The 111,757-nt window shown below is 33.3% G+C and overlaps 5 protein-coding genes and 1 long non-coding RNA gene across 10 annotated transcripts; 3 read left to right on the forward strand and 3 right to left on the reverse strand.

Annotated features, from left to right (window-relative positions):
• Positions 1–7,749: 7,749 nt before the first annotated feature.
• On the reverse strand, positions 7,750–9,951 carry LOC111413519 (leucine-rich repeat-containing protein 57-like). Its single transcript, XM_023044520.2, has 2 exons — positions 9,715–9,951; positions 7,750–9,204 (listed from the first exon to the last, which is right to left on the reverse strand). Exon 2 carries the CDS (start codon positions 9,189–9,191, stop codon positions 8,478–8,480), a length of 714 nt encoding a protein of 237 aa, XP_022900288.2. The 5' UTR covers positions 9,192–9,204; positions 9,715–9,951; the 3' UTR covers positions 7,750–8,477.
• Positions 9,952–10,018: 67 nt separating this feature from the next.
• On the forward strand, positions 10,019–82,921 carry LOC111413518 (C3G guanyl-nucleotide exchange factor). Of its 4 annotated transcripts, XM_071194939.1 has the most exons (12): positions 43,114–43,228; positions 43,312–43,467; positions 57,314–57,558; positions 57,612–57,905; positions 57,957–58,935; positions 64,295–64,411; positions 64,530–64,553; positions 64,928–65,533; positions 72,434–72,605; positions 72,661–73,290; positions 73,344–73,475; positions 73,528–82,921. In XM_071194939.1, the coding sequence occupies exons 3-12, from the start codon at positions 57,445–57,447 to the stop codon at positions 73,655–73,657; spliced, it is 3,198 nt and encodes a 1,065-aa protein (XP_071051040.1). In that variant the 5' UTR covers positions 43,114–43,228; positions 43,312–43,467; positions 57,314–57,444; the 3' UTR covers positions 73,658–82,921. The 4 variants fall into 4 exon arrangements, with proteins under 4 accessions (XP_071051039.1, XP_071051037.1, XP_071051038.1 ...); XM_071194938.1 differs by lacking the exons at positions 43,114–43,228; positions 43,312–43,467 and adding an exon at positions 10,019–10,269; XM_071194936.1 differs by lacking the exons at positions 43,114–43,228; positions 43,312–43,467 and adding an exon at positions 25,510–25,650.
• Positions 25,670–26,764, reverse strand: LOC111413520 (microtubule-associated protein Jupiter). The gene is made up of 2 exons (XM_023044523.2): positions 26,652–26,764; positions 25,670–26,356 (listed from the first exon to the last, which is right to left on the reverse strand). Exon 2 carries the CDS (start codon positions 26,350–26,352, stop codon positions 25,744–25,746), a length of 609 nt encoding a protein of 202 aa, XP_022900291.1. The 5' UTR covers positions 26,353–26,356; positions 26,652–26,764; the 3' UTR covers positions 25,670–25,743.
• An 11,170-nt stretch (positions 82,922–94,091) lies between the features above and the next one.
• LOC111415660 (ribosomal protein S23) lies at positions 94,092–95,512 on the forward strand. Its single transcript, XM_023047416.2, has 4 exons — positions 94,092–94,171; positions 94,523–94,682; positions 95,029–95,227; positions 95,411–95,512. The coding sequence occupies exons 1-4, from the start codon at positions 94,168–94,170 to the stop codon at positions 95,477–95,479; spliced, it is 432 nt and encodes a 143-aa protein (XP_022903184.1). The 5' UTR covers positions 94,092–94,167; the 3' UTR covers positions 95,480–95,512.
• Positions 95,513–95,795: 283 nt separating this feature from the next.
• On the reverse strand, positions 95,796–96,485 carry LOC111416978 (uncharacterized). Its single transcript, XR_002706632.2, has 2 exons — positions 95,973–96,485; positions 95,796–95,871 (listed from the first exon to the last, which is right to left on the reverse strand). It is a non-coding gene; the product is annotated as an uncharacterized lncRNA (long non-coding RNA).
• On the forward strand, positions 96,427–100,035 carry LOC111423238 (HEAT repeat-containing protein 1 homolog). Of its 2 annotated transcripts, XR_011639938.1 has the most exons (3): positions 96,427–96,659; positions 96,761–99,858; positions 99,960–100,035. XR_011639938.1 is itself a non-coding variant. In XM_071194852.1 (2 exons), exon 2 carries the CDS (start codon positions 96,877–96,879, stop codon positions 99,313–99,315), a length of 2,439 nt encoding a protein of 812 aa, XP_071050953.1. In that variant the 5' UTR covers positions 96,427–96,659; positions 96,761–96,876; the 3' UTR covers positions 99,316–100,035. The 2 variants fall into 2 exon arrangements, 1 of the variants encoding a protein (XP_071050953.1); XM_071194852.1 differs by having other exon boundaries at positions 96,761–100,035.
• Positions 100,036–111,757: the final 11,722 nt, after the last annotated feature.

The following is a 111,757-nucleotide window of genomic DNA, read 5'->3' on the forward strand; positions in this document are numbered from 1 at the left end:
AGGTGCAATAAAAAAGGCTGGGTCACTCAGATTTTCACAGACTGGTATAAAAATTATTCTTGCCGTACTGCGCTTAAATTTTGTGGCCGAAATAACCTTCCAAAGAAAGCAATCTTCCTGTTAGACAATACCCCATGACATCCGAAAAATCTTGACACGGAATTGGACGTCAAGGTAATTTACATGCCCCCTAACACAACCTCCGTTTTATAACCCATGGATGAGGGGGTAATTTCTACCTTTAGTGTATTATTTGCACTTGACATTAAAAGGAATGATTAAGGCGATAGATACTAATTCCAATCAGACCGTTAAAGATTATTGGCGATCATATTCGACATTTTGAAAAGAAATAAAAAATCTAAAGTCTGCTTGGGACGAAGTGACAAACAATTGTTTAAACGACGTTTGGCGTAAACTTCTGCGTGGATTTATACAAGGTGCAAGTGTAGAAATGGTAAATAACATTAACATACACGAAGAAAATCAAAAATATTGCAGAGTCAACAAGAAACGGAAAATCAAATCATGCACGACGACTTGCAGGAAAATGCGCAATTTGACGGAAATGATGATGATAAAGAAGATGAAACATCGGTGTGGGATATATTAGAAAAAAAATCAACCTTGAACCATAAAAGCCGCCCTTCTAATTCCAGGGCTATAATCGAAATAGAAAGATAGCTTGAAGAAGATCTATTGCCAAGACATAAAGATCGACTCAAATGGGGACGTGAACACACATATAATTTCCCATTCCTTAAACAAATAGTGCAAGACAAATTTTGCATACAAGGCACTTCAGTTCCCTGCGAGAGGCTATGCTCTAAAGCTGGAATAATTATTTCAAAAATAAGAAATAGAATTAGCCCAGAAAAACTTAAGGAGCTGCTTTTCTTTAATATTAATGATTAGTAATCGATTACATGTAGTGATGTAGAAAAGTGACAAATTATCCGATATACAGGATCGCTGATGTGTATGGAAACGGTCGGCTATCTCCTAAAGTACGATAGCTAGCAAAAAATCTTAAGATACAAAAGTATTAATGTTTTTTTTTTTAATTTATTACAATAAAGACAAATTAAGTATACAGGGTCAGTCAAAAAGAATTTCAAAATACTGACGGATTTTGTATAATTTATCCGTATTGTTCTTAGGAATAATGCTGTTATCGTTGATATGCAAATATGATAAAATCTTCTGAAACCTGTTATGGGTCATTGTTCATATGAGAAGTCGTACACCCACTTCAGCATTACTCCAAAAGGGTTTATAGCTTAGCAAACTGTGATAACTCATTAAGAAATTTATGCCAAGGAAACACACCAACTCTTCTTCTTTCAAGTTTAGCGTTTTGTTCCTTTGGGTGGCGTACAAATTATTTTGAAAGGTAATATCTTTCAAATAGTTACTCAGCAGTGTTAGAAAATAATCTGTAGGATTATTGCAAGTTGCAAGTCTAGATAATCATATCCTGGAATTTCATTCTGTTTTTCCCGCTTTCGTCATTTTCTATCAATTTCTGCCTTCCTCTTCTTGGGCCTTTTGTGACGTATTTTTACTACTTCAGTGTCACTTTCCTCATTTTGATTAGTTAGTTGTTCTACTTCTTCATCTTCCAGCATAGGTACCTCACTAGCACTAGTAATAACAATGTCATCTTCTATGTGTCTGTTCAGACTTATCCACGGAAGATTTTCTAAGTCAATACATTTGAACAACAAATTCAGCAACACCACTTTTCACTAAACTTCTAACTCACATCTGGATGAATAAGTTAAATATACCTAAAAACCCTACAGTGCGGATTCCGTCATTTGCTCTAAATGCGCCGAATAGATGACTACAGTTTAAAATGATTGTTTAAAACTACCGGTACTTTAAAGTACCGTTGGAACACAAAGGGTTAATCAAAATAAAGAATAAAACATCTCTATTTGAAGTACATTATAATTTATTATTACAAGATTTCATTCTTTTAAAGTGTTTAAAATAAAAGTGCGGAAAGAGGATGTACACAAATTACACATATATATTTTAATATACAGTCCGTACATTTTGACGAGATAGCTACCACTGATAACTGTCAAATTAAATTGTATCCACTGTATATTTTGTATAGAAGTACACTTACGGCGATTACAGAACTAAGAAAACGTTAATTTAATTGTATTTTTTTGTAAAATCTGTACGAAAGTTGTAGCACGTTTAGAAATATAGAATAGGCACTCCATTTTAGTATAAATGGACAGTTTTTGTTACTGCGACTAATCTGCTAAAATACACCGACTTATCAATATAATTTATTTGTAATGTGAGTTTCTTTTTTTTGATTGTCCAGCGTTCCCAAAAATTATTTGGATTACAACTCTTTTTTTCCCAATTTGCAATAACAAACTTTTATCCCATTTTTTCCACCTATTTTACTTATACATATCTTCGTTAGATCATTCAAAATGTTAAAACAGGAAAGGAAAACCAATACTTAATAAGCATAATAATAGTCAGTATGAGATCATTCTTTCTTTGGACTCAAGTGGTAAACTAAGATGATGTAAACTAAGTAAGGTATAATATCATCATTTGAAAAGTTATATAGAAGAGTTCTGAAAACTAGGATAGAAAGGGAAATAAAAAATTTAGGAAAAAAATAGGAACAAAGTGGTTTCAGACCTGGAAGATTTTGCGTAGATAATTTATCCACGCTTAGACACCTAGTTGAAAAGAAGCTGTCAAAAGGAAGAGAAATACATATTGCATATATAGATCTGAGAAAAGCATTCGATATGGCCCCGCTTCAGAAAACTCACAACTGGTCTCTGAAAACTTTCTCTCCTACAAAAGGTGTCAGGGATCTGTCAAGATCTATATCCACTCAACTCTAAAACATTAGAAAAGGAAATGCAACCCGATGGGAATATGGATAGGAGACAGCCACATACACACCATGCTGTTGGACGACCAAATAGTTTTTGCAGTGGGCGAAGAGGATATGAGGTATATATTAAATAAACCAGAAGAAGAATAATATGGTAATTGGAGGAACGGGAAAGGACATACAATTGGAGACCGGCATAATAAAACATGTACACCACTACGAATACCTTGGGGTAGTTATAAACGAAGACGAAAAGGACAATAAAGGTGTAATAAGGAAAGTTGGCACAAAACACAATAATAGACACTATAAATGAAAAGCAACTAAAATGGTATGGACATCTACGTCGAAAGAGTAAAGAGAGAATCCCACTTAAAGTTTGGAACTGGGTGCCAGTAGAAAGAAACAAAAAAGGTAGGCCTAGAAAAAAATGGATCCAGCATATCAATATGGAGATGAAGAGGAGAAGACTGGGTGAAGATAATTGGAATGATAAAGATCGCGGGCGGTTGGGATGCGAGAAGCGGCAATAAAAAAGCTTCAAATACTCGCTAAATAGAAATAGAAATTAAGAAAAGTCTTGTGTTCTGTTATAAATTATTAAGTCTTTTGAGATGATACTATGCCATCTCTTAGGTGGTCTGCTAGGAAATCTCTTCGCAAATCTAATAACATCCTGGATATCTTCTTTTCCTCACGTTATAACACTCCTAATTTGGTCAAGTAACGTTACACCTCTAATTAATAGCAATGTTCTCATTTCTACATTTCTAATCATACTCTTTCTTTCGGAAGTCTCTGTCCCAGTTTTCGCCGCGTATATTAGAACCGGTCTTGTAGAATCGAACATTTCCTTCTTTTGGCATGTCTTTTTTTTTCCAAATAAGAATCCTCTTAACTAACCTGATATTCTTGCAGTTTTATTTGGTACTTAATACTTCCACTCCTAAATAAGTGCAATTCACATTTTGTGTGATTGATGGATAGGTAAGAACTCTTGTAAGTTCATTATTTGTTCCAATTCGTGTTCAGTTCTTCTGCTGCAATTAGGAACTGAGTGCCAGCAGAAAGAAACAAAAAAGGTAGGCCTAGAAAAAAATGAATCCAGCATATCAATGTGGAGATGAAGAGGAGAGGACAGGATGAAGATGATTGGAATGATAAGGATCGCTGGCGGTTTGGATGCGAAAAGTGGCAATAAAAAAAGCTGCAAATACTCGCCAAATAGAAATAGTTAGTTCTGACAGTTCTTTTCCTGGGTCGATTCCGAAGATTGAGTTTTTTCTGGAGGACATTAAGCCATTCTGGCACGTGTGTAAAAGGAGAAGAAGTAGTAAATGAAAGGGAGACGGAAGTTATGATAAGTCCCAACGGTGGAAGAAAGTGTGGCAAGCTATAGCAAGGATGAAAAACAACAAGGAGGAAGAAATACCAAATAGACCAAATAGAAAAAAAGCAAACTTTAGAGAAATGCTTTGAGTGTAGTCTATTCATTTATTTTAAGAAGGTTTTTGCAGCATTAATAGGAATAAAGTTGAGGGGGGAATGGAACTGATGGGAATACCCAGCAAACTTACATACAGGATGCCAAATCCGAATTGTTAAAAATAAAATTGGCAGTGAAGTAAGAAAAAGCGCTAATATTCACACTATATAATATGCACTAACGAGGGAGAGAGTTTCCTAACCTCTCCTTCTTCTTCGGTTTCTGGCTAATTCCTTTATATCTGCTAGAGTCTTCCCTCTCTTCTTCCCAACTTCTACTATTCATTCCTCATACTTCTTCTTATCCTTATTCTTTGCTTCAAATACCTTTTTTACTATTGTGTTATGTTCCATTATAATTATGTGAGCGTACCAGTTTAGTTGCTTCCTTTCTATTTTGCTGATCCTACTTCGTCTTCACCACTGTTTTTCGTAACAATTTAATTTCCGTTGTTGAGATCTTTCTTTCTCGTTTATATTGGAGTGTCCATGATCCACTGGCATATGTTAATATTGGGACTGTCACCGAGTTTTAATTTTATCTTTTTACCTATCTCCTTCTTCCCAAAAATTGTTCTGTATAGAGTGTATTATACGTTGTTTGTTTTCCTTATTCTTGCATATATGTCTAAATCTATCCTTCCATCCTGTGATATACTGCCCAAGTACTCATATGATGATACTTTTTCTATCTTTTGTTCCTTAATAAATATTTCTTTCGGGTTATTTCTTATTTTTACCTCTATTTTACCTTTTTATTTATTATCACGATTTTACATTTATTTACGTTCAATTCTAGACCCATCTTTTCAATTTCTTCTGTCCATATTTCAACCAACTTCCTTGCCTTTTTATGGTTCTCTGCTATCAGCACTATGTTGTCAGCGTATAGTAAACTATCTATTTTTACTGGTTCCAAACTTTTATAACCTATTACTGTTTGTTATTTATTTGTTCTTGTATTTGTTATCACTCTGTCCCTTAGTATTACAAATAACAAGGGGTTATTAACCCCTTCTTTTATTCCCTTGCTCATTTCAAAAGTGTTTGATGTTTCTCCCTTCATTTGTACTATGCCTTTGACTTTCTTGTACAGGTTTTCATTTATTGTTGTTAGTTTTTGTGGTACCATTAGTTGTTCTAGACACTTCCATATAATACTACGATTCACCATGTCAAAAGCTGCTTACTTAGGTTCAAGAATATTAGGTATAGTTCATTCCCCGTCTCTATTTTCCTTTCAGTGATATTTCGGATTACATGTATGTTATCGTTCGTTTGTTTACTTGCTCTGTATGCTGCTTGTTCATCTTCTAATTTATTTTCCATTACCCTTCTTAACCTTGTTTCTATTATCTTTGTGTATAATTTGTAACTTGTAGATTATAGCCATATGGCTCTGCAATTTTCACAGTTTGAGTAGCTTGCTACCAATCATAAGATTATCATTTCCGGGGTTATTAATCGAATTTCTTCTCGAATTTTCTCCTTTAGATCCTCAAGGTTATCAGGTCTATTAAAATAAACTTTAGCTTTTTAATAGCCCCAAAGGAAATAATTTAAGAGAGTTAAGTCCGGAGATTTTGCCGGCCATTCAACATATCCGCCTCTGCCAATCCACCGATTACTAAATGTTTAGTTGGGGAGCTCTCGTACTAATCGCGCATAATAGGGAGGCGCACCATCTTGCTGGAACCAAATTCTTAGATGGGGTAAATAGGGATTTTCTGCATTAGAAAATATTGCCGCTAAAGCCGGAATTACTTCTAAATGAAAAAAGTCGAAATACCGTTCACCATTTAGCGTTCCAATAATTTGATTATCAACACCCCACACGTTGACCTTTTGAGGATATTGGGTTTTCGCAATAATGGCAGTTTTGCTTATTGACTGTAGTATTTAAGCAAAACGTTGCTTCATCAGACAAGAGAATATTTTTAACAAACGCAGGATTTCCATTGGTTAGTTCCGCCATTCTCTCAAGTGCACCAAGTGCATTTTATAGGGGTGATATTTTTCTCTTTCAAATAATCTTGATACTGGGTTTTTGGATGACTTCAAAGTAGTAGCAACATTCATGATCGTTGAATGTGGATTTTCCTGTACTTTTAGCACAGCACCCAATTGCTGATTTTCATTTAAGGACGATGGACGTCCGGCCTTTAGTCTCAATTCGGCTTATAGTTGATTGTGATATTGGTGTGCGATTTGGATGAGTTTGTCTATCTCCGAAACCTATCATCATTAGAATTTCGATTGTTTCAATTGCAGTAAGTCTGATTGTTACTTTCTTATTTGTCGACACGTTGAAGAAATCGAATTTTACCACTTGGAAAATTGGAAGCCAACAATTGGTTGCTATGGTTACGCATGGCTACTGCTATTTTTCTATCTCAAGTGAATGGGAGATAATGAAACTTTAAAGCAATTTTACTCGAAAATTTTCTTATGTAACTAATATTAATTTTGACAGTACTAAATTCAGAAAACAGTCCTCTTTCGAATTCCGTAATAAAAAATTGCATATTGTATTTGAAAAAAAAACATCTATGACGTCATAATTCGATTAAAAATGAAGAAAAAAATTTAAATCTTTAGACACGTCTCAGCGATTTTTCCATAAATTGCCACTCCTTTCCTTTTATTCCCAAATATTTTATCATCTCCTGATCAATTTTGTCTTTGTCACAAGCCTTGTCTGTTTTCATCTTCAACATTGCCTCTCCTGATTCTTGCATTGTTATCTCTTCAGCTGTTGTGTCTTCCATTATATCATCTTCTCTTTTCACCTCCATTGTTTGTGTCCGTTTTCTATCCTTGGACTTATCTGCATAAAAATCCGCCTATATGTCCAGAATTTCCCTTGTAATTGTCTTTTTCTCGTTTTTCGTTTGATCTCTCTTCAGTTTTCTTATTTGATTCCAGAATTATCTGGCATTCGATCCGTATGTTTCACTTAAGTTTGTACCAAACTCTCCCCAACTTTTCTTTTTGCCCTTCTTTATCATATTCTTAGCTACATCTCTGTTCTTTCTATAGTTTGCTCTATCCTCTCGTTCGAATTCGTTCTTATGTATTTCTTCCATGACTCTTTCTTCTTTTTGATTACCTGTCGAAGCTCTTTATTTCACCAATGTGTTCTCTTTGTATGCTTATTATATTTTCTCATTCCACACACCTCCATAGCTTTATTTCGCATTATCCCTTTAAAAATTCTCCACCTTTCCTCCAGTGTTAAATTTCTCTGTTTGTTCTAGTTTTTTAAATTCGTTGTTTGTTTTTTCTTGATATTTAATAATCTTTCTTTCTCCTTTATGGATGTTTATTTTCGTGTAGGTTTCCTAACCAAATCACATATTGTCTGAGGAAATGGTTGAAATGTTCAAAAAGATGGAAAAAGATTCATTGCAAGGGATGTGAGGGGTAAAAAAAAGATCTGATTTTCTAGTGGTGTATGTAATATTCCGATATCTCTAAAAATAACGAAGATATGTGTAAGTAAAGTAGATGAAAAAAAAATTGTAATCTTTCCTCAACAGACTTCATCTTAAAATTAAAAAATATGTTGAGATATAGATTTTTGTATACGAATTGACCAAGAAAATGGTTTAAACCACTCGATTTTAATTAATTACAACACGATAATAGACATTTATAGATTAAAAATGATCAATTTCTTATATACATATTTATATTTTAATAAGCTGTATATAAAGATAGTCTTTGGTTAAAGATTTTTTTAAATTACAAGGTTTTATAATAATTGATCAATGTTTTTCATTTAATTTTTCGATATGGAAAGATAGGAATGTATTTGGCTTATTATATAGTAAAAATGATTATTATTTAAGTGTGCTTTAGCATTATAAATAATTGAATCGTATCTTATAAATTGAATTTAATAAAAAAATAAACAGTTAACGTCAATTTCTCGTCGTGTTTCAGCCTTGAAAGTTGAAATCGAATAAATTTTGAACAATTAAAAACAATTTATTGTCCTCATTTCATAATATATTAAAAGGAAACTCTAAATAGGATCTAACAAAAATAAATAATCTTAATAACAACAAAAAAAAACTTAATAACAAGGCTTTTTTAAAAAAATCTTTCTTTAAAATAATTTTTTTTTAACAGCGGTATACCTTTCCATGTAAGCTTCATAACCATCGATATTCATCAATTGCTTCATTTCAAATAAATTCCCTTCCAAACTCAAATTAGAAATTTTCGATTCTTTCAACAACCTGGGGCTAATCGCGTTAATTTGCAAACAATTCTCTTCCAACCTCAATGTTTTTAATCTCGGACAATAAACAATTTGATAACTCAAATCCGAGATTTGATTTTGATTTAAATTTAATTCGGAAACGTTCAAACCGTTAATATCCGACGGAACACATCGTATCTCATTACGAGACAAATCCAACACATCCAAATGTTTTAACCCGCAGAAAACCGTGGGGAAATCTTTGATATGATTATCACTTAAAAAAACTTGTTTTAAATTAATTAAATTCGTAATTGTTCGTGGTAAACTGGTTAAATTATTGTGACAGATGTTGAAAGTTTCCAACTTAGTTAGTGCTCCAATACAATCAGGGATTTTCGTGAGCTTATTTTTATTCAAATTGAGATGTTTTAGTTGCATGAAGCGGCTAATATCGTTCGGGAGAGTAACAAATTTGTTATCCGAAAGATCCAATGTTCTCAAAGACCCTTCAAGTTGGAGAAATCCGGGTGGAAAATCATTTAGGCTGCCGGAAACTCGTAAAACTCCCGTTTTCTTCGCCGTTTCAATATGTTGAGATAATCCTGAGTTGCCCATCGTTTAATTTTATCTGTAAAACAAAGAATATTCATTTTTAAAAAAATTTTAAACGAAATGAATGGAAATTTCAAGTTTGAACTGGCCTAGATTTCGATTTGAATGGTTTAAATGGAAACAATGGTTCTATTGTTGGTTGAGGTGATTATAATCTTTATTTTAAAACTTTAAAACGAAAAGTTAGGTTAATTTTAAAGAATTTTAAACAGCGCCATCTCTTAATAATAAAAGTAACAATGTAAAACTAATTTTTAATACTTAAATTAATAAAAATAAGGATATTTAAGCTAATAAAGACTTACCTTTAAATAATAATGTATAAATTTCCCTCAAAAACTAAATTTGTTAACCTCAATAAAAAAAATTCACTAATAAAACCATTTTTAACAGCGCCATCTCTTAATAATAAAAAGAATTAATATTATTATTTATATTAATAACATAATAAATAATAACAAAGCAAAACTAATTTTTAATTCTTAAATTAATAAAAATAAGGATACTTAAGCTAATAAGGACTTACCTTTAAAAATAATGTATAAAGTTTCCCTCAAAATCTTGATTTCTTAACCTCAATAAAAAAGATTCACTAATAAAACCATTTTTACGATACAATAAAATTCGGGGTAATTACCATGGGCTTCTTAAGTAAATACGTGTATATCAAAAGATAAGAATAATAAAAGTAGCACCGAAACGTTAATGATAATAACCAGGTGACAGCTACGATTTTGACAGCTAAAATGCGATTTTACCGACGGAGAATAACTCGCGAATCCGCTGTATCGATCGAAGGAGGGGAGACGTCAAATGTCAAACGTAGATGGCGTTTTTGCTGTTTTTTCGGAGGTTGTTTGGGGGGACACCGCCGATAACGTTTATTGACATTTCCTAGTAAAAGGGACTGCGCCCTTTCGACCCCCCTCCCAACCGCGATTTTTTTGAGAACAGTATGTATTTTTTTTGAGGTAAATTAAATTATGGGGAAAAAAATTGGGTGGTGTGAGTGTGTGTGAAGATGTGGGTCGAGCGTCTTTAAATATGACATCTACACCGAAATCGGGAAAATATGTTTGTGGTAAGTTTAAAAGAAACGAAATTTGAAAAGGGGCCCAAAACAAATCGATTTATTTGGCCGATTTATCGTGTAAAATTTTTTTTGCGAACTTGGATTAACTTGTAGGTTATTTTTGTGTATCATGTGATTGTTTCAATAAAACGTTTTGTGATTACGATGAGTTTGGCGAAAATTATCGTTTTTGTCTAAATCCGTTTATGATTTGGTTAAATTCTTTTATAGTAACCTCAATTTGACCCAACGTAATCGTTAATATCTCGAACAACGACCGTCGTAGTACATAGTAGTAGTATCAGTAACCCAGTATCGATTTAGCTGTTTAAATAAACACAATTTTACAACAAACTTATTTTTAATCGAATCTATGACGCATATGTTTAAACATTGTTTTACGGTTCACATCTAATTCGGTTATTAGCACTTTCTTATCAAAATCGATTTTTAATGTACTTAATCATTATTATAAACCATAATTTTAATGATTATAAACGTATTTGTTTGGATAAAGTTTTATTTGTGAAGTAAAATTTTTTTCTGGGAATTGTAACAATGACCTTTGCTCTTTAATCTTAGCGTAGGTGTGGTGAAACGTGAATTGATTCAGAAAAACCTTTATAAAGAAGGTTCTTTTCTTTCATAAGCTTTGATTCAAAAGATTTTTTTGTAGTAGTCTTCTGTTTAAACAAAAAAGAATGTTGCTCTAGAATTCAAAAGGTTTCGCCTCGAGAATACACAGCTTGGATTACATAGAAATCTCCTTCATTCATTTTCTCATCCGAGAGATAAGCGGATTTATTCCGGAAGAGCTCAACAAAACAGATGTTTTAATAAGAAAAAGAAAACCGGAACTATACTCTATTTCTTAATTCGGAGGAGTAAAATGAAAAATCACGTTTACACAATGTGATGTTTCAAAGTTATATTTGGCGGGAGTTTTAAAACCAGAGGATTTTAAGTAAACTGTAGTTACTAATTTAATTACTTATTTGTTTAAACATAATAAAAACCAGAGCGTACCTACTTACTTTATCCCACATAAAATGCAACATGTCAATATAATTTGACATTACACTAAAATCTCAAAGACGGCAGTATCCTTTATAGCTCAATAAAAATATACAGGTGTCCCACGTAAGCGACAAAGTAGATTGCATTAAGCCTAAAATTAAAACAGAGATAAAAAGATGTTATAATAACAAAAACATACTACAGTTCATAGATAAACAGCTCAAGAAGCATTCTCTATATTTCATTCTAAATTTATGACTGAGTTTGATATCTGATGTTGTTTGATATTCCTAAAAAAGCTACAAAAAATTTTAAAAGAGTATATGTCAACAATCCTCCGGAACTCAAAAAACTACAAGAAACGCTTGATGCCTTATTTGTGATAGTTCAAAGAACTAAAGATGCTGAAGGTTTGCACTTATATAGGAAATATAAAAAGAATATATGAACATGACTATCCAAAATAAGAAACGAACCGTTGATGAATATATTTTAAATGCTAATAATAAAATCAAAGCCATATGTAATGTCATCAACAAAGAGCGTCAAACAAACCGTACAGCGAAGACTGCTTCTAATCTAAAAGCTTCCGATTTAAGTGATTACTTTATCTCTGTCACTGCTAATATTGTGAAAGATATTGCTCCCATGAAATATATCTGAAAAAAATGAAAATTGATAGAGTAACGTGGGGCAAAAGGACGCACCTAAGGTTTAAATAATTATGAAAATAACAAATGTGAACGAAAAAACACTTTACTCTCAGGTATGTTAATACAATCATTTATGTATGAAAATATAAATATTTGGTTCGAACAAAACAAAAGAAAATTTTAAAAATATAAAAGAACGCAGAATGGGAATTTTGCCCCACCATATTGGGGCAAAAGTCATGAACATGTGGGGCAATAATCTTGTGTTCTTATTTTTACTCGCAAAGCTCACAAATAAATGTTCCGATATTTTCGTATGCAGTGCAGTTTTCGTGCCACCAGTTTTGACACTGGTTGCACTGAATCCAGTCTTCAGTGGGTGGGTCACTATATTTTTCGGAGTACGCAGGACACGAATGTTATAGAAGAAGATAGTTTTGGCTTTTTGCAATCGTTCTTTTTCTTGTTGCTGCTGATTTTTTTCATTGTACCTTTCTTGGCTTGCAAATTTTCTTTTCGAAACTTTTCTGCTCGTTCCGCCTCAAGTTTTTCTTTAAACGGGGTGTCGGACAGTATTTCAGATTTTTGCCCCGCTTTCTTCTTTTCTGATCTTCAGATCTTTTAGGGAGCGGAATAATTTCTGTCGGAGAAACTAGCTTGTTTTTTGGGCCGACTGTAGACGTAGAAGGTGTGTGATAAAGGTCATCAATTGAAATTTCTACTGCTGAGGTACTTGCAACCGGACTATTTGTTGACTGCTTTTGAGGGTTTAAATGTTTTTTGACTGTATTTTTGCGCAACACGGATAATGGTAGAGATGATTCAGGATCTGAGTCTGATTCGCTATCATCTATTTGCTGGATCTGGACATTTCGGGCGGTAACAGTTGAAGGAAGAAAATCTTCTTCGGTAAACACATTCTTATTCAACGGATAAATTCCACAGGACTCGAAAGCTTTGATACTCTTATCCATGTAGATCAACAACGTTCATAGGCGCGCCCCAATACCTTCGCAATCTGGAAGTGGGTTATATTTCTTCCTGGATTGTTGGTTAACCAATGATCACATTCATCCGCGTAAAACGTTTTTAGTGGTTTGAAATAACATCGGTCCAATGGTTGAATTCGATGACTGCTATGCGGTGGGATTGTCAGTAAGTGTATGAAATTTTCCCTACAAAATAAAATAGCCTGCAGTGATCTGTGGGATGAATGGTTGTCTAATATCTATAGCACAGGATGCTCAGCATCAGCTCTCACATGGGCTTGAAAATGTTTCAACCGGTCCAAAAACAAAGTGCTGTTAATATATCCTGAGTCTGAGATCATACCGATAGATTGGGGCGGAGCTCCATCCATAAGTTCATTCTTCATTCGCTTACGAGGGAATATCAAAGCTGGGGGGACAAAATTTCCTGCAGCATTCATGGCACATACAATGGTCATTGTTTCACCGCGCTCAGCAGATGATATCTTTGTCACCAATTTTTTTCCTTTACTACTGACAACCTTGGGCACCTTATTTGGCACGGTAGACATTCCACTTTCATCCATGTTGTATATAGAACCCGGAGGAAATTCATATTTTTTGTAAAGATTGGTTAAAGATTAGATTTGAGAAAAAAACATCGATTTGAGTTTTATTAAAGCCCATTACCCTGGCCAAACCAGTTGGATTTGGTGTTCTTAAAGAGAGATTATATTTTTTTATAAATTTGTATGCCCAGTCCCTACCAGCTAACTTTGTAATCAGATTAAATGGATGTTTAAGATTATTTAAGATGGCATACTCATAAGCAATGCTCCTCAAACTTTTAAATGTTAGGCCGTAAAACCAATTGTCCAATTCTTTACAATGCTGAACCAGCATGTGCGGATCCGTTAGCTGAAATTTTCAATCAATGCGTCACGGAAGGAATTTTTCCGGAAAAGATTAAAATCGCAAAGGTGCTGCCATTGCATAAAAAAGGAGATGTAAACGAATGCGAAAACTATAGACCAATATCTATTCTCCCCATAGTCTTGAAGGTTTTTGAAAAATTACTAGTTAAAAGGTTACTAAAATTTTTAGATCGTAGTGTATCGTAGTGGTAGGTCAACTATTACGGCAATAATAGATGTTATAGATTTTGTACAAAACGCCCTGAATGAACAACAGTCGGTGCAAATCAGTTTTCTTGATTTAAGTAAAGCGTTTGATACGGTGAGTCACGATTATATCGTCACCTGACTCGTCACCTGCGGGTAGGCAGCAATATGTTTTTTGGGTAAATAATACGTCTGGAACATCTAAACTAATAAGTGGAGTACCACAGGGATCAATACTGGGTCCTTTATTATTCGTAACATACATTAATGATCTATCGTTTAATGTCCGTGAGGATATGTGTATTTACGCAGATAATACTTCCGTATTAATAAAAGATTCTGATCAGCAATTACTACCTTTAAAGTCCTCCGGTTCACAAACAACTGCCTGAAACTAAATGAAAATAAAACAGAATCAATTGTCATCGATATAAAATTACCCTCAAACTTACCCGCGAAGTTCTTGAGTTTATCTCTTGATCCCAAGTTAACGTGGAATCCACATACTGATATCATAAGTAAAAAATTAACGTTGGCAATTTTTACAATTAGACGTCTCATCAAAATTGCATCTCATAAAGTGGCCAAAATAGCCTATTTTGCAAATTTTCATGCTGTTGCAACATATGGTATAGTTGTTTGGGGTCATTCACCTGGTTTGCAGAAGAAGGCGGTGAGAGCTTTATGCAATCTTAAAACTACTGACAGCTGCAAAGATGTATTTAAAACAGAATGTATACTTACGGTACTAAGTGCATACAGTTTGGCTACCTTGATGTATGTTTATGACAATAGAAGTAAATTTAATGCGAATGCAAACTTTCACACACACGACACAAGAAACAAAGATGAACTGAGATTACCATTACATAGGATAGAAGCAACTAAAAGATATGCTGATTTCTGGGGAGTTACATTTTTCAACAAGTTGTCAGAAGAAATGAAAACTATGGAACGAGGACACTTCAAAAAATGTGTGAAGTCTAATCTGGTCAAGAAAGCCTACTATGTATGGTCTGATTATATGCAGGATCAGTTTGTGCAGTAACAAAGTTAATTTGTTTTATTACTATACTTATAATACCTATATACATATTTATTTTTGTATTTGCTATTAACTTTTCACTGTAATACGGTATTACTTACGTTAATGAACATTATTATTATTAAGGAGTCAAGATACGCAGTTCTTCTTTAGACAAAAGTTGTAGGAAATTTGGCACACTATAAACGGAAAATATTTTTATCCATACAGGCTGTTCCATAACGACGTACTGAAATAAACATATGCTATTTTAAACGAAATTTAAAATGATTCGTATTTTGATAGCGTATTTCAAAATGAAAAGTGCTGGTTTTTCTTGTAACAGCTGTAAACTAAATTCAAGTCTTATTGTTAGTGCGGTTATCGAAACAAACAATAATCCGTTATGCGAAAGTTAAAAGTGATTATTTCCCAGTGTACTGAAAATGTAAATCGGCTTTAGTACCAAATAAATATATATTCCGTTTAATTATAGCAATTCTGATTCTACACTCAAAACTAAGTTGACTTTGATAAGACATGTTGATACCTAGTGCTTTTAGTTTTTGAGTTATTTTAATTAGAACCTTTTTTTAGCAATTAATACTGTTGCAAAGTAATAAAACTATCTGTTTTTAGTAGATGGATAGATTTTATTTAGGCTCAACCGGTTTCAAATGCTAATTGCATTCATCTTCAGGAGCTTGCCACCTATTATTATAAAAAGAAGGAAATACATTTTACAAATTACAGCAAATAAAATTCTAATAGTAAAGTAAGTCTGATTCTATAAAATAACTTACTTACTTTATTTACTTATGCTGAAACTTAATAAAAACCCCAGACAGATCTTACCCGTGAATGCCTATCATGCCGATAATTTCGTCGATTGACTCTAGCACGTACAAAATTTCTAAGTTTCTAATTAACATATTTGAACATATAACTGAACTCAACCTAACAAAACTCAAGAAAATAAACCTAACTAAGGAATACACTATGCTGTCGTTCGATATCACGCACCTTTATACGAACGTACCAACCACAGACACGTTGAAGATTATTGAATATATACTGAAAGAAAGAGTAAACAACGAAACCGATGGTGATACATATACAAACTTTTTGAAATTTGCATAAAGTAAAACTTCTGCAGTTTCAACAACCAATACTACACGTACAAACAAGGTCTCCCAATGGGTTCACTTCTTAGTGGAATGCTTGCTAACATTTTCCTAGACAAGTTAGAAAATGAAATGATAATTAACCATAGGAATCCTCATAGAAACAATATTCTGCTATGGCAAAGATATGTGGATGATATCTTCGTTATCCTTAATATGACAGATGAAAGCATTATTGAAGAGAACATAACATTCACAATAGAAACGGAACAACACAACAAAATCAACTTCACTTGGACATATACAGAAAGAAGACACAAACAGATATAATTATTCCCAATGACTCACAACACAACTACTCACATAAATTAGCAACATTTAGAACATACCTAGACACAATCTTTGAAGTAAAATTGGAAGAAAGCGAAATAAGAAAAGAGACAGAAATGATAAAACAAATAGGTGAAAACAACGGATATCACCCAGAAATTATAGATAAAATATTGGAAAGGAATAAGGCTAAGATGACACGAAATAACTTGACTAGTTCTCGGTCTAGTGTTAGTTCTAGTTTTACACTAGCACTATCATTAGAACTAGCACAAGATCTAGGACTCAGCCGGAATTATTCGGGTTTAGCCGTCCTTCACGACGGCTTCTTACTTATCTTCTGGCAGTAGATGTGCCTTACCTAAATGGTATGGATATAAGCATGACTTGTGGAGTGTGTTTAGTACTCTCTTTTATGGAATGTCTAATTAAACAGCAATTCTTCGTGGGCTTTTTCTGGGGTTCTACTCATTGAAACATTTGACGAGTAGCTCGTTCAGATGTTATTTTAACGCTGCAAAGTGTACCGGTCTTGCGTAGTTTATTGAAAACCCTAATAAAAACATTATTAGGATGTCTGCGATTTGGAAACCGTTGACGATATTCATCTGCAGCAGCTGTAGCACTCCCATTACAAGATGGAAGTTTTAATCGTAGTTTTTACTTTTACTGTTTTTAGGCATATTTCCAAGAAATTTTCTGAACTACCTCAGTTTTCCCATAAAGGTTTACCATTTAGGTGAAATACCTAATTCCATCACAATTTTTACGGCAATAACAGAAAAGTAGAACAAGATAAGTTTTTGATTAAATACATAGAGGTGTTCCATAAAAAAAATTGACACCAACAACCTCTCAGTATAATAAGCTACCTTTTAGATTAAAATATTTTATGCCAAATTTAAAAATGTCCTTAATACCCGTATGTTTGAATACCTTTCTAAAGATTTTTAATACATCCAGATTTCGGCTGAACATTCTGTCCAAACAATATTACGCTACTGGTCAATTGCCTGTTGAAAAAGGAGGTGGTGGCAGAAAAAGTATGTAATAAGACAAAAAAGAGTTATAAATTTTTTAAACAAGTTGAAGTGTAGACAGTCACTATTATCGATCCGCCGCAGTTTCTTTCAGAGTGTACTTGCTATCGGAATTGAATATAAAGAAACTCCATAGGATGTATGACGGTATTAGAGTTACGATTAATTTATTTCGAAAAGTTTACCGAGTACAATGTTGAATCCCGTGTACGGACATGTGCTCAACGTGTTTATAGGCAGGTGAATGCATTAAAACGTGTACAGATCTAAACGATAAAACAGCCCGAAGAATTGCCGAATACGTGTTCATAAATTAAGAGCTAAGGCCTTTTACCAGCTACTCCAGGAAGACAAAGAAAATTTATTGATCTTATCATTTGATTGCCACAAGAACCAACCTTTTCCAAAGATTTCCGACCAGGCGGCATACTATAGTCGGCAAGTCTTCTTGTGTCTACCCTCTACTCTACAAATTACGACCTCACAAATTTTAATAAAATAAGGTTAATATCGGATGGTTGTTCAGGTCAAAATAAAAATCCAAAGTTCGTCTGAAAACATCACATAGCTAAAAATTGTTTTCCCACTAACTGGCCATAGCTTGATTCTACCAGATCGGTTCTTCGGTCTAAGCGAGAAAGAAATTAAACAGATGGAGATAATTCTGCGTTCTGAAGAGTATCAAGAAATATTTTCCCATCATGTATCTGTAGAGAGAGATCTAAAGAGACTGTCTAAACCTTGACTAGAAAACGGCCAAAGACAAAGTACTCAAGCACAAACCATCGAAACGAATTATAATACAAAGAAAAAATCCGACTCAAGCAGGGTCACCTTAACCAGAGGGCTAAAAGGGCTATAGCCCTAGAGTTCTGTAGGGACGTCTTAATTTTTTAATTTTTATTTGTAGTTTTTATTTTGTAAGCTTGAACTTTGTCGTGGCGCCACGACACGACGCGCCGTTGCACTGATGTTACGTTATTACATGCCACATTTGGCATCTTATCTGGACAAACACTCAATTATTTACTTATAGGGTGATAATGTTTATTATAGTTTTAAATATTAAATTATCGCTTTGTTTTAACTTTTATCGATTTTAAATAGTCAGCGCTAACATAATAAAAATAATTTTTTATATCGTGTAACAAGACTAATCATGGAACCCAAGCGAAAAAAAATATCTGTATGCGCCAATCGGAAATAGAAAGAGCAGAAGGAAGCAAGGCAAATAGCTGTCTTTAGACAAAGTATCTACAATAACACATTTCTTTAAAAAAATTATGTCCAATGATGATAATGACCAACAGTCAAATGAGAATGAAATAGAAGCAACTGAAATACAACAAAAAGAAGATCAGGACAGAAGATCAGGAAAGGAAATATTTAGATCAAGATGGAGTTAACATCTTAAGTGGAAGAAAAGAAGTATTCTATTATTGTAGATTCGACGCTCGACGTTTCTCATGTTGATCAATTAACCATTGTTGTCAGATATGTCAATAAAAGTGGAAGCCCCGATAATTTTAGAAAATACTGGTCACAAAACCTCAAATATGGAGAATTCTATCTTAAATCTATTATCTGATTTAGATATTAATTTGAAAGATTGTAGAGGACAATCTTCTGAATCTGGTATATACAACGACCTCCAAGCACGCATTAAATCCAAGAACAATCTTGCCATTTACGTACCTTGTGCAGAACATTCTTTAAATTTAGTTGAAAAATCGGCAGCGGGATGCTGCCTATAAACAACTAAATTATTTTTATTTCTTCAAAATTTATACAATTTCTTTGCCACGTCAACAATGTCAACATCCAGATGAGAAATTTTGAAAGATACGCCCTATTCCACTAAATTAGATCCTAAAAAATTGATCAGCACTCGTTCGGTCAGCAAGAACTGATTCCGTGAAGGCAGTTGTTTCCGGTTATACAAATTTTAAAAATGCTTTGAACAAAATTTCCGAAGACAATTTTCAAAAGTTGAATTCAACTTACTGAATAATTATTTAATTGTAATATGGTAGTATTTTGAAGCGAGATGTTAGATATAGATAAAATTAATACATCACTTTTTGTTCCTTTTTTTTGTAAATAGATGTAATTAAATGTAATACATGGTTTGTTTTTGTTCATTATGTTGACTTTTGCAATGAAAATACATTGACTTCTTGAAAATTCATGTTCTTGAGGTTGAACCTGAATTTTGTGCCGAATATCTTAGGACGGCTCTGCACTCAACGTCTTATTAGGGTAGAAGTGTTTTATAAGTCATTCACCTGTGGGTGGCAAAACATCTGCAAAAAGGAAAAAATCTTACACTCTGGAAATGACTGGAGAGAAAACAACCTAAATCTTGATTTCTACAAACACGTCCTAGATAAAGCTGAAGATTTCAATGAGGTCGAACTTGATGATAATGATAATTTTTGTGAGCCTCAAGAGGATATTCCTGAACCGCACGTTTAAGTTGCGGTGCTGTTGATATTTTTGTTAAAATAAAAAAATGTTTTCTTCTATTGTTGTCATTCTTCCGCGATAAAAGTCACATTCTCCAAATTTGTTTGGTGCAAAACTCACATTCTCTCAACTCTCAATTACAATATCATGAATTTGGTTGTCTTCAACTAAGTTTTCAGTTAATTTTATAATAGATGTGTTTAAAAAATATACAGTGGGTGTTTCTGTAAGTCGTGGCATAATTTTAATCACAAATACTAGAGTCACAATGATGACGATTCACGTAAACATTTTTGGTCTAAACCCATAAATGGCTAAGATATGGGCCATCTAAGTTAAGAAATTTTTAAACATTTTCTTAAATATTTTCAATATGGTTTGTCTTAGAAAGATAAAATTTGGCAAACAGTACAATGTTATCATGAGAAATCTTTAAGATCAGAAAATATGTGATCAATGCTATACAGGGTGTTCACAAAAGTTATTTCCTTAAAACTGTTAAAATTGATGCTAAAAGTCTATTTAATTTTGAAATTATTTTTACTCTTACAATTTTTTGATAAGACGCATCTTTTTCGAGTTAATCATAAAAAGATTTAAGTTCGTTTAAAAGAAATCTGTCAAATTATTACTCAATGTAGTATGAAATCTGGATATTCTTCAGTACAATATTATTCTTCAGCGTTTCTCAAATTAATGGTTATCTGTTAAAAGTACTTTTTTCTAAAAACGCAGCTTTCCATCATGGTATAGCAACACTGTATTTGCAACGGATGATCAGCAATTTTAAATTCTTGTACTCTCGACAAATGTATGAATACAATTTAGATATTCTGAAATATCTAAACTGCTGCTATCAACAGTACTAGCAGTACCAGGATTTGCCACAAAATCCAAAATGTTTTATTCTACTTGGGGTGTACGTGGGTAGTCCATCCTCATAGAACTGCATAACATTTTCTACAAAATCAACAATTGCACCAACAGTGCTTTTTCCTTTTCTGAAACCAAACTGCGTCGGAGTAAACAATTTATTACTTGAGAGCCTTGAGAGAAATTGGCTTAAGAGAAATTGGTCTAAAATTTTCAATCTTATCATGGTCACCCTTTTTATACACAGTTACCACAAGAGCTATTTTTAACGAATCAGGAAAAACCCCTTCCATTAGTAGTTTATTTAGTAATTTGCATAGTGGAAATATAATTAAGTTTTTGATTTGCTTTATTAAGTTAACATTAAAACCGTATACAGGTGTCCCGCAACGATTGTACAATACTGCATCAGCGTATTCTCTGATCGAAAACAGACAAGAAAAGTCTAATAAACATAGGTCCGAAAATGGACCAATTTCGAGATATTCAAAGTTTTAGTTTCATAAGCTGACCTATTGTAAACATCATTAATTCTAACGATTTAGATGCAGTAATTATATGATTACCATGGTTACGATGGTTAAGATAAAGTTTAATAAATAATAAGATAATATTAAGTTAATTAATACAGTTCATTAATAATTTAACAAAACAAGTAACAAAGATTGTCGAAGAAAATCGTTCAACCAGCATAAAAACAACGAATATTTAATAAATTGGAAAAGATTCATGTCATAATAAATGTTCAATATGCGCACCATTTACTTCTAAACACAAACGGATACGTTTTCTAAATGAACTTCTAATGCGTTCAAAGATACCAGGAATTTGTTTTACTGTGTCAAATGCGTTGCTAATTTTATTCTTCAAATCCTGCATATTTTGAACGTCTTCAGAATAAACAATTTGTTTTAAATGTCCCCAAAACCAAAAATCTAACGGATTTGAATCTGGTGAACGAGGTGGCCACAGGATAGGACCTCCTCGGCCAATCCACTTATTGCCAAATGTGTTATTTAAGTATGCTCGAGTAGCGCGTGCATAAAGTAGCAATCTTCTAGAATTTGTTGAGGTAATTCATCAAATGCCTCTGTAAGGTCATTTTGTAAAAAATGTATGTAGGCATCGGCTGTCAATCTCTTTGGAAGAAAAAATGGACCTAATAACTGATCACCTATAACTCCAGCCCATACATTAACACTGAATCGCCACTGATGATGAGTTTCTAGTATTGCATGGTGATTTTCTTCGCTCCAAACGTGCGCATTATGAATATTAAAAATTCCGCTTTGAGTAAATGTTGCTTCATCCGTAAATACAATGTTTATGGGAAAGTCGACGTTTACTACCTCTTCCTGTATGGCCCACCTACAAAAAATCTCTCTTTTTTCGCCATCATTTTCTGTTAGAGCTTGAACGGTGTTGTAATGATAAGGATAAAGCAACTGCTCCCTTAAAATGCGGTGAACGGTTGTTTTGTTAATGTTTTCTTGTGCAGAAATTCTTCTAATGCTGGTTGAGGCATTTTCATCGACTCTTCTCAAAACTGCTTCTTCTAATTCTACCGGCCTTGTGTAATGTCTCTCCGTGGAATGGCTGTGGGTTACGCTTCCCGTTTCTTTTAATCTGAGAAATAGTCTGTTCGGGAACCTTTGCGCGTAATGACGAGCTGCTAACGACGCATTTCCGTCAGCTAGTCCGTAACAATACACCATATCCGCCATCTCTTCCTTGGAGTAATTAATAGGAGCAATACTTAATAGTTTTATTAAATTAAATAGTAAAATAATAATTTCGTGAAGTATTATTATTTTTTTTTGATTAGACAACTTATCGTAATCATAGTAACGACTTAATTATTATAAAAACAAATTTAAATTCATGATGTTAACAATATCAACTTATGAAACTAAATCTTTGAATATCTCGAAAATGGTCCATTTTCGGACCTATGTTTATTAGGCTTTTTTTGTTTATTTTTGATCATAGAATACGCTGATGCAGTTTTGTACAATCGTTGCGGGACACCTGTATATCCGTAGTTGATTTTGATTTAAGGGAATTAATGATATCACGCAACTCAACGAAGGATATTTCCATGAAAGAGAAATTGTTTATTTTATTTAAATAATTATCGAATGTTTCAGTAGTTACTTCATTATTTTCAATTAATTCTAAGATTTTATACGGAATATCAACAAAAAAGTTATTTATCTACGACTGCTTGGATAAGTCATCATTACCGCACTCATTTGAGGTGATTTGAGTTACGTAATGAAGTTCATTACCGCACTGGTTTCATTACGTAACGCATTTTTAACCTAATCAAAACAGACTTAATTTATTGGAACGAGCAACAATACAAAAGAAAAAGTGGTATCTACTTACAGAGAAACAATTCTATTTATTATAAACATTAATTGTTATGTTTTTACTTTTCAAAACACTTATTCCAGATGAGTAAACATGTTGTTGAAACTGACAATTCAAAATTGTCAACAATCATTTCAAAATATTTTTGTAAATGTCAAATAGACTTTTTTAAAGAAATTGATTTTTAGTAATTTTTAGCAGTCGTAGATAAAATGCTGTATATCACACGTGGGCTAGAGCATAATTACAGTACTCGTGTGATTACACGACTCGGTCTACGACCTCGTCGTGCAATTCTCCACACTCGTACTGTAATCATGTTTCTAGCCCACTTGTAATATAAATAACTATTATCTCATCTGGTGGAAAATTTACATCTACTCTAGTACTTTTTTCGACTCTACTCTTATTAATCAACCTCCACATTGCTCTACCAGAGTAACCAGAATCAGCAAGTACCTGATCATCAGGGCACGGAACTTTTGTAACAAAACGATACGATTTCCCCCCTCCACTCGTTCTCAGAAAATCTTGATTAAATGAACAGCATACTGTTCAGTGGGAAATTAAAATTTTAAGTTAGCAAAAAATTGTATTAACAAACACTGCTCCTGAAGTAATTCTAAACAAATTTTGTTAACAACATTTTTTGATTAAATCAACAATAAGGATATAACCTCAAAAATATAAATTTTTGTAGCATACTATTCAGTGGGAAATTAAAATTTCAAGTTAGAAAAAAATTGTGTTAACAAAAATTGTTCCTGAAACAATTCTAAACAAACTTTGTCAACAATTTTTTTTTGATTTAATCAATAATTAAGGAGATAACCTCGAAATAATAATTTTTCCGTTTTTATACATAATTATACTTAGATGCTTAATTAATAGAGATGTAAAAAAATTTTATTAAGATAATTGATTCAAAATCGAAATTGAAACAAATTTTATTTAAAACATTTTTTAATAAAAACAATAATTGTTGAGATAATTAATTTTGATAACATACTATTCAGAGGGAAATTAAAATTTCAAGTTAGCAAAAAATTGTGTTAACAAACACTGTTCCTGAAGTAATTCTAAACAAATATTGTTAATAAAAATTTTTGATTTGATCAATAATTAAGAACATAATCTCAAAAAAAAATTTTTTTATATGTTTTTTTTATTGAGAAAATCGTTTTAGAATTTAATTTAGAACAACTTTTGTATGAAATTTTCTGCTGAGAACGAGTGGAGGGGGGAAATCGTATCGTTTTGTTACAAAAGTTCCGTGCCCTACTGATCATTACAGTAGTTAATACTCAAATTTGCACGAATTTCTTTTAATTCTGTATTTAACCATCCCTGCGATAGATGTGCACGCCTCTCAGGAAAAAGTCTATTATAAGCATCCATCACTCTCTCCAAAAACATATAGAATTTTTCAGTGGCTTGCAATTGTGCATCCGAAACAAAACTCCAATCAACATTAGAAACACTCTCAAAAAACTTAAACCATTTTGGGTAATTGGCCTGATTGTCACAAAAGTATCGTCAAGCAAAGGTTCATCAAAAGCATACGTCAACGTTAAGCTCTTGTGGTCTCAAAATTGATTGCTTACCATTACATTACCATTTGTATTCCCAAAATTCACGAAAATGTTGTCCAAGCAATTTTTACCACGAGTAGCAGCATACACCATCTGCTCGAAACCGAAAGTTCTTAGGCAATCGAGCAGCACATCTGTTATCAGTGGAATAAGAAGTGCAAGCTACACATTTTTTGTGATTTCTCAAAAACTGCTTATGAAGGATAATGTAAGTTTTCACACCTCACATAGGGGCATGAAATTTGGCATAAATTTTATTTAAACTTCTAATAAGTTCTTTCTGACAATTTCTAATGATATTAGAAATTATACAATTTTTTGATGTAGCGATATTTAATGGTATTATTAATTTTGTAAACAAAATATTTTTAAATTAATTAATAACTATTACTGTACAACTTTTTTTTAATTAGGAATATTGCGTTGTTTACATAAAAAAATCACAGTAATGATCTAAAAATAATCGTGTAACGTAACGAGGCGGACAGCATAAACACAATTTGCAAACGGGTAAAGCTCAGTCTACGTAACCAGAACCTAATTATAGCGTTTTTGGCGATCGCAAGACATTTTTTTTCATCGTTTTATGATCATTTTATATCTTTGGCATCGGTTTGAGTTGCGTTTTTCGTCAGTTGCCGCGAATCTAACATTGTATACGGTTCGGTTAATTGAATGAAAAAATAAAATGCCCGATTACAACGATTACGTCGAAGAGCCGATCGGTAAAAAACGAAAATGCAAAGTTTACGCAAGGACTTTTACAAATACCGAGTTCGTTCGTGGATTAACCTTAAATTTGTTAATCGGTGAGTAAGAAATTTGATGTTTAATATTTCAATAAATATTTTATTTTTTATACGGACATTTATAAATACAAAAAAAAGGAAATTATTTCCTATTTACCAAAGACCTTTAGAATAACCACCTGGAGGAATTCTACCATTACTCGTATTTGGAGTCGGTTTAATTTCACAATCGTACCCTTCACCTAATAAAGGATTACCTTCGCGTCTTCGCGGCAATCTCTTCACCTCTTCAACATCCATCCCAACTCCAGTTAACGGATTTCTTATAAACGGTAACGGTTTAGCACTACTTGGTCGCTTTTTTGGCATGTTATCAATTAATCCGGTTTGTTCCTTCGATTCAACGGGGTCAAGTAACCTTCGGGGACTACAAATTTGATCGCTGGGTGGATTTTCGGGGCATCCCATGCATCCAGCCGGAAAAACGGTACTTGAGTGATCACGCAGTTTATTTAATCTACGCTGAGTTGGTAAATGCTGACTGATTTGCGGTGGTCCAGACGATGATGATTGACGATTTTCTATGTTTTCTTCTTTTTTTGAAATATTCGTATCGCTGGAAAGTTTCCTTGATTGATCGTTAGTTAAACTTTGTTCGGAATCAAAGGTTTCTTTGCGTTCCATAACCGTTTCGGTCAAAGATTCTTCGGAGGCTTTTTTAGAACCATCATTTTGATCATTTTTATCTTTAGTTTCTTCCATGATTCTAATTCAAACAAATTAATGAAATTAGATTAACATTTTTGTTTTAATAAACAAATTAAAAGAAATTGATGATTTGTGGAACGATGTTAACAATAATTTCTATTGTTTCTTATGAAAACAGTTTCATTGATAAACAAAGTGACTCGTGTATTTCTTAGAAAATAATAATCGTTGTCTCGTTTTATGTGTGGTCCCTATTAAAACATTTTTAAAAATTAATTTTAGATTTTGTTGATGACTTTTACGAAGGTGTTCAATTTTGTTAATAAAATTAATTAATAACCACGGATGCTTACATTTCCTTAAAATCTCTTCAATATTAAAACGACCACTCACGATTGCTCACTAAATCAATTTCAGGCAAAAATAGATCTGACACTGCGTCTGCCAAACAATTGACACAACTTTACTTGATAATTAAAAAAATTTTTTTTGTTTATATTTTGTCAAAGCATTCTCAATGTATCTCTATTAATCTATCTAAAAATTAATTATTACAAAAAGATGTGGCTAAATTTAGATTCATATTCGAATCTGTACCAGATTCAGATTCATAAAATTACAATTGACCAAACAAGTATTGAACATATCAATTGAAAAACCGTTTTCTAGCAATCTGCGACTACCCTGGATAATTTGAATAGACCCTCTTGTATGTTCCCTGTCTACCCTCACCCCCAGATTTACGTAGAGACAGAGTGGTGAATATTTGAATACTCATCGATTTTAATAGCAAAGTTAAAAATTATCTTCTCAACAACTAACGACTGCAGCACCCTGGAACTAATCTAGATTATTGCATTCAGTGTTGTTAAATACCCGGGTATTTATTTTCAAGGGAAAATTCCCTGGGGTATTTCCCCAAGATGGGTATTTAGAGGTATTTATAAAATTTGATTTAAATTGAGTTGATGGCAGTTTTGCAAGTACTTCAAAAATACAGAGTCCATTATCCATACACCAAACTTATTTATAACATTTACAAGAATGCTGCAATGAGCGTGGGGTAAGACGAGGCGATATAATGTTGAACCCAAATTGTTTATCACAGTCCTGGAGAGTGGATTTAAATAACTGGATTGGACTCAAAAAGGTATAAAAATTGATGGCAATACCTAAGTAATTTGCGCTACGCGGACGATATGGTCCTTATTTCGGATATCCTTGGAGAGATGAGACTGATGCTGAACGTATACAGGAGGCGTGTGCAAGAGTTGGGCTAAATATCAACAAAATTTAGGACAAATCTTGTTCCAAGCTGTAACATCAATATTGGTGATGATGAATAGTCCATCTAGAATACTTTCGATGGTATGTTATTAATCTCTGATGCCTTTCCATATTTTGCCGCAGAGATTGCGTTTTGAACCTCACTGATTGATATATCGTCATAGGTTCCATGACACTATCCTTTCTTTTGTCTGTTTCCAAATCAGTTTCTCTATGCTTAATAGGTTTTGGAAATAATTTTTTCAAATATCATTCATTTCACTATCACATATTATTTTTCCTGTTCCATCTCAGCATAGAGCTGTGTGCGATTTGTGCCTTTATCTTAACTGTCTAACAAATTTATACACATTCCTGGTGTTATTAGCTTTAAAGTGTACATATATTTCGGCAAAGTTTATATATTCACTACCGACCATTCTCGTTTACGTAATACTCTTCGAAAATATTTAACGATTTCTTTAATGCTTGAAAAACAACTTTGAATGTCCTAAATTGAGTATAAGTCTAATATTAATGACTAAATTCAGTTTCCATTCTTCATTAATTCTTGTTGTTTCATTCTTTTCTAGTCATATTGCACTTCCATCAAATCCAAGATTCCAAGATCCATGAGATTATTGATTTCCAATTGAAAATTCAGTAGTTCGTTTAAGATCTTATTATTCTTCTTCTTTTATTCAGGTTGTAATCTGTTTACGCATCATTCATTGTGTTTCATTAGAGCTGGAAATCCAACTTCCTATTCTCCCGGGATCTCTTTCTAGCTAATCTTTGGTCTCTTTTGTCTTAATCAGCCAGGTTTCTTCCATTCTTTGGAAGTATTCATAAAATTTTTTTATTTTTCCCCTAGCAAATCTCATAACATATCCGAATCCACAAAATTCTCTTACAATTTTGTTCCTAACTCCATCTTTTCTTGTCTCTTCCACTATTGTTCTTAAAGTACTCATCTCAGTTGGTTCGCATCGCAGCCATATATCTTGGCCATGAGGTTCGTGTATCGAGAGATAATAATCAAAGGCAGCCTACAGGAAACTTAGAGACATCTTCATGGGCGATATTCCTGTATATTTGAAAAGAAAGGCTTTCAATCAATGCGTGGTTCCTCCTTTGGTTATGACATACGGTTCCGAAACTTTAACATTAACGGTGGCCATTACCAGGAGGCTCAAAGTAACGCAAAGAAAGATGGAGAGGTCGATACTGGGTTTAAACCTGAGGGACCACATACGAAATGAAGACCTACGAAGAAGAACTGGCGTAAATGATGCGGTCAACATTGTGGCAAAGCTCAAGTGGAACTGGGCGGATCATCGTCGCAAGAATGAAGAATGAGCCTATTTCAACGCCTATTTCATCATGTTCCTCTACATTTTTGTCCGAATCTGTTATATTTTTACTTGTATCACTTTTGTATGTACTGTTTGGGTATTTACCCTAGGCCGGGGTAAATACCCAGATAAATACCCATTTTATAAATACCTACCCGCCGGGTATTTACTCAGCGCGCATCACTGATTGCATTAGGTCTTCTGGTATCCTTCTAGCCCACCAGCACCCCTAGATTTGCCGTAGGGACCGAAAAGTGAATTTTTTAATATTCCTCATTTTCAATAGCAAATTTAAACATTATTTTCTCAATAACTAGAGACTTCAGCACCCTGGGACTACTTAGTCTAGATTATTGCATTAGGTCCACGCATTCTTATTTTTTGTCCTTAAATGAGGTTGAACTGGTGAATAGTGTTTAAATTACAACCAGTAAACCTTAATTGGTAACACCGACGTAATTAAAACAAGACAGGCTTCAAAACTTGAAGATCTACCTCAAGAAGAATTAAAATCGCTCTTCGATAATCCCGACGTTAACAATATTAACAATTAAATTCAATTTGAAAAAACTAACAACCTTAAATTTAATTTTTGGATAGACCGGATTTTTGCCCTTTGGTCTTATAAGAATTTAGAAGATTTTTAATTTTAGTTTTCTTATTTTGAAGATAATTTAATTAATATTTTGCCCATTTTGAAGACTTGTTTTGAAGATTCCTCTATTTCGACATTGTAACAGGTGGAGTATCTGCGTCAGATACGTTATAGATATTTCCATGTTTAAGGTATTTAGCCGTGAGAAGGAATAAATAATAAATAATTGTTATTAACTGTTAATAGTGTTTGACAGACATTTAATTTTCAAAATTATAAGTATTCACAAACGTTATTAAAATGAACGATCAAAGTGGTGATTCCAACAATTTCATTCAATAAAACGTGTCCTCTATTAAATTACCACCTTTTTGGGTAAGTAAACCAGAACTCTGGTTCATTCAAATCGAGGCACAATTTACTATTTCAAGAATTCATTCTGACAAGACTAAATACAACCTTGTCATAACAAATGTATTGAAATCATCTCAACTATTTATGACAATTATTTCTAATCCACCTGAACGCGAAATGTACAATTTCCTTAAAAATATTTTAATAACTAGACTTTCACAAAGCGAAGAAAAGAGGTTAGACGAATTATTGTTTGGAACAGAAATGGGTGACCAGAAACCATCCGATTTTTATAGGGAAATGTTAAACACTGCAGGCGGTTCTCAAATGGTTAGCCAAGACCTTTCCTTAAAACTTTGGAAACGTAGGTTACCTCAAACCATTTCTGTTGCCTTATTAGCGTCCAGTAAAGACAATATCGGTGAATTACTTTCTATCGCCGATAAAATTTGGGAATCATTTAATTCTTCTCTTTCAAGACCTTATAAAATTTCGGAATTTTCTTCTTCAAACTCTAAAAATGATTCCGTTCAAAATACTAATTTTGATTTAATAAAAGCTTTTTCTGAAGACTGAAGATTGTAGAAGCCCATTCAAAGACAGATCAAGATCAAACTCTTCTAAAATTCTTCAAAAATTTGCTTTTATCATAGTAACTACAGTGATAAAGCTTGAAGTGTTCAGCCTGGTGTATTTTTCACAATTCATTTAGAAAACAAAATTCAAAAAAACGAATAAAAGTTTCGACAGTGGGTAATTAATCACATATCATTGCACCAATTCACAAGAAGAGTTCTCGACTTTTTATCTTCGATCATCAAAACAAATTTCATTTTTTGATAGATACTGGTGCAGGCGTATCTGTTATTCCCCGCAATACGTTTTTGCATTACAAAAAAGATAAAGACTCTTTCCTTAAAGCAGCAAATGGTTCAATTATTGCTACTTACGGTAAAAAAATGTTAACAATAAATTTGAATCGTCGAAGAAATTTTATTTTTACTGTTGCTGATATTTCAAGACCTATTATTGTTGCAGATTTTCTTAATAAATTCGGTATTTTGGTAGATATTAGAAACCACTGTTTAGTTGATTCAACAACTAAATTGACATCATCAGGTCCGCTTATTAACTCAATTGTTCCAAATCAAAAATTATTCATTGTCGAAACAAAATATACTCAATTTTTTAATATCACAATTTAATTTCAATTCCAGATTTTTCCAAACCTGTGAAACATTCTGTTTAAAATATATAAAAAAATTAATAAAATTATTACGAATTCACATCTTCCTTTTTGCCATCCAAGACGTTTAGATTCTAGTAAATATACAATAGCAAAAACAGAATTCGAGCAAATGGTTGCTTTTGGCATTTGTAGGCCATCTTCGTCTTCTGTTGCTTCTGCGCTTCACATGGTTCCAAAAAAAGATTGTGTTGATTGGAGACCATGCGGAGATTACCGTCAATTTTAAGTTACGGTGCCGGACAGATATCCGTTTCCACATATTCAAGATTTTAATTTACATTTGCACAACTGTAAAATCTTTTCTAAGGTACATCTTGTACCACGAAATACCAATTGCTAAGAAAGATGTTTACAAAACTGCGATTACTACTCCTTTTGGTTTATTTGAGTCTACTAGGATGCCTTTCGGTTTGAGAAATGCTGCTCAAACATTCCAACGTTTTATCAACGAAGTTACTTCAGGCTTAAACTTTATCTTTGTTTACTTAGATGATATGCTAATTGCAAGTAAAAATGAAGACGATTATATCTCCCATTTAGACATACTTTTTAATAGGTTAAATGATTTTGGAATTTCAATTAAACTTTCTAAATGCATTCGTCCTTCAGATGACAGAATTAAAATTATTAAAGAATTTCCTACACCAAAAACACTTAAACAGTTACAAAGATTTTTGGGTATGATAAACTTTTATCATAGATTCGTTCCAAATTTTTCAAATACTTGCACCTTTATATCATATTTCGAATTTACTTTATAAAAGTGAAAGCAAAGTTATTGAAAATTGAAACTCTCTAAAACTCAATTAGCAAATTCAACAATTCTGGCTTATCCTTGTAAAACTGGTCAATTATCTTTATCTACTGACGCTTCCAATACGGTGATTGGAGCAGTATTATCCCAAAAAAAATAATTTTTCACAACCCTAAGCGATGGGTTGTGAAAAATTAATTTTTCAAAAAAACTATCGCCTTGTCAAGCAAAATACAGTCATTGACCGTTTTACAAGGTGGCCAGAAGTTTATCCTCTCAAAAATACGTCAAGTTCTACTGTTGCTACTGCTCTATTGACGCATTATTTTTCAAGGTTTGGTATACCACACACGATTACGCACGATCAGGGCAGACAATTTGAATCACAACTTTTTTTGCAGAATTTAATCGATTGTTTCCGATTCGATCACTTCCTGTTACCATCCTCAAAGTAATGGCACCTTGGAGATTTTTCACAGAACTCTGAAAACTGCCATTATTGCTAGAGGTAAAACTAATAGGTGGAAACAAGATCTTCCTATAATATTATTAGGTCTAAGGTCTTCCTTGAAAGAAGATTTAGGTTGTTCTTCAGCAGAACTGGTTTACGGTCAACCGTTACGTTTACCAGGTGAATTTTTCGTAAATTCTCACAACTCAACAAATGTTAACCCTTTATTGATCAGCTTACAACAAACATTTTCCAATTTGAAGCTAACGTCAACCTCTTTACATTCCACTGAAAAACCTTTTGTACATAAAGAACTGCGTGATTCAGACTTTGTTTTCCTTTGAGTTGAGGGCATAAAACCTTCATTATCACCAAGATATGAAGGACCTTTTAAAGTTGTTAAGAAACAATCAAGAATACATTGTTAACATCGATCGTTTAAAACCAGCGTTCATTTGAAATACATAATAGCATTAAATAATTTATCGAAACATTCTGCATCGAAGAAATTATTAAAAGTTTCCTTTGCAGAATAATACTCGATTAATTCCATGTTGCATTTTTATTTATTCCTTTCCACCGGTTAAATATTTTGCTCAGGGGAGTATCTGTAGCGTTACCGTCACAGAACCCACCTAATTTTAAATTGATATACACGTTATTTAAAATTAAAATTAAAAAATTTAAATTCATACTTTTGTATGTTATTTGTATTTACTTTTTATTCCCTCTTAACTTTGTTAGAAGATGTGCCAATCAATATTTACTAACTACAAAATGTGGTTTCAACAAGATGGTTGCCCGTATGTCTTGCAAAAAGACTCTTTCAAATAAGGTTAACCTAAAGACAAAATTAAACAAACAAATTTATTTATTATTAATTTTATAGCATTATTTTCTTAAAACTAAGACAAATGCTCAAATTATTTGTCGTCTACACTAATACAAGCTCTGCATCGTCACAGAAAAGATCTTTTTACTAGTTGTGCAAATCTCTTTGCATTTATTTCTTCTGCTGCTGTATAAATATTGAAAATACAATCCTAATCTCAAATAAGAAAATCAAGGGAATTTAGACCCAGAGAATGAGGAGGCCACGTAATGGAATCACGACGCCTAATCTATCATTCTGGGTATTCTGAATGCAATCTCGTACAGGACAAGCATAATGAGCTGGGCAACCATCTTGTTGAAACCACATTTCTCTGTAGATATAGAGTGGCACATCTTCTAACAAAGTTGTTAAATCATTTTGGAGGAAATACAAATAACATACGAAAGAATGAATTTTTTAAATAACGCGTTTTTGACAGAAAAACAGACAATAATATTTTTTAGGAAAAGAAAAATGCCAAGTATTATAACATTTTGAAATCTTGACTAAACAAGCCATCTTTTAAAATAACTTGCCAAGGGTGTTGTACTAGTCCTTTGTTTAGAAATCGTGTGTCAAACTTAATAGACATAAATTCTTTCAACCTTAACTTAATCAAACTAATACTTTTTTTTTTGCAAAACTAACGACTTTTGTTGTTCGATTTGTGACTGCTATAGTAGCATGGTGCATTAGGAATACATTATTAAAAAAATCACTATTAAATTGCAAACATTTCTGACCATACCTAAAGATATGATGTATGGGAACGATTTTTAACATTTTCAAAAATGTGTCTATTACCACTTAACTAGGAGACATAGAATTTTTTTCTGATTTTTACCAGAACAGGTATGGGTTGGCCTCTCACCCGGTGCCCGCTTGACTTTTAATTTCGGGACATCCTGTATATGTTAAATCATTATACCATGGCGTTGTCATGAAAATTTATTATTATTTACATTTAGACTAAAACTTCAGTTCATTTTCATCATTTCATAATGAAATACGCATTTTTGTATGTCCTTTAAATGAGGTGAGTAGTGTTTAAATTACAACCAGTAAACCTCAATTACTTTCTCAATAACTAGAGACTGCAGCACCCTGGGACTAGTCTAGATTATTGCATTAGGTCCTCTGGTATCCTTCTAGCCCACGAGCACCCCCAGATTTGCTGTAGGGGCCGAAGGGTGAATTTTTTAATATTCCTCGTTTTCAATAGCAAATTTAAACATTATTTTCTCAATAACTAGAGACTGCAGCACCCTGCGACTAGTCTAGATTATTGCATTAGGTCCTCTGGTATCATTCTAGCCCATCAGCACCCCCAGATTTGCTGTAGGGGCCGAAGGGTGAATTTTTTAATATTCCTCGTTTTCACTAGCAAATTTAAACATTATTTTCTCAATAACTAGAGACTGCAGCACCCTGGGACTAGTCTAGATTATTGCATTAGGTCCTCTGGTATCCTTCTAGCCCACCCGCACCCCCAGATTTGCCGTAGGGTGATTTTTTTAATATTCCTTATTTTCAATAGCAAATTTAAACATTACTTTCTCAATAATTAGAGACTGTAGCACCCTGGGACTACTGTAGATTATTGCATTGGGTCCTCTGGTATCCTTCTAGCCCACCAACATCTATAGATTCGTCGTAGGGGCCGAGGGGTAAATTTTCAAATATTCCCCGTTTTCAATGCCAAATTTAAACATTATTTTGGGATACATTAAAGCATTTAAATTGAACAAAGATTGCAGGTAAATATGAAGGTAATGTAGGACGCTTGTTCAAAAGACATGTTTGTTGACATTGACATTGAAATGTATTGTGATTCGTTATAGAGACCACACCTAGGGCGGTACCTGCTTTTTAATATTTTCAGAATTTTCCAACAAGTAGGTTTGTAGCCTAAACCGATATTAATAACTGATCATTATTAATGATTCTACTATAACCATAGACTTACTACACTAGACCGCGCCCCCCTAGTAGCTTCTATAAGAGCTTGTGTTGCCAAGATAGGTAACACGAGGGGCAGAAAAGCGAATGTAGCATTCAAGGTAGTGCATATCTCCTTTACTACAAATTGCGGTATTATTTTAGAGCAAACCCCAGGCTTATGTAGAAACAAACGGAAAACAATAAATGGAAATTTCGCAATTTTTAAGTCGTATTCGACTATTCAGTGTTGACCAAAGACTTTGTCTTTACAAATTTTACTCGTCTCGTATGTGATTTCGCTTATATCGGAATTTACGTGGAAGAGTGGTAATAGTAAAAACACAATTCATTTTGACAATTTATATTTATTGTTTTGTATACAAACTCCTTAAAATAAGAAAAATCAAAACTGTACAAAACAAAACGTATAAAAATGAAATTGAGAACCGCACTCAGGATTATTATAAAGTACTATGCTGTTGTACAATTTGGTAACCTACTGGTTTTTAAACAACGTTAGTTTGTTATATATTTGGCTTATCCTGACATTAATTTCATCCACATCTTTGTTTTGATTATGTATGCGAAGCGTGAATATCAGGATGATTATTTGATTGTACGTAAAACCTAAAAATATTCTCAGCGGTACCACAAATGCTTACGACATCATTTAAAGCAGTTAACAATCCTCCCCGATTTTTTCTGTTCAAAAGATATGAGTTACTTTCTACCGCAAATAAAGCATCTGCACAAATAGCACATTTGATTGACTTGGCTATTTTTCTAGGCACAAAACCAGATATGTACTCGGTAACATTGATTAAATATGGAGACAAATTTCCGAAATACAGAACCTGTTCACTTCCTTCGTCTGTTGCGGTTTCAGAAAAAGCGTTCAGAAGATCATCGACATGGTCTTTTTGGTTGCCACTACTTACTGTCAAAATAGAAGTATTGTCCACGCAATTTGCAGAAGTGGGTGCTTCAATTTCAGTTTTCAATAAAAGCCTCTTGTAGGCACCTTCAAATTGTTCTGCTGTGGGATTGTTATTGAATCCACCTCTTGATCTGATAGCACGAGTGGTTAGGATACATTCTCCGTTATCAGTCTTAAGTGTAGCTAAGTAGCGTATGGAATTTTTAAAAAAAATTGAGAAGGAAGCTGCATTATCGAAAGACAATGGCTTTCCCCAAGTAGCATTCGAAAAGATATTTCTGGAATTGAGCGCATCAAACACATAATTAATTTTTCTGCAAAAATTTTATGTGCCTTCTCAGTCAATAAAAGTCAGTAAATGAAGATCTGTATTGTAGAAATCCAAAGCATCTGCAACACTTGTGCTTAAAACTTGTACAGCCAATCTGACTTTCATAATTTCCCGTCGGAAATGTATGTACTTTTTTGTCAATTTGTTAGCAGCATGTAGGCCTTCAGTCTGTTGCAATGTAACAAGCTTATTAAAGAAATCCCATTTAATTGTCCACCCTTCTTCATCTAAAAGTATACATCAATTGGCAAGAGTTTTTCTGACAAGTTTCACCATGTTACAAGGGTCTAGTATTATATGGACACGTTTATTATTCACAGGGTGTCGAAACCAGGGTTGTGCATCAGGATATCTTAAATTTGCTCCCAATTTTGATGCAACAGCAAAATTTGTTGCAGTTCCGTCAAATGTCATAAACTTTCCTGCCCCTCCATGCTGTTTGGATTGCATATCATCTTGACAACAGCTTGCACTCACCACGCGTAGTCTAGAGGAGTAAGTCTATGACTATGACGTTCATAAAATGTATAACAAATAGTCCACAATTTATGCTATCCGTTTGTTTAGGATATTTGTGGTCTTTAGCCATTTTCAAATCTTTAATATTTATTCGTTCATTACGACTATTTGTTTTATTACACCTTTGGAAAAACTTTTTAATTTTGTTAAATATATTATTGTCCATATTTGTTTGACCGGGATCGAGTAAATAAATTAATTATTCTTTCATACTTAGGACTATTAATACCTAGTGACTAGAGTTTACGTTATATAGAATAAATATGTAAGTATCTACAAATACTTTTAAATTTAAGCAATCGTTTCCGGAAAACATAAATTGCATCTATGTAATAAATATAATGAGAAATGTTTTTTAAATACAAAAACGCAAATGCGTCGATGCAGTAATCTGATAACCACTTATCTGTTAACGCTTTTGAATTAACTTTAGTAGAGTGTGACCTATTATTTAAACAAGATGTTATAATATCTTTGGCTTGTTCCATTAAAAAGAGAAGTAAAAGCCATATGAATATAATATCAAACTAAATATTGAATAAATTTTCTGCAGTCTCTAGTTGTTGAGAAAATAATTTCTAAGTATGAAAACCCAGTATAGTAGAATACAAGAGTGCAATTTATTTTTGTTTTAAGGTGTACAACCATATTCCAGATGATTTAAAAACGAAACCGACTATTTATCTCAAAAAATACACTACTCTCCAAAATTATCGCACCACCTAAATTATGCATTAAGTTTAAAGGTATTTTTTTTTTGAATCAACGGATGGATTTTGATGATTCTTTCTTCACGGTATAGGTTGATGGTTTCTGACAATTGTCAACGTTTTACCCATATACGGGGTGTAAAAAGAAATTTATGTTTTTTCTTCTAATTTTGCAACACCATTTACATTACGTTAGAATGGCAACCCTTCTCTACATTTTCGTTCAAGAATCATCTCGATATCTCTTTTATCAATGAAGATATACATTTTTTAAATTTGACTTAATTTTGTTGAAATATAGTCCTTACTAATAAAATAAGCAGGCTATGAAATATCAAACAGTTTGACAGAAATGCTTGTCAATTTTATTTACGCATTTAGCATGCTGTGTTAATTCCGTATAAGCATGCGTCAATAATAAATTTAGTTGTGACCCGTGATACCTTTGGCGCTTATAGCATACTACACAAGAACAGCTTCTTTACCGATTGAATTAATGTTCACATTTTTGATTTTTAGTTGTCTAGGAAATAATCTAAAAACTATTTATAGCAAGCTTGTAGTTTATTTATAACGAATAGTGACAAGTGAGTGACAAGAAGATTGAAAAGGAAAGTATTGTTAATGTTAAGATTGATTAATGAAGTGAGTAACTAAAAGAACAATTAAGGTTGATGTTTTTTAGCTTATATTAGTGATAGTTTTATTTTGTATAATTTTTATTTCGTTTTAGTTTCAAAATGATACAAAAAAATAGCTACAAATTTAATTCTCCTATTTTAATTTTAATTTTTTTGTTAATTGAATAGGTTATTTAGAAAAGGGCACATCTACGATTTAATGCCCATTTTTTTTATTCAAAACTCGCCTTAATAATTCTTTGTATTTTTCTTTACATTTAAAAAAATCAGGGGTTGATACGTGTCTTTTTCCAAACAACCAAGTGAATTGTGCTTATTTATAAAATAATTTTGTAATTTAATTATAGTTTTTTATTACATACTTTTTTTACTTCATTTTATATGTTTTTTTACATTGTTGTTTTATTTGTATGTAATTTATTTTATCAAATTTTGTTTTATTATTAACATTATAATACCTGTTACACTATATAATTGTTTTTTGATAACTGTGTATGTTGAAATTTTGCAGAAACAAATTCGCTATAAGCGAAAATTGTTTCTGTTTAATTTTATCATGCAGTTTTCAAAAAACAAGGAAATCAAATTTGAAAGATTTTTAAAATTCCCGCGCATGTTCACTAGCGCCATTGGTATCGCGGGTCACAACTAAAAACAGCGTTAAATCTAAAGGTGAAGAACACGCCATCTATATAAGTATATATATTTATTTAATCTATGGCATTTAGCAAGTTGCTGCTTTGGGTTATTAAGTGTTTATTTGACATGGACCGTATTTCAAGACATTTAAACCGCGATGAGTGTGTTGAGGCAGTTACTTTAGCCAATGAAGGAATAAGTTATCGTGAAATAGGCTTGAGATTAGGAGTTTCTCATACAACAATATCACGTGTCGTTCAACGATTTCAAGAGACAAATGATCATACAAGACGACCTGGACAAGGAAGAAGGAGAGTCGCAACACTCATTTCTCATTGTTTTGTTACAATGAGAAACTTACAGATACAAGTAGCAGATGTTCATAATATTCGAATTAGTACTAACACTGTACAAAGGCGTCTCGCCGAAGGTGATTTGCATGCAAGGATTCCTGCTAGAGCACCAAATTTAAACGCAAATCATCGTAGGAGTAGATTGTAATTTGCCAGAGAACATCTTGACTGGAATGCTGATGACTGGGAACAAGTACTGTTCACAGATGAATCAAGGCTTTGTTTATACAGCTCAGATAGACGTTTAAGAGTAATTCGACGGCCCAATGAACGCTATGCACAGTGCAACATACGACCGACAACTTTATTTAATGGAGGATCTGTAATGGTTTGGGGTGGAATTTCGCTTACAGCACGAACAGACCTTGTTTCTTTGCGAAGAGGTTCATTAACAGGTGAAAGGTATATTACAGACATTTTATCGGAACACGTGGTACCCTTTACATAGGAAATAATTTTTTATTAATGCATTATTAATGCAAGAGCTCATGTTACCTATACGGTCCGTGACTATTTGGATGAAGTTGGTATACAAACCATGGACTGGCCACCCTGTAACCCTGATCTCAATCCAATAGAGAATTTATGGGATAATATTGGTCAGTTAAGGGGCCGACATCCACCACCTATCGTTTTGGACGACGTTGAGAGGATGGTAAGAGAGGTTTGGGATGCAATTGATCAAGATCAAATTCGACGCTTGATTTTAAGTATGCCTCGTCGCTGTGAAGAAGTGATACGTAAGAGAGGCGGAAATGCACGTTATTAGGTGATTTTGAGAGAATTGATTAAGGATTATGTAGTGTTTTTTAGTTTTCACCTACTTGTTTAAAATGTTAATAAAAATTCGTTACATTTAAACTTGTGTATCTTCCTTGATAAAAGAGATATCGAGATGATTCTTGAACAAAAATGTAGAGAAGGGTTGCCATTCTAACGTAATGTAAATGCAATGTAGCGGTTCTTTCTGATAAATTCCACAGGGTGTTGCAAAATTAGAAGAAAAAACATAAATTTCTTTTTACCTATATCGTGAAGAAAGAATCATCAAAATCCATCCGTTGATTCAAAAACAAATACCTTTAAACTTGATACATAATTTAGGTGGTGCGATAATTTTGGAGAGTAGTGTACAGGGTCAGCCAAACTCGACGCCCCACCTCTTTTATGGGAAACAGGTAAAATTTTCGAAAAAAAAAATGTATGCCATTTTAAATAGTATCTTCTCAGCTTTAAGAAACATCAGACGTTACAAATTTTAGACGGCGACGTTGGGCGTCGCGACGCGTACAAATTTATTTTTTCAACGAACACATTTTTTTCTGTTTAGAAATAGGATGCCCATATAATTCTTAGCAATAATAAATAAAAAAACTTTTTTATATCTCTAATAGTTTTTAATATATAGCGGGATACGTAAATTAATATTGACGAGCATCATTCTAGTAATTCTTCCATCATAGGTAGCCATGGATTGAAAATATAACATTTTAAAATAGAACATTTGTTAATTTGACTCAGTGTCAAATCACAGTATTATAGTCTTGCATTTGTTTCTTAAAAATGCCAAATCACCAGGAAATGGTTGACATACTTTTAATTTAGGGTGAAGCTCGCCGTAATTCAAGGGCAGCTGTCCGACTTTATCGCAAAAAGTATCCAGATCGAGCTGTTCCGGACCACAAGTTTTTTACCCGGTTGGAACAAAATTTAAGAAAAAATACAGAACCGTTTTCCTATAGGAAACATGTTCCTATTAAATAGACCTTATGTAATGATGGCGTCGTAGCTGAAGTTTGTCAGTTTTTTGAACATAATCCTAGAGCATCTGTTAATATGGCAAGTCAACAATTAAATATTTCCTATTCCTCCATACGTCGAATACTTAAGAAGAACGAATATTTTGCATACAAATTGAAGAACTTGCAGCTTTTAAATGAAGATAACCGATTTTTTAGCGGATATGGCCATATTGGAAGACTACAATAGAAGGATATATAAGAACATTTTATGGACTGATGAGAGCCGATTTGTAAGTAATGGGCTTCCAAATAGGCAGAATAAAAGATACTGGGCCACTGAAACTCCTAATGTGATTAATGAAGTCGAAAATCAAGGCCACTTTGGAATTAATGTATGGTGCGGCATAATCGATCGATATTTAGTGGGTCCATATTTTTTCAATTACAATTTTAATGGACCAATCTTTCTCCATTTCTTAGAAAATGAAGTGCCCGATTTATTGCAAGATATACCTCTCATACAGAAAAATGTATGGTTTCAAATGGATGGAGCGCCCTATCACAATATTATATTTCGTTGTTACGCAATATATGAACCGCGTATATCCTGAGAGATGAATAGGAAGATCTGGTCCAGTGCGTTGGCTAGCTAAGTCACCAGACTTAAGCTGCATGGACATCTTTTTATGGGGCACAATCAAGAATATTGTATACAGTACTCCCACAAACAACGTTGAACATCTTAAACAAAAAATTCGTGATGCTTGTAATACGATAAGTCATGATACTCTTAAAAAAGTTACTCATAATGAAGTGAGAAGCCGGTTTCAGCACTTGGTTTGGCGGCGAATCACGGTCAGCTTGAGCACATTTTGTAGGTGCAACATATTATGTTTCTGTTGTTTTAATTTATTAAAATCAAAATTTATTGTTTTAAGTTTTAAAAAGTTTAAGATTGTCTTAACAAATTGTTCTATACTTTTATTTCGTTGTTATTTTGTTACTATTCAGTTTATTAAAATGTTTTGTAAACCAACTTCCAGATCTATTATATTATTATTTCATATTAGTTTTATATTTATCTATGATAGAAGATATATCAGGATAACACTCGTCAATATTAATTTACATATCCCGTTATATATTAAAAACTATTAGAGATATAAAAAAACTTTCTTATTCAACATTGCTAAGGATTATATAGGCATCCTATTCCTATTTAGCGATCTGGGATTCCAGTTTCATCGTAGTGTGGATAATGAAATAAAAGGTGTATTTTACGATGATGATTGTTTATTTATTTGTTTCGGTGCGACAATTGTTTCGACCAATATGGTCTTCTTCTTAGGCACGACGTCAAAAGAGAGATTAGATGTTGAGACGGAGAATTAATGTTGATTCAGTAATTTAATAAATCACCAAATAAAAATGCGTGGACCTAATGCAATAATCTAGACTAACAATAAGTAGTCCCAGGCTGCTGCAGTCTCTAGTTATTGAGAAAATAATGTTTAAATTTGCTATTGAAAATGAGGAATATTAAAAAATTCACCTTTCGGTCCCTACGGCAATACTAGGGGTGCTGGTGGGCTAGAAGGATACCAGTGGACATAATGCAATAATCTAGACTAGTCCCAGGGTGCTGCAGTCTCTAGTTATTGAGAAAATAATGTTTAAATTTGCTATTGAAAACGAGGAATATTCAAAAATTCACCCTGCAGTCCCTACATCAAATCTGGGGGTGCTGGTGGGCTAGAACTATACCAGAGGACCTAATGCAATAATCTAGACTAGTCACAGAGTGCTGCAGTCTCTAGTTATTGAGAAAATAATGTTTAAATTTGAAACTTCTGTAGTTTCAGAAAACGATTTTTCAATTGATGTGTTCAATACTTATCTGGTCAACTATAATTTTATGAATCTGAATCTGGTACAGATTCGAATATGAATCTAACTTCAGCCACATTAAAAAAAAGAATTGAGAAAAAAAGATTATCTGACACGAAACCGTTTCAAAAATGATAAGAGGAGAGAAAGAGAGAGAGTATTGCGAGTCCCCCCTTGAGTTGACGATGTAATGTGTAATAACAATAAAAAAGTCGCCAGTGTGGCACCGACGTTCGCGGTATACGGGAGTTAACGGAGATGATCTCCTCTGTTAGTTGTCGATAGAAAATACGAAACGCTCCGTACACTTCTAATTTTATCCAGACGAGATGGTATGCGTCTCACTTGCGCTTTCTTCGGCTTAATCGGGACCGGGAGTTGCCTCTTTTTTTATTTCCTTCTTTATTTATTACAGAGTGCGTGGTCGTCGTGACAGAGTCGTCTTTGGTTGTGCTCATCGTCCTTAGTGAGTCAGAAACGAGACACAACATCTAAAACTTTAAGGCGTAACTTAACAAATAGTGTTAAAATTAATTTGTTTTAAGTGAAACCGTTTTTGAAGGAATTTTTAGTAAGTTTTTGTTTCTTTAGCAATTCTTAATTTTAATTCTTTGTTTTAATGGAAGAATCGGAAAGTGTTACATTCTGATTATGAATACGTGCGTCATTTTACCGAAATAGTCGATGTCACGCACGGTCTGCGGTCGTTGTTGAACACGTACGTTTTATAATTAACTCCCGCAATCAACAGATATCATCGATTTTACGTCCCACTCTGTATCATCCTAGTTTCTAAAACATTCCTTTCTACTCTTCAAAAGTAATGGCAAATTATACATTTTTTTTTTTGCTGTAGTTCAAATTTTTTAAGTTATACATTTGAGTAAAATTTGTGATTGAATTGCTAGACAACTCCATTTTTGCTTGACAGTACTTAATTAATATCATTTCTTGAAATTATGACGTCATATTGTGGATAAGTCCAGTTTTGTTCACTTGCTACTCATATATTTCGTCCTCACTTCTTATCTTCCCTTGCACCATATCCCCGACAGCATTTATTCCTAGACCCATGTCCATATTAATTCCTGCACTTCTTATACTCATATCCTCTCTCTGCACAGTAACCCCATACCACATCTGATTTGCAGGCTCTCAAAAGGTTCCTTTCTAAACATATGTTTTAACAGTATATGACTTTTGCGATTTTATTCCAGCAGTTTCTTTTGGCCTGATTATCTGCAACTCGCTGCAAAAGCAATCTCAATATAACGTTTGATTTCTTATCACTAAATCTTATCAAATTTTATTTCATATCAATTGCAGAACGATATAATATGTTTAATATAATATGTATTAAAATTGGAGTGCCTCAGGGTATCATGTTAGGGCGTCTGTTCTTTATTATCTATATTAACTCTCCTATTTGTGGATGATACAGTAACGATGGTTTTGGGCCGAGGGAACGAACATCTAGATAGTGGGGATCTTAGCACTTGCACATCTACATCTGGTTTACTACCAATAACCTTGTTACAAATCGTGAAAAGTCCAACAACATTTACTTGACAACTAGTCGAATTCATCACGAGTTCCAACGAGGAAAGGTGCAATATTTGGATGTTGTTCTGGACAGTCTTCTTACTTGGTACGACCACGTAGAATTACTTTATAACAGACTCAGCCGTCAAATATATGCGATTAGAAGGGTGCGACAATTAACTGGCAGCGAGGAAGCGAGGACAGTTTACTTTGCCTTATTTCATGCTCCTATGCTGTATGGAATTGCAATATGGGGTAACTCTTCCAATGCTCAAAGAGATTATCGTCTGCAAAAGAAAGCCGTTCGGGCAATTGATGGAGTTCCTCAAACACCAACATACACTTCTTGTACTCGTATCCTCTCTCTGCACAGTGACCCCATACCACATCTGATTTGCAGGCTCTCAAAAGGTTCCTTTCTAAACCTATGTTTTAACAGTATATGACTTTTGCGATTTTATTCCAACAGTTTCTTTTAGCCTGATTATCTGCAGCTCGCTGCAATAGCAACCTCAATATAACGTTTGATTTCTTATCACATAATCTTATCAAATTTTATTTCATGTCAATTGCAGAGCGATATAAAATGTATTAAAATTGGAGTGCCTCAGGGTAGCATGTTAGGGCCTCTGTTCTTTATTATCCATATTAATAACTTACCCATTAGTATTGATTGTCTTACTCTCTTTTTGTGGATGATACAGTAACGATTGTTTTGGGCCGAGGGGAAAGAACATCTAGATAGTGAGGATCTTAGCACTTGCACTTCTACGTTTAAATGGTTTACTACCAACAAGCTTGTTACAAATCGTGAACAGTCCAACAACATCTACTTGACAACTAGTCGAATTCATCACGAGTTCCAAGGAGGAAAGGTGCAATATTTGGATGTTGTTCTGGACAGTCTTCTTACTTGGTACGACCACGTAGAATTACTTTATAACAGACTCAGCCGTCAAATATATGCGATTAGAAGGGTGCGACAATTAACTGGCAGCGAGGAAGCGAGGACAGTTTACTTTGCCTTATTTCATGCTCCTATGATGTATGGAATTGCAATATGGGGTAACTCTTCCAATGCTCAAAGAGATTATCGTCTGCAAAAGAAAGCCGTTCGGGCAATTAATGGAGTTCCTCAAACACCAACATACACTTCTTGTACTCGTATCCTCTCTCTGCACAGTGACCCCATACCACATCTGATTTGCAGGCTCTCAAAAGGTTCCTTTCTAAACCTATGTTTTAACAGTATATGACTTTTGCGATTTTATTCCAACAGTTTCTTTTAGCCTGATTATCTGCAGCTCGCTGCAATAGCAACCTCAATATAACGTTTGATTTCTTATCACATAATCTTATCAAATTTTATTTCATGTCAATTGCAGAGCGATATAAAATGTATTAAAATTGGAGTGCCTCAGGGTAGCATGTTAGGGCCTCTGTTCTTTATTATCCATATTAATAACTTACCCATTAGTATTGATTGTCTTACTCTCTTTTTGTGGATGATACAGTAACGATTGTTTTGGGCCGAGGGGAAAGAACATCTAGATAGTGAGGATCTTAGCACTTGCACTTCTACGTTTAAATGGTTTACTACCAACAAGCTTGTTACAAATCGTGAAAAGTCCAACAACATCTACTTGACAACTAGTCGAATTCATCACCAGTTCCAAGGAGGAAAGGTGCAATATTTGGGTGTTGTTCCGGACAGTCTTCTTACTTGGTATGACCACGTAGAATTACTTTGTAACAGACTCAGTCGTCAAATATATGCGATTAGAAGGGTGCGACAATTAACTGGCAGCGAGGACAGTTTACTTTGCTTTATTTCATGCTCCTATGCTGTATGGAATTGCAGTATGGGGTAACTCTTCCAATGCTCAAAGAGATTTTCGTCTGCAAAAGAAAGCCGTTCGGGCAATTGATGGAGTTCCTCAAACACCAACATGCACTTCTTGTACTCGTATCCTCTCTCTGCACAGTGACCCCATACCACATCTGATTTGCAGGCTCTCAAAAGGTTCGTTTCTAAACATATGTTTTAACAGTATATGCCTTTTGCGATTTTATTCCAGCAGTTTCTTTTGGCGTGATTATCTGCAGCTCGCTGCAATAGCAACCTCAATATAACGTTTGATTTCTTATCACTAAATCTTATCAAATTTTATTTCATGTTAATTGTAGAGCGATATAAAATGTATTAAAATTGGAGTGCCTCAGGGTAACAAATTAGGGTCTCTGTTCGTTATTATCTATATTAATAATTTACCCATTAGTATTGATTGTCTTACTCTCCTATTTGCGGGTGATACAGTAACGATGGTTTTGAGCCGAGGGAAAGAACATCTAGATAGTGAGAATCTTAGCACTTGCACATCTACGTTTAAATGGTTTATTACCAACAAACTTGTTACAAATCGTGAAAAGTCCAACAACATCTACTTGACAACTAGTCGAATTCATCACGAGTTCCAAGGAGGAAAGGTGTAATATTTGAGTGTTGTTCTGGACAGTCTTCTTACTTGGTATGACCACGTAGAATTACTTTGTAACAGACTCAGTCGTCAAATATATGCGATTAGAAGGGTGCGACAATTAACTGGCAACGAAGACAGTTTACTTTGCTTTATTTCATGCTCCTATGCTGTATGGAATTGCAGTATGGGGTAACTCTTCCAATGCTCTAAGAGATTTTAGTCTGCAAAAGAAAGCCGTTCGGGCAATTAATGGAGTTCCTCAAACACCAACATGCACTTCTTCTACTCGTATCCTCTCTCTGCACAGTGACCCCATACCACATCTGATTTGCAGGCTCTCAAAAGGTTCCTTTCTAAACATATGTTTTAACAGTATATGACTTTTGCGATTTTATTCCAGCAGTTTCTTTTAGCCTGATTATCTGTAGCTCGCTGCAATAGCAATCTCAATATAACGTTTGATTTCTTATCACTAAATCTTATCAAATTTTATTTCATATCAATTGCAGAGCGATATAAAATGTATTAAAATTGGAGTGCTTCAGGGTAGCATGTTAGGGCCTCTGTTCTTTATTATCTATATTAATGACTTACCCATTAGTATTGATTGTCTTACTCTCCTTTTTGTGGATGATACAGTAACGATTGTTTTGGGCCGAGGGGAAAGAACATCTAGATAGTGAGGATTTTAGAACTTGCACATCTACACCTAAATGGTTTACTACCAACAAACTTTTTACAAATTGTGAAAAGTCCAACATCTACTTGACAACTGGTCGAATTCATCACGAGTTCCAAGGAGGAAAGGTGCAATATTTGGGTGTTGTTCTGGACAGTCTTCTTACTTGGTATGACCACGTAGAATTACTTTATAACAGACTCAGTCGTCAAATATATGCGATTAGAAGGGTGCGACAATTAACTGGCAACGGAGACAGTTTACTTTGGCTTATTTCATGCTCCTATGCTGTATGGAATTGCAGTATGGGGTAACTCTTCCAATGCTCAAAGAGATTTTCGTCTGCAAAAGAAAGCCATTCGGGCAATTAATGGAGTTCCTCAAACACAAACATGCACTTCTTGTACTCGTATCCTCTCTCTGCACAGTGACCCCATACCACATCTAATTTGCAGGCTGTCAAAAGGTTCCTTTTCAAATATATGTTTTAACAGTATATGACTTTTGCGATTTTATTCCAGCAGTTTCTTTTGGCCTGATTATCTGCAGCTCGCTGCAAGAGCAATCTCAATATAACGTTTGATTTCTTATCACTAAATCTTATCAAATTTTATTTCATATCAATTGCAGAGCGATATAAAATGTATTAAAATTGGAGTGCCTTAGGGTAGCCTGTTAGGGCCTCTGTTCTTTATTATCTATATTAATGACTTACCCATTAGTATTGATTGTCTTACTCTCCTTTTTGTGGATGATACAGTAACGATTGTTTTGGGCCGAGGGGAAAGAACATCTAGATAGTGAGGATCTTAGCACTTGCACATCTACGTTTAAATGGTTTACTACCAACAAACTTGTTACAAATCGTGAAAAGTCCAACAACATCTACTTGACAACTAGTCGAATTCATCACGAGTTCTAAGGAGGAAAGATGCAATATTTGAGTGTTGTTCTAAACTAATCTAGACAGTCTTTTTACTTGGTACGACCACGTAGAATTACTTTGTAACAGACTCAGTCGGCAAATATATGCGATTAGAAGGGTGTGATATTTAATTGGCAGCGAGGAAGCCAGGACAGTTTACTTTGCCTTATTTCATGCTCCTATGCTGTATGGAATTGAAATATGAGGTAACTCTTCCCATGCTCAAAGAGTTTTCCGTCTGCAAAAGAAAGCCGTTCAGGTTTTTTGTTGCAATTGATGGAGTTCCTCAAACATCAACATGCAAGCCCCCATTTATCAAATACGATATAATGACGTTACCATTTACCTATATACAGGAGAGGTTGTTGGTTGTTTTAAATTAAAAAGAAAGAGGCCTCAATAGATACATTTGAAGATGTACGTATAACACCAGACACTGCCAGTTACTGCGTATTCCAAAAAGTAGACTTAACTTTAACCCACTAATATTAGGATTGCACCTCTACAATAAGTCTCAGTATCAATACGAAGCTTGCCGTATTCATTATTTTACAGTATCCCAGAAGAGATTTGGAGTCGTCAATTCTGGATGAATAAGAATTTAAATGTATTTACCTATTATTACTATGTTACTTTTTCCTTTGACGTATTTAAAAAATTAATTCTGTAGTTAACTTTTTTAAATAAATAAATTTACTTTGCTTTCTTCCGTGTAGTCCAAGAGTTGTATTTCACTGACTAACCAAAAATCTATTTTATTGCGATTTAGCGTAATAAGAAACCAGCTTATCACTCGATCTGTATTAGTAAACAAACCAGCCCTGACGTAAATAGAAATCGGCGTAAAACGAACCTATATTTACAGTGAGGTACACACATATGGATAGGATTAGGTTACGTACCTCAAAATTAAACCAATAATATTGTTTTTTAACACTACAATGTATTAGAATGGATGCGATAATGCCCCTTTTTACATTAGCACTTCGTTCCCAATCGTTATCTAGCGCATAAAGTTCATCGGTCAAACTTTCCATACTTGAAAGGATACGCTTTAGATCGGCCGTTTTCATCACTTTTGGAATTTCTTCTTCGTTGTCTTCATACTCTGTTCACGATCCAATTCTTTGGGTAATTCTTCTAGGTCTTCATTTAAGAGTGGTTGATTTTGGTCTCACCTACAAGCCTGCTAATGTCTTCAATTAGATTCTCCTGTTGTAGTACTTCTTCAAAATCGTGCATTAATGCTGGCAGAACTTTGCGCCAAACTCCGTTTAAATATTTTGCCGAAACTTCATCCCAAGCCTACTTTACATTATTAATGCATTTTAAAATATCGAAAGACCGCCAATAATCTTTGACTGTTTTATCTGATGTGTCTATAACTCTCATAATTTCCTAGAAAGTATTGCAAAGATAGTATTCCTTAAAGGTTGCAATAACCCCCTGATCCATTGGGTTCAAAAGTGATATTGTATTTGGATGCTTGTAAACAACTTTGACAGCCAATGGTGTTTTGATTTCGTCCAGGTTTTGAGGATGTCCTGGTGCATTGTCCAAGAAAAGAAGTGCCTTGGTTGGTAATTTATTTTTTTGTTACAAAAGCGAAGCACAATCTTGTTGCATTTCCAGTAAACTGGTAACATGTCTTTATTGAGACTCTTCAAATCACGTAGTGTCTCTGAGTAATCACTAACATCGGTTTAAGTTTCAAAGTTCCTGAAACATTCGCTCCCAGCAAAAGAGTTATTCTAACTTTCGCAACTTTAAAACCTAGAGCAGATCGCTTTCCACTAGAAATAAAAGTTCGTGCTGGTAACTTGTATCAATAGAGACCTGTCTCATCAAAGTTGACGCTTAACTCTGAAGAATAATTGCCTTTTTCTATATAACCCTGAAATTTCTTGGGAAAAACAGCCGCAATATCTGCACTTGCTGCTTCACCACATAATTTCACACTACAACAGTTACTTCGGGATTTAAATCTCATAAACCAACCCTTGCTTCCCAAAAATATTTCCTCACTGTTTCCTTAAGATTATTAAAAATTGATTTTGATTTTTCTGTTGTAGCAGCTTGAGTCAATGGAATATTTTTTGATGTACCGGGTATCCCATTAAGAGTAAGGAGTATCTCGACAACTGTAAGGTCTAGAGGGTTGGGAAATAAATCCTACCGGCAAAGTGGACAAGAGAAATATCTGGAAATTATTTTGAAGTTCGTAATTCGACTGTTAGGTGGTGTAACTGCCATAAAGAAACATAAAAATCTAAAAATCTCGCTATCTTAGAAAATTAGATTGTACACTACACTAAAATTTGTCTTGTAGAGTTGTTTTGCGACATTTTTTATGTCTGTCATAACAAGGGATGTGGAGGCCAATGCGTTTTCAAATGTTTACATTTTAATATCAACCGATTTGAAAATTTTTAGTCTTGTTTGAAAGAGCATTTTATGCTTAGAATGACTCAAGTTTTAACCAAAACTACCTCACTAATGTTCGAAATGCCTTCCATCAATCTCGATGCATTTATTTAATTTACTTTCGACAGAAAAAACCGCTGCTTAAGTCTCAGCCCTGGGTAAGTTTCTAATGGCATTTCCTATTTTGTAATATTTTCCCTGGTTCTTGGTTTTTCTTGAAAAATCAGGTCTTTTAGCTACCGCATAGATAGGGGTTGCAGCAATGTGTGTTTTGCTCGTATCAATAATGCAAATTTAAACCACCTGCATTATTGAAAGATGCTTCATGCGTCTAGTAGAGTATTTGTGATAAGACGTTTGCTTGTACCCGAATCATATTTAACAGCCAATGTTAATAGTTCAGTCCGTCATCATAATTGGTATCTGTTAAGGCCTAATGTAAAACAACTTGATAGGGATGCATATTATTCTCTTGAGGAATCTTGTGGACAATTGATTTCGGGATTACCAGATTATATAGGATCAGAAATACGAAGAAAAAGGAGTGGCGACAAAATAGCACCAATACGGGAATGCTTTGAGTTATAGAATACTTATTTGCGAGATGCGTATGTACCAAACTGGTGTATGACGGTTGATGAACAGCTTGTCACTTTTAGATGCAGATGTCCCTTTAAGCAATATATTCCTTCAAAACCTGGGCGATATGAAATAAAATTTTGGGCCATTTGTGATAGTGTAACAACCTGTGCATGGAAATTGAAGTTAACCTTTAAAGCAGGGTAAGGAAACGTTTAGTAGAAGAAATTGAACCTTCTGGAAGGAATGTGATTTCGATACAATTTCTTACTTTGTACAATCTTGCAAAGTATTTGTTATCAAAAAACCTAACATTAGTTGGTACGATCCGTAAAAATAAACCCGAATTGCCATCTTCATTTGTTGATCCAAAAAATCGTCAGGTGTTTTCCACATAGTTTGATTTTACAGACGATGCGATGATTATTTCGTATTGGTCAAAGAAACGCAAGCTTGTAACGTTGCTAAGTACTCTGCACAGTGATAAAAATGATGATAATGGCCAAAAAAAGAAACATAACAAAGGGTAGTGTGGACAACATGGACAAAATGACACGATCATACACCGTAAAAAGGATGACGAGGAGATGGCTCTTGTAGTTTTTTATAATATGATAGACATCAGCGCCATGAACACATACAGCTCTTGAAACCTAATTCAGCTTTTGGTTTGAAAAAGAGAAGAAACTTTCTAATTGAGCTAGGAAAGAAGCTAGCAGAATACAAGGACCACGAAAAACCAAAAGAAGAAGCTGAAGCATCTACTAGTTTTTAGATTCCAAGAAAGAGGAAGAGATTTGACATTTGTTCATCTTCAAAAGAGAGAAAAACAACAACAACTTGTGCACGTTGACAAACCAATGTATGCGGTGAACACTCAGCAGTTATATGTAAGAAATGTGTTTAACCCACTTTTACTTTTATGTAAATATTTTATTTTACAATATAAATATTAGGTACATGTCTTTTCTGTTGTTGAACAAAATAAAAGTCAAATATAATAATGCTTACGCTATATTGAATTGAAAATAATCGCCGAATATTAGTTCAAACTCAGCATATATGGACCCGCGTTGTAAGTATCGATAGGCCGTTTTCTTGGTAGTTCTAGGGTTAAACTAACACTAGACCTAGAACTAGACACTTTCGGGTTAAGCCGTGGGTCTTTTGAAAAAATGTTTGACGTTTCGGATACCATGTTGCAACCTTCTTCAGAAAACACTTGGAACTTGTTTCTGAAACGGTAGGATTACGAACTTCAAAATAATTTCCAGTTATTTCTCCTGGTCACTTTGGTTATAAGGATCATTTTCCGAAACCTCTAGGTCTTACCGTTATGGAGATACAGCCGCTCCGTACTGCCTGCTATAACTTATATGTTTAACATTTAGTGCTGTAGACTATTGAGCAGAGTGTTTAATTTTATCTATATTTTGCATAATTGTAGTAACAGTTTATGGAGGCAAATGTAAAGAACCACAGACATTAGGATATGGTCTGTCCATTTTCCATTCGTCGAATTACTTCCAATTTTGTTTCTAGAGAAATATATTGCCGTGCCTTCTTAACACGGTTAGGCAACTTTGATACCCTTCTCTTAGTTGACAGTAACCCTTCTTTATTCTTATATACATGTTGAACAACGAATATCGGTCGAGACATCGGGGATTCACACAGCGAAACAGCAAACTGCGTTGCGGCGTAAATTAAGCCGGCTTCCTGTAGTATAGATTACAATGAATTGAACTAAAATTAGAACTAACACAAGAAACTTTCGGGTTTTGCCGTGCGTCTTTTAAGAAAAGGTATGACGTTTCGGATGCCATGTTACAACATTTTTTAGAAACTGGTTCAAAGTGACGAAATCGAAAATCGGGAACAATATACATATAAGTCGAAAAAAATGATTAATAATAATCAATTAACGCTAATTACAAGCTAATTGTTAACTAATTGCATCGCGTCCGGTGTGCAGCGGGAGGAGGTCTTCGTGTTCACCACCATCTTCCATGTTTTGCTAAGGTCCCAGCCATCTTCTCTGTTGACGTTATTTCTATGTCGATGGATCTCTATGGCTTCTCTTGTTAGTCTTTGGTAATATCTGTTCTCCCTAGCCAGCACCTTGTTTGTTCGAAGTCTATTCGGTGTCCCTCTGCATGGCAATGCTCCGCAACCGCCGACTGCTGGATCTTCTTCAACCTTACCAGTTTGCCAACGTAAACCTTCCCACAACTACACGATAGTCGGTAAACTCCCGCTCCTTTTAATGGAGTTAGTTTGTCCTTGGCTATCGGTAGTGTGTTCCGAATTTTGCTGACCGTCCTGTACCGTAACATGATGTCGTTTTTCTTGAGGTGCCTGGCAATTCGTTTCGTCACACCTGAAACATAGGGAAGACATATAAATCCAAGTGGTTTTGTAATTACTTTTTCCTTTTTACGAACCTTGTCGTTAGCGAACAATAACAATTAGTAATATATACGCTTTATTGTTTTGTAATTACCGCGTCCTCCTTCTGCTTTTGCTGCTTCATGGCCACGTTGATGTCACTCGAAGTGTATCCGTTCTTCTGCAACACGCTTCGTTCCATATCTCCATTTGTCGTCCTGGTGACCAACACATCTAGGAAAGGTAGTTTTTCGGCAGGTTCTGTTTCCATGGTAAATTTAATTATAGGATGTTGAGAGTTCAAATGATCCAAGAACTCTTGGAGCCGTTTTTGACCATGTTGCCATGTTACAAATATATGTGGCTCCGATATGTGTCATCCACATATCGGAGCCATAGTTTTGGTTTTCACTTTCTCTTCTTCAAAGCATCTTCTTAGAATAATTCCATGTAGAAATTAGCTATAACTGGCGATAATGGAGATCCCATGCCTGTTCGAACTGTTCGTAAAATTCTCCTTTCCAGCTGAAATACGTCGACGATAAACAGTACTCCACTAGATCTGGCACGTATTCTGTTAATCCCTCCGGAATGAGCTTCTGGCGGAGACCATCCACAGCATCCTTAACTAGTACCCCGGTAAAAAGAGACTCCACATCGAAACTTACCAAAATATCCTTAGCCATCTAGCTTTATACCTTTTACCGATTCCACAAGAAGTTTAGAATCCCTGACATATGATTCCGTGTTCCCTGTAAAGGAAGACAGAATCTTTGCAAGATTACAATGACGTAATGATCAACACCTTCGATCGCGTAGTATGTCTTCCAGCAACTAAAAAGAAAGAAAATAGACAGTGTGTACTATAACCATCATTTAGACTTTCCGAGGATGTGGCGCTCAGCAAAATGTATGTTTTTGTTATTATTACTTATTCTTTGTATTCGTTATATGTTATAAAACCATAAATAAATGGTAGTGCAATGATACTGTTTTTTTCTTGATTTTTTCATGAACGAGTTAACTCGTGATTAAGTGTCAATTAGGCAAACTTTGAATTTCTTTATTCACTAATTTTTTTGGAAATCTTATGGAATATTTGCCTATCAAGAGACAATCAAGATATGACAAAAAAAAACATGTAGGGTCAAAAATCTAAAAAAATCCATGCTTAACTGCTTAACTTGCAAGCGATAAAAATTAGAATACAAACAAGCAATTCAACAACAAAAAGCTATAACTCTTTTCAACTTTATACAAAATAGCAACAATCGTTCTAAGGCATTTGGAAGGTAATTAAAAACGAATTTTACCAAAAGAAATTAGACAACAGTAGTGACTATGATTGTTCAACTCCGGATAATGAATATTTTTGTGAGATTGACAACCAGATGCACTCTGAACCTGTGCTCTGTCCGGAAATCTTCCTGAAGAGAAGCAGGTCGATAGTGTCATACAGAACCTAAAATCAAAAAATACATTAGACTTGTATGGAATTTCATCAGTTTTATCAAAGAGTATACGAGACAAAATAGCAAAACCGTTAACAGATGTTATCAATCAATGCATGCTAGATGGAATTTACCCAGAAGAATTTAAAGTTTCAAAGGTAGTGCCACTTTTCAAGAGTGGTGACAAAGCGAATTGCGCTCATTACAGGCCCATCGCAATACAAGCAACACTATCCAAGGTCTTTGAACGAGTCATAAAGAAGCGACTGATTGACTTTCTTGAGAGTCACAGCATATTTAACATCTGTTACGGGTCATTTGGAACTGATAACAAATGCTTTCAACAAAAAGGAAGAAGCACTACTCAAATGCTGCGATCTGACAAAGGCTTTTGATTGCGTCGACCACCAGATTCTGCTCGCTAAGCTAGAGTACTACGGTATAAGGGGTACTTTACTTTCACTCTTCAAGACATATCTCCGGGATAGAACACAAATGGTTTACTGGAAAGGAAGATTCTCGGCAAGAAGACAGATAGGACAAGAAGTGCCACAGAGATCTGTTCTGGGCCCGGTTTTGTTCCTGATCTATATCAATGACCTACCACAAAACTTGACAGCTGATTTGACGTTTCTTATCGCTGATGATGTGATGATACTTCGCTGTTGGTGACATCTAGAGACAGACAGGAACTCCTCGGAAGGTCCGAAGAAGTCGAGCTGGAAGCGAAAGAGTGGTTCGCCAGCACTCACCAATACTACTCGATTCCCACCTGAAATGGAATTCACATATCGACGCTCCCAACGAAGACTGTACTAACTCAAATTTTGAACTTTGGAGATAAATCAAGTAAAACTAAAAACCAAAAATAAAAAAAAAACAAAAATTTGAGTTAGTACAGTCTTCGTTGGAAGCGTCGATATAGAATACGTTACAAAAAAGTTAGCCACAGCAACCTACCTCATCAGAAGAATAAGGATTATCTCAACGCATGAAGCTGCTAGAACCGCCTACTTCAGCCACTTTAATTCCATACTTCAATATGGCATCGAGGTGTGGGGATCATCGCCTCAAACTTCCAAGTTCTTAATTCAGCAAAAGGAAGCCCTTAGAGCTTTGGCGTGTGCAGGACCGCAAAATAGCTGCAGAAGCATATTTAAAGCGATGCAAATATTAACTGTCCCTAGCGTCTAGATCTGGCGGCAGTTACCCTTCTGCATAAGAACAAAATGAGATATTCATCTCATAGTGATATCCACCAACATGACACTAGGCAGAAGAACAGGATCGTCATTCCACAGCACCGCATCAAAAGAGCACAACAAAGCACTAATTATATGTGCATAAAATTATATAATAAATTGCCACCAGCCTATTCTGAGTTGCCCATCTTCAGAGGAAAAGTGAAGCGGTTGTTACTACAATACTCCTTCTACTCAATAGAGGAATACTTTAATTGCATTTTTTATTGAATATTATTTTTTTTTGTATTGTTGACTATTGTACGCACATTTCTTTGCAACAAATAAACATTATTATTATTAATTAATATTCTTATCCACAATTGGTGTGAGTTAAGCATAGATTTCAATCGTAGAAATTAAAATTGGGTTTAAATTCGATATTGAATGAAAGCATTTTAACGAAATGTACCAATGTTAAATCGCAATCGTAAATCTCCGGGTCATGTTGAATCCAGACGTGTTTGCGTTCCACAATAATCGTTGTTTTCGCTGAAACGGAAGTGTCGTCACGCGCTGACAACCGTAAACAACTGTTGAGATGCTAATTCACGGTCCGTAACAAGATCGTTCGAATAGAAAGCAAAATGACGTGCGTCGTTTGAATTATTAATTATAAATTATTAATTAGGTGTAATTTTGTTTCGCAATCCGATTTGTTGTTTGTTCGATATAAAAATAATAATTAAGTTGTTGTTTTAATTCTAGAATCCGATAATCACAATACATCTCCGCTTTCGGGGCCGGAACCGGGTGGTCACAAAGCATCATTCCGAAGTACGAAGCTTGCGAAAAGAGCCCGTTCTTTCAAAGACGACGTCCTTGAAAAAATATCACAAATGCGGAGCCCCACGAATCAAGGTCTTAAAGGGAGACCGCCTAAAAGAGCCGATCCGAGCGACAATTCTTACAATAAAGGTCCAATCGACGAACTCAATCAACAATTTAAACAAGTTCGTATATAACATTATTATATTATAATCATTATTTTATTAAATATTTATAGCTGCAGCTTGCTTTAAAACATTTTCGAGATGTGGTACTCAAAAAGACGTTGGAAATGTTACCTGGAAATGGGACAATTGTTTTGGATACGATTTGGGCGATTAATTTAATCGTTCAAAGAACGATTGGTCCGTCGGATAAAACGAAAAGTATTAAATCGGCCACACAAAGAATGTATAATTCGGTTGGGAAATTAATTAAGTTGTGTGATGATGCTTTGATTGATGAAACATGTTCGGCTTTGGATAAACAAAACGTTGATGAAGTTGTTAACCAATTAGAAGATTCAGTAAAGGTAAGAATTATAAAATTTAAAAAAATAATTCTAAATTATTTAATTATTTAGGCATTGATTAAAGAAGTTCAAGATAAAATGACTGCTCAACAACCTAATTCGGGTTATATGAGCGCTCCAAGGCCATCTCACAGCAGTTTAGACGCCCCAGCCCAAAGAAATTCACTTCCCGATATTCCTTTAACACCGCGGGATTTAGAAAAACTCGAAGATAGTTCGTGTCCATCGCGAGTTGTTAGAAGTAGTCATAGTACCGAGTCGATACTCAGAGATTCTAGTCCGCCACCTAAACCACCTTTACCAAGAGGATTGTACTCAAAAGAATCTGGAACAATAATGACCCCACCTCCATTACCACCAAAGAAAAAGCACATAGAAAATTTTACATATTTTAATTCGGATTCATCAATTTTTAAAAATAGTTTTGAAAGGATGTCGTTAATATCGCGTTCGTTAGAAGATTCAAGTTCGATTTTATCGGAAAGCGCGGGAAGTTTAGATTCGATGTTAAATAATTCGCGGGACGAAGAAGAAGAAGACGAAATAACCGCGATTATGGATCCGAGTACCGATAACGAAAGTATCTTAGAAAGCGATTTATCCGGAATGACCACAAACGGTCTTTGGCACGATGATATCCAAAACACTTCGTCGCATTCGTCGCAAACCAACAATGAAGACGCGAACAGTTTTACTTTACATCGATTATCAAACACAGATTCGGGATTTATGTCGGTTCAATCACATCGGAGTTCGAGTTATTCAAAACGAAGTTCGCAACAGAGCGTTGTCAGCACGCAATGGACGTCACAAAAAACATGTTGTGTTAAACAAGAAGCGGTCGTTTTTTCATCTTCTTCTTCGAAAATGGCTAGTAGTAACAATGCAATTGTTTCTGAGCTTAATGCTAGTTATGGAAATATTGATGAGTGTGATGATGGTTCAAATGAAAATGTTCCACCGCCGATTCCACAGAAAATGAGACGGAGACAACCATCACCTTATGATAATGTTCCAGAAAATAATATGGGTTAGTAAGTTTAAAGAATTATTTTTGAAATCCATTTTACCACTTTTTATTAATATTTATAAGAAATAATATAAAATTTGTGTTGCACTTTTAATTAAAATAATTTTTTAATTAGAAGATAATAAACATGAGTCTTACTAGTTTTGGCTAATAGCCATCTTTAGATACTCTACAATGGGGCTGTTACACTTTTTTTTTATTGGCTTATTCCATAGTTTAGCAAAATTGAAGACTTTTATAATTTTTTATTTTTCAAACTGCGCTTTAGTTTTTTCAAAAAAAAGTAATGAAAATTTGAAAAAACTTTGGTGACGTCACTCACCGTCGTTTCGCACGCGGTTGGTTGAAATAAAAATCAATAAAAGATGCATGAGCGAGATGCCACGAGAATCTTATGCGCTAGAAGAAGAGATTCGATGCACGTTTGTGTTTTCTTGATCTTACGCGAAAACTTCGTAAACGTCACCAAAGCTTTTATAGAGACGATTTTGAATATTAATTACAGTAGTTTACAAGAAAAATCTCGAAGACTGTGATATTTTTTATAACGTAGAATGTTGTGCTGATTTTGAAACTGTCTTCAGTTTTTTTCCATGACGTCCAGTTTTTGAGATATACCCAAAAATGTGGAAAATCGTAAATTAAAAAACATAGTAACGGTTCATGTTCGGTATATTTTTTATTTTGCATAGTGTGCTTCTGTAGCTATATGGACATGAAAGTAGAGATCCAGACGAACATTTTGAGGTATTGATGGCATAAATCTAAGCTGCAGTCTAAAACAACTCAACAAAATCAAATTTTTTAGCATTTTCCCATTTTTTTATCACTTAATCGCACTGTAACGAAAAAGAATTAAATCAGGGACAGGAATTCGAAGTGATGTTCCTTTTTCTACTAGTGGATGAATCTGATCTGAGGTTTTTTTTATTTTGAGAAAGCTTCATTTCTCTGTCTTTTAATGTCATCAGTAGGCTTGTCCAGATCAGTGAGGAGATAATCACTATCATCTACGAGTTTTTCACAACTCATAAACTTTGGTTCCAACCCCACAATTGGATTTCATATGTTTATTTTGGTTTTAATACTTGCTTATATATTAGCAACTATTTTTATTTCGATTGTTGCATGTTTATTCCGACATCCAAATTTATGTGTTGGTATTAGAGCTTTTTCTTCTATGACAGGTTTTAGTCTTTTTAATAGTAGTTTTTCAAGTAGTTTTGATAGAGTAATAATGAGATTGGCCTATATGATGTAACATCTGTGGGGGGTTTGATATATTACCAGGTTTTGGTATCATTATTATTTCAGCAAGTTTCCATATACTTGGGAAGTATTTCTATTTAAATCAGCATTAATTATGTGTAACAGTTTTGTAATCGCCCGTTTTGGTAGATGTTTCAATGTTTTTCCATTAATTAGATCATAGCTTACTGATTTCTTTATATTTACTTTTTGTATTTCATAATACAGTTCTTTCATTCTTACATCATGGTATATTACTCTGCCGATCACTTTGAATTACGCTATTTAGCATAGTTGTTGGATTGTCTGATGTAAAAGTTTCTTTCAGATGTTCAACAAACAAATTAACTTTTTCTTGATTTCTCTTAGCTCAATTTCCATTATTATTTCGAATTGGAGGTGTATGTGTTTTTGGAACATTAAGATTTCTTGTTGCCTTCCACAGAGAATGATTAGTACTGGCGTCGTCAGTAAGGTCTTTTAAGTAATTTTGAATATTATTATCTTTGTAGCTATCTATTAATGCTCTTAATTCGGCTGTTATTATATTTAATTTAGTTTTATCACTAGGAATTCTATCGGTTTGCCATTTCTTTCTTGCTTTCCGTTTTTCTGCAATTTTGTCTCTAATGAATTTAGGATAAATATTAGATTTAGGTTTTAGTGTTAAACTTGGTGTTGAGGCTCAGGCTGCATTTTGTATGTCTTTTAAGAGCTTTTCTACTTCATTGCCAATGTCTTCGTTTGTTTTCATAAGAACATTAAGATAAATTTTATTATCTTATGTTTGTTGAAATAGTTTCCAATTAGTGAGTTTATTAGTTAGTGATAAAAAGGGTTCTTTGTTACATACTTTGTTAATTAGAGTAATAATTACAGTGTAGTAGAATTTCCAGCCTTAACTCTTCTTCTATGTATACGAAGTTAAGCGATATATTTTTCGTAATAAAAAAATCAAGCAGATCCGGAATTTTACTTCTATCTGTTGGCCAGTAAATTGGCTTCCCAGTGGAGAGCACCTCACAATTTAGGGCCTTTATTGCAGTTCTCTTCCTCTTTCAGTATTTGTCAAGCGAGAACCCCAAGACATATGTTTTGCATTAAAGTCTCCTCCAAGTATAAATTTGTTTAGGTTGAAATTGAAGTTAATATCCATTATACCAGTTTGTTTAACGTGATAGAAAAAATTTCGAATTTTGTTGTACTTTTACTGGTATATATAAATAAATAATTTAATAAAAAAAATAATAAAATTAATTTAATAAAAAAGTCATAATTTAACTACAGAAAATTTATTTTCTTGTTAGTCCTTAATAGTTTGATTTAAATGAGTTTTCAAAATATTTTCCAGTTTGAATTTAAATTTAAAATGCGTCACCAAATATTTTTGTACATGCGCATTATATATTGTTCTCTTACGAAAAATAAAAAAGAAAAACCTGAACTTAGACCATCTTGTAACATCTACCACAAAAGACGTCCCTACAGAGTTAAATCTTTAAAGATTTAAAAAAAATTTTACGTTTATTTTAAGTAAATTATGTGACAATAATAATTTAATTTGTTCACCGCTTTATGTTTTCGATGTTAATTTCCTGTAAAATTCATTGACTTGTAAGTATTTTTTAAAAAACTTTTTATTGTTAATTCTTTTGTTGTCTCTGATGATAGCTTTTTGCCGAAACTAGTTAGACAACAAAAATATAAATAAACCAGTAAATGTACAACGAAATTCGAAATTTTTTCTATCACATATAAATTTGTTGTCAAGATGTAGTAGAATTTCCTGATAATCTTCTCTTTTCAGATTATGTCTCGGTGGTATGTACGTTGCTCCTACAGATATTAAGCCATTAGCAGTTTGAACTTTTACCACTGTAGTTTGGTGTTGTTCAGTACTAATTGTATTGTTCAAATAGTGGCCAACATTCCTTTTAATAATAATTGCACTTCCACCTCGAACCGCATTACTTGGGTGAATTGTGTGATAAATATTGTAATGGTTGATGTTTATATACGATTCTCGTGTAGTCTAAGACCGTGTGTCTAAGACCATTGGAATTCTAGAGCATTATTTTTAGGAGCTGCTTTTTAGACATTTTGATTTCTTGTTTGAATCGCTCCTTGGCTTAAATTGCTTTCAATGAAATCAACGTGCATATAATGTTTTTATTGTTTTTTCTTGTTGAAGTATTTTTTCTAGTATAAGATCTAATTTACTGTCAGCCTTTTTCTCGACTAATGATTACTTACAGTTTTCTCTGCAGTTTCACCACTCGCTTTTTCGGCATACGAGACGCCTGGCTTTCTTTTATTTGAATTTACTGTTTTCTTATTCCTGATGGCTTGTAGTTCCTTAATCACAATGCATCCTCGGTAGTTCGCTGGATGATTTTCTCCGCAGTTAAAACGTTTAGCCGGCATTTCTTTGGCTTTAGTGCATTCACTGGTCTAGTGTTCACCAGCGCATTTCGGATTTTTGTGGCAGTAAGCTTTGGTGTGGCTTTTGCACTGGGGCATTTGTTTTGGCTTTCTATACTCTTCGATTTTGACACGCATTCCTAATATGCTTGTTATTTCGTGGATTCTTTTTACATCCTTTGACGGTTTAAAATCCAAGATGTATAAAGGAAGAGGTTCTTTTCTGTTATATTTTAACATTTGGGTTACTTTACAAATGTTATAATTGCACTCCAATAGTTCACCTTTAATATCATTAACATTACAGCTTTTATGCATCTTTTTAGCTATCACTTTCAGATTTCTGGTTTGCTTATTTTCATAAGTGGACCAGGACAAATTCTTTTCAGTAAGCATCTTTAATGCTTCTCTGTACTTTTCTTCCGAATTAAGATGTAGTTTTACGCTTTAAATGTAATTTATAAATGGCATCATATTGTTTGACATTATAAATTAGTATTGGTGGGGGTAGTAATACCTTCAGTTTGTTTTTTGTGCCCGATTGTATCGGTTGCTTTTCAGGTTTGCTTTCAATTTCCGAAGACAGTTTAGATGGCGAGGTTTCAGTTTTACGTTTTTTGTTTCCTTTAGCTTGTTTTATTATCCAATCAGTCTCCAAAGCTAACTCATCTTCGTCTGTGGTATACACCACTTTGGTGGTTACTGGAGGGTTAAGATTTTTTGTTGAGTTTTTAAACCTTCTATAACCTCCTTCAGGTCATCTATTTGTTTCTGAAGTGTAGCTTCATCTTAAAGGAATTTATATAAAGGAGTTTTTGAACTCTGGACCTGATCGTTAAGGCATTATTAAAAAAATATGTTCAGTACAAAGTTTGAGCAAGTTGTAAATGTGGCCAACATCTTTTGAATGAAGTTTATCCTTGATAATTGGGATATTAGCGTAAAACTAGGCCTGCATTTTTGTTTGCATTAATGATATGATGAGATTCATTCTGAAGTGATCTTCCTCTAAAGCTCCAATGGTAGCACATTCTAGATCAATCTTGGCTGCGAGGGTTTTATGGTATATTTGTGTCTTTTGTTGAGCCAGTTCTTTTTAGTTGAAAATAATATTTGATAGGTTAGTTATGTTGGGGTGAAATTTGTGTTGATAAGTTAAATCGGATGTTGAGTTTTGAATGAGTGTTGAATTTAGAATTGAGTTTTGTTGCTCAATTTATTAATCCTGTTATTTTTATTTCTCCAAGATGTATTTAGTCGTTCTCTTTCGAAATGTTTTTATTGTTCTATAATATCGTGTCTTTTTAAATAATGCAATCTATTTGTTAAAATATTGTAAATATAGTTATTTTCTAGACTCTTCTTGTGAGAAGAACCTCAAATGTTGAGGTAATTTATATTCTGTGTATTTAAGAATTAATTCTTCATTCAAGCAAATTTTATTAAATTTAATGTTCTGCAAAATGTGTTGAATTTGATATATTAATCTCTTGTATATAGATCAGGATTAATTTTGTAGTACCTTTTAAACTGATCTTTAATTAGATAATAAACATGAGTCTTACTAGTTTTGGCTAATAGCCATCTTCAGAGATTCTACAATTAATTAACAATCATAATAATAAGTTTATTAAAACGTAACTGATTTTACTCTACTTTGATATTTACTTAAACACTTTTTCGTTTTAAGGTGGTGATTTATTAGTGACATGTCATCTTCACCAATCTCACAGCAGATCAAATACGAGTGTATCAATGATTGAAGATAACGGAAAGCCGCCACCTTTACCACTAAAGAAACGTCACAGTAAGTTATATATCTTAATATTACTTTTTTAAATCATAATTTTTAATTGGACCCATTTTTGTTGATAATCGTAGTTTTTATTTCTAATTTTATCTCTTTACGTATGTTATTTCTTTAGTGTTCCAATCGGTGGCTTATTCCGGTAAGTTAAAGCCACAAAATTTTGTAGTGCAATGCAAAACGAACAAAAAGGCCTCGATTTGTGACAAAGTGGCCGAAATAGCAACAAATTTTATGCTTTTTATCACGTTTTCACTGATTTTCACCAAATATTCACCAATTATTCACCATCAATCCCGGCTTTATTTTTGTACATTTATTTATTTTGACAATATATTTAAGCACAACACCCCGAAAAATCCTCCAAATAAGGCAAGAATTTTTTGAAAGCATGTTGCAAATAAAAATTGCATGGAGAAAAATTTTTTTGTATACAAAGAAGAATTTTTGCTTTCATTTATAATTTAAATAAAAAAAACGGTCTTGATTTAATTTTTTCTTTTTATTAAAATGTAGTTATGGCTTATATGGAAATGTTTGGAAATTGTTCACATTCCGGTGACACCGAATTCATTACCGAGCGTCATTCAATGGTTATTCAAGGTCAAAGAGCATCACATCCCCCACAACTCGGCCTCCCAACAACTCAATCTTGTTCGTTTTCACACACAAGTTCATGTTCTCGTTCGATGCACTCACAAACACTCACCATTCCGCACACTTCCGGTGAAATTACCAGTCCGATTCCATCCCCAATTCGTTCCCCAAACCTTTCAATCAGCCCGATTCCACCAAGCGGGACCCCACCGGCTTTACCCCCAAAACGATCCCGCTCAAGTTCCGCAAAATCTTCACCTCCCCCAACTCCTCAAGGAAATATTCAAGAAAAAGCACCAGCGAAATCTTTACCCGATCTTTTGGAACATACCTCCGTTATAATCCCGAAAGAGGAAGTTCGAGAAGCTTTAGTTGAAGTAAAACCGTGCGATGTTGATTTAATGGAAGCGGTTGATATCACGGATTATTTAGTATTTAAATCACCGGAAGATGATGGACCCGATATCAGAGGGGGATGTATTGATGCTTTGATTATTCAAGCGACAAAAGCAACTAAAAATGGAGGTAAGAATGTAAAAATGAACACACCAGAAATGGAAAATAATCATAAACATTGTAATAAATAAGTGTTTAACCCTAGAAAGCTAAAATATCGTAAAAATTACGAGTGTATTTTTTTTGTTTAGTTTTCTCCAATTACTCTGCGACTATTGACTCGCTTGTCTAGTTGCAGTATGTCATTTTTTTACATATCCGTTTTGTGTATAGTGGATTATTATTGATTGAAAAGTGATAATATTTTGTTCTCATGCGTAGTTTTAGTGGTAAATGTAAATAATGTTAATGCGTAGCGCTTCACAGATGGAGAAGTACAGTGTTTTAATTAATTATCATACCCGACATCATCATTGCAAGTATGCAACCAATATCACAGTCTTTATTTTAAAATACGCGATTTGCTTATTGCAATACCAATACTGTGATATTGGTTGCATACTTGCAATGATGATGTCGGGTACGATAATTAATTAACATACTGTATGTGTTGCTGCTGTCGGGACAAAATTTCATCCATACGTCCTGTTGGTTCCCTTTGTAAAGGGGTAGACTTTTCACCAAGATTTCACCTGGCATCTTCAGTGCGTTGTCGTAGTCTCCTGTCGGCAGACCAACGTACTGCGGTGTTTGGGGCTCCTTTTATAGTAGTCCGTCGCGGTCTTAGATTGTCAACATAACTCGTTGGTCAAGAGAAGCGTCGGCCTCTAGCGGTGAATCCCAAAACGGTCAATAGAGCGTCGTCGTCAATAAAAATGAACATCGACGATATCCAAGAGCTTGGCAATAAAACCTTGGAGGACCTTTTAAGGGCCATCGCGATGTTACTTCAAGAGAGAATAAACCAAAAACGAAGATGAGGAGTTCGGTCCACCGAAATGAAAGAAAAAACGAAAAATACAACAAGAAGATCCTGAAATCGAAATAAGCAACAGATATGCCCAACTGGGCGATCACGAAGAAGAAAACATGGAAGAAGAAGGACATGACGAGGAAGAGGCAGAAGACGAACAAATAGAGAAGAGGCCAAAAAATAAACTAGAACCAACACATCAAATAGAAAAAAAATTGGCAACAGTCGACGCAATAAAGAAACCGAAAGTAGCACCGTTAGTTCTAACGCAAAAAAAAACAAATGGAATGACGTGAGCCACCTCATGAATAAAAAGAAAATAAACTACGTAAAAGCAAAACTGGTCGCACAGGGGATAAACATAGAACCCACAACCGAATATGATTACAGACAGTTCAAAAAACTATTGGAAGATGAGCAAATTCAGTTCTACCCATACGACTTAAGGTCAGAAAAAAAAACTGAAGATAGTAATTAGGGGAGTCATACAGGAGACGACCCTAGAGGAAGCAGAAAAAGACCTAATGGCCTAATGGCAAAAGATACCCGCATGAATGGCAAAACAGGGCAAACCAGCGCCAATTATTCCATCACTAAGGTATGCGGAACGGCAGTCAATGTAGAATCGTTACGAACAAAAACAGAGATCATACAGTACCATCGGTGTCAACTCTTTGGACACGCACAGAAAAACTGCAACGGCGAATTCAAGTGCATGAAGTGTGGTTAAAGCCATATCACGAAAGACTGCACCAAACCCAAAACGACTGCTCCGCGATGCGCCAACTGCAGCGACGAACATCTGTCCACTTCAATACGATGTGCAAAAAGCCCGAACAACTCAAACATAAAAAAACTGTCAACATACACAAGCCGGAGAATAACTTCTGGAACAAGAAAGAAGAGGCCCGTAGAAAAGAAGTGCTCCATAACGAAAAAAATGATGAAAATACGAAACGAAAAGAAACTGAAACAAACGATGACAAAAAACACAACGACAACAACACAAACAATAACACAGACGAACTTAAAAGAACACTAGGCGAGATGTACGCTGAATTTGCCTTCACAAATCCTACAGAAAAATATTAATGAAAAAAATTGTTTGAAAGTAATGGCAAAAAACTTACCATCGGTTAAATCACGAAATGTGTATTTCGCATACTTCCACAGTATGGCGGTGTATGGCATAGTAATATGGGGTGCTTCCAGTGACCTAAAAGAAGTTTTCAAACTACAAAAGAAAGCGATAAGAACGCTAGTAGGTCTAAAACAAAATCAGAGTTGTAGAGGTCATTTTAAAATTCTAAAAATATCGATATTACCATCCTCATATATACTTACGTGCCTACATTATATACACAAAAACAGGGATTCACTAACCACAATTACAGAGTCTCACCCCTACTGCACCGGACAAGCAGATGACATCAAACTTCCATATCACAAAACAACAAAATCACAAAAAAAATATTATTATACAATGAATTGTTACTCCATTTGAAAACATTGAATATGAAGAGTTTTAAGAGAAAGGTCAAGAATATGCTCTTAGAAAAGGAATTCTACTCCATAGACGAATACTTTGCAGCGATGAAGATAAACTAATGAATATTGTCATTATTATTACGACTTTTATTTGACGAGAATATTATACATTTTGATGCATATTCAATAAACTTATTATTATTATTATTATCCTTACCATGTTCAACGAATGCAAGAAGTAGTCGCTGCTGACTACGTTTCGAGATGAGCATTCTGTGGAACGATGTTGCAGAAGCTTGCACAAAATCCAATATTTCACGGTAGTATTTTATACGGTAGCTGACGAAGCTGCTTTTCCAAAAAACGGAATTTTGAATTTTCACAACAATCACTTTTGGACGGATGAAAATCCTCACGCTGTTGTGCAATCAAGAAGCCAGTATAAGTTTTCTGTAAATGTTTGGCTTGGTATAACGATTCTTCCTAATCGCTAAACTGCTGAAACTTATTTGGCTTTTCTGCGAAACACTTTGCCGATATTATTCAAAGATGTACCTGTCCAGGATAGGTTGCAAATATGGTTCATTAATTAATTAATTTTCGTAATTTTCTTAATACTGAATTTTATGGTAGAAGGACAGGAGGAGGTTCAATAATTTGGCCACATAGATCACCTGATTTAAAACCTCTAGACTTTTTGCATGAGGTTACTTAAAATCATTAGTGTATTCAGCACCTGTTAATAACTTAGAGGATCTCCAGCAAAGAATACAAAACGCATGGGAGACTATTCGCCAATCTCCAGAAGTCTTCGAAAGAGTGCGCGATTCTTTTGTAGGAAAATATTATTAAGCGCTATTATTTATTTCAGTATTTTGTTTTCACGTTAGCGGGATGTTTCTGTTTTCTACTTAGGTTCTATAGGAAAAGTTCCTATAAACATGTGCTCAATTCTCAAAGGTAACTCAGATACAGCGAGTTAATGCATAAACTGATTTATTTAAATATGTACATAAAATATCGAATTTTGGACTTTAAAGAATTGTTTGAATATCCCATCGCCTAACTCAATGCACTTGGCTAATCTCTTGAAGATATCACGCACTGTGCTGCGTAATTTATCCTGATGTGCCTTGATTCGTGCAGCACTGGACGTAATACGAGCGATTAACTCATCACGCATCTTTACTTTTATTTGATAAACATCGCTTTTCAGCCATCCCCACAGATCGTTATCTAACGGATTAAGGTCCGATGACCAAGCTGGCCAACTGATAGGACCCCCACGACCAATCCACCGTTCCGCAAAGGTTTGGTCAGCTATTGCATCACTTGACAGCCGTAGCGAGCAGGGACCTCATCATGCTGGAAGAACATATTGGCTCTGATAGCCAAAGAATCTTTTAACAGTATTGGAAGCTCATTGCGCAAGAACTCTTAATATCTGTCCGCTGTTAGACACTCGGGTAGTACGAAAGGCCCAATTAAGTTATTGTCAATCATTCCACACCATACATTCACAAAGAATTTTACTTGAAAATTTGTTACAACATTGGCATGCCGATTATCCTCAGACCAACGATGATCATTCGCTTCATCAGCATTAACTAGCTGTATCTCAGTTACCTTTGCGAATTGAGCATATGTTTTTAAGAACTTTTCTCCTTAAAATGAACAAATCTATAACATATTAACGTATGTACTATTCCTCATGAAACACTCTGTATAATATACATAAATACTTTTTTTCGAAAACTGCTATTAAAAGTTGACTTTTGCGTAGTACTTAGCGACCGTCAAAACGATAGTTTTTTGTCAACAGGACGTAAAAGTCTTTTACGTCCAGGACGCAAAAGACTTTTACGTCCAGCTACGACAATCAAAGAATTTGATACTATTAATTGTTAATTTATTGTTATGAACAAATTATAAACACAAAATAATTAACATTTAATTGTTTTATCATTTCATTTCACGTTTAATAAATGCAAATTTATAATTGTACATTTGTTCAATATGTCAGGTTAAATCGATGTGACGTTAAGTTTTTGACATAACATTAAATGAATTCTAAATGTCATTATACGGAATTTGGTCTTTTTATTAATTTATAACTTTAGAATACACAGTTTTCGAAAAAATGTTGTTTGATACACGACAGCGAAATTCTTTTGCATTCTCGAACGAGAGTATCATTTCGCTATCTTGTATCAAAAATAACTATTTTCAATTATCATTTAAAATCGTCATATAATTTGTAACTTGTCATTTACTTTTTTGTTTGTATATTTATATTTATTTTTGTTTTGCTCATTCTCATCTGAAATACTTGTTTAATTGTATTTTTTTTGGATACTTTTCGTATGGGTCATTTGAATGTGAGGTTCCTGCTTGCACACTTTGATGATTTCAGGGTTAATGTACTTCGGTTTGATTATGATGTTTTTGCTATGCCTGAAACTTGGTTAAATTCGGATATTGAGGCATCTGTTGTTTGTATCAATAATTATCACCTAGTTAGATCGGACAGGCCATCTAGGGGCGGTGGAGTTAGTCTATATATACGGAGTTGCATTGAATGGTGAGGTATTGATGTTGTGCATGTTCCTGGAGTAGAACAGCTTTGGGTTGAGATTCGGCTCAATGGTTTAAATTTTGCAGTTGGAGTTATCTATAGGCCTCCTTCTTTTGATATTAATTTGTTTCTTCGTTCGTTTGACGAGTCATTGTCAGAGATTTATGTTGCAATGGATAGAGTATTAATTTTGGGTAACTTTAACATTAACCTCATGATGCCTGGCCCCTCTACTGATTGTTTACTTTCAATTCTAAATACTTTTAGTTTAAGCCAGATTGTTTTTTTTGAAACACTCATTGATGTTATTATTATATCAAAGGAGTTGCCTCTTCGTGTTTGTGACACTGTCGATGTTGGGTTCTCGGATCACTTGTTAGTTTTTTATGAGTTAGCGATATCAATGAGTACTAAGTCTAAGGCTACAGTTATTAGTTTTCGTGGTCTCCCTGGTATTGACGTTCTTGCCTTTAATGAGGATCTGCAATTGATGAATTGGGAGGCTGTCCTTGATCTTAATATAATTGATGACAAACTGATCTGATTTTCATGCACCCATGATTACTAAGGTAATCAGAAAGCGTGCTTTGCCATGGATCACTTGGAATCTCGGGCAGATTATTAAACTAAGGAATGTAGCATTTGCTAAGTATAAAAGGATTAGGAGTCAGCAGAGTTTTCAATATTATAGACTATTTGTCGGGAAAAAAAGACATTTTTTGAAAAAAATTGAATTGTCGGTGACTCTAAGTGTTTGTGGAAAAACTTGAGAAGGTTTAACGTGTTGAAATCTTTTGCTATTTCGTTGCCTTCTCATTTGTCAGATCCTAATGTTATCAATACATTTTTTAGTAATAGTGTAAATGACTGCTTGATTACTCCTGATATTGATCTTCTTGCTTTCTATAATAATAATAGGATGCGTCCTGCTTCGTCCATGTTTGCATTTAGTGAGGTCTCTACTGAGTGTATCCAGCAGATTTTATTGAACCTAAGGTCTACAGGAGTTGGATCTGATGGAATCAGCCTAGATATGATTCGACTGTTTTGTCCCCGTATTCCTGACGTGCTTGTCCATCTTTTCAATTTTTGTTTGATTCAAGTCAGTGTTTCCAGATTACTGGAAGTATGGTTTTGTTGTCCCCATTCCCAAAGTTGTTCCTATCACTGGTTGTAAGGATTTGAGGCCCATTACAATTTTGCCGGTTCTTTCAACGATCTTAGAAAGACTTATGATAAAGCAGTTAAATATTTATCTGGAAGCACATTGCATTTTGCCTCTTAAGCAGACTGGGTTCAGGAGACAGTTCAGTTGTATTACTGCGCTCCTGGATTTGACTGATGATGTACTCAGGTCTCTGGACCAGGATAAATCCACAATATTAATTTTACATGATTTCACTAACGCCTTTGACATCCTTGATCATAGTCTCCTGTTGTACATTTTGAAGTTTATTGGATTGGATGTTCATGCAGTATATCTATCAAATAGGGTTTAGTCGGTTAGGCTGAATTCTGTTTTATCAGATCCTGGGCAATCTATTTTCAAAACTTGAGTATTGTTCTTATCATTCTTATCATAATTTTGTATTTTGTTTTTTGTTATCATTATTTCTGGCTCAATAAACAATTTATTATTATTATTATGTCAAGTATATCTTCAAATGGAGGAAGATCTTGTAATTAGAGATTTACTTTAAGTATTTTGTGTTCGGTTTTTATATTCTATTTGTATTTTCCCCATTAAATAAACATTTAAAGACCAAGACGCTTCATTCCCTAATAACTCTGGAGTTGTTTATATCTTCGAAACCACTGCTTTTAGGACTTAGGTTTACTAAGACTTTTTTATTTATCTTGAGGAGAACTATAATAAGTGGGCAAAATATCCGAACACAATTTTTAAACACCCGGTATATTCAATCAATTATACATCTAACCTTGTTAATTTAATTAAAAATAAATTTTTAATTTATTTTTAATATCTTTTCAGTTTTTACATACCAAGAAGCATTTTTAACAACATACAGAACGTTTATTGCGCCATCTAATTTAATAGCAAAACTTTTACGCCGATTTAAGTATTTTTATCCACAACCGGATAAAAAGCCTGAAAAGAAAAAGGAAGCTTTTGCTTTATTAATACGTGTAGTAAGTGATTTAACGTAAGTTTTTCGTATATTTCCCATCTAAACATAATTTAAAATAAAAATCTTTTAGGCCATTAGATTTAGATAAAAACGTACAACAAATGTTAATGGATTTCGTACAATTATTAATATCATACGGCGAAATAACGTTAGCCAAAGCTTTAAGGGTGAAGCACCTCGATAAACACGATTGCAAAGTGTTAAGCCAACGTCCCCCCGTTGTCGAGATAACAACAAAAACGCCACAAGCGAGTTTATTAGATTTCAAATCGGAACAAATCGCCGAACAAATGACGTTTTTGGATGCGGAGTTGTTTGTGAAGATTGAAATACCGGAAGTGTTAATTTGGGCGGAAGAACAAAACGAAGAGCGATCGCCGAATTTAACAAGATTTACGGAACATTTTAATAAAGTTTCTTATTGGGCTCGAACCAAAGTACTTTTAGCTGAGGCGAAAGATCGCGAAAAATATTGCATTAAATTTATTAAAATAATGAAACATTTAAGAAAAATTAATAACTTTAATTCGTATCTTGCGTTATTATCGGCGTTGGATTCGGCACCAATTCGTCGATTGGAATGGCAAAAACAAATTCAGGAGGGATTAAAAGAGTATTGTGCCCTCATTGATAGCTCATCAAGTTTTCGAGCTTACCGAATGGCTTTAGCTGATGCTCAACCACCTTGTATACCATATATGTAAGTCAAAAATAATTTTAATTACATTTATAACGTCTTAATTTTTTTTGTAGTGGATTAGTTCTTCAAGATTTAACATTTGTTCATATAGGAAATACGAATTTACTTTCAAACGGTTTAATTAACTTCTCAAAAAGGTGGCAACAATATCACATAGTCGAGAATATGAAGAGGTTTAAAAAATGGTAAATAATTTATATTTTGGGTGGTTTAAAATGTTAAAAGTGTTTTTTTTAGTTCTTATCCGTTCAAAAAGAATGAAAAGATAATCGACTTCTTCCAAAATTTCGACGACCACATCTCAGAGGATGAGATGTGGGCGAAATCGGAGGCGATAAAACCCCGGGGTTCGAAAAAGACACAATGAAAGATTAGAAAAAGAAGTTTAATTCAAAAAATTGTAGAAAAAAAAATTCTTTGAAGATGTTTTAGGAAAATGTTATTAATTTTTTTTTAAGTTACCCAATTTTAAGGCATTTAAATGAGTTCTTTTATATGCAGTAAAAGCTAGATATAACGGATTAATATGCGTCTGAAGATGCATGGCTAAACCAGCAACTTTCTAGTTTTAGGTCTAGTGTCAAAATAGTGTAAAATATACAACAATCTAATGCTGAATAACAACTAAAGGCGAAACTAACAATAGCATTAGAAGTAACACTAGATCTAGAACTAGAAACATTTGAGTTTAGCTGTGTGCCTCTTAAGATGGGTAAACCAGAATGTTTCTAGTTGTAGCTCTAGTGTTTGTTCTAGTTTAATAAAAAATGCTAAATAACAATTAAAACTAGAACTAACACTAGAAACATTCGGATTTAGCTGCACGTCTTTTAAGACGGCTAAATCCGAATGTGTCTACTTCAAGATCTAATGTTAGTTCTACCGTCCTTGATGTATAGGGGAGAGTAGCCTAAGATGGACCGTTTTAACGTTTTTTAATTTTATGCGACATAAAAAGTACAAGTAATGCCTACATGTTAGCATATTTATTAATATTGAAAATATAATTTAAAATGTAAAAAAATACATTTAAAAAATGTATGTTTTTGGTCAAATCAAGGCAATCACTTTCTCAGGTTGGACCATTACATAATACAACAACTTCAGCACATTTTGTGTGCACCCAAATGTGACATTTGATGTACCGGATCATGTCTGCTTTTAGCAGATTTAGTTTTTGAGTTATAATCGATGTTGATGATGAAAATGTTAAATTTGAGGTTTTTAGCTTTTTTTAAATCTTTGGTAGATAATAATAAATAATTCGCGAATATTATTAATGATACATATTCGTAGGATGATTTAAAAAGTTTTCCGTCTTAAAAGATTCTTTCAATCATTTTTAATTTTTGAGATATAATCCTTTTTGATATAAAAATTGGGGTTTTATTAATTGTTTTTGCATCTTGGGTTGGTAATAATAAATAATTCGCGAATATTATTAATGATTCGTATTCGTGGAATGATTTAGAAAGTTTCTTGTCTTAAAAGATTCTTTCAATCATTTTTAATTTTTGAGATATAATCCTTTTTGATATAAAAATTGGGGTTTTATTAATTGTTTTTGCATCTTGGGTTGGTAATAATAAATAATACGCGAATATTATTAATGATTTGTATTCGTGGGATGATTTAGAAAGTGTTTTGTCTTAAAAGATTCTTTCAATCATTTTTAATTTTTGAGATATAATCCTTTTTGATATCAAAATTGGGGTTTTATTCATTGTTTTTGCATCTTGAGTTGGTAATAATAAATAATACGCGAATATTATTAATGATATACATTCTTGGGATGTTTTATAAAGTTTTTTGTCTAAATGGATTCTCAATCATTTTTAATTTTTGAGATAAAATCCTTTTTGATGTCGAAAATGTCAAATTTTGGGTTTTTAACTGTTTTTGAATGTTGGGTTGGTAATGATAAATAATTCGCGAATATTGAATTCGTGGAATGATTTAGAAAGTTTTTTGTCTTAAAAGATTCTTTCAATCATTTTTAATTTTTGAGATATAATCCTTTTTGGTATCAAAATTGGAGTTTTATTAATTGTTTTTGGATCTTGGGTTGGTAATAATAAATAATACGCGAATATTAATAATATACAATCGTGGGATGTTTTATAAAGTTTTTTGTCTAAAAATATTCTCTCAATCATTTTTATTTCTTAAGATAAAATCTTTTTTGATGTCGAAAATGTCAAATTTGGGTTTTTAACTATTTTTGATTCTTAGGTTGGTAACAATAAATAATTCGGGAATATTATTAATAATTCGTATTCGTGGGATGATTTAGAACGTTTTTTGTCTTAAAAGATTCTTTCAATCATTTTTAATTTTTGAGATATAATCCTTTTTGATATCAAAATTGGGGTTTTAATTGTTTTTACATCTTGGGTTAATAATAAATAATACGCGAATATTATTAATGATATACATTCGTGGAATGATTTAAAAAGTTTTTTGTCTAAAAAGATTCTCTCAATAATTTTTAAATTTTGAAATAAAATCCTTTTTGATGTCGAAAATGTCAAATTTGGGTTCTTAACTATTTTGGAATCTTGAATTGGTAATAATAAATAATACACGAATATTGTTAATGATATGCATTCATGGGATGATTTAGAAAGTTTTTTGATTTAAAAGATTATTTCAATCATTTTTAATTTTTGAGATATAATCCTTTTTGATATCAAATTTGGGATTTTAATTATTTTTACATCTTGGGTTGGTAAGAAAAAATAATACGCGAATATTATTAATGGTATACATTCGTGGGATGATTTAAAAAGTTTTTTGTCTAAAAAGATTCTCTCAATCATTTTAAATTTTTCAAATAAAATCAATTTTGATGTCGAAAATGTCAAATTTAGGTATTTCATCATTTTAAACCATAGTTTTAAACTTATAACATTAGTAATAACGAAAGATGTGTTAAACTTAAACTTCTGCTTTTTCTTCCTCATACATAAAACAGAACCATGTTGTCTTAGTTTGTCTCTTTTGTTGTTTTGTTCCAAATTTCGTTTGTTTTTTCTTGTTTTGCTGCAGTTTTAAAGATTTTTCTTGCTTGTTATTAATGCAGCTTTCTGGGCAATTCCTCTAGCTCGAGAAAGTGATGGTCATGGCAGTGGATTCTGTTTTGGAGGCAATTTTGAACATTTTTGATTGTTCTGGTTTGACATACATCAACAACAATGTTATCGTCTTCACTGTCACTTGATGACATTGATATTGGCTCAGACTCAGTACTTGGTTTAGGTTGCTAAAATTGGTGCAAATTGGCTATCTTGAAAGACATGTCGATTAACAGGCCTAATACCAGAGGCACGAAAAGCATTCTCGGCAGTTGCAACTGTAGCTGCTTTTCCATATTATTCAGCAATTTACAACTCTGCATTTTGCTTATTTTGTCCCCTTTACATTGACGAAAAAAAGTTTCTTGTGCCTGAGTAAAATATATTTGTGATGGCCCAAAGAAAGCAATGTCTAAAGATTACAAACGATGAGTAGTGTGTCCAAGCAACTGTAAAGGTGTGTAAAGATATTGCCCTATTTGGGTGTATTCGTGTTCGTCGTACTTGCCGCTATGTCTATATATTGTGCGCGACAGAATTGAATCCGACGAACGCCGTGCAATGTCTGGACACACCTTTATAATATTATTCCGTTATCTCGAGCGAAACAACATGCATCGAAATTTCTGCTGTGCGTGGTATGTCCATCTAGTAATAAAGCTACCTTCTTGTTATTGCTGCAATTGACGTGCTGTTCAAAATATTTCAACCAGGTAACGAACAACTCGGAATTTATGTAGCTGGTATCAGAGATAGTAACAATGCTTTGTTTGCTGGCGATGCTCCAATTTCTAAATCGTTGATTCTCTTTTTTTTAACCCTCAAACGGTAAGATGGATTTTTGTGACATAAATAGCAAGGTGGGGTCGAATCCGACCCTGCCCCAGAAACACAGTATTTATTAATAAGTGGATTATATCGTGATCATAAAAAATAACAGTATTTTTCAACTATTTCTCTTAAAAAGGAAAAAACAAAACAATCTTTTTAGAGATAAAAATAATAACGTACTACACGTAAAAGAGAGGAAAATATAAGTAATTAGTTAACCAAATCAAAGATTTAAAAAAAGGAGAGTAGATAATACCTATTACATCAATTCATCATCGGAATTACAATTAGTACATAAAATAATTTTATGACTTTCGCAAAGGCAACGCTTACATTTTGCACAAAACGTTTCACTTTCTATCTTGTGATTTATCACAAAAATCACATCTTTTTTTTAAGGGTCTGCACCGACATAGCAACTTCTTGTAATTCATCGCCTAAAAGCTTGCTTATTGACGTACTTATTGGTTTCGTCAAGGAACAAAACTTTTTGAGAAATGAGGTTCTCGCGTTATTAGAGAACGTATCTAGTTTTGCGTTCCATTTGTAAATAACAAAACTATTCCCGGCAGCAATTTCTAGAATCCCATAAAAATATCTCATCGGCCATCTTCGACAAAGCATGTTCAGAACGTCTTTAGTTAAATTATAAAACTGGACGATTTCTGGTTCATTGGAGTTTTCAGCAATAACTTTTTGGTTTTTCTTCGGAGTGAAAGAAACCAATGTTTTGTCATCTTGATACATGAATTTTGAAGACCCGAGTGGAGCTGGAGACAGCATTGCATGAGGTATCTGAATTTTATTTTTCCTCAAAGTACTCACAAATGTAACTTTTCTTTCAAGGAATGCTTTGGTTTGTTCATAAGATGAGAACCAATTGTCAGCTGTTATATTTCTATTGGTTCCATTTATACATTCAGTGAGCTGTAAGACTACTGTGCTGGCAAAGGTAGATCTACCCTATCGTTTCTTTTTTTATTTACCAATACAAGTGCCCCATACCTTCCGCATCAGAGCATTATACGGTTGCACGATGTTATTATTCTGAAGCGATCTTTCTAATAAAATTTTTCCGAAACCGCACGGAAACTGTTTAAAGTCTTCCAATAGCGATTCAACAAAAGCTTAGGGAAACGCCTTTGGAGATCGTAAATCACACTTAGGCAATCGGTCCCACCCCGGCCGGTCCGCCGCGCCGTTCAAAACTCGTTTCTGATGTTTACTCACCAATAGATTCGACACGGAAAGACAAATAAACGTTTTCCGCTATTGGACGATTTTAAACAGTTCCCGTGCGGTTATTATAAACATTTCGGAAAAATTTTATTAGAAAGATCGCTTCAGAATAATGCATCCTACAACAGTATGATACTCTGATGCGGAGTGTGTCCCGTACACTGTATATGGTAAGCCTTTTATAAAATAAAACGTTCGGGTGTCACAAAGCGACATTATTTTCAATTAGTATTTATCGGGTTTGGACGGAATGTAGGTTTTGAATGGACAATGGCCTCGAAAACTGAGTAGAGTTTCATCTACTGTACTATATTCCGAGGGGCTATAATTTTTAAGCAATTGTTGAAAGGCAAATTTTTTCTTTGACATAATACAACGAAATACAGGAGGCCCGTATGTTGCAGAGAACATATCCTCAAGGCATAGCACAAAGTCTTTTAGTACAACACTCATGTACAGGAGTCCAATTATAGTTTGTATCTCGATTACATCTGTTGTTGATAAAAACCACTGAACTGTATTTTTGTATTGGAGTCTAAATTTTTCAAATTATTTATTATCTCATCATTTATAAAAAATGAAAATATTTTATATTCGTCAGTAATTCCTCGTCCTTTCCCTCTAGGTCCTGGAAGATGGGTTATTATATTACAAGTTGTCGTTCTGGAACATTTTGAAAGAACCGGCTTGTCACACCACATACTTTCTAAATCCTCGCCCAGTTCGTAATTTTCATTATCTCTATTATTTCTATTTACTTCTAAATCGAGAGTCATCATTTTCATCGTAAATAAAATCATCTTCACTTTCACTATTCGACAATATGTCATCGTTCCGACTCAATTTCTGTGCTCCCTTTATCACTTGTTTCATCATCTGAGTCTTGTTGTTGCTTCCGTAATTCAACCAACACCTCCTTGGGAGTGTGAAACATTTTGTAACGACTTATTACGTCAAAGAACTGAAAAAATTGCAAAAGTGCTTAATAGCAGAAGTGTAACGCAGCTGGTAAGGCTGGCTAAAAAAAGACGCCATAGTTCAAGGCCACTTACCGGAAAGATGAAGCTCCTCTGATGATCTGCTGGGTATTGCCTGGTAGGGTACCTGTTCTCTCGCAGCCGTTAGAACGGATGGGGAGAGAAATAAACAAATCAGCCACCTTACCGTTTGAGGGTTAAAAATTAGCATTGGAGGGACATAAACCCCAGCTGCACTGACCGCGCAGACCATAGTTGTATTAACTCCGCGCTGACCACTCGTTATAGCCTAACTTGTCGTTTACCTTTCCCCACAATCTTCCTTCGCATCGATTACTGCATACTGGAGAATCCAGATTCATCGACGTTAAATATGGTGTCAGCATATTTTTATCCACAACTTTCTCCAAAATAACAAGAAAATGGTAAACATTCTCTCGATTTAATCCTTTTGCCATTGCCATAGAGGTTCCTTCCGGCTTGCGTGAGGACAGTTTCGCCTCATAAACGCATAAAACCATTTCTTCCCAGCAGTTTTCTTGTGTTTGTTGAAAATGTGTGACAATGAGTATTTTTCAGCGACATCAAAAGCCAATTTTCTTATTTCCTTGATAGTTAATCCAAAAAGATATTTATGTGAATAAAAAACTTTGCTTTTCAGAAGGGTGGAATTTTCTTTATTTTCAGCTCAACCGGTTTCGACTATTTTTTAGTCATCTTCAGGAACAATAGTCACGTCAGTTTCATTCTTAATTTTCATAATCTGAATTCATCTCAATGATGATCATTTAATAACAAAAAATTCAAGAAAACGTATATAAAAGAAGAGATGAATTCAGATTATGAAAATTAAGAGTGAAACTGACGTGGCTATTGTTCCTGAAGATGACTAAAAAATAGTCGAAACCGGTTAAGCCGAAAATAAAGAAAATCAAAGAAAGCAAAGTTTTTTATTCACATAAATATTCTAACAAGATGGGAAGTAATAATATTAATGAACAAAAAGATATTCTTCACATTTCAGAATGTGTTCAGCAAGAAGATTTTCCATTTCGACAGAAAATGTAGGTAGTCCAAGTCTTTTCATTTCATTCACATTTGAATTTTTTCCGTCAGGGTGTTTCAATTTGAGCAACCACTATGTGGTCCAAACTAAGTAACTTTAACAAAATTTTGTTTGTCTTATATTAATTCGTATAGAACTAATTGCAATAAGATTATTTCACACAACTATAGGAGAATAAATTCTCTATCCAATGATATAATAATTAAATCGATCAACACGCTATGGAAGACATGTAAATTTCTACAACGACATGCTTGTAAACACAAAATTACCACTGCTCGCTTTGTCATGGCTCAGAAGCCAGCTGAATGCACGATATCATGTTCTGCAGGGACTACGCAACATAAATTGTCTATATTAAGAATACATTACATTATAGTTGTCAACTTCGGCTACTCTCCTCTATAACAATTAAACGCTGAATAGCAGCAACAATAAAACTAGAACTAACACTAGACCTAAAACTAGAAACATTCGGGTTTAGCCACACGTCTCTTAAGACGGCTAAACCCGAATGTTTCTAGTTCAAGGTTTAGTGTTAGTTCTACCTTCCTTGATTTATACATCTTATAGAGTAACTTGGGGAATAACCCCAGTTGGATTCTCTCTCTGAACGCTAACATTTATATTTAAATATACTAATATACCGATGAGGTCCGTTATATCTAGGTTTAACTGCAGTTATAATTATAATTTAATTTATATTTCATATAACGTTCCCTTCCAAACCAAGATTTGACTGCACAATGAATTTCCGCGGTGCAACGAAGCAACAACAACACATTATTAACAAAAAAATGATACAAAAATTGAATTCGACAAAAAAAACAAATTTTACAATGTTTTTAAGAAATAGGTTAAAGAAAGTACGATTCACAACAACATTTTTAACGCTGATTTATGTATTCGGGTGAGTTTTTACGATGATGCGACTGATATTATGTAAGTATTAATAAGAAGTTTTACGTGCAATAGGATAAATAAAATAAAATAAACGCGGTTTTAAAAAATATCTTAAAAAAAATGATAATTAGTGATTTCGCGCTGATAGCTTAAGAGTAAATCAACTATTTAGATGGCCTAATTAAAATTAAGAACATTAAAGAAATTCCCCAAAAAAAGCTATTTATTTGTTAGTGCAATACTTATTTTTTTTTGTGATATAAATAAACAGTTAACCCTTTAATCACATTTTAAGATTAAATTTCAGTTTCATTTCGAAGATTATTATAACAAGCTAAGAATTAGAATTCTCGAACAGTACTTATAAAAACGTTAAAGGGTTAACATGCAGATTAATGTGTATGTAAAGTAAAAAATTAAAAGTATCAAGTAGATATGAATGCAAAATCATTTCTTTAGAGCGTAAAATGATCGTGTCAGAAAAAAAAATGTAAGCTGAAACCGTGTTGTAGTAAAACAAGTAATCTCCTCACTATATTAATATTAAAAAAAAGTAAATGAATAATAATAATGGAAAATAAAACACAATTTAATCCAGTTCTTTTATACACGTCTACGAATAAAATTAAAAGATTAAGAAGTAATCTAACCTGCATGCATATCAGTAAAAAAAATAACTTGAGTGATATAATGATCAATCATCACAGAATTATTTTTATTTCATACTATTTAGATTAATTTTTTTATCATATTAATTTTAATGAAATAACTTTTCTTGCTATACAATTTTATGAAAAGATTTTGACCAAATCATAACAAAAAAAATAATTTCTAATTAATAAAAATTAATTGAAACAAAACGAATGGAATTATAAATATGTAAGTGTACCGCGTGAGAGTGACTCTTTGGTATTGAGAACTTGGAATCTTTACTGTGATTATTTTTAAAGGAAAAAGACAGCTCTTTTTTCTAATGAACGGGAGATGAGTAAATTATTAAAAATTAAACAAAATATATGTATATCGAAATGATATTTTTTGAGCGTGTATTCCCCTTACAGTATTTTATATTAAATCCTTCTAAAAACTGTCAAAAAATAACCCCTTTTCGGTTCAATTTTATTTTAATTTTATTTTATGAATGGTATTACTCTGTATATGTATATAGAACTGTGTATAAGTATAATTAATAGTTATGTATAATAGTTTTTTAAACTTAGTAAAGTACAAAAAAAGACTTGTCGCTACTAAGTTGTGCCATGAAATTTTATTATTTAATTAACACGTCGTAGTCTGATTTTTTTGTAACTTTATATTTCCTCTTCCTATTCAATACACATCATCCTCCTTTTTTATAATTTGTATCGATTTTTAACCTCTTTATGTATAAATCCCCATAATAATCGTGTTTTATAAAAAAAATCGGCAGCATGACGATGTTGAGTTTCTATATAAACTATATGCTTTTAATCTACAGTATGTCTGTATGTGTGATATAAAAAATGTACTTCTGGGTACCTAATTAAATTATATCTATAAAATTTATTGGGTTTTATTTACAATATGGAAAATCCGTATTCAAACACCCTCCGAAATATTAGAAAATCACGAATTACTCAACAATGGTAGTAGAAATTTCTAATATTTTTGATGATTTATTTTACTTAGAAGAATAAAAATAGCAAAAGTAGATATAACGGTAAAGGTAAATGACATTTTAGTCACAGTTGACAGCAAAAAATGTACAAACTTTATTAATAACTAAGAAAATTATGATGCATTTGAAATAACACTAAACTGACTTCCATAAAAATTTCAACACCTAGAATTTGTTAAACGATTTTATTGAAATTTTTATCAACGATATCTCTCATTAGAACAAACGATTTAAAATGAATAAAATCTAGCTAGTAGTTTGGTTCTTTTTTTTTGTTTTTTCCTTTGCACTCAATTTTTTTTTTCTTTGAAAATTATTGTTCACAATTTCGTTCTGAACTTGGAAACAATACCAAGAGTACGTCAACATCAACATTTTTCCCAATTGACTGATTTTGAACGAATAAATTTGAAGAAATAATAAAATCAGTGAGTCAATTTTGCAAATTATTGTTCACAATTTCGTTCTAAACTTGGGAACAATGCCAACATCAATATTTTTCCCAATTGCCTGATTTTGAACGTGGCCGTATTATTGACATGAGAGAGGCCGGACTTTCGCTAAGAGAAATTGCTCGTCGTGTAAACCGAAATGTTACAACGGTATTGAGATATTGGTCCAAATGGTCCGATCAATCGATGCAACAATATCGCCCTGGCTCTGGACGTCCCCGCAGGACTACATATCGCGAAGAACGTCGCTTAAGACTTTTGGCCACAAGAGACAGACTTTTAACAACTCGATTGAATCAAGTGATTGGATGAGAGGTGTAGGACCCAAAATGTCAATGTCATCTGTTTATCGCCGGATAAGGTGTGATGAGCTGCGTTCATATCGTCCATTTTTATGTCTCCCTCTTACACCACTTCACCGTCTAACAGAACGTAAAAATTCAACATTTTTTGTGGAACGCAATACAGCCTTCATACAAGAAGTGATGATATGGCGTGCAATATGTTACGGTTCCAGGTCACCCTTGGTCTTCATTAATGGCAACTTAAACGCCGCTCGTTATATTGCCAATGTGCTAGAATGTGCCGTTGCGCTTCTATATCTTCAGGGGCTGGAAAATCCCATTTTCAACAGGATAATGCGCCCTCTCATACGGCAAGGGCTACAAACCGTTTTTTGGAAGAAGCTAGCATTGCCGCCCTCCCATGGCCTGCTCGGTCGCCTGATTTGTCGCCCATTAATAATAATAATAATTTATTTGTTATGTCCACATTATTACAGCATTTTCACACGTTAGGTTATACAGGGTGATTCACATAAGAACCGACACAGAGCAGGGACATGTAGAGGGCAATAAATTAAGATGATTTAACGTAACTTAGCTCTATACTAAGTTGTACACCTCAGGAGTTATAGGCCTTCAGAGTTGGCTCTTAAATTTTTAAAAAGTTCAATATCTTGGTAATACATTAAGCTAGAAAAACTAAATTTGGTGTACATTATTTAGTGTACCAAGGGTATCAATTGGTAGCAAATTGAACTCAATTGAGACATTTCATAGGGTTGATTAAGGGTGATGGTACCCTAAATTTTGACAAATTTTTTTAACCTTTTGGCGAATTTAACACATTACTACATTTCATGTGGAATTTAATTCTAAAACTTTTCTTACCCGTATTATTTTTTAAAAAACTTTGTCGTTTTCATAAAAAACTTAAATAACTAAAGACACGTATTTCGTAATGTTACTTAAAATAAGAGAAAATTTAGTAGTCGGCTATGAAATTGTACGTCAAACTTGACGACAAAATTATAAAAGGTTCGTTCCAACAGCACTTTTGACTGCCAATTGACAGTCACCAGCCTGCGCAGTTGAAAAGTGCTGTTCCATCCGACCCGTGGACGTGCCGCGGACTGGTCGGCGACAAGTCAAATGCGTACCTGGTTTCGACGATGTACGGTTTGTCACGTTCTTTAGCGCTTGCGCATAACAGCGCATAACTCATTTCCAATTATGCAGCCGGTCTGTTTGTATCTCTTATGGGTATCTTTACCATCAAGCGTGTCTGTCACGACGAGCTGAGTCTATATCTATGTGGCAAACTACTGGCACTATTTCTCTGAAAATTTGTATATAGCGTTTATCCGAGGTGCTCGTTTCAACTAAAATATTTTCAGTTTTCTCCAACTTCCGGTTATACCGGAAATGGACCCAACTTCGTTATTTTAAATGGAATGCACCAATTTTTATAGAATTTTTGAGATCCACACTAAATTTTAATACAATTTGATACAAGTCATCATATGTCTAGAGTGCACCATTTATGCATTATTTCAGTTTTTTCGAAAATTATGGCAGATGCAACCCTTCATAATAAAAGTAATTTGTCAAAATTACAGGAGCCCGGCCAAATATTCTCAGGGTTCGCACAGAGAGGACCCATAGGTGACATAACCCTTTAAAAGTTTTTTAAAAAATTATACAGAGTTGTCAGAAATTTGCCCCGAATCTCGAAAAGTCGAAAATTTCATCTTTTTAAATGGCATTATGTAAGCTGTGGGTCGTCTCTGTGCAAACTTTGACAATATTTGGCCGGACTCGACCGTAATTTCGAAAAATTATATTTATTGTGAAGGGTTGCATCTGCCAAAATTTACGAAAAGACTGAAATAATTGAAAAATGACATGAAAGACATATGATAACTTATATCAAATTGTATTAAAATTTGGCGGGGATCTCGAAAATTCAATAAAAGTTGTTAAAATAACGAAGTTAGGGTCCATTTCCGGTATAACCGGAAGTTGGAGAAATCTGAAAATATTTGAGCTGAAACGAGAACTTCGGGTAAACCCATATGCAAAATTTCACAAAAATAGTGCAGGTAGTTTGCCATATGCATATAGACTCAGCTTGTCGTGACAGACCCTGTACAGGGTGTCCAAATTTCGATGGGTTTGTAGGGTATCTCAGTTATTATGAAAGATAGAAAGTAGCGGCTTTCGCGAACCTACTTTTTTGGGAAATTTACAATGGCGCAAACCAAATTTTCATATCCCTCTTCGTTTTTGATATACAGGGAGTATTTCCAAATTTACGATTTTCAGACACCTCCTGTATCTCGGCTATCCGGAAACGTAAAAACGGGTTCTAATAGATTTTTTCACGTAGAATCCAATGGTGTACGTAGAATTTTTCTAGTCGTCACGGTTTTTGAGTTATTAAGAGTTAAGTATTTTAGAAGTTGAGTATATAGTATTTGAGTTGTCTCAAAAACTCAAAAACCGTGATTACTAGAAAAATTCTACGTGCACCATTGGATTCCACGTGAAAAAATCTAGTAGAACCCATTTTTACATTTCTACTAAGTTTCCGGATAGCCGAGATACAGGAGGTGTCTGAAAATCGTAAATATCAAACACTCATCAAAAACGAAGAGGTCTATGAAAATTTGGTTTGCGCCATTGTAAGTTTCACAAAACTAGTAGTTCAAGTTCGCGAAAGCCGCAACTTTCTATCTTTCATAATAACTGAGATACCCTGCAAACCCATCGAAATTTGGACACCTGTACATTTGGATTTGGATTATTCTCTACTCTTTTACATGTTTCTGGTGTTTTGTTTAACAAATTTTTAAGAACTTTTATTTTATATGTATGTTTTATGATAAGTTTCATAGACAACTTAATCAAAAAAGTGAAAAAACATGCATATTTTTATTTCATTTTTCTAGTAAGGGTTATTATGGGGTAATTACGCTTTTTTTACATTTGTAATTAATGCTACTTTAGTTCATTACAGTAAAGCTTCGCTAATCCGAATCAATTAAAACCAGCTCAATTCAGATTATGGAAGCATGCGGATTATTGAAGTCATATTTAAATATTATCAAAAAAAGTCTTATAAATACTTATTTATAGATTTATTGTACTAGATAATATATGCAATACATGTTTTATACAGTTTATTTAAAAAAATCAAACAACTTTGTGTGTCGCATGCAGTCTTGTTTAAATTTCATGGCGCGTTGCCGTAGAATTCTAAGGGTTGTTACGGTGTTTAAATCGACTGCATTCTCCTCCGCCCATTGAATACATGTACTGAAGCTTTTAATAGCATTCTCATGTTTTACTTTTAATTGCTATTAAATTAGCCGATAGTTTGTCCCAAGCATTGGCAAGCATGAACACAGCATCCTTAATAGAAATATTCTTCAGTGCTTTGGAAATATCGTCTTCCTCTATAGATAGAACATGTTCTAAGAGACTTTTCCGGTAATACACTTTCGTTAAACGAATTGCATTTTGATCCATAGGTTGGATAAGTGGAGTACAATTGGGTTGGTATAACGTAAACAAGTAACTATAAATTATAAAACTAAACGTGTTTCAACTTGTTTAAACGGCCACACAAAAAGACCGTTAATTCCGATTAGCGAATCTTCTAGCAATTTGGATTGCAAGGGACATAATGCAAATTTCACGTTTTCTAATTTTGTTCGGATTACAAGGGAATTCGGATTTGGGGGTGTTCGAATTAGCGGAGCTTTACTGTATTGTTAAAAAAATAATTAAATGGATCTCGTTTGAAATGGTAAATTGTGGTTGCAGCGCTAACTATCGGCAGGGTTGGATATAAAACGTACATAGAAATTGAAAACCGTTCCAACAGCGTTGACGAAATGTACGCGTACACAAACGTGTCCACGGACGAACATGCACAGAAAAAAGTCCTGTACTAGTCGTGTACGCGTACACGACGCGACGAGTCAAATTTGTGCGGTTGGAACGAACCTGAAGTTATTTGACGACAAGATTTTCTCCATCTTTTCTCCATCACCTTTCATTTTTGAGTTATGATCGATTTTAACACCAAAAAGTACCCAATTTTGACATTTTGGGGATTTTCTCTTTATCACCTGAAAATCATTACATCTAAACTAAATTTGTTTATGGATGATGTCTTCTTAGTTGACAATAAACAACTTATTCCTAAAAAACTTTTCTCCATCACCTTTCATCCTTGAGTTATGATCAATTTTAATACCAAAAGTACTCAATTTTGATATGTCGGTGATTTTCTCTTTTTATCATTAGAAAATCATTATAACTAAACCAAATCTGTTTATGAGTAATGTCCTTTTAGTTCATACTAAACAATTTATTTCAAATAAACTTTTCCATCACCTTTAATTTTTGAGTTATGATCTATTTTAATACCAAAAGTACTCAATTTTGACATTTTGGTGATTTTTTCTTTATCACTAGAAAATCATTATAACTAAACCAAATCTGTTTATGGATGATGTCGTTTTAGTTCATAATAAACAATTTATTTCAAAAAAACTTATCTCCATCACAATTAATTTTTGAGTAATGATCGATTTTGATAACAAAAGTACTCAATTTTGACATTATGGGGATTTCCTCTTTATCACTAGAAAATCATTACATCTAAACAAAATCTGTTTATCAATAATATCTTTTTAGTTCATAATAAACAATTTATTCCTAAAAAACTTTTCGTCATCACCTTTCATTCTTTAGTTATGATCGATTTTAAAACCAAAAGTACTTAATTTTGACATTTTGGGGATTTTCTCTTTATCACTAGAAAATTATTATACCTAAACTAAATTGGTTTATGGACGATGTCTTTTTAGCTCATAATAAACAGTTTATTTCTCAAATTACGTACAATTTCACAGCCGACTACTGAATTTTCGATGATTTTAAGTAGCATTAACAAGATACGCGTCTTTAGTTTTTTGAGTTTTTTATGAAAACGACAATGTTTTTTAAAAAATAGTAAGAGTAAAAAAGTTTTAGAATTAAATTCCACATGAAATGAGGTAATAATGTATTAAATCCACAAAAAGGTTTAAAAAATCTGCCAAAATTTAGGGAACCATCACCCTTAATCAACCCTATGAAATGCCTCAATTGGTCTCAACTTGCTACCAATTAATACCCTCGGTACACTCATATCGTATACTAAATTTGGTTTTTCTAGCTTAATGTATTACGAAGATATTCAATGTTTAAAAATTTAAGACCCAACTTTGAAGGCCTATAACTCCTCAGGGGTTCAACTTGGTATAGAGATAAGTTGCGTTAAATCATCTTAATTTATTGTCCTCTACATGTCCCTGCTCTGTGTCGGTTCTTATGTGAATCACCCTGTATTACATGGATATACATAAATGAAAATACACAATAAACAAATACATGAATATTTGCAAATACATGAGTCAAATTTAAAAATTAATAAGTAAAATTAAATCATAGATTAAATAAATATATATACTTATATAGATGGCGTGTTCTCCACCTTTAGATTTAACGCTGTTTTTAGTTGTGACCCGCGATACCAATGGCGCTAGTGAACATGCGCGGGAATTTTTAAAAATCTTTCAAATTTGATATCCTTGATTTTTGAAAACTGCATGATAAAATTAAACAGAAACAATTTTCGCTTATAGCGAATTTGTTTCTGCAAAATTTCAACATACACAGTTATCAAAAAACAATTATATAGTGTAATAGGTATTATAATGTTAATGATAAAACAAAATTTGATAAAATAAATTACATACAAGTAAAACAACAAAATAAAAAAACATATAAAATGAAGTAAAAAAAGTATGTAATAAAAAACTATAATTAAATTACAAAATTATTTTATAAATAAGCACAATTCACTTGGTTGTTTGGAAAAAGACACATATCAACCCCTGATTTTATTTCTTTTAGTTACTCACTTCATTAATCAATCTTAACATTAACAATACTTTCCTTTTCAATCTTCTTGTCACTATTCGTTATAAATAAACTACAAGCCTGCTATAAACAGTTTTTAGATTATTTCTTAGACAACTAAAAATCAAAAATGTGAACATTAATTCAATCGGTAAAGAAGCTGTTCTTGTGTTGTATGCTATCAGCGCCAAAGGTATCACGGGTCACAACTAAATTTATTATTGACGCATGCTTGTACGGAATTAACACAGCATGAATTAAATAAAATAAAAATAAAGTCAGGTATACACATGTATACAGGATGATTTTTTGAAAACGATCCGCCTGAGATATTTCAAAAACCAAAAGGAAATTAAAAATTTCCGAAAACAAATTCATTTATATTTCAAGGGGGAAACGGTTTGACCTATGATTCACACTTTTGACATTTACCCCTGCGCCCCCACGAATACCTTCCCAAAAATTTTAAATGGAATAATCCATCGTGTGGTATCTCAAATGAAAGTTTATCTTATAAGGATTATGGTGATGTGCCTCTTGAACATTTTTTTATTTAGCATTGAGAAATGATCAATTCACTTTACATTAGGATAAGAATTTAAACATCTAAGGTCCATTACTACCATCTTTTAGTTAAATTTATCTTATAGATAAAATCATCTACTAGCCAATCAGAGCGCGTGAAATAGCCGTAACCATAGTAATAATCCCTTAGATAGCTTAACCAGAAGATGGTAGTAACGACCATTAGTAGGCGTTGAAAATAACATTTTAACAAAACTAAAAAAAGAACATTCACAAGAACTGCTCAAAATGAGCACCATTGGTCTCCATGCAGTAGTAAAGCCGGTTTTCAAATTCTTGCCTTACTTTCTGAAAAGTTTCTCGTGGAATGTTTCGGCACTCGTTGATAATTCGTTGACGCAAGTCATTTAAATCTATGGGTTTAGTCTTATAAACTATTGACTTTAAATGATCCCAAAGGAAGTGGGGTCATTTAAAGTGGTCATTACTTGTGAGGTCCGGTGATCGTGGAGGCCATTCGATTGTTCCTTGTCTACCAATCCAGTGATTTGGAAATCTCCGGTTAGGCCAGTTACGAACAATGCGGTGGAGCACCATCCTGCTGGAAGAACAATTGATGTTCGTCGAGTACTTGATTACCTTCTTCATCAAGCTGGTTTTCAACTTCTTCAGTTATTAGAGGATCGATGATGTTCTATATATTCAAGTACACGTCACTATTTAGCGTTTCATTAATGAATATGGGTCCAACTATTGAATTACCTAGTATTCCTGCCCAAACATCAATCCTTTGAGGTCTCTGGGTATGTTTCTCTCTTGTCATATGGGGATTTTCGTCGCTCCAATATTGTACATTATCCTTGTTCACATATCCATTTAAGTAAAAAGTGCACTCATCACTGTAGCAAATGTTTTTTACTAAATTTGAATTCGTAATGATCATGTCTGTCATAATGTATGAGAAAATAGGAAACGTGGGAAAGTGACACATCACCATAATCCTTATAAGATAAGCTTTCATTTGTGATACTACGCGATGGGTCATTCCATTTAAAATGTTTGGGAAGGTATTCGTGAGGGCGCAGGGGTGAACGTTAAAAGTTCGGAAATATCTTAGGCGGATCGTTTTCCAAAAATCACTCCGTATACAGGTTTTCAAAAACTCCCGGGGCGGAGCTATAAGTTTTGAATGAGGGAAGAAAAATATTTGAAAATTTGGGGATCACTAAAGAGTCATAAAAACTACATTAGGTAGTTTAGAACGTCCGTCAATGTGGAAAATTTTGGTTTAATTTTTTTTTCTCAAAAACCATAAACGCTAGGAAAATGAAATTTGGGGAATATGTTTAACTCATAATAGGGCACGTTTTGACCCTATTTGTACTTTCAACCTACCCTTCTAAACTACTAAACGTAACCACCCCCGTTCAATTTATGCCTAGATTTCTTTTATGAAAATGATAAATACATTGGAAAAATTTCAGTTAGGGTGTTTACGTTGGAGCTGCGATAAACGATAATAGCGACGATACTACCAAAACAACGAAATTGTTGTCATAGTTTTATATGCAGGTGTTTATATTGGAACGAGAGCTGCGATAAACGGTAAGAACAACAATGAGAGCAGCGATAAGAGCGGCGCAAAATGAATTGAAAACGATTTGTCAGAACAAATCTGTTGTGGTAATTTTTATCTTTTTGGTCCCACAAGGGGGATCTAACAAAAATTTCACTAATTAAACAGTCGATATCCATGCCGACCACACTTGATAATAGCAAAGAAAATAGGGAATATAATTAGCGTCGCTCTTATCGTTAGTCGGCTGTCAAGCTTGTGACAATTCGTCGCTCCAATATAAACACTTGCATATAAAACTATGACAACAATTTCGTTATTTTGCTAGTATCGTTTAAGCAGCTCCAACGTAAACGCACCCTTAGATAGATAAAACTATTCTAAAACTTTTTTGTCTGTCTGATGTTCTTCTAAAACTTAATAATTTCCGACAAAAAAAAATAATTAAGCAAACACTAACTGTTAAGCTGTTGGGTTGTTAATTAAAAGTTGGAAAGAATTTTTAATGAAAAAATCTTAGTAGGCTTTGCAAATTTTGTCAGAAATATTTTTGACGTTTTAATGTTAGTGGTTTCCCTACTATCATTATTTTGAAACGTCGAGTGAATGAGCGTAAATGCTGCGTTATGACTGGTTTTGCGGAGGGAGCGCGAGGGTGTACTCGCCTCGCTCGCTTCGCTCGCTCGACTCGCAAACTCAGACTCGTTCGATAAAGCATCACTTTGTCGACTTGGTACATAAATAACTATTATGAGAAGAGGTTTATAACAACGCGATAAAATTTTATTCAAAAATTAATTTGAAAAACAAAGGGGGGTTATGGTTAGTAGTTTAGAAGGGTAGGTTGAGAGTACAAATAGGGTCAAATGTGCCCTATTATGAGTTAAACATATTCCCCAAATTTCATTTTCCTAGCGTTTATGGTTTTTGAAAAAAAAATTAAACCAACATTTTTCGCCTTTTTTGGGAAGCCGAAGTCGCCCATGGTTCATATATCAAAGTACCCTTAAAATTCACTAAAGAATCACCTTGAAGTTTGCTGCAGTCATTCAGATACATTCTGTATAATGGTTGGTTGTGTTTTAGGTTATGGTTAGTTGTCAAACAGGTGTACATTGGAGTTCAAACATCCATTCATCTCATACTCCAGTCACTAGGTCTTTCTCTCTCTATCGTGGGTTCAACCCTTACACTCATATACAGGTGGTCCATTTCATTTTAATTTTTAGTGTCACAACTAGATATTTTTGCTTTTATTCATTCATTTCCTTTGCTTAGTCATCTTTGTTTTTTATTTACCATTCGTTATTTTTCTTCATTATTTGTTTTTTTCCTTTGCAATGGTTGGATTTCATGTAGTTTGGCTTTTCTTTTCCCTCTCTTCTCTGCCCCGTGGTATTATTATTTAAGAGAAAATTACAGACAATAATGGATTAACATATATTAGGTTTCTTTTGCGAGCCAGGGGCCCAGTGACTCTGCTTAAACAGGGAAAACAAACAAAATCTAGGAGAGCCCTTGGTACTAGGTTAGAACAAGGAATCTTGGTGGTATCTTTTAGGATTTAGTGGTAGTTCTAAGTGGGATTCATCACAGCTTCATTTATTTACTAGTCAATATCTTAATATTCATACATCACAATTTTGTATCACAGCTGAATTCCTGTATCCTTTATAAATTGGTATAGCATTACATAGATTTCAAAAGACTGCTTGGCCAAGATTGATACCAAGTTTATTGGTAGCTGGTATTTTTGTGCTAAGAGGCCGCAGATCAATTTTCTTCTTGGACCCGTTCGAGGTTATGTCACAGAATAAGTTATTCTGTGGTTATGTTGATTTTATTTTTATTTTTTTGACATTAGCCTAATTTCATTTCGTTACTTACTTCATTTTAAAATAATACAATTATTTTTAAATTTACAACTTTCTAGTTATAAATCTAGTGTTAGTTGAAGGTTAAATGTTTAATTAAATAAACAATAAATTTTTTTTACAATAAAAGTAAATAATAAATTTTAAATTTAATAACTTCTAACTAGCGCCATCTTTTGCCCGCCGATCGTTTCTATTAAAACCACGTGTAAATATGTAAAAGCGTGTATTAGAAATTCAAATCGTTTTATTTATTATTATTATTAATTTATTTATTTCGTTTCATTCTAAAAAATCAATAAAAAAATACACAAATAACCAAAATTTTATTAAAAATAGTGTTCTTAATTTATTTAGGTTGGTACGGTTTAAAAGCCAATAACTTCCACCGCTTACTTCAAGTCGTATTGTTATTTCTTTTTACAAGTGATTCTTTCACAGTCAACATGGGTGAGTGTTTTTCCATCGAATTTTAGCCTTTTTTTCACAAAATTAATTAAAATTTCTCTCAAAAACATCACTAAACAACCCCTTTCCTCTTAATAAATTATCCCAAAACAGTATAAATCTAGTTTTAACCCAAACGAAATTAAAATTTTTAGGCATGTCAAAGCGTACATAACCAAACTATTTTTTATCCGAACCATCCGCCCTTAACGAAGATTTTTTTTAACCATTTTTATTAACAAATATTAATTTAATAATGTTAATTTACCACGAGGTGGTATTATTTTTTTGAAATTTATTAAAAAAAAATTTCGAAGTGAGTATTGATTTGTTGGTTGAACTTCATCTCTGTAGGTAAGCCCCGTGGATTACGTACGGCGAGAAAACACGTGAATCATCGTAGGGAGCAACGTTGGGCTGATAAAGACTACAAAAAGGCTCATTTGGGGACCCGTTGGAAGGCCAATCCTTTCGGTGGAGCTTCCCATGCCAAAGGAATCGTCCTCGAGAAAGTGTAAGTTAAAAAAAATTGAGACAAAAATTGCATCATGAGACTACTATATCAGATTTATTAATTTCTGGATGGTATTTTTTGAATTGGTGCTAGAGAAAAGGGGCTCTGAACCATTGGGAGGTTGTCTTTATTGAACCTTACGCTCTGATATGTGCCCTACATTAAAAAAAAATTGTTTGATTAATAATTTTGCGCAGGATTTCTTTGTGAATGGTTTTTATTTTAAATTTGCCAATCACAGGAGAATTCTGTGCGAAATTTTTATTCTATTTTCTTCAAATAAGTTATATCAACATTTCTTGTGAATTTTCTTTTTTGTGCGTTATTTTAATTCACATTTTTTTAGTGGTGTTGAAGCTAAACAACCCAATTCGGCTATTCGTAAATGTGTGAGGGTACAATTAATCAAAAATGGAAAGAAAATCACAGCTTTTGTACCCCGTGATGGTTGTTTGAATCACATTGAAGAAAATGATGAAGTTTTAGTTGCAGGTTTTGGTAGGAAAGGTCACGCCGTTGGTGATATTCCTGGTGTTAGGTTTAAGGTGAGTTTTAATTTGATGTTTTAGTTAAATTAGAGGTGAAATAAAATGATTTTAAAAATTTAGAGCCAATCCAATGACATTTTAATGTTGTGATTAGTAACATTTTATGATTAATTTCTTTATTTTTGAATTTTTTTAATATACATGTATGTTTCTTAAGTTGATTTTTTGTTTTTGTTACAGGTTGTTAAAGTAGCTAACGTCTCCCTATTAGCTTTGTATAAAGAGAAGAAAGAACGACCAAGATCGTAGAAATGATTTTGTAAAATAAAAAACTTAAATTAATTTTGTTTGTGTTTATTTTGTATTCATTTCTTAAACTCGCCTTTTGAACTACAATTCTGATCATGTGATTGTTGCTAAGTTCATAAGAATTACAGTAAAATCTTGTTATAACGGACTAATACGGGGGACGCACTATGGAAAATTTAGTCCGTTTGCTGATCAAAAATCAATAACTTTTTTATTTTTAAAAATAAACCTTTCAAACTTGGTAAGAATATTCTACATTACAAGAAGTAAGAGTACCAATTTTCTTTTTGAAAAAATTGAAAAGAAAAATCAACTGTACTTTTTACTGGTTTTAAATTTATTAATCGTTTTGTCTTACATGTTTCGATAACAAGTTATCATCTTCAGAGACGCTACAAAGAATTAAATTATAAATTATACTGGTTTTAAAAACATGTGGGTTAATTAACGAAAATGAATAATTCTATTTAAAAAATAACTAAAAAATACTTACTGCGTCAAATTTAATTAAGAAGAAACATTTAAATTAAGGTTCAACGTGAATACAATCAAAGATCGGGGTGTAAAACTAAAATTCTTGTTTGTAATTTGTTTTTGGTGTTAACATCTATGCTGTTGCTGTCGAAATAAAACGTAACGTGAACTTGTTCTTAATCGATAACGGAAAGAAAGAGAGATGTAACTAACTGGTTGTACCACTATTGCGAACTCTGTGTACGAATTAAATTGGTTTTTAAAAATCAAAATCACATTCATATCAAATATATTCTATGTTAAGATCAATAACTTAATTTATTCTTATATTATGTGTTCATTATTGTGTTTCCTACTTTCATTTAACAGATCTAAATGTCGATGAGTTTCAAAATGAAATATTTTCCAAAATGAGATAATATAAAACGAGAAATAGGGAGAAGAAAGGGGGGGGGGGGGGAAAGGGAAAAGGGAATGTTTGGTCGTAAGGATCCCAAAAAGTGCGAAATTGTGTATACGTACCACCTCTTTCTTTCCGTTATCGATTAAGAACAAGTTCACGTTACGTTTTATTTCGACAGCAACAGCATAGATGTTAACACCAAAAACAAATTACAAACAAGAATTTTAGTTTTACACCCCGATCTTTGATTGTATTCACGTTGAACCTTAATTTAAATGTTTCTTCTTAATTAAATTTGACGCAGTAAGTATTTTTTAGTTATTTTTTAAATAGAATTATTCATTTTCGTTAATTAACCCACATGTTTTTAAAACCAGTATAATTTATAATTTAATTCTTTGTAGCGTCTCTGAAGATGATAACTTGTTATCGAAACATGTAAGACAAAACGATTAATAAATTTAAAACCAGTAAAAAGTACAGTTGATTTTTCTTTTCAATTATCAAAAACTGGTCGATCATGGATCAAATAAACCCTTACGCTTTAATTGATAACCTTGGTACTACCGAAATGATCCACCGTTACAAAGAATTAACATTTAAGATTGAATTAAAGAGACAACATATCAAGTTTAATTCCATCTGTAAAACAGAAAATCTTTTCCCAAAATACACAAACTACAAACTTCCACGACATCTTACTGATTCTCAAATAAACAGAATTAGAATGAAACACGTAAACACTGAAATTAAAGAACATCATAAAAACATAGATTCATATAATAGAACACTGAACTTTATTTATCATAATCTAACCAGAAAACTTCACTACCTGGAATTAGAAGAAATAATAAACCAAGCCAAAACATTCAAAAGAGAAGATCTTACAAGACTATGGAAAACTAAACAAAAGAAGATTAACAATCTAAAAGAAAGGAAAAATGATATATTGACTAATAAAGCGAACATTACCAGATATTCAAAATCCTACAAATTCCACCAAAAAGTTACAAATTTATCAAACATTCAATTCTCCACCGACGAATGGAACTTACTCAACAAAGGACACAAGTATGCAATAAAACCACAACTACAAGACACAGCAAAACTGGCCATCGATTTAGAAGTCGCTGCTAATAAAATCCCAGGAGAAGAGAATTTAAGAAAGGAATTAATAGAAATCTTGAAGAAGAAAGAAAAGGAAAAAGTTCCCGATAACCAAAACAACAACAATAAACAAGAAATTAATACGTTGCGTAAGATTAAGTATAAAATCCGATCAAATTCATTAACAATTACAAAGGCAGATAAAAATGCAGGTATAGTAATTTTAGACAAAAATATTTACAACTCAAAAACCCTAGAGTTTTTTGAACAAAACAACTTTGTAGAATTAAATAAAAACCCCACAACCGCATTTCACAACAAAGTAAAGAAACAGATAAAAACATCACAAGAATTTCTTAAAGAACAAAATATTACAATATACAATCTTATTCCTATGAACCCTAAAATACCATTAGCATACTCACTCGTTAAGTTACATAAACAAAACCTACCTATTAGACCCATAATATCTTCATTGGATTCAAGTACATATAAAATATCCAAATTTTTACTACAAATATTTAAAAATGACATACAATTCAAACCAAAATACACCATAAAAAACAGAAACGAAATCATCAACACAATAAAGAACACCACATTACCAGTAGATTACACTATTTTATCATTCGACATAACTAATCTATACACCAATATTCCAATTACAGAAGCATTACTACTAGCAAAAGAGTTAATTAAAGATAAATTCAATGATACAAATACTGAACATATTTACAATTTTTTAAAATTATGCACAGAACAAAATTTTTGTCAGTTTGATTGTAAAATTTATGAATATAAAAAAGGTTTACCTATGGGCTCACCACTTAGTGGGTTGCTATCAGATATTTTCCTCAATAATTTAGAAAAAGAAATTTTAAATACCAATAATCCTAATATCTTACTATGGCGCAGATACGTCGACGACGTACTAATCATCTGGAATAACAAAGACCTAGACTCAATTCATTCTTTCTATGCCTACATTAATGGTTTGCATAATGATATTAACTTCACAATGGAAATTGAAGAAGATAACAAATTAAATTTTCTAGATCTCACCTTGACTAACAACGCTAAATTAATTACTTTCGACATTTACAGAAAGCCGACGCAGACAGATTCGGTCATTCCCAAAAATTCTTACCACCACAAAAACCATAAAGCTGCAGCATTTTGGGCTTTCATTTACAGATACTATAATACACCTCTTTCAAAAGAAAGCAGAAATAAAGAATTAGACATAATCCATAATATAGCCAAAAATAATGGATATACAGAATCAGACATTGAATATATCATAAAAAAATATAATAAAAAACAACAACATTTAATTTCAACAAGCTTACAACAAACAAACATAACTAAAATCTATCGCTCAATAAATTACCCGGGCAATATTGGTTATTCTATTCGTAAAACTTTTCTTAAATATAATGTCAACATTTCATTTAGTAACAATAATACCTTGGGAAAAATTTTAATTAATGCAAAAGATAAATTACAAACACTTGAACAGAATGGTGTATATAGATTAGAGTGCGACACCTGTGGTGCAACATATATTGGAGAAACCGGTAGATCATTGAAACAAAGGATTAAAGAACACAAAAATAACCAAAATTCCAACTTTGGTAGACATATGATTATCCATAACCACGAATTTGACATTAATAAAAATTTGACACTACTCCATAAACAGAATAAGGGATTTAAGCTCAACTTATTAGAAACATATGAGATAGATAAATGTCGAACCAAAAATCAAAATATCGAATGTCTAAACGACCAGATACACACATTTAAGACTCCACTCTATAAATCCTTGATAAACCCCTTTCCTATTCCTTAACCTTAACCTCCCAAATTGCAGAGGACTTTGTGTAGGTGGTACGTATACACAATTTCGCACTTTTTGGGATCCTTACGACCAAACATTCCCTTTTCCCTTTCCCCCCCCCCCCCCCCTTTCTTCTCCCTATTTCTCGTTTTATATTATCTCATTTTGGAAAATATTTCATTTTGAAACTCATCGACATTTAGATCTGTTAAATGAAAGTAGGAAACACAATAATGAACACATAATATAAGAATAAATTAAGTTATTGATCTTAACATAGAATATATTTGATATGAATGTGATTTTGATTTTTAAAAACCAATTTAATTCGTACACAGAGTTCGCAATAGTGGTACAACCAGTTAGTTACATCTCTCTTTCTTTCCGTTATCGATTAAGAACAAGTTCACGTTACGTTTTATTTCGACAGCAACAGCATAGATGTTAACACCAAAAACAAATTACAAACAAGAATTTTAGTTTTACACCCCGATCTTTGATTGTATTCACGTTGAACCTTAATTTAAATGTTTCTTCTTAATTAAATTTGACGCAGTAAGTATTTTTTAGTTATTTTTTAAATAGAATTATTCATTTTCGTTAATTAACCCACATGTTTTTAAAACCAGTATAATTTATAATTTAATTCTTTGTAGCGTCTCTGAAGATGATAACTTGTTATCGAAACATGTAAGACAAAACGATTAATAAATTTAAAACCAGTAAAAAGTACAGTTGATTTTTCTTTTCAATTATCAAAAACTGGTCGATCATGGATCAAATAAACCCTTACGCTTTAATTTTCTTTTTATTATTTTTATTTCCTCATATATACAAACTATATGAAGACAACTTCTGTCCCAAACTACCGTTTCGAGGTTGTGATGAATCTTTACATTTGATGGTCCTAGAACCTATTTTGACCATTTTAGCATTACATCTGTACATATGTATCTGTTAGTATATAGTATGTATATATACGTGTGTTCGTAAACACGATAACTCAAAGACGCAATTATCTACTTCCATGAAATTTGGTATGCGGCTATTAAATTAAGACTGTTGATCTCTACCAACTTTTGGAACAAATCTGTCGACCGGAAGTAGCAGTTTACTTTAACAGATTTAGAAATAGTTAAAAAATTTTGTAAAAATCTGAATAAGAATAAGTAACTTTCAGATACAAAATTTCTACCATCTCACATAACCGGAAGTAGTACTTTACCTGAAACTGTACTCATTTGTTTCATATAAGCTGGTACTAAGTAAAATAAATTATTAAAATTTTTTATAAGCCTTTATGTCTGAAAAATATATAGATAAAAAATTACATTGAAATCATGAAACCGGAAGTAGTATTTTACTTAACAAATCACTTATTAATCATTTTATTATTTTTTTTATGAATATTATTGATATTACAGAGTAATATTATTATTGAAAAAACCCCTAACTGATTACAATCTATCTGAGATATAAATATTATAATACAATGTATAATATATGTATAATATTGTTTAACTCGTTCAATATTCCATCATTGCCTGACACTGTTCAACTTATTCAATTTAATTTTCAGAAACCAGGTGATGCTGTGTTAAAAGAGCTAGGGTTTCTTCGTCAAGTTTCTTTACATTTTTAATGCACTGATTTGTAATATTCGTTATGTATGGATCTGATGTATAAAGGAGTATATAAAATACATCTTCGTTTGTAGCATATCTAGAACATTTTCGTGCATGATGTAGTCTAAATTTTTTGTAATCATTATTTCGAGATTCCTGTGCATCTTCTGATAGCTGTCCAATAGGTAAAATTGCAAAATGTCGTATGATACGTTCACCATGAATTAATATTTTATGTACGGAAGATGGCATGTAATACCAGTCATAATTTTTAATGTATATTTTTGCCGTTTCCGTAACACCCGATGTCAACACCTGAAAAATTATGTGAAATCGCTTAATCAATATTTCGTCGACACTGGTAATTTCTGCCGAAGAAGAAGCATTACAAAAAAAATCTTTTAGCAGTATTTCCATCGTTTGTATTACCACTTATTTCTTTGGCTCATCAATAATCAAACCAAGCTATTTGCGGAATCGTGCCTGGACCAAAGCTTTCTTATCTCTTTTTAATTGTTTATTTTCTGCGGTAGTAGCTGACCACTTTCGGAAGGGTAGATAATATGATATGTGTAAAATCATCTCCATGCAACGTATCGAGGCATGTATCATTGACAAACCATAGCGAAATGCATTATCATTTTCTGGTCTTGCTGCCACCTTTTCTAAATTATTCATTTGCTGTGGATTAGCACCGCAAATAGTGCATGTCGAACATGAAGATGTACCTGCTATTATTTGGGCAACTTTTCCATCTATCATAGTGAGAAACATGTCATGTTTGATTTGTATTGCTTTTCCTTGCTTTGTAATTACCGATGAACTCAAACTACCAATTTGACTTTGTATATCATCCACAACGGCTTTTGTTTTCTCGGGAGTCTCTTTAAAAACTCGATTGAAATTGGTCGACAAATCCGCACAGAAGAGGGGACAGGATTTTGCCACACTACCGTACTTGTGTGATTTAATAAATCTTGTAAAGATGTTACCTTTGCATATGTATTGCTGATTTCTATGCTAGAAACAGGTTGATAACAGCTTTTTTTACTTTCCTAGATGTTGTGATAAGAAGGTGGCAATAAAAAGCAGCTTTTCTCATTGGTTAGATTTCTAAGGTATAAATATTGTGCTTTAGTGAAATCTAAATCAATGTAAACGCTTAATGCTTCAACTACAGTCAATGGTTGTGATTTATCATGGTGGATCTGTTTTAAAATTGCTTTCTTTTCATCAGGCTGCAAATCTCTTATAGTCTCCACTACATTTGCTTCATCACTTTCTCCCATTGACCATAATCCCTGAATATACGCACTGTATATACGATCAAATCCATATTCATTTAGCAATGTGGTATTTTTTCGTCTCTTACTAGATGCTGCAGAATCTTCGTAAGGTAGATACGGTCTTCCTCTCTTTTCATTAGATGTAGATGGCATGGAACCAACAGATTCGTCGCATTCTTCATTTAGAACAGATAAAGATACAGTATACTCCTGGTTTAACCAATCATGAGCCAAATGATTGGCTCAGTCAATATTACCAAAAAAATTAAGTGCGCCATTGGCCGTTGAAGAGTTATTCACGCCAACTAAATTAATGGGCAACAATATATAACCGAAAACTGATTACATATTGTGTTGAATAACTTGAAAAGCATGCAAATAAATAAATATTTATAAAAATAATTTTAAAATTAGACTATTTTTTAATAATTAAAAATGATTGGGCTTTATATTTAAATAAAAATGTACTACGGATATAACTTTTGTGGACACACTGTATAGTATGATTCTTCCGATATTCTGAAAATTGATTATATTCTCGTGATATTATTATTCTGTATGCCAAGTTTAAGCTACCTAACCTAAGAAAAGCCATATTGCATTTAAGTTATGTACGTCGTCAATAAACAAGACACTTATAAACAACACTTCTGTGCGTGACGTGGACTCTTTTAGTTTTCTGGTAATAACTTCTAAATAGGCAAATGTTGGCAGCTAATTTTTTTTATATGTTTTAAAGAAATAAATAGTCTTTAAAACTATATATATTGTAGACCATCGCTAAACATCGCTAACTGCTAAAACTTTAGCGATAGTTAAAGAAATCTCGAAATTGATGTCATCGGATAATCCTACGTTTATTATTAAAATGCAACGATGAAATTACTTATTGATAGCTGAATTAGGTTCTCCATTGAACAACCTTTTCGGGAAGATATGACGTTATATAGGTTTTACACTAAAAATTTATATTAGCAGTCTTTAAAAATCACGACAAAAGTAACCGAAATACGTGAAATCAGAGATATATAAACTTTGATAATTTTTTTTTACTTAAATACGTCATATAAAAATAAAACTTATGTTAATTATTAAAATCTGACATTTCTACTATAGGATTCAATTGAAAAAAGAAATACATTACGACTTTCGAAAAACCCATTTATGATCAGCAAACGGCTCAAATTGCCCATAGTGGGACGGGGCGTCTGTTATAGCCAAAAGTCCGTTATATACGAAAACAGTCCCAAACACGTTTTTTCCGTTAAAGGTAAATATGAAACTGTAATACTTACCACGATTGAGGGTTATTCCAAAAATCAGGAAGAGGTATATAATGTCAATTGTTTGCTATCAAATATAAAATGAATGAACATGTCATATATTTTTTTGTTTATACAGGATGTATCTGAATGATGATACTTTAATATATGAACAAATTTTTGCAAAAATGTAAAGGGGGTGGTTACGTTTAGAAGGGTAGATTGAAAGTACAAATAGGGTCAAAACGTGCCCTATTATGAGTTAAACATATTCCCCAAATTTTATTTTCCTAGCGTTTATGGTTTTTGAGAAAATCAAATTAAACCAAAATTTTCCGCCATTTTTGGAGGGGTGTAGCTCCTTAGGGGAGCCGAAGTCGCTCATGGTTATGTAATAAGGGGAATAACCCACTTAAAAAATGTGGATTATATTATGCTGATTGACTTATTATTTTTTTTTTTAATTTTCTTTCAATGACTAAACTTATAACAACGGGAGTCAAGTGGGAGGATAGCACGGGTAGCGGAAGAAGTAAAAAGAGTTGGGCGCGGATCGTAGAAGGAGTTGGGAGTGGGTAACATACTTGAGAAATTAAGAGTTTAGTTTTTTTTTGTATTATTTAATTTTTGAAGTGAAGTTTTTTGAGTTTCATAGGATTAATTAGATGTAAGTAGAAATTAATAATTTTTATAGTTTTTTGTTTGTGTGTTTTATTAGGGTTACTTGAATTTATTTTATATTTAAATTATTATCCTTGGGATTTAGTTTCATAAGTATGTTGTTTATTTTATTCATTTTGTTCATTTTATCTTTTGCTTTTGATTAATTCCCTTTAACATCCTCTTTAATTTTTTGTAAATAGTTTGTTGGAATAAATTTAGTTAGGAAAAAGAACGTTTATTTTTGTTTCTCTTTTGTTCACATCCCTTATCAATAGTATACCACGTTACAAGGGTTGAGAAAGAATGGACCCGTGCGGAAAAGAACCCCTGAAGATGTTCCAATCCTTTTAGCACCCCGTGCTCGGGGGTGGTAACAGTTAATATATCAAAGTACCCTTAAAATTGCCTAAAGAATCACCCCCTGAAGTTTGGGCACGTCATTCCGATACAGCCTGTATAGTATGTCCCCGATTCGAGTTACAAAGAGGAAAGAAAAATTATTACTGATTTTTCTAACTTATCTCAGCATAAAAAATGCGTCGGACATGTTCAAATTAGGGATGTTACGGATCTTTGCTTCGACTCCGAAAGGTCGGAACTTCCGATTGATTTTACACCTCCGACTGCGACTTCGGCTCCGATAATTCTGAATCGGAGTTATAACGAAGATCGAAATGTAGCAGTGTATAAGATTCGACGTATCTCGCACGTTCTTTTAATAAAAAAATGCTTTAACGTAAAGTATTTTTTATTACGTTATAAACTCTTTGGCAGCACTGTGCGTCTACGTTAACGTTAGCTTGTTATTTCGTTTTCTTTTTCGATCGATTTCGGGAAATCCCGCTCGCATGTATTGTTCAGTTGTATTTTGTTTTTTCATTTGTGTATTAGTCTAAGCTCGTCGCGCATCGAGCCTTTAAGGATTCTAAATAATAACTTGTGAGTTAAGTATTATCGAAGTGATAGTTTTTTATAGACTGAATAATGAAGCCTAAAACGAGTGTTATATGGAACTACTTCAATGAAGTGGACGCAAATTCGGCAAAGAAAGCTGCTAAGCTTTTGTTTATTAAATACAATTTGCTATTTTTAGAGTCACTTCATTTGATTTAAATTAAATTTAATACTATTAAGATATTTTCCTATTGTTACGTACCTACGTACGAGTGTGTGTGTAATACCTAATTAATATTTTAATTATTGATTAAAGAGACTAATTGCTGTATTATGTTTCTATCATTTTATTAGGGTTACTCTTAACAGTTAACTATCACATCTCTCTTGTACTCCGCTTCTGACTCCTGCTCCGACTCCGGCTCTGAATCCGGCTCCGATTCCGACTCCGATAAATCAAATCTAAAAACTCCGATTCCGACTACGGTTCTGGCAAACTCACCTTCGTAACATCCCTAGTTCAAACCACTAAATCGCACGAACTTTATATTCTAACTATAGAAGTTAACTAATTATTGCCATTTTTGAGGCGCGCCTCAGGTCCCTGCACCTACAGGGGCCCGGTTCTGGTTTGATATTGCATAAGCATATAATATACATATTTGCGGATCCTCCTGTGGTGGTTGGTAACATAACTAGGCAGAATACTATTAATGAAATCCTTGCATCTACCAACGTGCTTTCCTTTTCATTCAGCTTGGTTACAGATGCTGAGGTCCGGGATGCTTTAACTTACTGCAAGTCCACTAAGTAGTGTCGGAGCAGATGATAATGGACTCAGATTCCTTTTACCCATTCTGGATATAGTTATTACTCCCCTAACACATATATTCAACTGTTCTTTTGAACAGTCTATATTTCGCTCAATCTGGCGAATCGCCATGTTATTCCTATCCCAAAAATTAAATCTCCGTCCCATGTTGGTGACTTTCGACCCATTTCTATTCTTAGCTTATTTGCAGATTCATAAATATCTTGTGGAGTTTAATCTGATTAACAAGTTCCAGTCTGGTTTTCGTGAAGGGCATGGTACTACTACAGCACTGATTAAGATCACCGATGATATTAGATCTGCGCGTGATAACCTTTGTGTTACCTTGCCAGTGTTACTTGAGTTTAGTAAGGCATTTGATTCTGTGGACCATGCCCTACTGTTAACTAGGCTTTTTGTTATTGGTTTTACCTCTTCTTGTGTATCTTGGTTCTAGTCCTACCTTTCCTGTCGGTCTTTACGTGTCCGCGTGGAATCTGTACTCTCTTCTCCTGTTGACATCAAATGTGGAGTTCCCCAGGGCAGTGTGCTGGGTCCTTTGCTCTTCTCAATTTTCATAAATAGTATTAGTGATGGTATCTCGTGTAACTATCATTTGTATGTAGATGACCTTCAACTTTATATTTCGTCAACTGTTAACAACCTCCCAGATGCTTTGTTGCATCTTAACAACGATCTCTCTTGATTGGTCTAGACGTCATGGACTTAACCTGAATCTAGGTAAAACGCAAGCCTTTGCATTTGGCACTTGCCCCTTGTTGGCACAATTTAATTCCTTAACTACCCTTCAACTGAGGCTTGGTGACACCGTTATTCCGTTTTCTAATACGGTCAAAAATCTTGGTGTGGTAATGGATTCGGCGATGTCTTGGCGGCCACAAGTTCACGGAATCTGTAAGAGGGTTTACTTCTGTTACCATACTTTGAAAAAACTTCGCTGCTACCTTCCTCCTGTTGTACGAAAGTTTCAGTACATTACTCCATATGATAACAACCTGTAGATGATGACTTGCCAGAGTCGTAGATCATTTCGCATGCTTACTATGTTGTACAAAATTGCCCATACCCGCACTCCTGCTTATTTGTTCGATGCCTTTCACTTTTTAGCATCACATGACTTGCTCACTCGATCAATGTCGAACTCTACACTCATGTTTCCAGTCCATAGTACTGAAATCTACCACAGATCTTTTACAGTGCAGTCGATTGCGTTGTGGAACGATTTGCCTGCTGTTGTTCGCAATGCAGCTAGTTTAATAAGTTTAAAAAATGCCATTTAAAGGATTATAAATAATTATTTTGCACTTTAACTGGTTAATTAAATATATTGATTTGAATATTAAGTTCTAATTTGACATGTTTCGCTTAAACAATGTAAGCATCTTCAGAACTACAAAATGAAAAAATAAAAATTAAACAGACTGATTCAAAAATTAACATTGCAAATTCAGAACATTTTCAAACCAGAAATTTCATTTAAAAAGAAAAAAAGGTTACTTACAAATGAACTTTGTTAAAGTTGAAAAGTCATTCGAATAAATTCTAATTCACAATTCGTCGAACGAATAAAATAATGAGAACAATCACAAATTCATTATGTACTGGAGGAAATTAAGTGTATAAATGTGTCGCTTTACCAAATTACAAAATCAAAAACAAGTTTTTTTAAATCAACATATGTTAAAATTACAAAATCAAAATGCGCATGTACATTGGAATAAAAATTAAATGGTTATTGTTATTTATCAATGTTAAGTCTAAGAAATTAAGTTTGTTATTTTGTTCTATTTCTATTGTAAAGTTAATGTTGCTGTGTAAGTTATTAATGTATGAGTGGAAATCCTCAACCAAATTTAGACCATCATCATTCCATATTATTAAAGTGTCATCCACATATCTACGCCAAAGAATGATGCCACTGATGTTATCATTAGTGTTATTTTTGATGTCAAGTAAATTATGTTCAAGGTGGTTAAGAAATATGTCTGCTAAAAGGCTACTTAGAGGAGAACCCATTGGTAATCCTTTATTATATTTGTAGAATTTATTGTTGAACTGGCAAACATTTTGTTCTGTGCAGATTTTTAAAAGGTTATGGACATGTAAAGCATTTTCAACACATACTATCAATCAATAAATCTTTGGTTATATCTAATGTGTCTTTAATGGGTATGTTGCTGTATAAGTTAGTAATATCAAAAGAAATCAAAGTGAAATTTCGTGGATATTTTAAATTTTGTAAGGTGTCAATCGAATCGTAACGATTGTTAATTGTGTAGTCTGCTTTAAATTTCATAGTGTTTCTGAAAAATTGTATCATGAATTTAGCGATGTTATATGTGCTAGAATTAACAGATGATATAATAGGCCTGATAGGTAATTCCAAAGATGAAATATATAGATCTATCCCTTATCCTGGAAAAGTAGCACACATCATTAAACATGTTTGTAAGAATCACGGTATTAAATTATCCTACAAAAATAACAATACGTTGCAAAGAATTCTTATTAACGCTAAAGATAAAATAAATATACCGTATTTTCGCGAATCTAATCCGCACCCTGATTTTAAAAATGCATAGTGGTAAAAAAATTTAGTTTGCGAATGTAATCCGCATCTTTCTTTGAGCAATTCGACAACACCAAAACGATGCGATGCTTGTTGTCAACCATAAATATATATTTTTCTGTTGACTGACGCTGATGCACCTAAAGAAACCTTGCTTACGACGAGTTTTTATTAGAGTAGACTTTAAATTTACCAAGCCAGAAAAAATTGGAAAATAAATATAATTTTAAAAATAAATAGTAATGCCTAGCACGAATTCCGTTCATATACTGCCCTCGTAGTAGCTCGAACGTGGTGTGTGCTTAATTATACATATAATAGCATAATTATAAAAAAAAAGTAGCAAAAATCTAGAAGGTTCTTCTATACAGCAAAGTTTAAAGAGATGTTATTAAGTTAGCGTTAAGGAAATCGAAAAGTTGGTACAATTTTTGCTGTTAATGAGAGTAACGTTGCGGCTGTTGCGAAAAGACAAGGTAGCTATTGTAAACTGTGAGGCATCGTGCAAAAAATTTACCGGGCCAAAGAAGAGATGATTTCATGAAACTGACGAGGCAGTTTTCTAGTTCTCTCAAGAAAAACGAAAGGAGGGACTAAAAATTTTTAATACTAGCAAAGGTTGGATTGTGGGATTTATGCGCCGAATGGTGTTATCGTTGAGGCGCAGAACTACAATTTCCCAAAAGCTCCTAATGATTTTCAAGAAAACTTCAATTTGTCTCAAACTGTAAATGTCAACAAAATGGTAGTATATCTGGATATGCCACCCAATTACACACTGGAAAGAAGAGGTGTGTGGGAAATTTCTTTATAAACGAGTGGTTGCGAAAAATTACGCATAACATTGATGCTAGCAGCTTCTGAACTTGTTCAGTGAGTGTAGGCGACATGGAAAACGATCCCTGAAAACAATATTATAACATCATTTAAGAAGTTTTGTATAATCCGAATTGATCTGTATTGATCCGAAGATGACGTAATATGGGAAGGACCAAAGAACATGATACATAAAAATGTAAATATCGTTCTAAAACCCTTAATAAAGTGTTATTGTTATAATGTGATTTTATTTTACTATTTTCCAAATTGCAACTATACGACTGCGAATCTAATCCGCACCCGATTGTAATCCGCATTTGATTTTAGAGCACATAAAATTTTTAAAAAAGGTGCGGATTACATTCGAGAAAATACGGTATTAGACAAGAATGGGGTTTATAAATTGACCTGTGATACTTGCGGAGCCTACTACATAGGTGAAACCGGTCGCCCATTAAAAAATAGAATAAAAGAACATATCCGAAGAGAATAGTCAAATTTTGATACACATCTTTTAACTCATAATCATGATTTTTATATTGACAAAAATGTCAAATTGCTACACTCTCAAAATAAAGGCCATAAATTAAATTTACTAGAAAATTATGAGATAGACAGGTTTAGGAATAATGTAAACGATGTGGAATGTGTCAATGACCAGATATTTTACTGAAAGATCCTAATATACAAATCCTTATCTAACCCATTTCCCCAAGATACCGAGGACTCATCTGTTTAGCCACACAGATGTTTCGCAGATCTTGGGGTCCCAGTATTTTTCTATGTTCTATATTTTTAACCTAACAACTAAGTTTGTCGTGTCTATCGTTTTTTCTTTGGATTTTGATTATTATTTATTCATTTTGTAAATTTAAATTTAAGATTCTTTGACCATTTAATTGTTATTCCAATGTACATGCGCATTTTGATTTTGTAATTTTAACATCTGTTGATTTAAAAAAACTTGTTTTTGATTTTGTAACTTGGTAAAGCAACACATTTATACACTCAATTTCCTCCAGTACATAATGAATTTGTGATTGTTCTCATTATTTTATTCGTTCGACGAATTGTGAATTAGAATTTATTCGAATGACTTTTCAACTTTAACAAAGTTCATTTGTAAGTAACCTTTTTTCTTTTTAAATGAAATTTTTGGTTTGAAAATGTTCCGAATTTGCAATGTTAATTTTTGAATCAGTCTGTTTAATTTTTGTTTTTTCATTTTGTAGTTCTGAAGATGCTTACATTGTTTAAGCGAAACATGTCAAATTAGAACTTAATATTCAAATCAATATATTTAATTAACCAGTTAAAGTGCAAAATAATTATTTATAATCCTTTAAATGACATTCCGATTACTGGTTAACATGGATCACAATATCAATTTCGATCTGATTTCTCTTCAACTATCTTCTTCTTGACCTATACGTGTTTGTTTTCTTCTCTAGTCTGCCTTTCATCTATCTTTTACTGCACTTTTTTTTGTGTCTATTTCCTTCCTTGTAGTAACTGACTGTCGATCCGTTACATAACTCAAATATGCTCATTCGCTCAGTCCTATTAGCACATCATTTAGTATTACTTTTTTGGTAGCCATAATTATTTATTTAAAATTACATATACAACTGTTACCAGTTGGGTCTCTTGGAAGATATCGTTTATTGCGATAAATTGATCCGTTTGCCTTTATGTCTATATTTGTTATGAATGTATATATTTATGTAAATACTTGTTTTTGAGGCAAAAAACATTATTATTCATATTAATCATAATACTTAAATGGAAATATTAGACTTTTTTGGGGCCCAAAAATATAGAGCGGGCCCACAAAAGGTGCGATCCGGCCCTGCAACCAGGGTAAGAATGTTGAGTGTTATGTAAGGTTAGTTTTCTGTTAAAGTATCAATTATACCGTGATGGAATGTTGAGTAAGGTTAGATTTGTTTACAAATATCAATCGCCCAGGTAAAAGAATGAACATTTTTGAACTTGTTTTTGAAGATGCTTGCAACATGTCATCCGAAGATATAACATGATAACTAATGATGGTTTTGTTTCCAAATGCAAGACCAAGTTTTAATTCGACCTACAAGTTAGGGATTTTCAAATTCTATCAACTCATTCATGCTATGATATTAAGTTGTCTCATGTTTTTGAAATTTCCCAAGAGTGCACACGTTTAATTGGCTAAAAACATAAAGAGAAGCATAAAAGAAGCATAAAAAATCACCTAAAATGATGACCACTTTCAGACTGCAATAATTTTTGAACGTATTGCTCGATTTAAATAAGGTTTTTTATTTGAAAGATCTAACCTTTGCAAATAGTTCTGTACGTACCTTTCCCATTTTGGCGCTCTTCAATTTCAGCAGTGGTGAATAAAGCTAATGCGTGATTTCTTCCTACACTTTGAAGTTTGCTGTGGGGTCCGCCGACAAAAAAAATTAATTTTAAACATCAGGAGCTTGTAGTCTCGTCTGTTCTGGTCACTTCTGCATTTT

Source organism: Onthophagus taurus, chromosome 3 (genome assembly GCF_036711975.1).
Source record: "Onthophagus taurus isolate NC chromosome 3, IU_Otau_3.0, whole genome shotgun sequence".
NCBI lineage: Eukaryota > Metazoa > Arthropoda > Insecta > Coleoptera > Scarabaeidae > Onthophagus > Onthophagus taurus.

Excerpts from the sequence above, each read along its gene's own strand:
- LOC111413519 (XM_023044520.2), bottom strand. The coding sequence starts at position 9,191 with ATGGGCAACTCAGGATTATCTCAACATATTGAAACGGCGAAGAAAACG.
- LOC111413518 (XM_071194936.1), top strand. The coding sequence starts at position 25,530 with ATGCCCGATTACAACGATTACGTCGAAGAGCCGATCGGTAAAAAACGA. Across the intron at positions 57,559-57,611 it reads TCAATCAACAATTTAAACAA|CTGCAGCTTGCTTTAAAACA; the intron begins GTTCGTATATAA and ends AAATATTTATAG. Across the intron at positions 57,906-57,956 it reads AATTAGAAGATTCAGTAAAG|GCATTGATTAAAGAAGTTCA; the intron begins GTAAGAATTATA and ends TTAATTATTTAG.
- LOC111413520 (XM_023044523.2), bottom strand. The coding sequence starts at position 26,352 with ATGGAAGAAACTAAAGATAAAAATGATCAAAATGATGGTTCTAAAAAA.
- LOC111415660 (XM_023047416.2), top strand. Across the intron at positions 94,683-95,028 it reads GGAATCGTCCTCGAGAAAGT|TGGTGTTGAAGCTAAACAAC; the intron begins GTAAGTTAAAAA and ends ACATTTTTTTAG. Across the intron at positions 95,228-95,410 it reads TTCCTGGTGTTAGGTTTAAG|GTTGTTAAAGTAGCTAACGT; the intron begins GTGAGTTTTAAT and ends TTTTTGTTACAG.
- LOC111423238 (XM_071194852.1), top strand. The coding sequence starts at position 96,877 with ATGGATCAAATAAACCCTTACGCTTTAATTGATAACCTTGGTACTACC.